Genomic DNA, 142,544 nt, shown 5'->3' with positions numbered 1-142,544 from the left:
ATCCAAGTCATCGTAGTCAAAGAAGCTTGCAAAGAAATCCACTGTCAGGGGATACAGAGCAGACTTCATTCTGCAGAGAGCACAAAATCACCTTTAAAGTGAAAGGATAAGACAGGTCCATTTCACTATAGATGTCCTCCAGATCAAGCTCAGCCAGACTCTGCAGGAACTGGAAACCCTTCTACCCTCTCCAATCTTAGAAGAGGTTTACAAGTTTGTGGACAAGGGTCAGCAGGCCCAACACTCTAAAGGAAAAGAAAGACAACGCAGGAAATTTCACATCTTGCTTTCAAAGACACACACTCCTCATTCTGAACCTACACAACCCAGAGAAGAAAACACACCTGAAGACAGTCAGCAGAAATGGGTTAAGAACTTTTCAGACCAGAACCTCACTGAACCTGAAAAGAGAGAGTTAGCCAAAGGACTCAATTTTGCCATTTCTCCACAACAGTTGCCCATAGTGGACCTCACCACAGCCACAGAAGCTGCCATACGGATTAATAAATTATCACAGACAGAAGCAGAGCAAATCAGGATGGAAGTCTCAGCCACGCTCTCCAGTGCCAAAGTCCCTCCATCCAACCTCACAATACAGGAAAAGAAGGCCGTCGCTTCCCTGAGCAAAGACCACAACATCATTATTTTACCAGCTGATAAGGGAAGATGCACCGTGGTCCTAAACACTACAGATTACCATACAAAGATCACTACTCTCCTCAGTGACAACAATACCTACGAAGCCTTAAAGCGAGACCCCACAAGCAGCTACAAAAAGAAAGTTATAGCTTGCCTTCAAGACTTAGAAAAGGACAAAATCATTGACCGCCTTATATATCACAGCTTTACCCAGGGGATGCCATACCCTGCATTTACGGACTTCCTAAAATCCACAAGGAAGCTGTCCCACTCAGACCCATAGTCAGTAGCATAAACTCAGCCACTTATAACATTGCTAAACACCTTGCTACCATCCTTGCACCTCTCGTGGGGAACACCCCACACCACATCAAGAACTCCACCGACTTCACCGACAAGGTCCAGAAACTTACCCTGGATCCAGATGAAACCATGGTGTCCTTTGATGTAGTCTCTCTCTTCACTTGCATACCCACCACGGAGGCCGTGGAGACTGTCAGAAAATGACTACAAGAAGACAGCTCCTTGGAGGACAGGACCAACTTCAACCCCGATCAGATCTGCACACTATTAGATCTCTGCCTCACCACTACATATTTCAAGTACAACGAAGGCTTTTACTGACAAAAACATGGCTGTGCCATGGGCTCCCCCGTGTCACCTATTGTAGCCAACCTTTACATGGAGGAAGTGGAAAGGAAGGCGCTTGGCTCTTTCAAAGGAAGAGTACCCAGCCACTGGTACAGATATGTGGACGACACCTGGGTCAAAATCAAGACACAAGAAGTGGAATCCTTCACTGCGCACATTAACTCTGTGGATAAAAACATCAAGTTCACCAGGGAAGACACAAAGGACGACTGTTTGCCTTTCCTGGACTGCGCCGTGCACATTGAAGAGAACGGCAACCTCAACATCGAAGTTTACCGGAAGCCCACACACACGGACCAGTACCTCCTCTTTGACTCCCATCACCCTCTGGAACACAAACTTAGAGTAATTAGGACCCTACACCACCGGGCAGAACATGTTCCCTCTAAGCCTGAAGGAAAAAGAAGGAACACACACATGTAAAGGAAGCACTCAAAACGTGCGGCTATCCTAAATGGGCGTTCTTAAAGTCAGCAAAGAGGCACAGAAAAGAAGACCAGACACCAGCGAGGGAGGATAAGAAGGACAGACGCAACAACATTGTCATCCCCTATGTAGCCGGTGTATCAGAGAAACTCAGGAGAGTTTTCTCCAAGCATGACATCCCAGTGCATTTCAGACCCAGCAACACACTCAGACACAAACTGGTTCACCCGAAAGACAAAACGCCAAAACACAGACTTAACAATGTGGTGTATGCTGTACAGTGCAGCGAGGAATGCTCAGACCTCTACATTGGAGAGACCAAACAGCCACTTCACAAGCGCATGGCACAACACAGAAGAGCCACCTCCACAGGACAAGACTCAGCAGTCCATCTGCATCTTAAGGTCAAAGGTCACTCTTTCGAGGATGCCAATGTTCACATTTTGGACAGAGAGGACAGATGGTTTGAAAGAGGAGTGAAAGAAGCATCTATGTCCACTGTGAGCGACCATCTTTGAACAGAGGCGGGGCTTACCACACCAACTCCCTGCCATCTATAATCCAGTTTTGAGATCCCTCCCCAGACGCCTTAACGCCCACTCACATCCTGGGCCATCTGACCTCAGGAAATCACATGATAGGGTGGGGCCAGGTTTCACAATGAGCTCATTTAAAATGTCTCACTTTTAATAAATAATTATCTGAATCTTACAACAAACGTATTCATCTGATGTAAAATGTATAGAAATCCATTATTGTACATAGTAATTTTTTTTAGGGTCCCATCATAATTTCGTCAGAAGTAGCTAATTACTGTATATGATGCCAGTATTTCCCACATTTTCTAGATTCTGCACCAGTGCTGTGTGTAAAATGCCATCAAAAAGTCAATTGAGTTTTATTCTTTCTCACCTGTCTTTCTGTCTCCTTTCACTTTTTAAAGGTTGCCATGTGAGAAAAAATATTTTGCCCTGCCTTGCTGTTTATTGATGTGGCAAATGAATGGTTTATGAAAATATATCTAAATCTGTCATCAGTAATCAGTAATAATCATGTCTCACCTCTTCTCTGTCTTAATTTCAGGTTTTCACCATGTGTTGTAGATAGTTCAGGAGGTTAACTCGACCAAGCAGTCTGCTTCCAGGTACTGTTTAGAATACCAGAATAGGGAGGATGGTGTAGGTTTAAGTTTATTAGACTGATACATATATACCAACAACACAGTGTACATCACTGTGACAACAGCGTTTGTTTTCATTCAAAGGCTTTATGGTTTTTCCTATAATACCTGGTGGGCCGGTCTCTGTCAAAATGCCCGGGCGATTTTTTTGTCCCAGTCCAGCCGTGATCGGCACTCGGCCGCCAGCTCACCACGATCAGCTCAGAGAGAAGCGATCGATCAATAATCCATCACAATGAAAAGGTTTCATCCGGTTTCAGTTGTTTTCTATATCACACACACCTGACAAAACACACACACACAGACCCACTGGTGGTTGTTCTCTTTGATTAATCGATTTTTGATCTCTATGTTTGATGGTTTCTTAACCGCCCCCCCCCCCCCCCCCCGCCCCCCATCTCTCCCTCTCGCACTATCCTCTGATTGGCTGGAGCTCTACAGCAGCCTCCTTACTGCCAGCACGCGCTCCTCAGTCGGTCAGTGTGGATGAGAGCACCTTGGAGCGGACCGGGACAGAGCCGTGCTAACCCGGACTCCTGGCCCGGCTCGGCTCGGACTGACATGTTCTGGGATCTAAACCGGACCGGAGCGCGCGGGGCACCAATGTGAGCTGCAGGAAGGCGCATGCCAGAGCGCGCGCGTCCGAGTGGATGAATGAGTGACGGAGATGGACCGGAAACTACTGAGTCAGGTAGGGGGCCGTGTGCGTGTGCACAGTTCCGTGCTGCGCGTGCACCCTCTCAACTTTAAAGTGTGTGCCAAAGTCAGCGACTCTTATTGTGAACGAACGGCCATAATTCAGAGGGGTTTCAAAATAAAGGTTTCCCCCATTAACGATGTTTTTTTTTAAATTAATTGTGGCTTTCATTTTGAAATTCTGACTATAATTTAGTAGCAGGATATCTGTGGAGCATGCTCAGTGTTAATTCACTGCCTGCAGGAGGTGAGCTGATCCTCCTCACAGCTGTCCAGCTGGAAACATCTGGAAAGTTGGGTGACATCAGATTTACTGATGTCTTTTTGTTTTCATCAAGTTTGAAGTTTTTTTTCCTAAACTCAGAACAAAGTTTATTGAAAGGAGGAATAATCTTTGTCGTGTCTCACACTTGTGTGATGCAAAGGTCAGAAGTAGGTTAAGTCTATGCACCTCCCAAACCCAGCAGCACACATGCGTTTCTGTCTGAGAAACACTGTGACGCTGCTGCAGGAAGTGATGTCAATGATCTGACATCAAGAGCGCAAAGCACTCTGATAGATGAACGCTCCATGTTGTGACTGAAGCTTCTGTGAAACACTGGAATGTGCAGCTCTACTCAAACTTTGGATGAAAACCAAACAGCAATTCAGGTTCCTGATGGGCGGGAACCAGCTGCGTCTGAAAGTGGATCAAACCGCGGCCCAGAGATGAGCCTCAGCGTCACGTCCTCACAGACCGAGTCAGATATTAGGAGTACTCTCACTGGTTGTTGCTTTAGTCAGTCTCATCTTTAATTATGTTGTTTTTGCTCCGCCCACTTCCTCGCTGATTTTCCTTCATATTTAAGAATCGACTTAAACATTTCCAACGATCAGGAGCTTTATTTATGTTTTCAATTTAATAAAACTACAATAATTCAGATAGAGCCAGAACAGTATGCATTTAAATAAAGAACACACAACCACACACACACAACTGAGAGTTGTAAGGACTCTGTGTATAGATGGAGGTGTGGCTTCTCTTCAGTGTACAGCCAGCTGTTTTTGTGTGTGTGACACAGTGTGTGTGTGAGTGTGTGTGTGTGTGAGAGAGAGAGAGAGAGAGAGTGTGTATATGAGTGTGTGTGTGTTTGTGTCACAGTGTGAGTGTGTGTGTGTGTATGTGTGTGTGTGTTTGTGTCACAGTGTGTGTGTGTTTGTGTCACAGTGTGTGTGTGTGTGTTCAAAGCAGCAGTAATGACAGTGAAGAGAGAGAGGATGTAGTGAGGGGGCGAGCGTCATGCATCACCTCCTGTCTCCATCTGTGTGCTCCGTCCATCATGCTCCACGCTGAAGGCGGAGGTCAAAGGTCAGATATCAGGTGACAACATGAAAAGTATAGGAAGTAGTTCCAGGCCACAAAGCTGATTTTCTGTCAACCACTGGCGAATGAAGGGTTAAACTTCCCACAGCTGCACTGTGATTGGTCGGCAGCCTGCTCCTTCACAATAAAAGCCTCCTGCTGTGTGTCCACAGTGAAATTTGAAGCTGTGACAGGAGGAGGTGGGCTGGAGGTGATAATCATCACTCCTCCACAGGGACATGAAGGAGGAGAGCGCCGATTAAAGGAGCAGTCTGCTGCTTAATGATGATGAAGGACGCTGAAGCTCTAAGTGGTTAAAGCTCCGTGTGTGTGAACCGTTATCATCACAAAGTCATCATCGGGCCCTCAGCTCAGCTCAGACGGCCGATCCTCAGGCATAGCAGGGAGGAAAACCAGCAGTGACACACAGCAGGACGTTCCAGGGAAAATGTTGTGAGCCCAGATGTGAGGCCGTCCTGTGTAAGAGCTCGGCTCTGTGTGACATTCAGATTCGAAGATGCTGAACTCTGAAATAAACAGATTAACTCACAGCTGGCTACAATGGCGGTCAGACGAGGGGGTCAGGTCTTTGAGCCTAGTGGCTGGCGCCATGCTGTGGGTGCATGTCAGCCTGACATGATTGCTGGGTTTTTCACATTTGTCAGCATTTCCATGTTCTCCATGGAGGAGGTTCAAGTACTGGCAGAGCAAACTGAGACGGCAAGGTGCATGCTGGGAGTCGTGTGACGCAGAGCGAGAGACCAGTGTCATTGTGCATTATTGTGCATTACTGTGGTCTGTTAGTGTGTGCTGGTGTGGTCCAGGTTGCTTTATTTACACCTGCAGTTAAATTTGTTTTACAGAGAAATGATGGCGTTTGTCGTCACAAAACACACCTATGTGAACCTGACACACACATGTTTGGTCATCAGACACGATGAGTCTAATACAACAGTTCTTATTAAGTTGAGTGAGAGGAACAAAGCTGTTTCTATAACGCCTCACCCTGCATCTTGAAAATCAGCCCACAGAGGATGTAGCCATTATTAAGAAGTGATAAAGCCATCCTCTGTACCTGAATCTATATTTCTTAAGGCTGAAGGAAGTGAGTTACAGAGCCGAGGAGCAGGGCGACTGAAAGCTCTTTGCCCCATAGTGGTAAGGCAAGCAGAAGGAACAACAAGATGAGTGGCGGATGAAGATCTGAGAGAGCGGGAAACTGTGGTGCTATGAAGAAGATCACAGAGATAAGGAGGGGCAAGGTTATGGATGGACTTAAATGTGAGAACTAAGATTTTAAAGTTTATCCTAGTTTCTATGGGCAACCAGTGAAGCTGTTGAAGAATTTGGGAGATATGGTCTCTTAAGAGAGTATGAGTTATGACGGAATTTTGAAGAAGTTGAAGTTTATGGAGGGACTTATTGGGGAGACCAAATAAGAGTTGGAATAATCGATCCGGGAAGCAATAAGACTATGGACAAGGATGGCAGCAACATGGGAGTAAGGAAAGGACGGAGTCGGTTAATGTTACGTAAGTGAAATTCATACCGGGCTATGTAAATGTGAGGCTGAAATGAAAGCGTACTGTCGAGTATGACACCCAAATTCTTTACCTGCGGGGAAGGAAGGATGGGGGGATTTTCTATATTAATGGAGAAACTGTGAGATTTGGTTAAGGTAGAGGCCGTGCCAACGAGTAGGACTTCTATTTTACTACTGTTAAGTTTAAGAAAAATTGGAGGAGAACCAAGATCTCCATAAGACAGTTCAAGAGGGAGGAAGGTGGGAGGGATGAATTAGGTTTGGAGGAAATGTAGAGCTGGGTATCATCAGCATAACAATGAGAATTGACATTATATTTTCGGAATATATGACCAAGTGTGTTAGTGTGGTGTGTTGGTGTGTTGATGTGCTAGTGTGTTGGTGAGTTAGTGTGTTGGTGTGTTAGTGTGTTAGTGTGTGGGTGTGGCGTGTTGGTGTATTAGTTTGTTAGTGTGTTGGTGTGTTAGTGTGTTGGTGTGGTGTGTTAGTGTGTTGGTGTGTTAGTGTGTTTGTGCGGTGTGTTAGTGTGTTAGTATGGTGGTGTGGTGTGTTGGTGTGTGGGTGTGGCGTGTTGGTGTATTAGTTTGTTAGTGTGTTGGTGTGTTAGTGTGTTAGTGTGTTGGTGTGTTGGTGTGTTAGTGTGTTGGTGTGTTGGTGTGGTGTGTTAGTGTGTTGGTGTGTTAGTGTGTTGGTGTGTTGGTGTGGTGTGTTAGTGTGTTGGTGTGTTGGTGTGTTGGTGTGTTAGTGTGTTAGTGTGTTGGTGTGGTGTGTTAGTGTGTTGGTGTGGTGTGTTAGTGTGTTGGTGTGTTGGTGTGTTAGTGTGTTTGTGCGGTGTGTTAGTGTGTTGGTGTGGTGTGTTGGTGCGGTGTGTTAGTGTGTTAGTATGGTGGTGTATTGTTTGTTAGTGTGCTGGTGTGTTAGTGTGTTAATGTGTTGGTGCGGTGTGTTACTGTGTTAGTGTGTTAGTGTGTTGGTGTGGTGTGTTGGTGTGTTAGTGTGTTGGTGTGTTAATGTGTTAGTGTGGTGAGTTAGTGTGTCTGTGTGTTAGTGTGTTGTGTTGGTGTGTTAGTGTGGTGAGTTAGCGTGTCTGTGTGTTAGTGTGTTGTGTTAGTGTGTTGGTGTGTTAGTGTGGTGGTGTGTTAGTGTGGTGGTGTATTTGTTTGTTAGTGTGCTGGTGTGTTATTATGTTAGTGTGTTGGTGTGTTGGTGCGGTGTGTTAGTGTGTAGGTGTGTTAGTGTGTTGGTGTGTTGGTGCGGTGTGTTAGTGTGTTGGTGTGTTGGTGCGGTGTGTTAGTGTGTTGGTGTGTAGGTGTTAGTGTGTTGGTGTGTTTGTGCGGTGTGTTGGTGTGTTGGTGCGGTGTGTTAGTGTGTTAGTGTGTTGGTGTGGTGAGTTAGTGTGTCTGTGTGTTTGTGTGTTGTGTTGGTGTGTTGGTGTGGTGAGTTAGTGTGTCTGTGTGTTAGTGTGTTGGTGTGGTGAGTTAGTGTGTCTGTGTGTTTGTGTGTTGTGTTGGTGTGTTGGTGTGATGAGTTAGTGTGTCTGTGTGTTAGTGTGTTGTGTTGGTGTGTTAGTGTGTTGGTGTGTTAGTGTGTTGGTGCGGTGTGTTGGTGTATTAGTGTTTTAGTGTGTTGGTGTGTTGGTGCGGTGTGTTGGTGTGTTAGTGTGTTGGTGTGTTGGTGTGCAGTGTGTTGGTTTGTTAGTGTGTTGGTGTGTTGGTGTGCGGTGTGTTGGTTTGTTAGTGTGTTGGTGTGCGGTGTGTTGGTTTGTTAGTGTGTTGGCGCGGTGTGTTAGTGTGTTGGTGTGTTAGTGTGTTGGTGCGGTGTGTTAGTGTGTCTGTGTGTTAGTTTGTTGGTGTGGTGTGTTATTATGTTAGTGTGTTGGTGCGGTGTGTTAGTGTGTTGGTGTGTTAGTGTGTTGGTGTGGTGAGTTAGTGTGTCTGTGTGTTAGTGTGTTGTGTTGGTGTGTTAGTGTGTTGGTGTGTTAGTGTGTTGGTGCGGTGTTTTAGTGTGTTAGTGTGTTGGTGCGGTGTGTTGGTGTGGTGTGTTGGTTTGTTAGTGTGTTGGTGTGTTTATTTTGTTGGTGTGTTGGTGTGGTGAGTTAGTGTGTCTGTGTGTTAGTGTGTTGGTACGGTGTGTTGGTGTGTTAGTGTGTTGGTGTGTTAGTGTGTTGGTGTGTTGGTGCGGTGTGTTAGTGTGTTGGTGCGGTGTGTTGGTGTGTTGGTGCGGTGTGTTGGTGTGTTGGTGTGGTTTGTTAGTTTGTCTGTGTGTTACTGTGTTGGTGTGTTAGTGTGTTGGTGCGGTGTGTTGGTGCGGTGTGTTGGTGCGGTGTGTTAGTGTGTTGGTGTGTTGGTGTGGTGAGTTAGTGTGTCTGTATTTTGGTGTGTTGGTGTGTTAGTGTGTTGGTGTGTTAGTGTGTTGTGTTGGTGTGTTAGTGTGTTTGGTGTGTTGGTGTGGTGAGTTAGTGTGTCTGTGTGTTAGTGTGTTAGTGTCCAGCCCTCTTCTGGCGTCGGGATTCCAAACCAGTTCAGACCATTTAAACTGATTCTAGGAGCGTGGCTCAGTTTTTTCAAAATAAAAGTCTTTCAGGTCAATAGCACAGTGCTGTGTGCGTGGCAGCCTCGGATTGTTCAGCCTCTGCTTTGTTGAGGCTCAGACCTGCAGCAGGAAGTGCTTCCACTGGCTTTTGTGTAAAGGTTGTGCTGTTGTGTGAGTGGGTGGCAGCTTTCCTTTGTGTTTGCCGAGCTCATTACGATCCTCTGATTCTTTTTATGCTGCTCAGTCACGAGGCTCCGTGTCCTCCACACATAATTCATGTCAGAGTGCAGAGAGCGGGATCAAGACTCCAATCAAAGGAGTTTGATCAGACTCACACTCGGCAGAGGAAGCTCGTTACAGACTCATTATTGTCCTGAATGAGTCTCATTTACAGCGGCTTCATTTCTTCTGAAAACTCTGACATGCTCTGACATCTGTTTGATTTTAATCTGTTTTTGTGGCTCATCATTGATCAGTGAGGAGCTGCTATGTTGCCTTCACTGCCTTCTGTTCCTCTGAGCCTCCACAGTTTCAAGTCTCTCAGCTGTTGGCCAGTCTGCTGCTGTCTGTTGTGGACTGACGGAGCTTTGATGTATTTCAGGTTTCAGGTTTTGCAGTAAATTCTGTAAAATTAGAAATATCCTCAGAGTGACGCTGAAAAACTAGTTCATGCATTCTTCCAGGCTGGACGACTGTAATTCATTATTATCAGGAAGTCCTAAAAACTCCCTGAAAATCCTTCAGTGAATCCAAAATGCTGCAGCAAGAGTCCTGACAGGGACTAGAAAGAGAGAGCAGATTTCTCCTGTATTGGCTTCCCTTCACTGGCTTCCTGTTAAATCCAGAATGGAACTTAAAATTTCCTGAAACTCTGAAGTTGTGCCAGTCATAGGGAAGAGCACCGATCCTGCTCCACATCCAGAGGAGCTAGCTAAGGTGGTTCAGGATCCTGAGGAGCTGCAGGTCTGATCAAGTTTCTGGTGAATGATGAATTCAAGTGTGCAGGTTAGACAAGACACAGAGGCTCCATACCAGGAGACATATGGACCAGCAGCACCTCTCAACCAATCAGATCGCACACACACAGTGCACCCCTGTGTGTGTGTGTTCCAACTGATCCGATTTGCGGTGTCGCTTGGGCTGGACGAGCCTCCGGAGGCAGAGCGGGCTCAGATAATGAGGATGGTTTCTGCAGCAGCTGCAGGACGCTGACGTAACTCCTCCCACTGAGCTGCTGAACGCGCTGCCAAGATCCAAACATTCATGGCAAGAAGACGGAGAGTGTGCTGCACTCAGCTAGCGATCTAATTTTAGCTCAGAGACACAACAGTAGATCTCTGCGGCCGACACATTTACTGTGTGTGTACGTGTGTGTGCATGTGTTTGTGGGTATACCTGTTTAGGTTGCTCTGTTGGGACCTAAACTTGAATGTTACCATTCTTGTGGGGACCAACTGCCTGTCCTCAGAGTTTACAGACATGTTTGAATCTCAAATGTGGTTTTCGTGTCAGGGTTACAGTTAGGCTGAGGGTTAGGGTAAGCATAGATGTCCTTACTAAGATATCAAAACGAGAATGTGTGTGTGTGAGACACACTGCCAGCTGAATATCAAACTGTGAAGTCATGCTGTGTGAATCATGGCGACATTAGTGAGGAATTAACAGAAGACTCCACCTTTTCGCAGACTGAGCAGCTGATTGATGATCAATCACTGAGCTGATTGATCAGTGATCACTGGAGCTGTAGAGGCAGAGATGAGCGACAGGCAGGTGAGAGCTGAATATTTGCTCAGACTGAACGCCCTCTGAGGAAACACCATCTGATCTCACACTCAGATATGAAGGAGTCGGCACATGCACTATTACTGCTGTCCAAACAAACAGAGCACCTCAGAGAAGGTCCTGAGACAGAACATGACCCAGCACATAGCTCCGATGAGAGCGCCACCTTGGTACCAATGTAGCAGGTCCACTGATTTAAACAGGCCTCGCCAATCGCAGTGCATTCTGGGTAGTTGCTGTCATGTTATTGTTCATCCAGAACCAAAACAAAGATGGACACCAACAGGAAATAAGAGGAAAACTCATGTGAATGATCAGCAGTTGATCAGATTCAGAGAGAAACAGCGAGGCGGTCCGATGTTCAGCCCGTCTGTGGTGTTTGTGGGCGTGGGCGAGTCACAGCTCTGTGATACACGTTTCTGCATCTCTGACTCTGCAGACAAACACTTTAGTTTCACTAAACTTCAACTGTGAATCTGAAAAATGAAAGTCATTCATTGAAGCAGGCTTATGTCTCTTATTTTGGTGCAGTCTTCATTACTTCACTTCCTGTTCTGGTGCTGAAGGTGATCTGCCTCCTTCTTCCAGCTGATACCCAGCCACTTGTCATTGGATGGCTGACCTCAGCTGGTTGTTGCTGTGACCAATCACAGCTCAGCGACCTGACTCGCTGCTGTAATGGACGTCCGCTCCAGGCGTGCATTGCAGCAGCGTTGCATTCCTCCTCTGTGTTCCATTATCGCCGTAGAGGCGATGCAGTGCATTCTGGGACTGCAGCTGCATCATTAACAGGAGGATCCTGAGCTCCGTATCATATAAATGAGACATTATTAGTCAGTTAGAACAAAAACACAGAAAACACGCTGACGAACACTGCGCCGCTCAGCTGGATCATCGCCGACCGCTGGTCATGTGATCGATCTGAACCGAAACTCTGCTTTCAGGTGGTCTTCGTGTGCGTGGCGCTGAGCGGGCCAGTCTCCCCGGCTGAGTTAACCTGCGAAACTTTGATCCTGCTGTCGACCAACTTCACAGGTAACTTCCTGTTTGGGATTTCCTTTGACGTGCTCAGTGAAACCGGAGCGCCAACACCTTCTCTGTGTTCTGCCTCTCAGCAAGGACCTTAGTCCTGCTCAACCAGACATTTACCGTCAGCAACTCCTCAGGTCTGTATCACACACTCACCTTTGACTTTTGACAAGCATCAGCACCAGGATCACCATGAGGTACTCTGCTTTTCGCCATGGCTGTACTCTCAAGGTGTACCTGTGCAGTACTGTTTAAGACTCCAACAGGAAAATTAAGAGGTGCTTCCTGTTTGAGTCATTCTCTAACTTTCATTGTAGACTTCAATAATATTTACCAAAGGTGAGTCTCATGAAGTAAAGTTCCCTACAGGTCCTTCTGCCTCTCACCTATCGCTCTCTCTTTGCAGGTGTGTACTGTGACCTGTCGGTGGATGGGATAGGAACCTGTTGGCCTCGGAGTGCAGCAGGTGAGCTGGTCTCCAGACCGTGTCCTGAGCAGTTCAACGGGATCCACTACAACACCACCAGTAAGTGCCACCTGCTCAGATGTAGAGACTATCATGCTAACACGTTCACAGACAGTTTCTGATGTGTGAATGTGACGACAGCTACACACTTTCTCTCAGACACAGGCAGAGTTTTTTCTCTCATAAATTTAGATTTTTGTTTATTTTTTTACCTTTAGGGGCAACGACGAGCTGTTGACCGTTCTCTCCTAGAGGGGGCATGTTTTTCACAGTATATACTCTGTCTCCATTGTCTTCAACTGATCTTTATCCACAGCCAATCAGAGGCTGCCAATTAAGTGTCAGCCAATCACAGTTTCACACTCTGTGTTCTCAGTGACGTCCAACACCCACTCCGTACCAGGAGGAGCTGACTTCTTCTGTGCCAACTGTCTTCATTATATCCACTGTGTGTGTGGGTGGCATAAATGTCCTGTTTAATTAAAGGTTTAGGTTGCCAATCGAACTTAATAGCATGAGTCATCTGTGTGTGTGTGTGTGTGTGTGTGTGTGTGTGTGTGTGTGTGTGTGTGTGTGTGTGTGTGTGTGTGTGTGTGTGTGAGTGAGTGAGAGAGAGACCAGCTGGAGCTCATGTTTCACTGGACCTTCATAATTTCTTCACACACAGAAAAAATCTTGCCTCTGATGTAATTTGGCATCTGATCGGGTAACATGTTAATAAAGCGTCTGTCTGTGGGCACTGATGTATTGATCTGATCAGACTGATGTAAATCAAACACAGCGTGCACTGATGAGGTGGGTGATCAGGGGCGTAAGGCCCTGATGACAGCTCAGTAGTTGCCATGGTTACACTGGAGTCGAGTTGGGTTGTGTTGTCTTCAGATTCTGATCAGTTCTCTCTAATAATGATTGATTGAGATATCGATGGATGATGAGGTCCAGTTCTGTTTGTGAGCTGTGAGTCTGAGGACCCAGAACCAGATCCAGAACCTGAGCTGGTTTATCGATGTCAGGGAGAAGACATGTCAGAGGGAATAACTGTGGATGAAATGCTGTTCCTAATTTAAATAAATTCAGATCAAACTGAGGTTATTGTACTTGGCCCTGAAAATCTTAGAAATATGGTATCTAAGCAGATTCTTACTCTGGATGGCATTACCTCGGCCTCCAGTGACGCTGTGAGGAACCTTGGAGTCATTTTTGACCAGGACATGTCCTTCAACGCACATATTAAACAAATATGTAAGACTGCGTTCTTCCATTTGTGCAACATCTCTAAAGTTAGAAATATCCTGTCTCAGAGTGACGCTGAAAAACTAGTTCATGCATTTATTACTTCCAGGCTGGACGACTGTAATTCATTATTATCAGGAAGTCCTAAAAACTCCCTGAAAAGTCTTCAGTTAATCCAAAATGCTGCAGCAAGAGTCCTGACAGGGACTAGAAAGAGAGAGCAGATTTCTCCTGTATTGGCTTCCTGTTAAATCCAGAATTCAAAATCCTGCTCCTCACATACAAGGTCTTAAATAATCAGGCCCCATCTTATCTTAATGACCTTGTAGGACCATATCGCCTCTGTCAGTGCGCCCCAGGGTGGCTGTGGCTACAGTGTAGCTTGACATCACCAGTGTGTGAATGTGTGTGTGAATGGGTGAATGCGTAAAGCGCTTTGGAGTCCTTAGGGACTAGTAAAGCGCTATACAAATACAGGCCATTTACCATTTTATATCACCGTATTAGAGCACTGCTGGTTTACTTGTCTAACTAGGGTATTTCACTAGCTGAGACCACATCCTCATTTAGATCTGACAACAGATGCTGAAGAATTGTGAACTGATGCTGCAGTTTGGGGAAGGCCTCATAGTGGACTGACAGCAGTTACTCGGCGGATCCCCAAAGAAGGAAACCCCCTAAAAGTAGTAATGAAGTGCCTTGAGGCAATAGAATTGAACTGAATTGAACTTTACAAAGGTCTTGGAGATTCTTGCAAATATACAATTGGTATGTTTGTAATGACCGGCCAATTACAAGCCTACCCATGGTCAGAGATTCCTTTGCTAGAAGCGGGTGTTGCTGCACTGATGCAGAAGGAATGGCCAGAGAAAAGATTAGGAGAAACTCCAGACAATGAGAGAACTTGATGAAAGTGTGAAAGAAACCAGGATCTGGTAGAAACGTGGATAAACACAATGATAAACAGTTTTTGAAGGTGAGGTGTGCTGGAATTTTCTAAGGTTGAGGTAATTGGTCAGCGGACCATGGGGGCTTAGACATGAGCTGATTTTGAAGAGAACCACCTTCTGCCATAATAACCACCAATGCAGATAGATGAAGGAGCAACATCTGTTTAGAGCTGAATGTGGTCAGGGTGGGACAACTGATCATCAAAACGAAAGTGATGCCATTCCTGTGAGCGAGACGTTGCCAGAGCGATTATGGCAAGGACTGATGGTTTAGATGCCGCAAGTGGTAGCAATTATGCACAGAGCAAAGTTTAGGTGTCCAACAGGAAGAGCAGCAGTCCTTTAGCACAAGAGGGAACAAGGAGAAAGTTTTGAAGGACGAGATTGATACAATTAATGTGACATTAATACTTCTCTGAACAAAGAAGCCTGGAACTAAATGTTGTCAAGGGTTACGCCAAAAAAAACCTCCTGTTTCTCTTCTGACAATGGAACGCCAAGTTCAGTGAAAATTGACTTCAGGGTGGATACCTCAAGAGCTGGAGAGGTGATATGACCAGGAAATCGTTGAGAAGATGGACCAGATATGGAACTTTATGGTTGTTAGAGACATTCCAAAGTAAGTCTCCAAATGTTGATTCTGTTCATCTGGACGTAGCGTTTTGTGGGAGAAACGTTTCATCACTCATCCAGGTGACTTCTCCAGTCTCAGCTGACTGCAGGTTTCAATCTTATAAACAGTACGTTTGCATAATGACTGAAACCAGCCCACTCAAGGAACAATGGGCTGGGAGGTCAGTTCCAGGATCTAAATCAAGGATTTATACATCGCGGAAAACTAAACAACCAAACAGAAGAGCCACCTCGTCAGGCCAGGGCCCTGCAGTCTACGCTGGTTTGAGGGCAGAGTCAAGGAGGCCATTTACATGAAATGGGAAAGACCATCTCTGAATCGAGGAGGGGGCCCAAGGGTACATCTGTCACGATCGTACAATGCTGTGATTGCAGCCATTCTCCACCTCTCTGTGAATGGGTTAGCAGCAGCTTTCCTCTGGTTCACCTGATGCTCCACCTCACGAGGCACGTGATCAATAGTGGGACAGGACAAGGACAAGTCCCAATAGGGCTTAATATCTGGGTCTCTCCACTGGCTGGTACTAGAACTGAAGAAGTTTCTCGGATGAAATGTCTCCAAGAAACTTAAAGAGGTCCAGACGCTTTTCTTTCCGAGCTCCTTACACCGTCTCACTGCATTCAATCATTACTTATTATTAACCTTTTCATGCATGAATTATAACAACCTCAATCAGGTTTTTTGTTCATCTTTAGGCATGAAAAAAAGATGAAAAAAAGATTTTTCAACTTCATTTTTTATTAAACACAATATTTACATTACTGCAAAGCAGAATACCAGGAACCTAAGGCTGGAGGGTTGTCTGCTCACTCATCCAGGTAAGGAATCCAAAAAGTTAATTCTGTTCGTCTGGGAGAAACTTTTCATCATCATCAGGTGGCTTCTCCAGTCTCAGGTGAACAGAAGCAACCTTTTGGGACTAAGTAGGGTTAATTCAAAAATTACTATTACTTCTATTACTAATTGGTTTTGTCTCGTGGGAGTGTCTTTATTTCCACAGTATTAACTCCAGTTTTCGGGCCCTGTTACATACATTTCAGGGTAATATTACTCAACTGTTAACATATTTGCTACTTCTATAGCACATTTGATTACAACAGCAACGATGACCAAAGTGCTGTACAAAAATGCAAAAATGCAAAACAACTAGTACCAAATAACTTTGGTACTAGTACTAATTTGATAGTAAATTACAAAATACCACAGTATTACGTTCTTGTTTAGCCCTCGTTAGCCTGCTATTACCACTTTATTACGAGCTGTAATGGAAAAAAGAAAACTTTATTCAGCTGTAAAGTCATAAACAAAGTCATCATTTGTTTGACATCAGGACGTGTTGTTTTAGTTAAGCGCTTCATAAGAGAGCAGCTGGATTCTGTGGTTCACATCTGTCAGAAAACTGTTTAACTCGACTGAAGGCTTCACGGCTCAGGTCATTACTTGGACAGGCTGACAGAAAAAACAGACTTTGTGAGCACGGGTGGGATCAGCTTTTTTAACCTGTAGCTCTGTGACTCGCGTGTCATGTGACTCGTATTTTACCTGTACTGACAGTAACGCGTTGATGTTTGTGTTCAGATCGGGTCTACAGAGAGTGTCAGGTGAACGGCAGCTGGGCGGCTCGAGGAAACTACAGCCAGTGCACCGAGATCATCGTCCTGGTGAGAAGCACCAACGCCAATCACTGATCAATATGCTCTGACCGTGTTTCTATTACTGATGAGCTCGTAAACCCGAACAGAGCCTTAACTAACACGATGTTTGGTAGTAATGCACAAGTCCTTTTAAAGGAGGAAATCATGATCAGTGTGTGGCAGTTTAAAAGGAGTTAGTGCAGGTTTCACTCGTATGTTTGTTATTGGGCCCAAAATGAGGGTAACGATGTGACATCACTAAAGCTCCGCCCACCCTCTGTCATTACTCTGACAGACCAAGGACGACTACGTCCCCAGATGATACATGGGACAGGAAAACACTTTCAGTGTGTGTGTATCTTTGTGTGTGTTCACACGTCTGCTGGGTGATAATGGTCTTCTCTGATATTCTCATCAATATTGGATTTAGATTCACTCTGAGTGTTGTCTGATGACATCAGAATGCTCATACCACCCGCCCGTCTGTCTGTCTGCCTCAGGCTTATATACTGGTGTCATCAGAGCATGACACACATACCTACACACACACACACACACACACACACACACACACACACATATATGTTGGGTCTGTGTTTCCACATGCCCCGCTAGTTTAGAGACTTATTCCTCATGAAGAACGGAAAACAAGACAGAACATCTTCAACCGGCTTTTTACCCGCTAACAAGGGAAGTTTGGTCAGAACCAGCTCCTCACCTGTCTCTAGCCCAAATCCTTCAAAGAGTAGCTTCCCTCGCAGCTATTTATTCCCATGATAGTTACAGTACACAATACAACACAACACAAGTACCTCCCACCGTAAAACCCCCCAATGGTTACAAAGACAAGGCACTGTGTGTGTGTGTGTGTGTGTGTGTGCACGTGTATGCATGTGCAAGAATGTGTGTGTGTGTGTGTGTGTGTGTGTGTCTGTGTGTCTGTGTGCGTGACTTCCTGATCACAACATCCTTGGTCATAAAGGGGGTAATCTCCCCCACACCCAATATATGGTTCAATTCCTGTATTGGTTCTAGGGCTGCCACGATTAGCTTAACTAGTCACGATTACGTCGACTATCAAAATCGTCGACGACTAATTTAATAGTCGACGCGTCGTTTAAAGCTTTGTAAGAACACAAAAGACGCAGGAATAAGTAGTAGGATTTAAGAGTGTAATAACGGACTGAAACAGAAGATGGCAGCACTGCATGTACAAGGATGCCAGCTGCCGTTAAACCCCGAAGAAGAAGAAGAAGCTGTGTCCCAGAATTCATAGCGCGGCCCAGCTCAGTTTCCAACAATGGCGGCAGCTAGTTAGTTTTAATGTTACTCTTATTATTCTTTCTGGGTCACAAAATAAACGTTTAACATATTTTCAGGCTGGAATGTAGCTGTGTAAACCTCAAATATCTGCTCAGTTTATCAAAACACCACATATTTTCAAAAGTGCTCCGACGTTTTCGGAGACGTCTGTTACCCACTAGCTTGATAGCTAGCCGGGGGCTAGGCTCACTAGCGCCGTGAGAACAGCGGACTCCCGGCAAATCGTTTTCAAACCCACCGCCGTCTTTCGCTACTCAGGTTAAACATGATATATTTTTTTAGTATTTTATTTGTTCCTGAGTAAATCTGTTTGGCTGAGATTAAAGTTATAGTTTTTACACAGCGGAATAAACGTCAAGCAGACAGCTGATTATCAGAAGTGTGAGATGCTCCAGAATTTACTCCGGTGTCCTGTTATATTTTAGATAGCAAGGAGTTTATTAAACTTCACCGAAACAATCTGCAAATTTCATTCAAATTTACTAAACTATCATCTTGTCTTTATTGTTAGTTAGCACCTTAAACACTTAAAGATGTAAGCTAATGATAGTTATATAAGAGCAGATGCTGCTGGTGCAATAAGCTGTACGTTTTACGTCCAACGGATGCATGATCTGATTAGTCGACTAACCGCAAAAATAATTGGTGAGTAGTTGACTATCAAAATAATTGTTTGTGGCAGCCCTAATTGGTTCACCATATGCACAACACAGTGAAACCATAAAAAGGGCAGGAAGGTTAGCAAACATCAAACAGAATCTTCACATGGGATGAGCTTGTGATAAAACACTGCAGCCTCCCCCCAGAACCTCGAGAGGCTGGGGGGGAGGGCCTTTGAACACAGAGTTTGAAACAATGTAGAGGTGGTAAGCATAAAACATTTAACAATTCACTTTAACAATATATATATAGGTACATATTTAAGAGAAACAGGAAAAAGTTTGGAAACACCTTCTCATTTAGTGGTTTAAACTGGATCTGCTGGGATCAGTATAACCGGTTTCTGCATCACCCCGCTGCAACAGTTCGGCCCAAACCAACTCCTCGACTCTGCTTTGTGTTTTTAAGAAGACAAGGAGTCTCTGATCGATCGTTGCCACTTTATTTCCTGAATGGAAACAACGGTGTTTTATCAGTGCAAAAGCTCGCCACACACCACTCCGCACAGCACACTCTCGTATGGCTACGGCAGACTGGCAGCGATTACTGCAGCCAGCCGTACATGTGACACAATAACACTGAGTACATGGGCTCCCCAATGATGTGTGCTGAGCCCCCTGCTCTTTACTCTGCTGACCCACGCCTGCACACCATCACACAGCTCCAACCGTTTCATCAAGTTTGCAGACGACACAACTGTGGTAGGTCACATCAGCAACAACGATAGGGCCTGCTACAGGAGTGAAGTTAAACATCTGGCTGAGTGGTGCAGCAACAACAACCTGTCCCTGAATGTGGAGAAGACCAAGGAGATCATCACAGAAATCAGGAGAGCTCACACCCTGCACACCCCACTAACCATCAATGGTGCTCCTGTGAGGGTAAGCAGCACCAAGTTCCTGGCTGTGCACATCTCAGAAGATCTCTCCTGGTCAAGAACACAGCATCACTGGTCAGCGAAGCCCAACAGCTACTCTACTTCCTCTGCAAACTGAGGACAACGAGAGATTCAACCCCCATTATGAGCACCTTCTACAGAGGCGCCGTGGAGAGCATCCTCACCGCTGCATCACTGTGTGGTATGACTCCTGCACTGGGCCCTGCTGGAAAAGTTACAACAGGTAGTGAAAGCAACAGAGAGGATTGTGGGTACCTCTCTTCCCTCCCTCCAGGACATCTGCTGCACCCGCCTCATCTGGAAAAGCCTCTGCATCACAGTGACTCCACCCATCTGTCCAACAGCTTCTTCAGTTTGCTGCCACCAGGAAGGCGACTGAAGAGCCTCGGGGCCAGAACCAGCAGACTGAGAGACAGCTTCATCCAATTTTTATTTTTATAAAATTGGATCGTTGCACCCCTAGTATTTATGTATATGTATTAGAGGTGCAACGATACACAAAATTCACGGTTCGGTTCGATACTTTGGTGTCACGGTTCGATATTTTTTCGATACAAAAAATGTTCATGCCTTTTTAATTTGTCATTTATTAAAATTATAAATATATATTTTAACTCAAAAGTACAGTTTTTAAATTTAATGTTGCTGAAACAACAAAATAATAGTAATAATAAAAAAATCTATCTGATGGAGAAATCACTCATCTTTGGAAAAGAGAGTTTATTACAGAGAAATGTCTCTTTCCAAAATAAAAGCTATACTATCCGCTTCTTCTGGGCTATATTCTCAGCAGCATATTAAACATATCAGGTCCCCATAAGGAGAATCACGTGCTAACGGCTGTCTAAATGACTCGGGTAAAGCATGCGTGCTTGTTGTTTTTGTCTGCTTCCACTTGTCTTTGCACGAGGATGATGTCGGCGTAAATGTGCAGTCATATTCGTTGTGTTCCCACTAGTGCTGTCAGCGTTAATCTCATTAATATGACATTAACGCCATAACCAGTGATGGGAATAACGCCGTTACAAGTAACGTTTTTTTGGCCTGTCCCATTTGGTTCTTTAGCCGTCAGAATTGTTGTCTGAAGACCAACAAGGATACCCAATGGATTTACTTTGCCAAGTGGATCATCACGGCCTTGCCGTATTGGTATTTGATCGACCTCTGTTGTTATTGTTTATAATATTTTATTTTCAGTTGTTACAGATGGGACAGACATGACTAGAGGATAGGAAAGGGAGAAAGAAAGATGAAGGAAAAGAAAAACAGAAGGGAAGAGGGACAGTGAGAAAGGGCACTAAAAAGAGAAAGAAGAGAAAAAAATCTCCTGGATCACCTGTTGAGAGAAAAAGAAGAGAAAACAAGCAAAAAAAACCAGAGCAACATACTAAACACAACACCATCACGTTAATCTAGCTAAGTGTAAACTGCAGTAAATACTAAATATTGAATGTTGTTGTGCAGCAAGCAGGACCGACAGCGCACAATGTGCTTTGAGGTAGCAGCCAAGAAAGGTGTAGTTTGTCTATGAACAGTGAACACCTGTGTGCACACCTGTGTGGATCAGCGCGCTTGTATTCAAAAGGTTTCCCCATGTAATCGTCTGCAAGAGGGTGTAGAGAGCCATAGCCCCGCCCCCAGGGCATGAAGCTGGCATGGAGGAGATCCAGACATGTAGAGGCCCCAGAGTGCGAGAGCCCAAGGAGGAGCACCAGGGGGGCATCCGTGCCACCCTCCTGGGAAGAGCTGAGGAGAGCCCCAGACAAGGGGTCACCCAGTAGCCACGGAGCAGAAACCAGAGGGGGCTGCACTGGCGTGCCCGCCAGCTGTGCCAGAGTGAGCCGAGCCGCAGGCCCAGAGGCCGGAGGCCCGAGGGCCCCCTTTGCCCCGGAAGAGGCACCAGGACCCGCCAAGTAGCCACCGGGAGTGAGCTGGTACATACCAACGCACCGACCCCTGAGGGCATCAGTTACCGGCAGGGAGTAAGGTGTTACTAACGGCGTTACTTTTTTCAGTAACGAGTAATCTAACTAATTACTATTCCTGTCGTTACAACGCCATTACAGTTACTAACAAGTAAATGCGGTCCATTACTATTTTTCAACAAACAGACGGTTGAAGCTCTGTTCAGCTTACCGCATCTTATATCAGTTGAACGGATTAGCTGACTACGTAAGTAATCTGGACGCTACAGCTGTTAAGAGATATACTCTAAAGCACTTCTTCAGTAGAGACTCAGAGAAGAGAAACACACAGAACTTCTTGCTAGCAAGGGCAGCCTCCAGAACTGGGACTCGCACTGAGAAACTGCCCCGGTCTTTATTTATACTTCAGTGGGTGCTTGTGTGTGTGTGTGTGTGTGTGTGTGTGTGTGTGTGTGTGTGTGTGTGTGTGTGTGTGTGTGTGTGTGAGACCCCATAAACGACTTCATCTAAACAAAAAGCACTTAGACTAGAACAGATATAGCTACGTTAATCCTACCGTAAAACAATAAGACAAGGTACGACCTCTCCCATACTCCTAGGATGTGGGGGTGAAGCCAGAACACCCTGGAATGTCACAGACCTCCTAGGATGAGACATTCTTTCAATATGCCACCAACTATATACTTCTAAACACAAATGATTACATGCAGTATTCTACCATATGCAAACTTACACCATTAAAAGATTATACTGACTACTAAGTACAATTTTCCTATTGACAACAGCCCACTCACATCCTGGGTCATTTCACCTGAGGAAATCACATGATAGGGTGGGGCAAGGTCTCACAACCTCGGCTGGTAGTGACCCACACCTGTTTTCACACCTTGGCTCATATGATTAGATAGATTCATTCATTTATTTGTTCATTTCAGGCACAACAGAAATACATATATTGAACATAAAGTGCACAAAACAAAAACAAAAATTACCTGAAAAGGAGTGGGACGAAGAAAACTTATTAAATCCCACCCCTATACTCACTGATCAATAGTGGGTCAGCGACCCCCTTAGTGACTCTGCATCATTTGCTCTTAGAACTGAAGAAGCTTCTTGGATGAAACACCTTCAAGAAACTTAAAGTCCAGACCTTTTTTTACCAAGCTCCTCATATCACCATGAACCTTCAGCAGACCTACTGATCTCTAATCTAGCACATGACCTATACCAGGTTACTTCTGCAGCTTTAGTTACCATGGAGATGAGAACCAATGAGTTAAGCTGGAATGTACTCTGCTTAATACAGAGCTCAGGTGTTTGCAGGTGGCAGGAAGTCACTGAAGCATGATTTCTGCCCTCTCAGCCACACAGCATCGATTTGTAACCTTTGTTTGATTTTAACAAGTTTTCTGCATTCTCCTGATCCACACACCCTCTCACACACACAGAATAAACTGAAACAGTCAGTGACAAGTGTGAGAACATGAGTGATCAAACGTCAGTGTGAATGAGTCCTCAGAGAGCGAGAACCATCTGGAGCCTCTGTGTGTGTGAGCACTAAGGGGGCGGATCCCTTTGAGGTCCAGGTGGGAAGCTGGTCCATTTGCTGTGGGCAGCGTTTCCCTGGGGTCCTCACAAAGGCACAAAGAACAACGTGTGTGTGTCTATAAGTCCATATGTAATGTCATGTGGTCTGCTTTGTGTGTGTGTGTGTGTGTGTGTGTGTGTGTGTGTGTGTGTGTGTGTGTGTGTGTGTGTGTGTGTGTGTGTGTGAGATAGAGAAAGAGAGAGAGAGAGAGGAGAGAGCATCTCCCACTGAGACAATCTGTCACCCATTTCCTGCTCTCCTGTGATTGGCCAGAAGAGCTGGCTGCTGGTCAATCACAGACCGTAATTAACAAGCAAGGTGTGCGTGTGTGTTTACAGTGCAACGAGGCTGAGCATGAAAGGAAAGTTGCATAACTGTTCATTATTATTACGGCACAAACACATAGTTGTTTTGATTACACGTTTGGCATAATTTTTAATCATCTAAATGAAAACAACATGTTGCTATGGAAACATGCACACAGAGAAAGGATGTGATTGTAAACTGATTATTGGATAGATTTTGTAAAGGGCATGACCCCCGTTACACCTCAGCATCTCATGTGAAAGCTGCGACTCTGAACAGAAACATAACCTAAACTAACCTCGTATTGTGGCGATACGGTCTCTCAATCACACCACCACACAGTACTGACCCACACATACAGTTCTTACACACACACTGGACTTTCTGGACTTTGGTTTTGCACAACACTGGTCACTATATTCTTCATTTCCGGTTAATACTTGTACAGCTGCTGTTATTGTGTATATATTTATTTATATTTAGATTTCTTCATACATTCTTATATAGTTCTATATTGTGTATTTTGTTGTACAGTTATTTTATTTTCAACTTTAATTTATATATTTTATCTTATTCTTCCCAGTTAAATTTACCCTTCATTCTAATTTGTGTTGTACAGTTATTTCATTTTTAACCTTAATTTATATTTTATTCCTTCCTAGTTAAATTTACCCTTTTTAATTTTTCATATTTATTTCCTATCTTATTCATAGCCTTTTCCTTTTTTGTTTTCTTTAGGTCACGAGCAGTTGTCCAAGCATTTCACTACATATCGTACTGTGTATGACTGTGTACGTGACAAATAAAAATTTGAATTTGAATTGGGTTATCTCAATTGTTCAGTTGTTCTCCTGACTGAAGTTTGGTCCGTGTACAGCGTCCTGCCATGCAATTGCATTTGTTCCTAACCCATCCAAACTTCAGTAACCCTACAAACGTCACTGCTGTTTAGTTTTCTGTCTTCATTTCATCTTAAATCCCTCACTCAGAACATGGTATTGTATATTATTTAATCTTAAAAAATTTTTTGGAGACCTCCCACATACCACTAGAGGGAGCCCACATACCACCAGTGGTATGCATACCACAGTTTGAGAACCACTGCTACAGAGGTCTTAGAGAACATGAGCTCCTTCACCAGCTCCAGATAAAAACCTTCACCAACCAGGTGGGAATTATTTTTTTATAGGTCAAGACTATAGGATCCAAGGAGAGATCAAAGGTCAAAGACATGACCTCAGATATGCTGTGGTCGAGTCTCAGGGAGCTGTTTATGAAGAATGTTTACTAGTTGATGGATTGGCTGATTGATTTCATTCCAGCACATATTGAAGAAATATCCCATTTACACATATTAGAACATGATACTTGTGCTGGTGGATTATGGGAGGGTGGGGCCTTTGCTGGGTCACCTGACTGTGGGTGGGACTTCTTTGAAGCTCTTTCCTCCTTTGTTTCACTGATTAAGATAAACCTTCAGCTTTGTACCTTCATCTAGAGGAGCAGGAAAAATGTGAGCTCAGTGGGCGGGGCCTTTTCTCCATGACCTTTGAACCTGTTCTAGTTTTACTCTTTCAGACATTTTCATGATGGGGGGAGACTGAGCTCAGAATTTTATAATAAAGATGAAAACATGAAACTGTTGAACTGCTTGGTTGTTTCTGGAGTCATGGGTCAGATCTGACAGGTTGTCCTTTCTCGCTCTACTTCCTGTTTCAGAGGAAGAGTAAAGTTCACTATCAGGTGGCTGTCATCATCAACTATTTGGGCCACTGCATCTCTCTGGGAGCGCTGCTGCTTGCCTTCACGCTTTTCATGAGGCTCAGGTAATGCACCTGTTTGTCTGTGTGTACACCTGTCTGAAGACATGTCGCACGCTTGCTGTGAGGACAGCTGAAGGGTTAAGCTTCAGTTCCTGGTTCAGGTTAAAGGATCAGTTATGCGCATCCTCACAAAGAAAGGAGCACAGGTCCAGCCCCCTTGTGGACGGTGAGGGTAATGCAGGTGACTGTACCATGAAGAAGATTAAACAAACCCATGATATCCTTCCATCATCTGGACTCACCTTTACAATGGCGCTCACACAAAGCTAGTTATCAACTCACTAATCCTGCACATTCACATGGAGGGCATCTGACCAATCACAAAGGGGCATTTCGTGGGTCACATGACTCTTCTTCCACAGAAAATAATCTCTGTGAGCGCAACCTGATGTTACAACATGGTGATAAAAAAAATCTCTAAAGAACAGCGAAGTATGCAAATAAAATGCAACATTGTAGTAAAAAGGGTGAGATACGTGCCACAGAAAATTCTTAATCAATTTAGTGCACGCAAACATTTGAATTCCAGGTGATAGTTTATTACTGAGCACGCTCAGTGCTGCTGTTTGTTTCCAAGGTGATGGCTGGAACCACTGAAACATTGTAGCTTCCTGTCCCACAGCCCGATGAAGGAGGCGTGGAAATCAGATCAGAGTGAATGAATATGATTGGCCGATCAGGTGTTCAGGTGTGTGTTCCATGTTTCCAGCAGAGTGGCGAGACTCAGCATCATGTCTGAATGAAGCAGAACACCACATGCACATCCTGTGACAACACCATTATCGACCATAAATCGACAGTGCGTCTTAAGTATGAATTCTGGTTGTGCTTACTGACCTCAAACCAATTTTATGTGGTACACGGCGCTCAAAAATCTGTCAAGAAATGTTTTAATATGACTTTGGTAAGCTACAAAGCCGCACCGCTTGATGGATTGTCGGAGCATCACGGCTACCATAGTCAGGAGCCTCGTGGAGTGATACGTACTGTGCTTCAACGTAATATTATGGTGTGTGTATAAGGACCTGGCACACCTGGAACACCTAGCTGTTAGGATGCTACATGCTTATGAAGTAGATTTCAGACTTAAGGCTATCAGTCACTTTTTGTTTCGCTTAATGCACCTTATGTATGAAAATAGATCCGTTCATTGATACTGCACCTTATAGTCTGAAAAATATGGAAACTGAGAACATTACCTGCTCTGGACACTTTGAGTTTTTATTGCTGCTGTTCAAGGTTTGAAGCTAGATGTGATGACTGAATTCAGACCTCAGGTCAGCAGGTACAGTGCACTGGTCCTGTTTAAGGATAGGATATTAGAGAGAAAAAAAACTGTTGTAAATTTGTTTGCTGACAACAGACAAAAACCTATAGAATAAAAATCAATATGTTTATTATTTACTGATCATCAGGGAAGCACAAAGACAGTGCACTGTAATGAGGGGTTTTCCAGGAATGATGATGCTATTTTCTGGCGATCTGATTGGTCTATAGGTGGCGATGTCATACCAATTGATCTGTAATCTGGAACCTAAGCAGGTCTAGAGAAGGTTGGAGTCACAGCACATGTTACCATGGCAGTTTTTCCCAGTAAGTAATAAACTACCTACAGAAAGCCCAGGTTAACCCTGAAGTTATCTGGATAAGCCAAAACCCAGCTTATCTGTATCTATATATCTATATCTGTAATACAGACCTCTGAAGCTGTGATCCAGTAATTAATTACTAAGTAAAACAAGATCAGAATTAATCTGTGCGAACGAAGATGTATAAATCCTGGCAATCCCTCCTGCACTTAACAGCGTACACTATGTTACTCTGTGTCGGGGGACCCGATCCTTTGGGTGGTCTAATGTTTTGGCGCAGCGTGTTTTGGGGTTTAAAAGCCACAGAGACCCAGTGTTTAGAGAAAATGTGTCTCAGCTGCTCCGATACTCCTGACACGTACGGGATCACTACAGGTTTTCGATTAGGCAGCGGTTGTCCTTCTCTCCTGGAGCTTTCTTTAGGAGCCTTCCCAGCTTTGACAAAAATCCAGCTGGGATAACCACATTTACTCAGGGCCTTCTTGATGTGCTGTCCTTCTGCTTCCCTGGCCGCTGTGTCTGTGGGGATGGTGTTCGCTCTGCGTTAGGCGATATGTAAACCGGCAATCGTCAGTCCAATAATTGTCGATGTAATGTAATAATAATGTGTATGTCTTAGTCCCCATAGGGAAATAGTTCCTCTGCATTTAACCCATTCACCCAGTGAAGCAGTGGGCAGCCACTAATGCAGCGCCCGGGGAGCAGTGTGTAGGGACGGTACCTTGCTCAGGGGTACCTCAGGGTAGCCGTTCAGTGGAGTCGAACCCCCGACCTTCCGATCATGGGGCCACCACTCTACCTACTGAGCTATCCCTGCCCCATCCCTGTGGTGACTTTTTGATGGGCGGAGCAATGTAATCATACATGTTTACAACACAGAAGTTCAAACATGGACGAACTAATTTCCCCCAAGAAATTAGGGCTGTCAGCGTTAATGCGGTCATCACGATTAACGCGATTAAAATTTGTAACGCTCTCAACCCATCTGAAGCGCAGAATGAACAAACTTTGGACAAACTGCCTGGAATACGTTGGCAGAGACATTTCAGGGATTGTAGCTCAGTCCGGTCCTGATAGGTTAGTTGTTAATCGTCTTTGTCATAATGACGGCGCGTTAACGCTGACAGCACTAAAAGAATATTCACATTCACTAACCACTCCCTTGGTAACGATGAGCAATGAGGGATGAGGAAGTGTGATTAGTGCTGCGGTTTGGGGAAGGCCTTGAAGGGGGACTGGCGATGGCTCTCGGGCCGGGCTGAACCCCCTGTACTAACGAGAAATAAAGGGAGGCAAGGAAGAGAGGAGAGGACAGGAGAAGAGAGAAAAAAAGGGGGGGCAGGGTGGGGCATGAAAATGAGATCAGCGTTTCTTCTCTTCACATTGGAGAAGGGAGGCTTTTATAGGCTGAGGCCAGAGGGGGCGTGAAGGAGGAGTGGTCCCGCTCATGAAATTCAGATGATATCTCCACTAAAGTCGCTTATTTTGGATGAAAGAGGTAAACCTAAGGATGTAACCAAAGCAGTGTGCCACTTGTGCAGACGTATAGTGCGAGCAAAGTTCTCAAAGGCGGCTAACTGGCATGAGCATGTACGTGTTCACCATCCGGCTGAGTATCAGCAGCTTCTGCAGCTCTGTCAACAAGCGTTTGGGCGCTCTCTGAGGAGGGGGCTGTTACAACAGCGCTATCATTGTTTTTTCTGTTGACTGGATCTATTATCGCCATCATTCTTAGCAAACGTACTCATGGGCAAATAAACAAATGAATCGCTGATGGGCTCAGCCTTTTGACGATAGTTGATATAGTCATCCTATCGCCCAACCCTACTCTGCATTGTAGCGTCCTGGTGACACCCAGTTTGTGCTCCAGTAGATGATTATTAATAACAAAGTGATTCTGTTCCCATTCAGACCGCGCAATATCACCCAACAGTTTTTCATCACGTTCGTTTCATCTCCCCGTCATATGCTACTACTCTCTTTTATTCATTGGCACAATACTATGCCACTTTTAGAATCACCTGCACTGATAGCTAAGCTGTTTATTTTTCAGGATATAGTTATATTGTTACTTCATTAGAGTTATTTAATATTATATTTGCACTACCCTACAGTATATTACTGTATACTAGTATTGTATATATTGTATATCTTATTCCTCCGTTCCTCTGTCTCTCTTGCTGCATTGAGCATGTGTATGACATAAAAATTTCCCTCGGGATAAAGAAAGTTCTTCTTATATTATGATGAGAGTCAAACCTTAAATACTGATCTGTATGTGCAGGTTTACGGTACACATCAGCTTTTAGATGTCCCCCATTACTGATGGAGATCTCACAGTCTAAGAAGGCTAACCTGCCACTTTGATGTGTCGGTCCACTGAGTGAATGTGATCCGTGAAATGTGAAACGTCCTGAGATTTGATTTTCACCCAGGTGTCATCCATATACCTGAACCAATGACTTGTTCCAGAGTAGGATAGCAAAGCCCTCTTTTCCACTTCTTCCATGTACTAGTTGGCCACTTTTGATAGTCCAGGGTCTATCGAGCAGTTTCAGTAGAATGAGCTTGTGAAATGAATGGACCCCACGCAGCCTCAGGTGACAGTTTTGTCATGTTTTGTTTGCACAACACGTCCTTTCTTTTTCCTTAGGTTGGGAAGTTGGCTTTTCAGCTGCTTCTCCACTCCACACTCAGCTCCTCTCTCGAGCCCCAGCATCACTGAAATAGTCTGATTACTGAGTGGCAGCAGCTGCCCTGCCAGCCACCCTGGCACTGCCCCTCCACTGCATCGGAGCCAGATACCACAGCCCTGCCACAGAGCTCTGCAAAAGCCAGGCTGGAAGATAGAGGCACATTATAAGACAGTTGTAAATAACTAGTTTCCTCCACCTGTGTTTGGTGTGCAGCACACCTGCACCGTCGTGTATGCTCCCAGCGTCATGTAGCTTTGACATGATTCAGGTCCTCGCAGACGGGAGAGTTTTTCAACGTTAGAAATGACACCCTCAGGATGTGATTGATGTTCAGACCCTGATCTTCAGCCTGACCTATTAAACTGAACCATTTCAGCCGTTTTCCTTCTCAGCCTCTGATTGGCAAGCTCAGTTTACCTGATGGTCTTTCAGACTTCAGTTTGAACCCCCTGTGGCGAACCTGAACAATGAGCCGAAGCTTGCTGTTCTCGGCCATCGCCCTTCCTCCACTATGTCTACACTTCACGTTGGTGCTTCAGACCCTTCTTCGTCTTCTCTTCTGCATCACACAGGTTGGTTTTGTTTTCATGGGTCCACCGTTCCAGAGCTTGCTGCCTGGTCTACTTTGTCAAGTCTGATTTTTCTGTTCCTGAGCCTGATTGATGCTTTGAAGCTTCTGGATTTTCTCTGTGATTCTTAACTTGGTGAACAGCTGGGAAACACGGCATCTTCCTCCAGGAGAGTCTTCCTCACTTGACTGAATGTTGTCCTTGACAAACTGCTCAGCATTCTCGCTGATATGCTCGTTTCTTCAGCCCAATGATGACCTCCTTCACACAGCTCCTCTCCTCTTTGAAGCCGGTCACGATTTCTGATGAACGAAATGCTAATTTAACACTTGACTCTAAATTAGTCCTGAGAGTAATGAGAAAGCAGGCTGACTTGGACTCGCAAGTGCTTATTGGCTGATAGTCCTTTATTTATCAAAATGATGTGAATGAAAACAAGCTTTAAAACAAACTGAAAGCTCTCCAATTAAAACATGAGAGGGTGATGCAGGGATGGTGATTGCTGTTAAATATTCCGTCATAATGTTTAAATAAAACAAATTGAAGCCTGTTAAAATGTAATGTACTAAAACCACCAGAAGGTGGCAGCAATGATCTGAAAGGTGTTTCCTGATGCTGCTCTGAAAAAGTCTGATGTTGTGAGATTAGCTGCTCACAAACAGGACAAATGCACAAACACAAAGGTGACCAAAAAGGCGAACATGATGAAATCCAGTTTAAACGACTGAGCGCAGCAGGAACAAGCTGCGGAAAGTTCAGTCCTGAAAAGCTCACCTGACTGTATAGTGCGGAGGTGTTTAAGGAGGAGGCAATCAGTTCAAGTCTGTGTGTTTCAGGAGCATTCGCTGTTTGAGGAACATCATCCACTGGAACCTGATCTCCGCCTTCATCCTGAGGAACGCCACCTGGTTCATCGTCCAGCTAACAATGAATCCCGCTGTTACCGAGAAAAACCAGGTGCTCACGCACTCACACGCACAGACACATACTGACAAACACACTGATGCTGACCGTGACGCTGACTCTGGCCTCTGCAGGTGTGGTGCAGGCTGGTGACGGCAGGTTATAACTACTTCCATGTGACCAACTTCTTCTGGATGTTTGGTGAAGGCTGTTACCTCCACACTGCGGTCGTTCTCACCTACTCAACCGATAAACTCAGGAAGTGGATGTTCATCTGCATCGGGTGGGGTCAGTCCATCTGTCCCCCTTTCTGTCTGTCTACCTGTCCTTCTGTCCCTCTCTCTGCTCACCCGTCGCCCTCTCTGTCTGTCTGCAGGTATTCCATTCCCCATCATCGTGGCGTGGGCTTTTGGGAAGCTGTACTACGACAATGAGAAGTAGGTCATGTGACCAGATAAGACTTCTGCTAAATATAATGTGTTGCAATATTGAACGTGAGGAGTCATGTGACTGTGTTTTGATTGACAGGTGCTGGTTTGGAAAGAGGGCGGGAGTTTATACAGACTACATTTACCAAGGCCCCATGATCCTGGTCCTGCTGGTAGGAGCACAGCCAGTCCACCTTAAAAACACTACAGTCCTCCTTAAACACAGCCAGTCCATCTTAAATTCTGTCAGAGACTGATGCTGATGTTTTGGAGATTCCTTTGACCAGCAAGTGGTGCCGAAGCCTCCATCAGACAGTAGAAACCAGTAAAATCCCATAAAGTCTATAAATATCAGATTTGTTACAGACAGCTGAGAGGATGATTTATCGAGAGAGGAAGAGGAGTGAGATGGTCTGGTTTAACGTGAGAAGACACGTCAGCTGACAAGCTGTCATGTGATGTGGTCTCTGAAACCTGCTAACCTGATCAGACTCAGAGATGTACACACACTGTGAAGTCACATGTGTGTGAGAAACACCTGCACAGGTAACTTGGCTCATAGTCCAGCTGTGTATAAACCTGGAAGTCTTCTTCTCCTCAGATTAACTTCGTCTTCCTGTTCAACATCGTCCGGATCCTGATGACCAAACTCAGGGCATCAACAACCTCAGAAACCATTCAATACAGGTAGAAACACACCTGTAAATAGGAAGAGCGTGACAGCTGAGCTGGGTTTGTGATTGATTGATCAGAAATAAGTCATTGGTTTGGTCTTACAGACAGATGAGAGCAGGTGTGATGTACAGGTGATAGTTAGCTGTCGCCTCACCTTTGCATGTCTCTTTGGAGGTCATCAAACACTCACACTGGCCGTGTCTTTACGGTCTGTCTTCACTGATGTTTATGCAGCTCCTCACATAAACCAGCTTATTTTCCCCTCTTGCTGCATGAGCCTGTTTGCTGAAGGTAAAGAATGCCTGTGTGGGTTAATGTGCTTCTCTGGTGCTGCAGGAAGGCGGTGAAGGCGACGCTGGTGCTGCTGCCTCTGTTAGGAATCACCTACATGCTTTTCTTTGTGAACCCCGGAGGAGAGGACGAGGTCGCTCGGATCGTCTTCATCTACTTCAACTCCATCCTTGAGTCCTTCCAGGTTCAGACTGCCACCCACACCAGAGGGAGCCTAACACAGTTTAATCGATTATCAGAGAGCCTCGGTGTGGTCACTGAGCACTAATACATGAGCTGTTGCTGTCAGACCAGGTTCAGCTTACTAAATCCAGTTTACTATGCTGGTCTCAGTCCAAGACTAAATTGGCCGAGCTTTCTTAGCTCAGTTTACACAGACTGATCTAAAAAGAATCATAAACCTTTAGCTTAGCTATTAGCCAGAACGTTGATGGACACATCCTTTGATGATGTCACTTCTAGGCTGGACTCTTGTAGCTCCTCCGCCCATCAGTCGCTGTTGGCTAACTTGTCGACTCTCTGTGTCCCTGCAGGGCTTTTTCGTCTCTGTGTTTTACTGCTTCCTGAATAGCGAGGTTTGTCATGTTAATCAGGATTCCTCTTGGTTTCACATCATGTATGAATCGTATTTACATGACCGTTCTGATGTCTCTGTTTACCCGTTTACATATCTAGGTGCGCTCCGCGGTCAGGAAGCGTTGGATTCGTTGGCAGGACCGTCACTCCATCCGGAGCCGTGTCATACGTGCCACGTCACTGCCCACCTCACCGAGCAGAGTGTCCTTCCACAGCATCAAACAGTCCTCAAACCTCTGACAGACCTGAACTCACCCAATGGCGGTCTGAGATGTGATTCTCGTTGGCCAATCTGAGCTCTTATGATTCATGAGGACCAGACAGTTAGGGGGGGGGGGGGGCTCTGTGTGGCCCCGCCTCTCTTCACCCTCACTAGACTCTCTGTCTCTGGACTCAACCAATCAGCTGCTTCATATGTTGCACTGAGCAGTAGGGATGGGTATTGATAAGATTTTCACGATTCCGATTCCATTTTCGATTCTGTTTAACGATTCGATTCTTTATCGATTCTTTTTAAAAAAGGAGAACACTAAGGTCAACTAGCTTAGGACTTTGTTTTATATCTTCTCTTTGAACAAGATAGAAATTTAGGAGTAACATGGCCTTACAAACCCAACAGTGAGATCTTAGATCCAGCCTGTGGCTCTTCAATGGGGTGTCACAGGGTCCCCAGGAAAAAAATTGTAAATGTAAAATAATAAAATAAATATTCTTCTGTAGCAATAACAAAGTGTAACATAAATTATTCTGTAGCAATTACACAAGAATATCCAGTAATGTCCCTGCCTACAATTAAACACATTCACTTACTGAAAATCATCTGCTGTGGCAAATGGGTGCAAACCTTTGACCACAAACTGAGTCACTGCTCGGTGACATTCGTCTATCCTGGCCTGAAAGGAGACGCTGCCGCTAGACTGCAGCGAGAGCTGCCAGCATCTGAGCCAGACTCTGTCTGCCTCTCTCATCATGGTCACTAAATGCACAGTAATGGCAGGTTTGTAATAAGGCAGATCGCGCTAACATAATATGCACTGTTAGTTGATTATTTACCTGCCGCATTAACGGGAGAGGACGTGCAAACGTTACCGCTGCTGCTGGGTTGAGATTCACGAGTCCGGAGCGGAATTAAAAACACGACATTCATTTAAGGTCATCGTGTGTTTTGTGAGCAAATGCTTTTGCATATTCGTAGTGTTTCCTCCCTTAAATGAAATATCTACTTTGCAAATATTGCAAGTTGCCCTGTTGTCATCCGTTCTCGTAAAGTATAATCAAACTTTTGAGCGTTTAAGCTGCCGTGTTTCCTGCCAGGTAAATGACGCTCCGCAACGTGGTGACGTCATTCGGGGCAACTGGAATCGATAAGGGAATCGTTTGCAAAAATGGCAAACGATTCCAAGGAACTGAAACAGGGGGAACCGGTTCTCAACAAGAACCGGGTTTCGATACCCATCCCTACTGAGCAGCCAGACTGCATTCTATAATCGGTTTAGTGGTTTATTGATCAGTGTTTTATTTATCAGCTATTACTGTATGTATTACTGATCACCAGCTTTCTGCTCTTCACACACACGCACACTGATCATCACAGATTCAGAGGTGTGTGGTGAGAAACCTAACCCTAACTTAGACTGTCTGATAACCCTGACCCAGTACTCACTCTTTACTGCCTGGACGTCAGCTTCCTGCTCTACTTCCTCTGGTGAACATTTATTCAGATTAAATCTTCGGGCAAGTGGATTAAGGATTTGTACCATTTCCACCAGTGGCAGGAAAGTAAAGCTGGATTATCAGCAGGTTTTATTTTGCATCAGATGGAGTCTTTATAGCCACAAGAACGTCTGCTTGATGTTTGGTGTGAGTGCTCCGCCACAGAGACACTGCTGAAGACACACAGCAGCAGATCCAGGAGTGTGTGTGTGTGTGCACGTGTGTGTACGTGTGTTTGTGCATGCAGTTTAATAAATTAACCCAAGCTTAACTTGCTGTGAAAGGGGCGGAGTTTACATCATGTGACCAATCAGAAACATGGACAGATCAGCAAACTGATCTCTGTTTATTTCCTTCATGAACAAATGGAAAATAGGCCGTTTATACAATGATTTCCACCTGCAATCCCTGGCCAGGTAAAAATACGTGACACACACAAGTTGACACACAAGCCACCACGGCGAGTGGACTATGGAACGCCAGGACTGCCATAATGAATTAATTAAATACACCATTAAATAATTAATTAAATGTGTCAATAATTAATTAAAATTGGAATTAATTAATTAAATAAATAGTTATGACACATGTAATTAATTAATTATTGACAAGGAGTAACACTAGGCCCAGGCTCTTCCAGCAGCCACTAGGCCCAGGATCCTCTAGCAAGGCACCAAGAAGTAAATCAACAGTGATTTCAACGGGCCATCACAAGGAAATACCAATCTCATCATTTTCAAAATGCCGCCTAAAAAAGCAAACCCAGCAGTTGAAGAGGAGTTGGAGGAGATTAGGAAATCGCTTAATTTCATGTCTGATGAACTGAGCAAAGTGGCTAAACAACAAGGTATGCTACATGACCTAATGGATGAAATAAAACAACTAAAAAACCTCATAAAGGACAAGGACAAGAAAATAGACGACTTGGAATGGCGAATCGAGGACCTTGAACAATACACAAGAATGGATGATTTAGTCATAAGTGGACTGGAGACGCAACACCAAACCTACGCCAGAGTAACAGCTGGTGGAGGTAAAGACGGTGAAGATGCCCCGGTAGAGGAGCTGCAAACGCTTGAACAGCAAGTGATAAAATTCCTTCAAACGAAGAATGTAAGCAGAGACATCATATTGCAGCATGCCACACGCTCCCCAGAAAAGACAGTAAAACAAATCCATTAATCATTCTTCGGTTTGTGAGTCGCAAAACAAAGATTGAGTTACTGAAACAGGGTAAGAAGCTAAAAGGGACTGGTGTGTATTTAAATGAACATTTAACGAAAAAGACTGCTGAAATTGCAAGACAGGCACGCAGCCTGAGAAAACAAAATAAGATACAAGCGACATGGACGATGAACTGCAACGTAATGATAAGACTAAATGGCAATCCCAAAGAAGCGAAAGTTGTGATGATAAGAGAACTCAAAGACTTAGAGCAATATAAATAATCAGGAATCTGCTATGGAATCTATTGGAAAAGTGACGATTGGATAATGAACAATGGGTATGGAAAGTGTTTCTGGCCTTACGGCTCAAAAACAATGGAAACAACAACAACAAAAACAAAAACACATAAATGACAAGTTTGGACATAGATTATAGGTTTCCATTCAGAGATATTGAAGAGAAAGAATTTGATTATGAAAAGGACTGTCAAGGTGGTTAATTTGCCACACTCTGAGAAAACGAACTTCAAAACGTTTAACTATGCAGAGCACAACATGCATGACCCTGAAAGTAACATTGACCCAGATACCCACTTCTACAATAACACCAATAATACTTGTGAGTACTATACGGGCGTTAAGAAGGTGGTCGTCCAGGTGAGATCCTCGGAGATGTGGACTCCCAGGAACTTGAAGCTGCTCACACGCTCCACAGCCGTCCCCTTAATGTGGGCTAAGCTAAAGCTAACACCACACCGGCTGCCTTTACCCAGTATTTTTCTCGCCAATGTCCGTTCTCTGGCAAACAAAATGGATGAGATACGGCTCTCCATCACTAACAACAGACGGATTATGGACTCAAATGTCATGTTTTTCACCGAAACATGGCTGAACAACAGCTGCCCGGACAATGCTATCGAGTTAGCAGGACGCCACACACACCGAGCCGACAGGCTAGCAGATGACTCCGGCAAGACCAGAGGTGGAGGTTTGTGCATTTATATTAACAATGCTTGGTGCATGAACTCCACTACTACTGAGAGTCACTGCTCACCTAATGCGGAGTTTTTAATGGTCAAATGCAGACCTTATTATCTCCCCAGAGAATTCACTTCGATCATACTCACTGCCGTGTATATACCCCCCGACGCTAATGCTAGGTTGGCCATGAAAGAACTTTCTGCAGCCATTAACAAACACCAGAATAAACACCCCGAGGCTGCTTTTATTGTTGCTGGCGACTTCAACCACACCAACTTAAAGACAGTCCTCCCCAGATTCCACCAACATGTCTCCTGCCACACCAGAGGAGACAAGACTTTAGACCATGTGTATTCCAACCTGGCTGGAGCCTACAAAGCCACACCCCTCCCCCACATTGGACAATCGGACCATCTCTCCCTGTTCCTCACACCTCGGTATTCACCACTCATCCAACGTGTGAAACCTGCTGTGAGGACAATTAAAGTGTGGCCAGAGGGGACAGACGCAGTGCTCCAGGACAGATTTAAAAACACAGACTGGAATATGTTCACCCACACAGACCTGGACCAGTACGCCTCATCTGTACTGGATTACATCTCCAAAACCACAGACAGTGTCACCACCCAGAAACGGATCACCATGTACCCCAACCAGAAGCCTTGGATGAACCGGGATGTTCGTCTCCTCCTGAAGGCCCGCAACACTGCCTTTAGGTCAGGAGATGCACACGCCTACAGTACAGCCAGGGCTAATCTAAAGAAGGGCATCAAAAAAGCCAAACACCATTACAAAAAGAAGGTAGAAGAACACTTCTCCAACTCCAACCCCCGACGCATGTGGCAAGGACTCCAGACCATCACAGACTACAGGACCACCAAACTCTCCCCCGCATCCTCTGATGTCTCCTTCCTCAACGAGCTCAACAACTTTTATGCTCGTTTTGAGCGAGGGAACCCCACAACCACAACCAAAGCAGACATGACGCCAGACCACCAACCTATGACTCTCTCCCCCACCGATGTAGGAGCGGTGCTGAGCAGGATCAATGTCCACAAGGCTGCAGGCCCTGATGGCATCCCTGGGCGTGTTCTCAGAGCGTGTTCTGGGGAGCTTGCAGGAGTGCTCACAGACATATTCAATCTGTCCTTGGCCCACGCTGTGGTACCGGCCTGCTTCAAATCCACCTCCATCGTCCCGATACCCAAAAACTCCAACCCATCTTGCCTCAATGATTACCGCCCAGTAGCACTCACCCCCATCATCACTAAGTGCTGGTCAAGAAGCTGGTCAAGAAGGCTCACCAGCGCCTCTTCTTCTTGAGGACTCTGAGGAAGAACCACCTGTCCTCAGACATCCTGGTGAACTTCTATCGCTGCACCATCGAGAGCATCCTGACCAACTGTATAACAGTCTGGTACGGGAACTGCTCTGCCTCGGACCGGAAGGCGTTGCAGAGGGTCGTGAAAACTGCCCAGCGCATCGCCGGAGCACCACTTCCTGCCATAAAAGACATCTACAGGAAGCGGTGTCTGAAAAGGGCTGGGAAAATCATCAAAGACCCCAGTCACCCATCACATGGACTCTTCACCCTCCTGCCCTCTGGGAGGCGCTACAGGAGCCTCCGGACTAAGACCACCAGGTACCGGAACAGCTTCTTCCCCACAGCTGTCAGACTCCTGAACTCTGCCTCCTGACATCTGACCCACGTTAAACTCATGGACTGAACATACACACACCCACAATGGACAACTGTACCCTCAAACACAATAATAACATGGAGTGAACCACCACTCACAACCACTAGCACTTTATATAGCCTCTGTAGAAACTATCTACACCCTCACTTATCTTAACTGCACTACTGTATAGCTCTGTGTAAATAATCATTCTGTACATTCGATAATCTTTAATCCTACAACTGTTTACAACTTGCATAGTTCCCATTTCTGTATAGCTGTATATCCCAGATTCTGTAAAGTTATTTATTTCATATTCTGTATAGTTTTTCATATTTATATCCTGTTCATATCCTGTACATAGCTTGTACTCACTACAGCCTGTACATACTTATAGTTATAGAATATTCACAACATACTTCATACCGTGTACATTATAACATACCATAATAGACCCATTTCTGTAATATACTCACATATCTATATTATTGCTAATATATATTGTAATATATCTATATCACTAAAGCACTTCTGGATGGATGCAAACTGCATTTCGTTGCCCTGTACCTGTGCATGTGCAATGACAATAAAGTTGAATTCTATTCTATTCTATTCTATTCTATTCTATACAGATGACCAATTCAATGTGAATATTAAAATGGCAAATGCATTGTCGGTCATACATTTCAATAGTAGAAGCCTGTATAAAAATTTTCTAAAATTACAGAATGTTTAAGTAAGTTAAAAAAGTTTAATATAATTGCAATATCAGAAACATGGCTCGATAATGAGAAAGTTAGTGAAATGGGACTGGAAGGATATGAATTATTTACAATGAACAGGGTGAATAAAAAAGGAGGTGGTGTTGCTTTATATGTAGATAAAGTTTTGAAATGTAGTCTGATTGAATGCATGTCAAGCACCATAGATAACATATTGGAATGTGTCACTATTGAAATCCATGTTGAAAAAGCTAACAATATAATTATAAGTTGCATCTATAGGACACCAGGTTCATGCCTTGAGATATTCAATGAAAAACTTGCTGCTATGTTTAGCAACCTAAATGATAAAAAAGTGCAAATAATTTGTGGTGATTTTAATATAGATTTGCTAAACCCAAATGGACATCAGAAAACAACAGATTTCATCAATACAATGTATAGTAACTCCCTTTCCCCTGTAATTATAAAACCAAGTAGAATAACAACTGATACAGCTACATTGATAGATAATATATTCACAAATAAAATTGACCATGAAATAGTAGGTGGACTTCTTATAACTGATATAAGCGATCATCTTCCTGTTTTTGCAATTTTTCAAAATTATTTTGGGATTAAAACTAAACAAAAGAATCAAATATTTGATATGATACGACATAGAACAACAAGAGCCATTGCTGCCCTCCAGGTGGACTTAAAGGAACACAATTGGAATGAGGATTTTGCAAATGAAGATTCAAATAGTGCATATGATGCATTCTTATCAACTGTAATTTCACTATATGAAAAACATTGTCCTTTAATGAAAATCACTAGAATGCATCACAGATCCAATAAGCCATGGATCACAAAGGGGATAGAAGATGCATGTAAAAAGAAAAATAATCTATATAAGAGATTCATAAAACAGAGGACAAAAGATGCTGAAATAAAGTACAAGTTATATAAAAATAGATTAGTAAATATTATAAGAACAAGTAAGAAAGAATATTACCACAAATTATTGGAGCAAAGTAGTAACACACAAGAAACATGGAGGATATTAAACAGTATAATCAAAAAGGGCTCAAAAAATAAGAATTATCCAGATTATTTTAAAAAAGATAAAGATATTGTGCTTGATAAAACTAAAGACATTGCAAATGAATTTAATGATTTCTTTGTAAATGTTGGCTTTAATTTAGCAAAAGAAATTCCAGAGTCAAGAAATAATAACAACCTAAATAAACATATTACTCAGAATGTGTCCTCCATGTTTATTGGTGCTGCAACTCATAGAGAAATAATTAACATTGTGAAGACATTTAAAAATAAAAAGTCCACTGACTGTTTTGGTATTGACATGATATTAGTTAAAAGTATTATAGAATATATAGTGCAACCTTTCGCATACATTTGTAATCTGTCCTTTCAAACTGGTGTGTTTCCCTCACAAATGAAAATAGCAAAAGTTATTCCAATCCATAAAAACGGAGAGAGATGTCAGTTTACCAATTATAGGCCAATATCACTGCTCCCACAGTTCTCAAAAATTTTAGAGAAGTTATTTGTTAATAGACTTGATAAATATATTGAGAAGCATAATCTCCTAAGTGATAACCAATATGGCTTTAGAGTGAAAAGGTCCACTTCGATGGCAGTGATGGAACTTGTTGAAGGGATATCTAATGCTATAGATAATAAGGAATATACTGTTGGTATTTTTATAGACTTAAAAAAGGCGTTTGATACAATTGATCATTCTATATTAATGAATAAACTAGAGAGATATGGCATAAGAGGGATAGCATACAAGTGGATGAAAAGTTACCTGGATGAAAGATATCAATATGTCGAATTCAATAATGTAAAATCTAAGCAGTTGAAGGTAACTTGTGGTGTTCCTCAGGGCTCTGTGCTGGGCCCTAAATTATTCATATTATATATAAATGGTATATGTAGTGTTTCCAAACTGTTAAAATGTGTATTGTTTGCTGATGATACCACTCTGTACTGCTCAGGTAAAAACCTAGAACAGCTTCTGACTACAGCGGAAAAGGAGTTAAATATATTAAAAAACTGGTTTGATGTAAATAAGTTATCATTAAATATAAAGAAAACAAAATTGATTATTTTTGGCACTAGACAAATGAAAAATGTATCTAAAATAAGGGTTAATGGAATTGAAATTGAAAGAGTGTACGTAAATAAATTTCTTGGAGTGATAATCGATGATAAGCTGAGTTGGAAGTCTCATATAAACCATGTGAAAACAAAAATGTCAAAAACCATTGCTATTCTCTATAAAACAAAGCATGTCCTGAACAAAAAATCATTATACACACTTTATTGTACTCTGTTGCTTCCATATATGACTTACTGTCTGGAGATATGGGGTAATGCATATAAAACGAACACTCTTCATATTTTCAAGTTACAAAAAAGAGCTATAAGAATTATAAACCAATCAAACTATATAGAACCAACTAACATTTTGTTTATTAATCTGAATACCCTGAAATTTTATGATTTAGTTGAATATAAAATGGCACAGATAATGTATAAAGCACAAAATAACTTGCTTTGCCGCAGTACTCAGAAGCTGTTCAAAGTCAGAGAGAGTCAATATGACTTAAGGGGAACAGATTTCTTTAACACCCACCTGGGTGTGCTCCAGTTTTTCCTTTGGAGCACCTTGATCAGAACCCAGTCACCGGGCTTTAGTCTGCAAGACACTGGAGAAACATCATCAGGTTGTTGATTATGTACAATGATCTCTTTGTTTTCTAACAGCTTAGACATCCATTCTGCTAATGTGTTTTCTCTGATTGCTTTGTCTATTGGTTGACTGGTAATAGGCAGTGGAAACGGCCTGCCATGAATGATTTCAAATGGAGTTAGTTTATGGGAGCCTTGTGTTAAGCGCATCCACATTTTCACTAAACCCAAACATTCAGGCCACGGCCTTCCTGTTTCTGCCATGCATTTCCTGAGCCTTTGTTTTATAGTGCCGTTAGTTCTCTCTACAAGGCCTGCGCTCTGAGGGTGATAAGCACAGTGGTGTTTTATGCTGAAACCGAGTGCTTCAGAGACCTTAGTGATGACATCATTTACAAAATGAGTGCCGTTGTCTGATCGTATCAAAGCTGGGATGCCATATGTGGGTATGAAGTGATTGCACAGGCACTTTGCTACTGAAATTGCATCTGCCTTTTTCACTGGATAGATTTCCGGCCACTTTGAGAACACGTCTATAACCACTAGGGCGTATTTTGACCCTTGACATTCGCTTAGTTCAATAAAATCCATATGGATTGTGTGGTCTCAGGTTTCCCTGAGCATTATATTTTTGACACGTCATGCACGTTCTGACAAATTGTTTTGCTGAGGTTTCAAAATTTACAGTGTAGAAATGAGAGTTGACAATACTGGTCAGTCCCCCCGTTGACAAATGCGTACAGCCATGAGTCACTAATGCCGCCATCTCGTGGAGCGATTTTGGCAACACTGGCTTGCCATAACACATCATTAAATCGTTTGTCAGAACTGCACCGTGTTTTAGCCATTTTGCCTGCTCTGCTGTGCTTGCTGCTTTTTGTTCATTTTTCAACACATCCAGTGGAATCTGATGTGTGTTTACTGCCATCAATGTGATGTTTGCCTGTTGTGCCGCCTATTTTGCTGCTCTGTTGTTGTATTGTTGCCTGTAGTAATGAAAGAGTCAGTAGGCGTTGTAAGAGGTTGGCATGCTGGTTTGTCAGTTGGTGTAATCATTCCTCTGTTATGCCAAATTTTTTGCAAAATGATGCACAGCAGAGAAAACATACTGGCTGTCTGTATGTATGTTTATTAGTTTGTCTTTGTGTATTTAGCCTTCGCGTATCACAGCTATCAGCTCAGCGCTCTGTGCGGGACATGAAGAAGAAAGTGGTTTTGCTTCTATTATTTTACTATCTGTGGTTACTGCGTAACCTACACAATTTCGGCCTGTGCTGTAAGGTCAAATGCTGTTCTCCTAGCTTCCACACTTGCTGATCATAAGGTGGATCTGGGCCTGGAGTTTGTTTAAATCTCAGAATGTTGTGATACTCGGTCGGTTTCTGGCACTCAGGTGTAATACCAGAAAAGAATGGCATGACTGCTATCTTAAGTTTTGTCAGAGCGTCTCTACCTAGCAAATTTACTGGACACGACGGGTCATATATGCATTTAATAAAGCACCTGCGGCCACTTACTGTGTGTACTAGTTCTAAAAGGGCAGTTACTTGTTGTACAGTTGTGTGGCCTGAAGCTGACTTTACAACTAATTTGTCCTCTACTCCTACAATCTCGTGGGAAGTGACCTTCCTCTCCACGGTTCTAGCAGGCGTTGTCTCTATGTTATCTGCTGTTTCTGCGTGGCTGTCTGCGGCCTTGGTGTTTGTGACTTTGCTCGCCTCTCTGTTCCTGATAGCCACCTGCGGATTAGTGTTTTAGTCTGTTGTCAACACATCAGCCTTATTTTTAAGTTACAGAATGCTTCTTCTCCTTTTTTTTCTTTTTTGTTTTTTTTTTTTTGTTTTGTTTGGGAGAATAGATGCAACTCTACATTTTCACTTAAGGCATTTTTAGGTAATTTCTAGTTCTTCAAACAATTCATGGATCTCACACATTTCAAACTTTCAAGTTAGGGTTGTTTCCCATTTATACATATATATATATATATATATATATATATATATATATATATATATATATATATACATATACATATATATATATATACACATATATATATATACATATATATATGTACATATATATACACATATATATACATACATATATATACATACATATATATATACACACATATATATATGCACACATATATATATGCACACATATATATATACACACATATATATATGCACACATATATATATGCACACATATATATATGCACACATATATATATGCACACATATATATATGCACACATATATATATGCACACATATATATATGCACACATATATATATGCACACATATATATATGCACACATATATATATACATATATATATATATATACATATTTAACTTTGCATTGCTCACAGCTCATAGCTCACAGCTCTAAACCTAGGCATTTTTCAATCATATGCCTAATCACTATGTGTCACTGTGATTCTCAAGTATTGTCACAAGTTCGTTTAAATTCGTTTCCAAAACCAACAAAATAATCAAACAAAAACAAAAAACATAAACGTGTCAGGACACAAAAGAAAAAAGAAAAATGCTGCCACCCGAACAAGGCAGAAGTCTGCATATGTTGGCTTGTAATAGCATGCAGCTTGTAACATGGTAGACTAATGTGCCTGTGTTAATTCAGCTCCATATTATTGTGTGAAGTTGCACTGGGTTGGGAGTGGTTTTGTGTGTGTCACATTTTTGGTGAGCCAATGGCTGGAATGAGGTTGGACTAATTAGAGGCAGGTGTACTTGATTGCACTGATACACTGGTCTACTTATAGCCCACACTACAACCACTGCTGTTTTGTTTTGTCTCTCTGTGCAGGTATGTAATGTGATGAAATCAGATATGATTGGGATGGATTGGTTTTGCGCTATGAATTTTATATTAAGTGTGTCGTTTTGTCTCTCTGTGCAGTCCAGGGCCTATTATATGCCACAGCCTAAAGGCAGCAGGGTTGCAGAGGCTTGAGTGACCACTGACTATATGCTTGCAGGGTGGTGGGTCTCCAAGGACAACTTCTAACCCTGTTAAAGGCAACATGTGGGGTGCAACTTGGCCGTGTGGCATAGCTGGCTCTGGCCTTGGGATTGTGTGTTTTTATACAATTCATAAGTGGGACACTGGACTATTTTATCTTTTATCTCTTGATATATTTTTCGTCAATAAATTATCTTTTAGAATTTTATTGACTGTCATCTTTTTGCCCATGACTGAGACGGTTGGTCAGACCTAGAGTCTTTCTTTGGGTGTGTTACAGCAGCTTCTGCTCTAAAAGAAACAAAAAAGAAAAAGAAAAGAAAATGTGGAACATGCTCATCAGCTTAGCAGTGTCTACATATTTAATTCAGCTTCTCAATCCTGTAGTTTTAGCTGTTGTCTACAGGGTTTTGCTTATTGGTTGTTATTATAGGTGTGCTCTATATCTCAGCAATGTGTCATTCTAGGATGATAGGTTTCAAGCTGGTCAAGTGCCTCTATGCACTTCATTAGTTTAGTTATTCTCCGTATTGTCTTCATCTCACATGTCATTACACTGAGTTTCAGCAAACCTTAAGCTTGATGCAGACTACTGCTTAACAATTATCCACCTCACATCATAACCGATTAAGGTGCCTCTTCATATTAATATTATGTCATTGTTAATATTATCCTCTTTGTCTTATATAACAGCAATAGCATATTATAATATTTTATCAGTGTGTACCACTATACTACTCCTGAGCCAATTTGATAGTTAGGATCATCTTATTCAGCAAACAGATAATTTTGAATTCATCCAATCTGCGGTCACATTTGTTCTCTCTGTTGCATGGCGGACCAGGCAGTTCTATTATAATATATTATTTATATTTTATTTTGTATCCATCAAGGGCTTCAGATGACCTGCAGAATCATCCTTTTCCCAGGGTGGAGACAGTTACCTTTTCACACACTGTCCTTGGCTGAACAGTGACACAGCCTTAATATACATTATTTATGTTATTAAAATATTTTCGTGTGAATTATTTGCTTTATATTCATTTTATACATTGTGGGCATGGTCATCATGCCAACTGTGTTTCATTGATAATATCACTTTACAGGTTGTTATCCTTGCTATTATTAATTTCAAATACTCTAAAGATAATTTCTACTGTAATTTTCCCTTTGTTTATCTTTATTTCGTACTTTTTATATTTATATCTACTCAGTGGGGTCTGTTTTCAACCCTTTTAAACTGCCTCAAACTACTTTGATCTCTATTTTCACTTAAGGGATTATTATGTTCTTCCTGATATGGGTGTTGCTGCACATGCGGCTGCAGGAATGAGTGATGGTTTACTAAAAGGATTGTGGACACTGCACAGTGTCTCGTCTTCTGGTTTTACTAAACTGGCAGTTGAGTTCTGTTCTTCTGACTGTTTATATTTTGTTTTCTTAAATCTCTCAGTTTACAGACACTGTTTTTGTCCGGCGTCTGGACTTTTCTTTTCTCACCACTGCTCGTCAGCAGGAATGAGTTTTAATTTCACTTGCTTGATTACCCATCTTATTTATGTATTTACTTATTTTTGTTTATTAAGTAATATATACACGATACAGCTGCTATCACCTTCGCTGGTATTAGAGACGAGAGTGGTTGCTCACACGCCCTTCTACTTTCGGACTATTTCCAAAAGCGGTGTGAACTTTACGAGACGGAACTCGACCGTTCTCTCAACTCACCAGCACGTCAGTGAATAGCAGTAAAAGAAAAACACAGTAGGAGCAGCTCAGTCTCTTATTGGACCGTGAAAATTCAGCTTGCTCCATTAATTAAAACAATACACACACACACACATTCACATTCACAGCTTCGACGCGCGCGCGACCGGAACCCTTAAGATAAGGGGAGCTCCCAGAGCTACTTACTCCCTAGACCCAGTCTAGACCCAGCTGGGGGAGCTACCCAGAGCTCCAAAGCTACCAGTCGACGAGCTCCCAGAGCTACCAGTCGACGAGCTACGCTACCAGTCGACGAGCTCCCAGAGCTACCAGTCGACGAGCTACTTCCGCTATTTTAAATTCCCTGAATTCAAAATGCGCTTTTACGCAAGATTGTGTCAGTGTGTCTGTATCTACCTGGTCAGTGTCGCCGGGTCTGGTCCACCTCGATCGGGTCCCACCACCGTGGGTCGCTTTCTAAGACGTTGGCCAAGACCCGAATTTAAACGCTCTTGGACTTTTATCACACACCTGGTGTGTGAGCTGTCGACAGACGAACAACGTGGACTGGTCACGGAGATGGGACACGATGGAGGCGCTCCGGCTCCGAAGGACCAAGAAATGTTGGGGGAAAACTCTGTAAAAGACCCAGGAGAAATAAAGACACAATGAGACAAAGTTACTTTCTTTATTTAACGTGTACACGGGTGAGCTGCTAAGAACAACTCACCCCATGCACAGTGGCTTGGTAATTTTTATAGGCACAGAGCACAGAGACAGTGAGAACAGGATAACAAATAATAAACAGATAAAATAAAACAACTCCATATATGGTGCTAGTCTCGTCAGCAGAGAGCTAGGGAAGATAAAACAATCTAAAACAATATGTCCCAGAAACAAGATGTCTTTGCTGGGAAAGTCTAAAAAGATAATTCTAAACTAATCTAACCATAGGCAAAGGGCAGACAAAAGGCATCTTTGTACATTTAAAAGAAGGTAAAGAAACATAGAATCATTTTTCCTGTAACACAAGATGAGGACAAATATAAAGCAGAGATGTGTTTCTGTTAGAGGATTTAACCTGTGGAATAGTTATGACAGTGATTTAAAAAGGTGTGGTTCATTTTCCTTGTTTAAAAATATGTTTAAAAATAGAGTATTAGAAAAATATATAAATCAAGAATGAAAAGAGCAAAAAACAAAACAAAAAAACCTCTTGATTCTTTTGCTTTGATGTAGTTACTTATCTAAGGTGGAAAGTTTTTTTTTCTTGTTTGTTTGTTTTGCTTTGTTTTATTATTTGCTTCGAGCCCTGTGTACAGGAGCTGCATGCAAAAATATCTTTTATTAAAGGGTTGGCGTAATAAGCAAATGCTTCAGCCAATATCTTTTGATTAGCCTTGTCTCATGCTTTCTTGCTTTGTGGTAGATCTTTGTTCTGTTTTCACTGAGATATTTTAATGCTAATCAATAAAAATCAAATCAAATCAAAAACATCATCTATAATTGACTGAGACAGGACTCTCTTCCAGACACTAAACCAAGGCACAATGTACATTTCAATTCCTTTCATTTTAACCCTTGTATGGTGTTCGGGTCTGTGAGACCCGTGTTCAGTTTTTTTCAAAAGAAAAATTAAACAATTATTTTTTCACGTGTAAATGTGTTGTGTCTTTCCACTCACTCCACTTGATTATAACTGATTTATTTATAACATTTTATATAAAAGAAAAACGAGAAGCACATTAATTCATAAATGTGATGTAACAAAGGTAAAGGGAAAAAATTAACCATGTTTGCTGTTCATATGTCTTGTAATTGGGATGAAGTAAACATCTGTTGAGTAATTTAACAGAAAATTGTTTGATAGTGTTAACTTGGAAAGCCAAAACTCTAGCGGGTCCACCAGACCCATGAACACTGGCTGAGTAACAAAAATACGAACACCACACAAGGGTTAAATATGTTTATATTGTTCATCCTGTAAAATAGTCAGATGTCTGTTCATATTAATGTACAGAATTCACCTGCTTGCTGCTACTACTGCACATTCACCCAGTGTGTGTGTGTGTGTGTGTGTGTGTGTGTGTGTGACGCGCGGCGGACACTAAAGCGGTGGCGCCAGAATGTCACGCTAAAAAGAAAGATTCTTTAAAATACAAGGGGGAGCGAGCGAGTCAGATACCACGGGCACAGAGAGTAAGCAGGTCTGATCAGAAACAGTTTATTACTGGGCCAGGGAGCACAAATAAAAACACCCTTAAAATGTACGTAATAAAATGTTTGCTCTCTACTAAAAACAATTCTAAAACCCATAAAACTACCATTTTCTACATTCACTAAACCCCCCCCCGCTATAATTATGCCACATGTTCATTATGGGTCCATCAGCAGGCCAGGAATTCCTCCTTTAGAGCAGAGTCCACGCCAGCCCCGTCTTCGGCAGGCAAGAAAGAGCCACCCATCTTCTTGTCCTTCCGCTGGCCCATCACTTCCCAGTCCGGCTTGCGTTCTGCACCCGAATCCATGATGCGACCACCGCCACAGCTCCCCTTGTGTCGGTGTCCTGTAACATAACAAATAGGGGCCAGAACAATGGTCCCAGAAGCGGCCCTGGCTCATGGCCATGGTGACCCTCTCCCAATCCAGCTGCACCCAGTAAACAACAGTAGAGACCCTACTCACAAATGCAGGCAGAGGTAAACCTCTGCCCTGCTGCCAATCACACGCGTTGTCTCTTACTGTTGCCGTTCCATGAGGTCAGGACTTGGTCGCCGCATCACACTGGCCATCTTGCATTAACCTTCCAGTCTGGGGCCTCTCTCTTCAGTGCTCAGCTAGCCTGTTTTTAAAAGGTCTTTACACAGCTGATAGGCCACCTCTGGACACACCCCTGCCTCAGCAGGTGGTCCCTATCAGCTAATTTGTCCCATGTGCAGCCAGTCCACAGTGGATAAAAACCATGTCACATAAAACACTAAAAACCATGCAATAGAAACAGAATAAAACCATGCAAATAAAACAACACTCATAAATAAACACTAAAAATCTGAATAAAAACAATATACAAGATAAATACAAATTTCCACTGTGTGACATGTGTATGTATGTATGTATGTACGTACGTATGTACACACATATATACATATACACACACACACATATATACACACATATACATATACACACACACATACATATACACACACACACACACACACACACACACACACACATACATATACATATATACACACACACACACACACACACACACACATACATATACATATATACACACACACATACATATACATATATACACACACACATACATATACATATATACACACACACATACATATACATATATACACACACACATCCAATAAAAAAGGTTTATCATTGATTGAAATTCATTCAGAAATGTTTAACGAATGAGCTGTCACAACTTTCAAGTACAAAGTTGTTATGAAGTCTGTCACATTCCCCCCTTTTTCTTTTTTATCCTTTATTTATTTATCCTTCTTATTTCATTGTACTGTATATTGTTACTCTTATTTGCCTTGTATGTCTACTGTACAAACTGAACTGGAATGACTGACTGTTCGCTTTATCATTTCAATAAAGTTTGGGAAAAAAAACCTCTTCGGCCGCTCGCTTTTGCCGTATTTTGCGGCAAAATTATCCACATCCACCGCCGCGCTATGAATTGCGGGATATATGGGACCACGAAGCGTGCACCGGACCACGCTTGATATTTGGGGAAATCGACGGCGCATTTGGAGTATGCATTTGAATCACACTTAGAATTGGGACATCCGTCGTCGCGTGGCGGTGACGTAACCGCACTTAAAATGCGTACTTCAAGCGTGCAGACTCTTAATTGGGACACAGCCTGTGTGTCTCTGTGTCCCAGGCAATCACATATCAGGTGATGTTGTTTTATTCTCACCTGTGTGCAGCTGCAGTTCCGGTTCAGATTACTGTGACCCCTCTCACACCTGTGAGAATTTCACTCTGTGGAGCAGAATCGCGTTATTTAAGCTGGTTTAATGTCTATAAAGAGAGCCGGAACTTCATCGCCGTCATCGCGTGCGACCTGAGACGAGAACGCGACACTTTCTCTCCTCCGTCTGGATGCAACGGATTGCCATGGTAACGGCAGCTTCCTCCCGGCATGCAGCAGCCTGCGCCCCCCTCCCTCCCTGTTAGAGCGGCGCAGGGTGGAGCAGCAGACGGACCGACAGCAGCAGCAGCAGCAGCAGGAGGTAAGAGCCGGACAACGCCCGTCCTCCTTCTCTTCACCCTCTTCATCCTCCTCCTCGGAGATTCTCGGAGCAGCTGCGGCGGGTTTGCGGTGACCGGATCAGTCCGCAGGCTGCTGTTAGGCCCGGAGCTAACACGGAGGAGGAGGAAGAGCGGGCTCGGGTGTAGCTGCGCTGACACATTCAGACTTTTATGATTGTATTTCTGCATTATCATCATCATCATGGTGATTCACCGTGCCTGAGCATGCTCACTGACTCCTCTTCATCACCTCTCCTCTCTGTGTCCTCCCCTCCTCTGTAGGAGTGAAGATGGATGGAGACTCCGCCCCCCTCACAGATGGCCCCGCCTATGAAACGCAGAAGATGGAAGGTTGGTAACAATAATTACTGACATTTGATCGATAACTAAAGGTGTTACGAGAAACTGATCACTTGACTGAGCTTTAATCCTAACCCTACTCCCAACTTATTTTGCTCCACCCCTCCACTCTGATTGGATGGCTGTTAACTGGAGCCGGAGAAGAAAGCGACTCTTGCTCCACATAAGATGAACATGAAAAAAACCTGACGAGCAGCAACTTTTACCAAAGTCAGAGAGTCAGCGATCGACGAACTCTGGCTGTTCTTTGATTATTAGTCCACATTAAGATATTTTTTTAATCCTCCCACAGAAAAAGCCGCTGTGAAGGCAACTTCTGAAGAATCAATGAAGGTAAATCTGTACACTTACTGATCGGAATCAATAATCAGCTGTTCCCAGAGGCTGGCGCCATGCACGAGGCCAACACGATGATGGGAAATGTTCACGAACTGGAAGATTTTTCCCAAATTCACAGCTTTCAGACCTCGCTCCTTTTCACCATGGTAACCGACATTGTGTTTCAGGCCTCCAGGACAGCAGGAGGCGCCAGAGCAGCCAAGATGATCTCAGCCAAGAGCACAGGTACACTGACCCAGTATAACCAGTCACACCAGTTTAACCCATCAGAGCCACTAACCCGTGTCTGTCTGTCTGTCAGAGTCCGTGGACGGCGTCAGCAGTCCAGGAAGTCGTTCTCCCGCCAGCCGATCGTCCACGCCTAACAGAGAGGTGAAGAAGGTGAGAACACCTGCAGGGCTCGCAAAATCGCTAGCCCGACGTCCCGGGGCTAGCGATTTTTCCAGTCGGGCTACCAAAATCTATCTCAGCCCTGCCCGTCGGGCTATCATAGGAAGGAAAAAATATATGTCAATGCTTTTGCATTCTTTCGGAAATGTAGCTGGGTAATTATGTCATTGGCATCGGTGAGCCACTGTCAATATGTGACATATTGAAATCGCGTTTGAATTTGCGCTTGTTTTTTGCTTTCACTTTGCAAATGTCCAGGTGCCTTCTTTTGGCGCACCAAGTCACTCGGGTCAGAACATGGGGTGCCACCATCATCCCACTTCTGACACCAATGTGGCGAGCTCAGACAACGAGGAGACGGAGGTGTCGTTTGGTCTTGCTTCCCGTGAGCTAGCCAGGGAGCACAGCCGTTTATTGACATCTGCAGAAGAACACTGCCGCTAGCTAACTGCTCAGCGCGGCAACCGCACAGCAACAGCAACAACAACAACAACAACACACAGGGCGCCCTCTGACCCCGGAAGGACACACCGTCGCAGCGAGAGGGCGTCACCCGTCACTATGGCAACATAAACAAAACATAACTGTACAAACAGAACCCCGAACAGCCCTGGCCCGCTACAATATGCTGCTGAGAATATAGCCCAGAAGAAGCGTATAGTATAGCTTTTATTTTGGAAAGAGCCATTTCTCTGTAATAAACTCTCTTTTCCAAAGATGAGTGATTCCTCAATCAGATACGCAAACGCGCGTTGCAACTTCTTATCTGGTGCGAGTCTTTTATTTTGACAGCGAATGCGCACATGCGGACCACTTATGTGCACCCGTGTAAATAACATAATGTTCTGCCGGGTGTATGGTTGGTTTTCTCTCGATTTCTGAGTCGACAAGCGCCTTTGTTACTGGGACCAGTCATTTTAAGAAAGGCCCCCATTAGAACCATGAGAAATGCAAGAAATGCATTATTGCTCAGTCTGCAATATCTTTCCCAGAACAAACACCAATTGCAAATAACATACTAAAAATAAACCTGAAAATCTGTTTAGAACAGCGTACTATGTTGCAAAGAGTGAACTACCACTGGCAAAATTTAGCAGTCTTTGCAAACTTCAAAAAGCAAATGGCCTAGATCTTGGTTCCACTGTCTCTTACCCGTGACTTCAGCGGAAATTTCAAATTCAGGATCTGACACAGACTGATTCATGTCCTACACAGTTCTTACAAGTTCATAGAAATTTCTGTTCAATTAGAACCAAGTATTTGAGTTGATGATTGTAATTTTTATACAATGTTGTAATTTGTTTTTCAACAATTTTTTGATTAATGTTTTGTTTCCTTTACAATATTATACTTTAATGTATAATATTGTAAAGGAAACAAAACAGGAAACAAAACATCAATCAAAAAATTGCTCTCTTTTTTATTCGGGCTACTTACATTTATTTTTGGCTACCAAAAACTGAAGAGTCCCTGCCCGAAGGGCTACCAGGGAATTTGAAATTTTGAGAGCCCTGACCTGAGATAGGTGCTGAAGTATTCATACGCTTTACTGCAGTCAAACCAGCAGTACAGCAGTGTATAGATACTCTGACAGAGGGTTACTGGTTCAGCAGGGTCGTTCTGTCTGCAGTCACTATGTTGTTCCAGAGCACGCATGTTACTGAAATGATCCGTACACAGTGTTGGGGTGTACATGTACCGCCGTTACGTATTTAAAATACAAAATATGAGTAACTGTATTCCGTTACAGTTACCGTTTAAAAAGGTGGTATTTAGAGTACAGTTACTTTGTTGAAATAAATTGATTACACGGCGGTACTTTCCTGTTTCATATTGTGGCGGGTCGGGACTGTTTCGGTTTTGTTGGACAGCTACGTTCTGTTGTTCCAGGCGGCAGCGTTACGGTTGCCATGGTTACAGGGTGACGCGCTCTCTTTGTGACTGTGTTTCCTGGGTGAGAGAGCGCCTTTTTTTGTTGTTGTTGTTGTGCTAAGCTAAAAGGTAGAGTGTTACAGACATAGCCCTAAAGAATGTAGCCTCATGGGCAGTGTAGTCCGTGCTGCAGGGAGAATGGACTGCCATACACGTTATGTGTCTGTGAGCGCGAGGAGGGAGAAAAAGGAGAGTCGAAAAGCAGGAGTTATCGTCAAGCAGAAACGGGAGCTGGAAGCATGTAAATATAATAATAACCACTGCAGCCAAGAAGAGTGCCTGACAAGCCCAGTTGTAAGTAAGCTATTACGACTCGACTGTACGCTGTGTTCGTGTTTTCATCCGAAACAATAAGTTCTGTTGGAGCAGCCTTTCAACGCCTCTCTCTGTCTCTCTGTCTCTCGCAAGCAAAGTTGACCCAGACAACAAAGTAAAGCTAGTTTTCAGCTACGAGCCGACAGGGACCCCGCCGTATTAGCCAGAGGTCCCTTTACTACGGTTCAGACCCGCGGAACTTCAGTAATAGTAATAAATCACATTCATGTAGTTGTAAAAGCATGATAATATATTAAGTAATCCGAAGTGTTCAGAATACGTTACTCTCATTGAGTAACGTAACGGAATACGTTACAAAATACATTTTGGGGCATGTATTCTGTAATCTGTAGTGGAATACATTTTAAAAGTAACCTTCCCAACACTGTCCGTACATAATGTGTGTAGTTCTGTGTGATTTACACAGCATTAAGTAAAACTGCAGGTCTTCATTTTCACTGATGAGCGCATCACCTCACAATTAATGTAACGACTGTTTGGACTGCCTGTGCGCGATGCATCCTATCACTGCAGTGTCATCTGCAAACTTTAGAATAGAATAGAATTCAATACAATAATACATACAGAGAAAAACCCAACAATCATATGACCCCCTATATAACCAGGCTCAGGGAGGGGCGGGGCCAGGATGATATGGTACCACAAGGTCATTAAGATAAGATGGGGCCTGATTATTTAAGACCTTGTATGTGAGGAGCAGGATTTTAAGAGCCAATAACAGAAGGACTGGTTCTGACAGTGTCTGTAACTGGTACCGGTGGTTAAAATGGTTCTGCCATTCTGCAGGTGGCGGTGGTCCGAACCCCCCCCAGGTCTCCTGGCTGTGCTCGTGGACGGACGCCCCCCCTCCCCTCTCATCCAATGCCCGACCTCAGCAATGTGAAGTCAAAGGTTGGGTCCACGGAGAACCTGAAACACTCACCTGGAGGGGGCAAGGTAACGTACATCCGTCCACCTGCTGTGCAGAGCTGACTCTCAGGTAGAACCTGACACTCACCTGTCTGTCTGTAGGTTCAGATCATCAACAAGAAGCTGGATCTCAGTAATGTGACGTCAAAGTGCGGCTCCAAAGACAACATCCACCACAAACCAGGTAACGTTCCACACCACAATCACATATCTCGAGATTAAGTGGAGAGCTGATCAATAAAAAGTAGCACAGACGAGTAGTACCGGCTGATCTCTTCGCTCTACTCCTCAGGTGGAGGGAAGGTGGAGATCAAGTCAGAGAAGGTGGAGTTTAAGACCGTTCAGTCCAAAGTCGGCTCTCTGGAGAACGTCACTCATGTGCCGGGAGGAGGGAAGAAGAAGGTACGCACTAACATCCACCTCCTCATGGGGGTCGGAGGAGCAGAGTCAGCACTCCCGACTCCTCTGTTACACCTCTGTCATAGAAACTTCAAACAACGTCCTGCACGCAGAAGACCTAATTTGTCCTTTGCTGTAAACTCTGTCCGCTTACAGTGGAAGCATAATTTCTTTTGTCCTTTTATTTGGCGCTTTACACACCCAGCTCAGGAGCAGCACATTTTTGTCATGTGACCTGATTCCCAGTCATGTGACACCTGCGTGTGTGTTTGCAGATCGAGACTCAGAAGCTGAGCTTCAGAGAGAGCGCCAAAGCTCGAACCGACCACGGTGCTGAAATCATCATCCAGGCTGACTCCTCCCCTTGTCATCTTAGCAACACTTCCTCCCATGGAAGTCTTAATGCAACTGAAACTCCACCCCTCGACACCCTGGCCGATGAGGTAAGAAGTCCGGGGAAGAAGAAAAAAAAAATAAAAAAAAAAATCACAAAGTAAAAACATAACATATGCTAACACACCACTTCCTCTTTCCGTAAGGTGTCCGCCTCTCTCGCCAAACAAGGCCTGTGATTGGACAAACCCTGTGCCTACAGACCCTGCCCCCCTGCTGTCACCAAGGAAACGGCCTAATGGAAGAAAAAAAAAAATCATCATACATGTTACACAAAGCTACCGAGGATTGGAGAGATTTTATGAATCAGAAATCACCCAGAGTTCACCCAGGGTCACATGATCAGCCTCACATGATCAGCCTCACTTATATTTGTTATCTCCACTGCGAATCAACTTTAAGCTGAGCAGTGACAAATGAATGAATAAATATGACTTTCAGCAGATAAATGTTTAACCTTAAGAGTTCCTGTGGTAAGCTGATCAGCTCAGCGTTTAAAAACCTGATCAAAGACCCAACGGCGTTAAATGCGATTAAACACACACACACTCCACAAACCTGTGATGCGTAAATGCCCACAGCGCCCCCCCCATACCCGGAGCCCGCTCTTTAATCTGACCTTTGAAGAAAATTTGAGCTCGTTTTGAATTTGGCGACAGACGCACGGCCGTGAACGTGTCCCAGTTAGTCCGCCGCACGATATCCTCGTGTCGGTGTTGTTCCCACATCATCATAATAAATGTTGTTCCAGGTTCAACATTGCAAGTGACCAATCACATTGTTGTGACGTCATACTTTTGCGACTTCGGAAAAAAACACCTTAAAAATATAATCTACTTGTGAGAAACCGCCTTTGTCCGACAATACAGCAATTTGAATTCTTTGCATTTCAGGATACTGTTTTTAATGAACTGTAAGCATTATACAGATTGTCCTTGCAACATTGTAATTTCATAAATTAATAAATCGCTTGGCTTGCAAAAGTATGACGTCACAACAATGTGATTGGTCACTTGCAATGTTGAACCTGGAACAACATTTATTATGATGATGTGGGAACAACACCGACACGAGGATATCAGATCATCCTTAGTCCGCCTGCGCTGTGCAGAAGTTTAGTTTTGAGCACTGAGTCGATGAAAAAGCATCTGAAGCTTGAACTCGCCATTATTTTAACATCTGTCTTGAGCACTTCCTGGAGGAAACAGGAAGTGTGAGAACGGTGGGAAAAAGTGAAACATTAAGTCATGTGACTCTGGAAACAGGAAGAGTGTTATTAGCGTTGTTCATAAAATGTGTCCAATCATCGAGCCTCTATCTCTCTGATGTCATCTTTCTACCAATCATATCTCTTCTGTGTTTTTGCTGACGTGCTGTACCAACCCCTCACCACCACCATCATTAAAAAAAATACCCAGAATGCCGTTTGATACCAGGTGCCAAAACATTTGTGTTTCTCTGCCTGTTGGCTGTTCAAGTGCTTTGTACCAATAAAGTTTCTCTTGAATCTGACGAGTTTTTCATCACTGCAGAGAAACGCCATGACACCAGCCTCATAACCGCTGTCAACAACATAAAAAGGAAGCAGTTTTATCAGATTTATGTGCTTCTTCCACTTATCCGGGGACGGGTCGCCTAAACAGAGAAGTCCAGACCTCCCTCTCCCCAGTCACCTTGTCGTTCCCAGGGTTAGAAAGATATCGTCTCTCCAGCGTGTCCTGGGTCTTCCCCGGGGACTTCTCCCAGTGGGACATGCCTGGAACACCTCACCCAGGAGGCATCCTTGTCAGATGCCCAAACCACCCCAACTGGCTCCTTTCGAGCAGGCTAAGCTCCTCACCTGATCTCTAAGGGAGGCCAGCCCCCTTTCAGAGGAAGCGCATTGTATCCGCTCACTCTACACCATGAAGGACAGGTACAGCATCCAGATCACTAATCCGTCTGCCGATCTCCCCTAAGCAAGACCCAGTGATGAAACCAAACCAGAAAAACGCCATTCTGAATACTACATCAGGCGCAATGGTTAGCACTGTTGTGAGGTTCCTAGTTTGTATCCCAGCTCGAGCATGTTCTCTGGGTTCCTCTCACAGTCCAAACACCTGCTTGTCTGTTAGACCTGTGACAGACAGGAGTACAGCTGGGATAGGCTCCACCCCCCCATGCCCTTTGTCTGGATGGACAGATGATGTAAACAGTTCATGGTAGGCCAGAGTGAGGTTTTTAGGTTGACTATTATGAGATATGCACAATCGCGGCAAAATCAGTTTAAAATTTTAGCTTGGAGCCGCAGTTAGCAGCTACATGCAGCCTTTTATTGCCTCGCCCCCTATCACAGCTGGAATAGGCTCCAGCACCCCCGCATCCCTGAAAAGGATAAGCAGAAGCGAATGGATGGATGTTATGGGATGTCTTTCAATATGAAACTGGCTGCAATTAGTCCACATCAGCTCAAAACCACAAGAATCATCACCTGTACAAACCAGTGTCACGGCAAAACATGTAATAGCCTTGCCAGTCCACTGTGTGCAGTTCACACTTTGGTTCTCCAAAACTTGAAACGGACACGCCTGCAGAAGTAGCATTACCAGATAGAAAATATAGTTAAATCCATGAAGACAGTGGCAAAACAATAACCAAAAACGCACATACCGGTAAGTCCACGGTCCTTAAATGCTGGAAACGATCTAGCTGTATTTTCATGTAAATGCGTTAATGTCTATTTAAACACACACTCGTGATTAGCTTCATTTTGGCCTGAAATTAAAATCTCCCTCTGCTGCACGCATGTCCTCAGGCAAAGCATGAAAAGTGATATCATGTTCCCATCTAACACCTGTTCATGTTACCTGTGGTGACTCACCTGAGCCCTAATCCAGGAAGCAGATTCATTAAAACAGAGTTTAAAAACAAACTCTGCTGGTCTCAGTTCAGCGACCAGAGTCGTAGGTTCACCCTGAGTGACAGACCGCCATCATCAGTGGAGCTCAGATACCAGGATACTGTTGTGATCGCAGAATGAATAAGTTTGATTCAAATCCGTCTATGGTCACCTTCAAGATCAGATGAAGCTGAATCCTGACCTTTGACCTTAAATCTAACAATCTGATCAGGTCATTGACGGCAACAGACTCAACATCTGTTCAAGACAGCTGAACAGCCTCGTGGCAAATGCTACGCTAATGTTTCTACTGTCATCTAATGCCAGCTTCACTCACAGAGCAGTTAAAGGTCAGAGGTCAGCCACAGTTTCACATCGATAAACCTATAGTGTGAAGAGAAATGTTTTTGGTTACAAACGTGAAGAAGAGTTCACCGATCTGAGTCATTACCTGTTACCATGGTAATATTAGCAAACTCAGTTTTAGCTGAACTTGCTTCCTATAAAAGGACTCTGGGCTCTGACTGGCTACAGAGGAAGCAGACAACAGTGGGCGGGGTTTAAATGTTTATTGATTATTACCATCAGGATGGAAAACAAAACAAAAGAAAAATATTAAAAACAAAACAAAAAAAACCCAGCTGTGATGACATGACAGGAAGGAAGTGTCAGGGGGCGGGGTTTCAGGGCACCAGCAGTCCGTTTCAGCCAACAGGAGGATGGGGAGAGAGGCGGAGCTAAACTGAAGGTCTGTCATTGCCTAGGAACAGTACGCCTCTGGCCAATCAAAACAGGGGAGGGACTGGCTCAAGCCAGGGTTGGGGCGGAGCCAAAGGGCGTGGTTAAAGAACGTCATCACTCTCGGCCGTGTGGAGCTGCGTGTCGTCGGCGTCCGTCATGATGCTGCTGTCCTGACTGTCGTCCACCTCGGCTGCTGGAGGGAGACAGGTTAGACCTTTTTTTTTTTTTTTTTTTTTTTACAAATAAACTCGGAATAAGCTGACAACAGAATTCAATGAGTAACGTTTCCAGAAGAACGTGAAAGATCAAAATGAATCTGGATAATGTGTGTGTGCTAAAATAATGAACGGTTAGAAAGACATCAGCACATTTCAAACTAGTGACTGCAGAACTAGAAGGCTTCCGCTCCTGCTGCTCTGCTCTCACTTGGCTGCGTTCAGCCACGCTTCCCTCGTTGCTCATCAGTTCCCGGCTCACTCACACGCTCTGCTCAACATCCCATCTTGAGCCGTGCAGTAGTTACTCATCTCTTATATTTATTTATCAATCACAGCTAGCTTGGTGTGGCTTGTGTTACAGTTCATTGTCAAATGCTTCATGTCAAAATGTGTGTAAACAATCGTGTTGCTAGGCACCCGTCGGGCCGCAGCAGCAGTTTTTCATTTCTGTGGGGTGGAAATGACGTCCTTGATGTTTTCTTTCGCGTTTGATCCACACACTCCAAAATTCAGTATTTGTCAGAAAGCCCTGAAATATTTTATTTTAACAGAGATACAGAATCTTTAACCCTTGACGGACACACCGGTGTGTCCGCGTCACATGGCAACGCAGCCTCACCAAGTCTCCGTTTCCACTTGTGTTGAAAATTCAAACTGTAAACCTGACTTGGTGTTGATTGGCCGAGTAAAACCAGAGTTACGGGGAAAAACAAGATTTTCTAAGGACAATACTCGGACATGGGCCCAGGTGGACAACAGGAGGAGGGATACACCTGCAGGTGTCAGGGCTGTGACCTGCCCTGCTGCCCTGTAATGGACAGGAACGACTTTTTGGCACAAATCAGTTGTGTGGCGTCCTATTGTGACAGCTTCTGTAACGGGTTTAAATACATGCGTGGCCAAGGCCCTTGCTGCGTTTTTACATCAAGTTTATTGTTTGCAAGATTTCTACACACATTTTAAATTTACGTTTGTAATTCTGGAAATGATGTTAAACACGTTTACAGTTTTCTGCTGTGAAAACATGTTTGTTCTGTGAAGTGGTGCCGAACACAGTGATTCTACAGAAGAATCAAACCCAGGACCACAGACGGTAAAACGCCATCAACTAAACATGAGTGTGGACTACTTCCTCTCTGCATATGACATCACCAAACAGTGGCAACAGTGCGTACCTTCGTCCTCAGGCAGGTATCTCTTGTCGATGGCTTCCTTGATCTGGTTGTTGGCTCCTTTAGGGTCCAGGTCCATCGCCCAGCTGAAGTTCATCAGAGCCAGGTGAGTCTGCCCCAGCTTCTTATACACCTGAGGCACAGGTGTAACAGTCATCAGAACATTTATTCATCACTCAGGAAATTACGGGCTTACAGTTGCTCCAAGGATTGCTCTGACTAGCTGCTTAATTTCTCTGCACACCTGAACAGCTTTCAGTGATGACAGCGTTTCTGATGACAAAAAGAGGTCAAAGGTCACACTTACCTTTCCAATGAGGAAGTAAACCAGCGACTCTTTAGGAACAATCTGCTTCAGCTCCTCCAATTCCTGCAGAGCCGCCTGCACGCATGCACGCACCCACACACACACACACACACACACACACACACAGATCAGAGAGGCAGACAGCACAACAGTACAAGCGTCTAACAGCAGGGGGCGCTGTCTAAGTGGCGTGTGGCCTCCTGCTGTTGTCTGAGGTTTTCATGCTCCTTTTTTCCCTGCTCGTTTACATTGCAGTGAATGCTGCTGTCGCTCCCTTTCTGATGCCGTCAACCAATGAGAACTCAGCGTGCAGTCCACGCATCATGCATAGAAGAAGCCACATGTGACCACGATGGAGAAACATCAAAGCTCCTTTAAAATTAATCTGAGGTCAGACGCATGCGAACGTGGATGCTGCCTGCGAACGTGGATGCTGCCTGCGAACGTGGATGCTAAACCGCAGACTGCATCTGTCTCAGCCGCACAGTCGCTGAACCGGCCCGCCTGCAGTCCAGACCTCTGGCCAGCTGACAACATCTGGAGCATCATGTAAGCAACAACAGGACGAAGCAGAGCCAGGACTGCTGAACAGCTGGAATCCTCCATCACATGATGGAGGATTCCTCTCCAACATCACAGACTGATGTTAGAGAGGAAACACGGAGCTGTCCTACCTGCCCAGAGCATCCTTGTCAGATGCCCGAACCACCTCAGCTGGCTCCTTTTGATGTGGAGGAGCAGCGGTTCCCTCCCGGATGGCTGAACTTCTCATCCCATCTCTAAATGAGAGTCCAGCCACCCTTCAGAGGAAGCTCATTTCCACCGCTTGTATCCACGATCTCGTTCTTTCCATCATGACCTACAGCTTGTGACCATAGGTGAGGATAAGGACGTAGATACACTCAGCTCTCTGTTCACCACGACAGACCGGTATAGCGTCCGCGTCACTGCAGTACTAATCCATCCGTGGTTCTCCCGCTCCCTTCTATCAAACCCCAAGAGCCTGAGATACTTAAACTCCCCCACCTGGAGCAGGAGCTGTCCCTGAGTGGGCGCTGCACCCTTTCCTGGCTGAGGACCGTGCTGATTCTCATTCACGAGCTCATCAATTTATTAAAAGGATTCATTTTCTCAGTTTTAAGATTTGAAATGTTTTTATGTTTCTGTATGAATAACATGACTTCACACAGACAAAGGTCAAAGGTCATGCTTTATGTAATCTGATTACAGAACAGGGTTAGAACAGAAGAGTATTGATCAGGGAGTCACTGGCTCTGGGTTTTAATCCACAGAGCACTTTATGATGTCACACAGTTTCCTTCCGGTCAGCTTTCAGACCCTCAGTGTGTTTTCACACCAGCCGATTACATTCATCACAGTCAGTTCTGACAAGTATTGATTACCTTGTACTTGTCGTTGGCGAACAGGATGGAGGCTCTGTGGAACTTGCAGAGTGGGTTTTTGGGGTCGATACCGATCGCTCGGTTCAATGTTTCTAAGGCTGCATCAGACTTCTTCAGAGCATGCTGCACCTGCGTACACACACACACACACACACACACACACACACACACACACACACACACACACACACACACACACACACACACACACACACACACACACACACACACACACACACACACACACACACACACACACACACACACACACACCAGAGGGTCAGTGCTACGAGCTAACAGCTCATCTGTTGCAGTCATTGCACTTCATTAGTCTCACTGGTCAGAAACCGGTTGATGTTTATTTGTTTGTCTCCTATGCGGAGAAGCAGCAGGTGGAAGTAAGGCTCTCACGAGATGACTGCTCGCTTCATGCCCCAAACCAAAATGGAGGATGCTGTAAAGCGGCTCATGGTGTCGTGACATCCCTTTCACACAGAAATCTTGTAAACATCTAAAAAATTGGAACTGTAACGGTTCATTCTGCACGTGCTCAGGTGCGCCTCCAGTGGGCGTGTGAAAACTTACCACTCCAATGTGGCAGAGCAGCACGGAGCTCTGAGGGTTGATGCTCAGGGCTTTCTTAAAGTGGATCTCAGCCAAGTTAAACTTCTCCTGTTTGTAGTAAATCATTCCCAGACCATACCTGCGCGCGCACACACACACACAATGAAGAAGATTAAAAACGATCATTACGGGTTAAAAAAAAAAAAAAAAAAATTGGTGTCAGTGTCTATGAGTGTGGAGCAGGAGTGCGGCCCACAGACAGCCCACTATGGTGTTCAAGAAATATCTGCGTTTTTTTTAAATGATGAAGAAAAAGCTGCTGTGACAATAAAAACACGTTGTGTTACCTCACCGAGTAAGACTGTCGTTTAACTGTAGTCGTAAGAAAAAGAAAAATATCTGCGTGTGTTTGTGGTGAGCAGCAGGTCAAAGTTCATCATGTTCAGGCCTGTGGACCTGTGCGCACACAAAAACTTTGTATACAGTTGATTTTATGTAACAGTCAACACTGAACTGTAACTTTACTCTTTTACTCTGTGTTTTCATAACTTCTAACACGAGGTTTAAGTTTGAGACCTTTTGTGCTCCACTCTGGAAAACGACGACGGTGTAGGTTCTGCTCTCAGCAGTAAAGCTGCTCACATTCTCACTGGTTTATTCCCACATCTCTCTCTGCGTACCTTGTCTGTACCACTACACTTGCTGTCTCAGCATCTGCTTGTTTCTAAAGAGGCTACACCTATCAGGGAGAGCAGGGCCCCGTGGTGGAACCTTTATACATGTACTGTCAGTGGGCGTGGTCAATGTGGAGGCGGTATCAGTGTACCAGGCATTGTAGTGTCTGTTGTTGACTCTTATGGCGTTCCTGAAGCAGGCGAGCGCTCGGTCCAGCTCCTCTGTCAGAACGAACTCGTGACCCAGCAGAGTGTACGCATACGCGAAGCCCGGGTCCACCTGAGACGGGTACAGAGAGGGAGGGGCATCAGCTGACTCAGAACACAAAACCATTTCTGTACAGGTGAGGTGGCCCCAGCTGACCAGAGACCTTCTTCCCAGAATCAGTGCTTGTAACCGTGGCATACCTGGATGGCTCTCTGGAAGAACTTGATGGCGATGTCGTGCTCTCTCTGCAGGCTGAAACAGTTTCCTGCTACACACCAGGCCTGTAGACACACAGTACATGTGTCTCAGTGTCACACAATCAGTGGGTTTCTGACCTGGACAGGTGAGCTCCTTACCTCGGGACAGTTCTTGTCCATGTCGGTCAGGTCTTTGGACAGCGCCGACAGGGCGACGTCTTTCTGCAGGTGCCACAGCGTGGTCGAGTAAATCTCCATCCCCTCCACTCTGTACGACTCGATCCTGCGCACCTCGCTGAACATACGCTCCGCCTACAAACACACATTGTCATGACAACGGACAAGCACCAGCAGTATCCAAATGAGGCTTCACCTGGACTGGAGGCAGTCTGCAGGTGCGCCATGAGATGACCACAAAGACACCGCCCCCTTCCTTATTTTTTCCCTCCCCATGTCTGTGACACAGATACGTTTCAGATAAAACTGAGTCCAGTGCCAGCGGTGCTAGTACAACCAATCTGAACACACCTGCGCTGTGTGCAAAGGTAACCGCCCCTGCTGTTAAATCACGATGAGACCACGTCAGCACGTCACACCACCATCTAAAGACAAAGTGAGGTGGTCTGAAAAATTGACGGAGACATTTCTACAGTCAGACGTGGTGGTGTGACGGTCTGGGGCTGCTGCAGCACCTGGACCACTCTCTGCCAGAATGTCCAGCCATCAGTTCACACCCTGAAGCTCAAGAGCACTTGGGCAGCAGGATGGTGATCTGAAACACACCAGCAACTCCACCTCTGATTGGCTCTCCAAAGAATCTGAACTCAAACAATCGGTCACTGACAGTCATCAGGTCAGGGAAGTTACTTTTGCACAGCACTGTGTATAGGTGAGTCGCAACCAATGTTCCCTCTGATGTTTCATGTGTCTGAACACACAAACTCCCTGAGCGGACACTTGGACCACAGTGAGCAACAGCAGACGTGTTACATGGTTTATTAAAATAATCAAATTACAGCATTTACATTTATATTAGACTACTTTTAATTAACTGCTTTAGCCCACTTACAATGAAAATTAAAAAAAAAAAACAAATCTTGTTCATGACCTGTAGCATGTTAACACTATTGGAAGTAAAAAATAACTCCAATTTTGAAAACACAACTTTCCTTTTCTTTTTTTTTTTTTTTTATAAAGCTCTGACTTGTATTGTGAGTCTGTGGTCTGGGAGAGAGTCTGTAACTCTGTCTGCAAAATACAGTAAATAATGACCAATGTTGGGCAATTAATTATGTAGTTACTTCTTCAAAAAAGTAACTGAGTTATACAAACAACGAAGTTTTTTGCAGCTGTTTACCTGAAAATACAGCCAAGGCGTTTTTTCAACAAACATTTCAAACTATTTACAGAACAATCAGCTGTTCTGCATCAAATCTGATGCCACACAAATTATTTGTGCCGCTCCAAAAATAATTTCTGTCCACTATGAGATGAAGGAGAACAACAGCCTGATACCTGCAGGCCTGTGTGCGTTACCTGTGTGTACTCTGCCAGCTCGAAGTAGCCCTTGCCGATGTGCGTGAGGACCCAGCCGGTGTTGTAGTGCTGGGGGGGCAGCGAGGTCAGGATGTTTATGGCTTCTCTACAATTGTACGAGCACAGCGCCAGGTAGCCCCGTCCCAGTTCCCGTAGCAACGCCATTATGCTGTCTGAAAACATAACAGGTGCGTCACATAAACTGTACTTACTGCATTGATTACAGCAGCCCTGGAGGAGGCGGAGCCTGGAGGCCGAGCCTGGAGGCGTACCTGCGGCGGCCCTCTGGTACTGTGGGATCTTTGTCTCAGGTAGACTCAGGCTGGGATCCAGTCTCAGGATGTCCAGGCTCTCGTTCAGGTTGGTGCTGTTGGACGTCTTCGCCGATTTACACTTCGTCTTCCTGTTCGGGATCTTTGTCGGGAACTTCATCTTCAGCTTCTTACTGTTCTCCTGCAGAGAGGAGAAGGACAGTCAGGAGGAAGGCTGGAGGCACCAAACAGGTGCTACTACAGCATGTAGTGGTTAGATTTAACTTACTACTACAGTGAGTACTACAGTGAGTACCTTGGCAGTAGAGCTGGCGCTTGTAAACAATCTGGAGCTTCTTCTGGGCTGAACATTTGGCGGCCCCGACATGCTGGGACTGAGGACCTGAGGAGAGCCACTGAGACACAGACAGGTGATCAGAGGTGGACACACTGGTACCTGCAAGTCCATCAGAGGTGGTAAAGTGAAATTACGAGTCATCATATACAATTTTCAGCTTCTCATCTTCCTCCTGAAGATCACCTAAAGAAGATCAAAGCAGCTGAAGGGCCGACACGTTTGGATCATCGGGCAGTCGGAACTGATCCCTGCTGTGCAGCAGGTCCTGTGATTGGCTGCCATAGTTACCTGCTGTGAGGTGCAGAGGTCTGCGATTGGTTGAAGGGGATGGGGAGAACGTCTCTGCTGTTACCGCTCTGACTGAAGACAGACTTGGACTGACTGATCCTGGAAACAGCCTGAGACGGAGAGACAGGTACAGGTGAGCAGAGGAAGAGGGGTGGATATCATCCTACGGCTAGGGACTGTTTGTGTTTCTCAAAGGGAATGATGTAACTTCCTGTGAGGTGAACAGGAAGTGTTTAACCTGTACTAGCCTTGTTGTGAACATTACTGGGGTCAAGAAGAAAAACTGAAACATGTCATTGTTGTCATTTATTTCAGAACCACTGAGTTAGGATTAAGGTCAAAGGTGTTGACAGGAAGTCCCTTATTTTGAAATGCAGTGTTAAGTGCGAGCCATTTGATGATGTTATGAAGGTTACGTGTGAAGTATGACAGTAATGTGCTTCTTGTTTGTCACATCTCTGTTATTATTCAAAGCTTCGACATAGCTGACTGGTGACCAGCAGGGGGCGACTCCTGTCTGTTACATGAGCAAACATCTTCCTGATTGGCTCTTTTCAGCTCCAGAACTCAAAGGTGAAATCACAGACACTCCTGTCTGTTTGTGTGTGTCTGTGCTGTTACCTTCTTGCTGGGGGCTGTAGTTTGTGTTTCCATAGTGGATGAATAGTTCTGTAGATATGTGGGGTCTCCTGGGCTGGGATCCAAGGGCAGGATGCCAAAGCTACACATACACACACACACACAGTTTGTAAACACACTTCCAGCTGCAAAGGTAAGACTCCAACTCACCTGTGCAGGTGTTGTACTCACCTTGGCGTTAGTGGGCTGAGGGCTGCAGGACCTCCAAGTAAACTCCGCCCACTCTTGGGCTTGTTCTGTTTAGCTAAAAGTGAGCCAGCTGACGCCATAGAAACCGTGTTCCCCAATAAGGAGCCGGTGTCTGGAGAGATGAGGGAGGAGTCGATGTAGGAGACGGACAAATCAGACGCCAGCTTTCCGTTTGACGATTCCAGATTCAGACGATTCAACTCCTAAAAAACAAAAACGCTGTCAGCTGCTCATGGGTCAAAGCTCAAACAGCCGCACTGCAGGTGCATTTGTGTTGCTCACCAGCGTGTCCTGTGGCGTCTCCATGAGGGCGGTGTCTAATCTATGGGAGGAGTTCTGGGCAGGGCTTACAGATGGTGGAGGTGGGGCAATGGAGCAGTTCTGTAGCGAGGACAACCTGAACACCTGATCTGGGTCTGGTTTCTCTCCTAAAACACAAAGCATCAAGTGTAATTGAAGTCACGTGGAGCCTGACAGTGCTCATGACTCCACAGGAGGATGTGTGCGTTACCTAGGTGACAGAGGTTCTGGAAAGGCGACCAGAGGAACGGGTTGAGAGTTAGACTCCTCTGAAAACACTCGGCACCTTTGGCAACACGATCTGTCTTACTGCTCACAGAGAGAGAGAGAGAGAGAGAGAGAGACAGGTGAGTCAGCAGAGCATCCTCACCTGTGGAGCGCAGGTGAGTTTGGTTCTTACCAGTAAATGTGCCCCAGTAAAGATAGCGTGAAAGAGGCGGAGTCTCCAAACTCTGTGATGATGTCATCCTGACTCTTCTGTTTGTTCAGCACACCACCAATCAGAACCTGCTCTCCTTCCGCCAGCCTGAGAGACAAAGAGGCGGGGTCAGAGAGGCGGGGTCCGAATGGACTCTATTTCCTGAAGTTTATCATTTCTGACTACTTTTACATTTACCTCTGTGTGTGTGTGTGTGTGTGTGTGTGTGTGTGTGTGTGTGTGTGTGTGTGTGTGGCCATGTGTTCTTACTTGCTGAGCTCCACGCAGCACTTTGCCAGCAGGAATCGAACCTGTGGCGTGGAGCAACTGTGAGCCTTCAGCAGCCGGTAGGCTTTGTAGGGCTTCCCCGAGCGATAATAACATGTGGCCAACAGATAAAGCGCCTCCTCTGACCTCACTGACACACACAGGTGAGACACACGGGTGAAAAACAGGTACTGACAGGAGTGTATGTGGACACACAGACAGGTGTTACCTTCAGCGTAGAGCCTCTCTGCGAGGAAAACAGCGTCCAGGTAGGCGTAGTGGTTCAGAGCCTGCCACACTGCAGCCTGACAGAGACAGATAAGTGAGGCGCAGCTGGGAGGGGCAAGTCATCTTACAACAGGTCACATGATAAACTGTCGGGGTCCACAGCAATGCGCTGGCCTCAGGTGTGCCCGACATTCATTTGACTCTTTATGAGCTCATTGGTACCAGAGGAACTGAATCGAAGAGTCACGTCATCACTGCCACGGTGGATCACGGAGCTCGCTGAAGTTAGCTTCCTGAAGTTAGCCACGTATGCTAGATGAGCATACCACATAACATTAACTTGTCGGCCACGCTGGACATGTAATAATCCTGAAACAGTGAAAAACCTGCTAAACATGTAGATGTAGCTAGGGCTGGGTGATATGGCTTAAAATCCATATCGCGGTATAATTTGAAGCATATGCGGTAACAATACATGTTGCATATATTCTTTTCTTCTGTATAACGTATTTTACACACTATAAGGCACAATTAAAATCCTTTCTCAAAAATTGACAGTGCGCCTTTTCTATGAATTCTGGCTGTGCTTACTGACCTTGAACCGAATTTATGTGGTACACGGCGCTTTAAAATCTGTCAAAAATGTTTCAGTCCAACTTTGGTAAGCTACGAAGCCGCACGGCTTGAGGGATTGTCGGAGCATTACGGCTGCCGTAGTCAGGTCCCAAAGTCACACAAATACTGCGGCATCACTGAGAGTTAAAAACTGTCTAAATTCTTTCATCTTTAATAAAATGATCAGCGTTGCTGCTTTACCAGGTGTAACAATTAAGTTCAACATCCAGGCATCCATGAAAACAGAATTTATTACATTTAACGGAGTTAGAAGTTAGCTCGCTAGTTTCCACCTAAGCATGATATAGCATGTTCTGACTGAGAGATTAATAAAAAAAATTCAAACGTACAGCTCTGCTGTCACTTCCAACATAAAGTAAGACAGAAAATTAAACAGCAGTGATGTTTGTAGGTTTACTGAAGTTGGGCTAGCTGGTATATAATGATGTGCTACGTGATCGCTAGCAAAACAGTTAGGTTAGCATAACATAAACAGAGTGAAGCTGGAGGATGACCGCTAACTTTTTTCCATTCGATAAAATTTAGCGTGAGGGTTCCTGCTGGTCAGGAACAAATGCAATCGCATGGCAGGATGCTGTAAACGGACCAGAACAACTGAGATAATCCATCCACAATACGAGGTTAGTCATTAATATACTGCAACAACATGGGAACAGAGCAGCTGCAGAGAATTCGGCATTAATGAATCAATGGTATGGAAGTGGAGGAAGCGCAGTATAATTTGCAGATGATGTTGTTTGCAGACGCTGCAATTCTTTCGACCAAAACAGGCGCAGCTCGATGACACCATCAACATACGCTATCGCGTATATAGTCAAACTCTCTACCGTTGGCCAAATTTATATGGTTTCTACCGTATACGTTTATACCGCCCACGCCTAGATGTAGCTAAAGTAAATAAACAAGTGTAAATAGGCTGTCGCAACAAGCATCTTGCTCACTATGTGGAGCAAGACTTTGTTCAGTGATGCTGTGGAGTGTATCCCTGCCCGACTTCATGTCACACAATTTTCACCACGTTACCGACAAACCCTCAAATGACAGTGGACGAGATATGAATTTTCATGCTTATCAGTCTTTTGTGTCACGATAACAAACCTCAGTTACCGGGTCAAGTGTCCACGCTCATTGCTCAGGTACTTATTTACCTGATTGTATGTTTTTATTTCAAGAAGTTAACTAGGGTTGGAAAAAAAAAAAGATTTCCTGATTCAAATCGATTTTAACTTGAATAACGCACTATCGAAGAATTAAATCCTGACATCGATTTTTAAATATAAATGTGTTTGAAACTCCAGAATCAGCTTAAAGCTCACAAAAGAAAGACCAGGTCAACGATTCCACTAAAACGTGGAAACACGTTCACCTGACGGCACGGACACGGCGCTGAAAGCCGACGCCTCACAGGTTTCGTCTACGACCAAGATAGCCTCCCGTGTCCCCCAGCTCTGTGGAGTGTTTTATACAGGCCTGTATCAGGGTCAAATTCAAGCACCTTTTAAGGTTCATTTTCAAGGACATTACCAAAAAAAAAAAATAGATGTTTCACGTCACATCACCTCAGTAAGACCATGTGAAATTTAAAGCAAAACACCCTCGGCTTAAACACCTTTGTTAAAAAGCAACTCAAAACACACATTTAGCTTAAAATTAAGATGTGGAAATACGAACAAATTAACTTGTTAGAGATATTCATCTCCTGTTGGAAACAACAACCCAACAAAACAAGAGACCTGTACCAAACACCACAAAATAACACACAGTCAGGCCAGATGAAAAAGTCTTCTCAACAAATACTGATGCTTCTTTACTGTGTGACACTCAACATAAAACTGTAAGATGTTTAACTACACTGCTGTGTGTATTATTGTTGAAGTCCTAAATGATCACCTTGAAAGTGTTTGTGCTAATAACATCATGTATAGTAAACAGGCAGGGAGAAAAGCTCTGACTGGGAGGGGCTGTGGACACATGACTCACTCAGTTCATTCGACATAGGAGACTTTAAGAATGCACGAGCATCGAAAACCTGTTCATTTAATCTATCATCTGTAATATTAATATGTACAGCCATCATGTATCATCTCCCTTAAATAAGCAGGCAGCCTTAAAGTATGAAACATATGTGTCTCCTGATAGTGCCCAAAGGCCTCAGTGTGAGCTTGTTTCATGTGTAGGTGCTCACAATAAACACGTTTTGAATGAAGGCCGGGGAACTTCGGGAGCACAAAAACGTGTCAACTCTGTGCACGTATGAATCGTATTACCATTGTTTCCCCCTGAGGTGTTGCCAAAGACACAGAGTTACATAAATCACCATAACTAACTGCGTAGCGCTGCTGTATTGCATCACACTCAGTGCACTTCAATCATTTGTCCAGTGAGTTTAATAGTTAGCAAAAAAATAATAATAACTTTAAAAATTAGCATGCGTAATGTAATACTCAAACACTCATTAAAACGGCAACCTGGAGTAATGTTAGTGCACCCACCCATGTTGGGGGGGGGGGGGGGGGGGGGGGGGGGGGCAAACTGACATGCAGAGGTGCAAGCAGCCCTAGGCGGACAAACTTGCGACTGATTTTATGTCTCTATGTGATAAGAAAAGTATTCAGACAGTTATTTGTGCTGAATGAAAAACAGTTTGCAGCTGTTTTAAGCACCACAACCGAAATCTTTAAACCTTGAAAAGACATTAAAGTCCACGAATTTTCAAGGGTTTCAAGCACCTGCATGAACCCTGTTCGTAAACTGTTGATGATGAGTCTGCACATTCAGTGAGAAACTGAGATTACCCATAATGCATCACTGAACGACACAGGAAATCTTTTCTGCCTGTGGATATAACTGAACTCCCTCCACCTAACACACAGCTCACAGTGCAGCAGCAACAGCCTTTTGCAGTAAAATAACAAAGTTTCCAGGTTAGAGTAAAATCTTGATCGTGTATATTTCACCTCTGTAATATTTATAACTGAGCTATTTCTTATATTTTGTAAACTTTATAAAATATTGTCATTTGTCTGTTACTGTTATTGTCCTGAAGCGACTGTAAACTAGGGTTGGGCGATTGGAAGAATCTATCGATTATCAGCCTATTGCCCATCGTTTTGATTTATTTGCCCATGAGTAAGTTTGCCAATAATGATGGCGCTAATAGATCCTATCAACAGAAAAAACAGCCCCCTCCTCAGAGAGCGCCAAATCCTTGTTGACAGAGCTGCAGAAGCTGCTGATAGCCTAGCATTCTCAGCCGGATGGTGAACACGCACATGCTCATGCCAGTTAGTCTTTGTCTTTTATCCTGTCTTCCTTCTCTCACCCCAACCAGTCTCTGTATCTATGAAGCGCCTTGAGGCGACTTTTGTTGTGATTTGGCGCTATATAAATAAAATTGAATTGAATTGAAAGTAGAGCTGGGCGATATAAGATTTTTTCATATCACGATATGTTTTTTTCATTTCAGGCGATAACGATATCTATCACGATATATTCAAATTCAAATTCAAATTTTATTTGTCACACACACACAACCATACACAGTATGACATGGGGGTGAAATGCTTGTAGCTGTACAATGCCCGACCATTAAATGACAGAAGAAAAGTTCTACAATATTTACAATTTACTACAAAAATTTACAAATTAACTTAGGAATTTACAGTAAAGAATGTGCAAATAGCAGAAGACATTATAAAGATAAGGATTATAAATTATAGGAATTATAGGATTATAGGAAATGTGTGGTGGTGCGTGTGGTGACGTGTGTGAGAGTCCAGTCTTATAGTGACGTGTTTGGGAGAGTCCAGTCCTACACCTGGTTCAGGGCCCGAATAGCCTGGGGGAAGAAGCTCCTCCTCATTCTCTCTGTTTTGGCCTTAAGGGAGCGGAAGCGCTTCCCAGACCTCAACAGTGAGAAGAGTCGATTGTTGGGATGGGAGAGGTCCATCATAATCTTCCTAGCTTTGGACTTGCACCGCTTGGTGTAGATGGACAGCAGGTCAGGGAGCTCTGATTGAATGATGCGTTCTGCCGAGCGCACCACCCTTTGCAGATCTCGTCTGTCCTGCTTGGTGCTGTTCCCAAACCAGGTGCAGATGTTTGACGTCAGGACGCTCTCGATGGTGCAGGAGTAGAAGTTCTTGAGCACCTTCAGTGGCAGATGGAAGTCTCTAAGTCTTCTGAGGAAGAAGAGACGCTGACGGGCTTTCTTAACCAGGGTGTTGATGTGACAGGACCATGACAGGTCCTGAGTGATGTGGACACCCAGGTATCGGAAACTGTCCACTCTCTCCACTGGCGTGCCACTGATGATGAGGGGTTTGTAATTCCTCGCCTGCTTTGTAGTGAAGTCCACGATCAGCTCCTTAGTCTTGCTGATGTTTAGGAGGAGGTTATTCTCCTGGCACCAGGTCTCCAGGTTCCTAATCTCCTCCAGGTAGGCCGTCTCGATGTTGTCGGAGATCAGGCCCACAACAGCAGTGTCGTCAGCAAACTTGACAATGGAGGTGGTGTCGGATGTGGCTACACAGTCATAAGTGTACAGTGAGTACAGCAGGGGGCTTAAAACACAGCCCTGAGGCACTCCAGTGCTGAGTGAGATGGAGGGGGAGACTTGTTTCCCACCCTCACTGTTGGGGTCTGTCTGTGAGGAAGTTGAGGATCCACTGACACAGTGATGAGCTGAGTCCTAGATCCGTCAACTTGGTTAGAGGGAATTATTGTGTTGAATGCTGAACTGTAGTCCACGAACAGCATCCTAACATAATTCCCTCTGCCAGTGTCCAGGTGACTCAGGGATGTGTGGAGCAGGTGAGATATGGCATCGTCTGTGGAACGATTAGTCCGGTAAGCAAACTGAAGTGAGTCGATGGTGGGAGGAAGTGAAGAAGTGATGTGATCTCTCATCAGTCTTTCAAAACACTTCATCACAATTGAAGTCAGTGCTACTGGACGGTAGTCATTGTGGCAAGCGGGCTGTTGTTTCTTTGGAACAGGGACAATAATGGACCGTTTGAAGCACGTGGGAACCACAGCTTGGGCCAGGGAGAGGTTGAAGATCTCCGTGAACACCGGCGCTAGTTGATCAGCGCAGGCTCTAAGGACCCGGCCAGGGATTGCATCTGGTCCTGCTGCCTTCCTGGTGTTCACCCTCCTGAAGGTGTTCCTCACGGCATGCTCTGTGATGACGAATGCATTTTCTTCACTGGTGCACTCCGAGCGCGCGCAGCCGTTTGTTGTTTTAATTGCTGCGGCGTCGAAGCGAGCATAAAACGTGTTCAGCTCATCAGCCAGTGAAGCATCGGCATTCATCATTGAAGAAGCTGGTCGTTTATAGTCCGTTATAGTCCGCAGTCCTTTCCACAGGCTCCTAGAGTCGCACTGTCGTAGCTGTGACTCTAGTTTTTCCCCGTAGCTCCGCTTTGCCTTTCGGACCGCGCTGCGCACGTTGTAGGACGCAGCCTTGTATAGGTCCATATTACCGGAGACAAGCCCTTCATTGTAGGCAGCGGTGCGTGATCTCAGAGCGTCGCGGATGTTTTTATCCACCCACGGCTTCTGGTTGGGAAACGTTCGGATGATAGTTCTTTCTGCTGTGTCGTCCGCTAGTTTCCCGATAAATCCCACAACCGCTTCCGTAAACATGTTGATGTCATCAGAGCTGCGCCGAAACATGTCACAGTCTGCGTCATCCAGTGCGTCCTGCAGCGCGGCCACCGATTGGTCCGTCCAGCGAGCGACCTCCCTCCTGATTGGTGGTTGCTGCTTTAGCCTTTGTTTGTAAGCAGGTATGAGGAAGATGGCGGAATGGTCCGATTTTCCAAATGCCGGCAGGGGTTGAGCCTTGTAACAGTTCTTGAACGGGGTGTAGCAGTGGTCTAATGTCCTCGTGCCCCGGGTGGGGCAGTTGATGTGCTGGTGAAGGTTGTGAAATGTCCGTTTGAGATTCACTCTGTTAAAATCTCCCATAACAATGAGTGCGGCATCTCGGTGAAGTGTTTGTTGATGTGTGAGAGCCTCATGTAGCTCACATAAGGCAGTGTCCGAGTCCGCGTGAGGCGGAATGTAAACAGTTCAGGCAATGACCGCAGTGAATTCCCGAGGGAGATAGAAAGGGCGACACTTAACGATCAAAAGCTCCAGATTGGGCGAGCAAGAGCGTGTGAGTGGGGAGATGTTTGTGCTGTCGCACCATCTGTTGTTCACCATCAAACACACTCCACCACCTCTTTTCTTCCCCGACTCCATTGTCCTGTCCATGCGGTAAACCGAAAAGAACCCCGTCGGCTGCACGGCATGGTCTGGTATCGCTGGGTTCAGCCAAATAACTATATTTGTAAGATTTAAATGTGTCGTTGCTCACAAGTAATTTCCCATAATAAGTTCAATAGGGTAGATGTACTTAAGGAACATGAGACTTTTTCAGATAAATAAAGGCAAATATTGCAAACTACACAAAAGGCAGCCGCTAAAGCGTTTAAGTTTCAAAATAGAACAAATGAAACAGACTAAATTGTCAATTCCACTTAGAACCAAAATATTAATTCTAAAAATAAATCTTAGTTTGTTTTACAGAAGAACAGACAAAACTGACTAACTTTTGTCAATATCAAATAAACTGAGAACTAAAAGGAAATTCTCAATCCTTGTTGTATAGCTGAGCTTTTCAAACAGTTTTAACAGTTACTTTAGTCTGACAAAAGCTGAATGACGAATTAGCGCTTCCAGTCAGAGACTGAGGCTACGTCCACACGTACACGGGTATTTTTGAAAACGGAGATTTTCCGTTTTCATTTTAAAAAATAATTCCGTCCACACATAAAGGCAGAAACGAAGGAAAACGCTGCTATGAACATGCCAAAGCAGCAGGTGGAGCTAGATTCCTAACCGTGCAGAAATGTTGGCCAATCAGAAGTCTAGAAGCCTCGGTGGGAAAAAGTAAACAAAGCTGGGGCATAGAAGCAGAACCGAGCCGTATGTGTGGAGGGACAGTAACTGTGTGTATATGTAAGCATTTAAACACTGCAGAGAGTACAATTAACAGTAACAGTATTGTAGAAATTCATTTCACCGAAACAATAACGTGGCGCACAGTGTGACGTCAAAAAATGCGCACACCTTTGACGTTGCGTTTTCTCCGTTTTTCTAGTCCACACGTAAATGCAAAAACGGAGTTTTAGAAAATATCCACCCTGGCCGGAGTTTTTAAAAATCTTCGTTTTCAGTGACCAAAAACGCCGTTTACGTGTGGACTAAAGGTGCAAACGCATAGAAAAATCTGCGTTTTCAAGAATGCCCGGGTACGTGTGGACGTAGCGCATGCACCAGTTTATTGTATTTCCAGACTTGCTTTCGGCACAATTTACAGTGCACGCTACTCTGTTTTTTGTCAGACTTGAAATAGCCGAAATACCTTCACACTACGGAACTTCTATGGCTCTTCCGTTCGACAATCTCTCCGGCGTTGGAACCATCATCTGTTTTCTCTTCGGTAACGCTCGGTTGATTTTTCTAGTCTGCACACTCATTTCCTCCATTACCCGGGCGGTACGGTGGCTGGCTGCTTCCCAAACAAATACACATGTGGCTTGGCACTTGTGCTGTACGTAACAAGTCACGTGACATGACGCTGCGGCTGTGATTGGTTCGGCTCTGCGCTACTTAATTTGGATTGGCTGTTCTTTTTTTTTTTTCAAAGAGGAGAAGAGCGGCGAGGTCTATTGCGATAGTTTAATTTTTCTATCGAGAAAAAGTTATATCGCGATACATATCGTTATCGTTCTATCGCCCAGCTCTAATTGAAAGTTAGCCGCGTTTGAGAGCTTTGCTTGCACTAGGGCTGGGCCATATTATACCGTTCACGGTAATACCGGTATAATGTTAGGCAACGATAGGAAAATGAAATATCGCGATAGAATGGGAGTAAAACACGCATGCGCAGTGCCTTTGTTTTCATACGCACATGGCCGATTGTTGAGTGAAACAGATGAACCAGAATTCGTTTGTAAAAATGGTGCAACTTCAGTCATGTGGAACTGGTTTGGTGTTTGTCCGTCAGATACACGACAAAGCACATTTTTTTGCAGAACATGCAAGCAGCCGTCGTTATTGTCGTATTTGTCGGACTAAGATGCTCTTAAATCTGGGAGTAATCTGGGTCCTAAACTCCATATATTTCAGGTCAAACGAACACTGCAGCATCACTGAGAGTTAAAAACTGTCTAAATTCTTTCATCTTTAATACGATCAGCATTGCTGCTTAACCAGGTGTAACTATGAAGTTTAACTTCCAGGCATCCATGAAAACAAAATTTATTACATTTAACGGAGTTAGGAGCTAGCAGGAAGCTAGCGGAAGTTAGCTCGCTAGTTTCGCTAGTTACCTAAGCATGATATAGCATGTTCTGACTGAGAGATTTCTAAAAAAAATTCAAACGTACAGCTCTGCTATCACGTCCAACATAAATGAAGACAGGAAACTAAACAGCAGTGACGTTTGTAGGGTTACTGAAGTTGGGCTAGCTGGTATATAATGATGTGCTACGTGATCGCTAGTGACACAGCTATGTTAGCATAACATAAACAGTGAATCTGGAGGACGAACACTAACACTTTTCCACTTATAAAAGTTAACGTTAAGGTTCCTGATAATTAGAGACAAATGCAATCGCATGGCAGGATACTGTAAACGGACCAAACTTCAGTCAGGAGAACTGAGATAATCCATCCACAATACAAGGTTAGTCATTAATATACTGCAACAACATGGGAATAGAGCAGCTGCCAGAGAATTCAACATTAATGAATCAATGGTACAGAAGTGGAGGAAGCAAGAAGAATGAGTTTAATAAAGTTTGATTTATCTGACTGCTTTGTTTCGCTTAATGTGCCTTATAATCCCGTGCACCTTATGGTCCGAAAAATACGTACTGCACACTGCAGTTTAATGTTGCAAAGCACCTTTTTTTAACTTCAGTGGATATTATACATGGTTATGCTCAGGATATGTCAGACCATTTCTACTGGAAATGCCTTTTGGTTAAACTTTAAGCAAGGAATTTGCATTTGCACTGTTACATTTTTATAAAGCTTCAATGTACATAAAAACCAGCTTCTTGTTTAAGTGAAAATAAATGGAAGGTTGTCTTTTTGCGCTAGTAATGTTGTGGAGTTGTATTTTGTCTCGCATCAATTATATCGTTATCGCAAATTTTCAAATATATATCGTGATAAATATTTTTGGCCATATCGCCCTGCTCTAGCTTGCACTATACGTCTGCACAAGCAGCACACCGCTTTGGTTACATCCTTAGGTTTACGTCTTTCATCCCAAATAAGCGACATTATGACAAAGACGATTAACAACTAACCTATCAGGACCGGACTGAGCTACAATCCCTGAAATGTCTCTGTCAACGTATTCCAGGCAGTTTGTCCAAAGTTTGTTCATTCTGCGCTTCAGATGGGTTGAGAGCGTTACAAATTTTAGTCGCGTCAACACCGGATTAACGTGTTAACGCTGACAGACCAAATTTTTTGGGAAATTAGTTTGTCCATGTTTGGTCTTCACATCAGTCCGTGCATGATTACGTTGCTCCGCCCATCTTAATGACTGCGCATCCAAGAAATATGATCATCATCATCATCATGACATTTGTGACTGAGTCCCAAACCGAATCTGAGTCAGGACCTTTGAATCAGTTGTCGAAATCAGTGATGATCCCAGACCTGAGTCGACGTAGCTCAGTTGTGATTGATGACAGCGACTCTGAGGTGAACTGCCGAGTACAGCGCTGCTGTAAGTTTCTCTTCTCCTCACGGCCATATATGAGACTTCTTTTAAAGTGGATCTATCTCAGTGGCACTTAGGAAAATAAACTCTCGTGATGTGAGAACGTAATCAAACTGTTGATCAGAGGGAAATTAGTTTAAAGACACTACAGTCTAATGTTATCTGGCATGAGCTCGAGTCTGTCTTGCTTTGTTCACAGAAATAGGTTTCTAAACCAGCGGGGCCTGCGAAGCGCAGACCCAACAGACATCATGCTGTTGTTCAGCCATGTCTCAAACGCTCGCATGTCTGATCTGCCGACCGTAACTCAATGCGACAATGTTGAGATTAAATACATTCCTGTAGGATTTCTTATGTTAGAGCCCCAACTACAGTCCAGGAGTGAGGCTTAAGGTGAGGAGGAAGATCAGAGTTCAGAATCCAGAGCTCAAGGGCTCCAATAGGCATGACCCTCCAACTGCCCACCCTACCAAAGCCAGGTCAGGATAGGCTGAGCCACAGAGCGTGGAAGGACCACACCTGTCCTAACAGTAGGAGCCTGAGTGAGAAAAAGGAAATGATGTCAGAAAACATCAATGAAAAGTCAAGACAAGCTGAGGCTCTGAAGATGAGGACGCCGCTGAAAAGGAGGTGGGAGGAGTTAGAGTGTGGAGATTTGGGCCGTTTGAAGTTGGAAAAAGAAGCAAAGCCGCTCATTTCCATAGAGACAGCAGCGTTCTCACCACTTACGACACAACGGCACGCAGTGACATCATAAATGTATTTGCCCACTTCACTGTAACAATGCAACGACAGCAAGCAGAGCAGAAAACATCCAACTTCAGTCACCGGCCCTCGTTACCAGACACACAGCTGCATAGATGTGTCTCACATCACCTCCACATGTGGAGACACGGACGAGCTTCTGTAAGCCTACTGTTTCCACACACACGTTGGTGTATCTGTGCAGCTTCTCAGATTGATTTTGCATTAAATCTGCATTATTTAGCCAGAACTCCTGGCTCAGTTTGCTGTGAGAAACAGATCTCCTCCCACACTCAGCTATAATCAGTGTATTTCAACAGTAAACACAAAGTTATTGATCAAACGCTGGTATTGTTCATTAGAAAGCTGAACGACTACCAGCAGTACAGGTTTACCTGACTGTAAACAGTTTTTGACTCCAGGTTAAAATAAAGGCTGTGTCACCTGTACCTGCTCACAGCGAGCCATACATAATCAATAGCCAATACCGTAGTTAGATCAACACTCTGTGTGCTGCCATTGGTCAGCACTCCAAACACACACCTGAGAGCATCATGTGAGACAGGACGTGTTTATGCCAGACTGTTATCGATGGGTCAAACTCAGGAAAGTTATTGATCAATACGCTGATCGATCACTGCAGCAGTTCCGTTACTGACGTCACTTCACTTTAACTCTGCAGTCACAGTTTACCCGAGTGAGATCACAAACACACCTGTGAGGAGACATTACCCATCAGTCCGCGGCTGACATGGCAGCTAACAGCTAACGGCGGTTCATGTTACCGGGCAGTTAGCTGCCATTAGCCTGTGTTAGCTGTGAGAGTCTAACGGCCGCGGGATACCTTCATCTGTTCTCTGATCTGCGATCAGACTCTGACATTAACAGACCCCGAAGGAACGGATTTGATCGTTTTATGAACTTTAAAGCAGAGTTCCTCCTCACTGAAGCTCCATTGAGTGCTAGCAACTGCGTTAGCTGCTAACCGAGTCATGCTAACACAGAACTCCATATGAAATCCAACAGTTTCTCTCGGCACTCTCACCTGCACACATCTTAAACTCCGTGATATACTTAAGAACATCGGGTCCTGTTCTATGACAAATACTGCTCACAGTCAGTGATCCACCCACAGTTGGTTCCGGTGAAATACTGACTTTAAAGAGTGTCTGTTCGCTCTCCGCGGGTCATTTCCCCTCAGCCGGACTCAGGCCTCTTCAGATGGACCTGCTCGGATTCCGGATTTATTTTAAAATTAGACAGTGTTCGTTTTTTGGATCTGAGCCCAAAAGATGTGCGGAACAAAACGAATCATGAAATATCAAATAAACTGACCAATTTCCCCTTTAATTAGATCGGAAATACCTGGAATCTTAATCTGACAAATCTTTAAAAGGTGTCTGGCATGACATATCTCAGCTGTACCGGGTGTAAATTAACAGCTCTGCGTGACCCGAACGGGCCGTGACAGAAGGTACTAACGACCACCAATAATCGCAGAAAACTCTCTCTGTGCCGTCAGCGGGCCTCTGTAGGGCCTGCGGCCGAGGAACAGCGCTCTCACCACGGATTGCACCCGCCGCTAAGGCCGGGCGCAGAGACAGGCACAAACTTCATACATGCTCCGCTCCCCACGCGTGACAACGAGCCAAAGATGTGTTTTCATACCTGGACAGGTTCCTGCAGCACCGTCATCCCGCTCTGAGACTCCTTCTGTCCGGTCCGGGGGTCTCTTTTCTCTCCGCTCTTTCTTCACTTGAGACTCAGGAGGAGCTGCAGCCGAACATTTGAACATACCGACCGTTAGCAACCGAGTACCGCCGAAGATACCCGAGGAGGGAAAATGCCGCGACGGACATGAGCGACTGTCAAACGGAGAAAGCCGATGTATCTCCTGCGCCCTCTGGTGGTAAAACGTATTACAGCGGTGTTCAGTGTTCCGTCGCTTCCTGGTGCTCAGACTTGTTAGTAGCAACAGCAGACTGGCTGACATGAAGTCGTGAGCCATTTACAATGGCGGTTTTAAATAACTGGCGGTTGTGGTCTTGGGCAGATTGACTATCTTTGGGGAAGATCCTGAACCCAGAGTTTCTCCTAATACATCCATCAATGTCTCCAAAAGTTGATTCTGTTCATCTGGACGTAGCGTTTTGTGGGAGAAACGTTTCGTCACTCATCCACGAAACTTTTTCAGTCTCAGCTGACTGCAGGTTTCAATCTTATAAACAGTACATTTGCATAATGACTGAAACCAGCACCAGTGAATGAAATTCACAGAGATTTGGGGAATGGCTGCAATCACAGCATTGTAAGATGGTGACAGATGTACCCTTAGGCCCCCTCCTCAATTCAGAGATTCTCTTTCCCTTTTTACGTAAATGGCCTCCTTGACTCCTGACTTGCAGTCAGCTGAGACTGAAGAAGTCACTTGGATAAGTGACGAAACGTTTCTCCCACAAAACGCTACGTTCAGATGAACAGAACACACACACTCTCCACCCTGCTGCCAACAAGAAAGAGGTATCGGAGCATCCAGGCCTCGCTGCAAAACTGCAGAACAGTTCCTCCCCCAAGCCGTCAGACTCCTGAACACACACACACACACACACACACACACACACACACACACACACACACACACACACTTTCAACTTTCAGACACCAGGTTACTATTTGCACATTTTGCACATTTCCATTGCACTGCCTTGTGTTATATGTCATGTGTAGCACCAGAGTGAGAGGAACGATGTTTTCTTTCACTCTGTGCTGTACCACTGTACATGGCTGAAATGACAATAAAAGCCACTTGATTTGACTTTGAATTAGACTCGCAGTAGAAAGGTGTTGTATTATTACTGCTCCCCTCTCATCTGATAGCAGAATACCTCACTGCCAAGGCTGAATAGATGTTCCTGCATCAGCCACAGAATGGTGAGGATGGCCCACCTGTTTCCAACTCAGATCTCCACAGAGAGGGTGAAGGGAGACATGATTTATATTGGTCACTTCGTGGGTGGGTGTTACATGTGTTTTTGGTTTGATGTCTGAAATCAGGTCTGTGTTTAACACCAGTTTAGAGTTATTATTTTAAATCCTTCCTGGCAGCTTCAGAATTTCTACTCCTGCACCATCGAGGGCGTCCTGACGGCAAACATCTGCACCTGGTTTGGGAACAGCACCAAGCAGGACAGACGAGATCTGCAAAGAGTGGTGCGCTCGGCAGAACGCATCATTCAATCAGAGCTCCCTGACCTGCTGTCCATCTACACCAAGCGGTGCAAGTCCAAAGCTAGGAAGATTATGATGGACTTCTCCCATCCCAACAATGGACTCTTCTCACTGTTGAGGTCTGGGAAGCGTTTCCGCTCCCTTAAGGCCAAAACAGAGAGAATGAGGAGGAGCTTCTTCCCCCAGGCTATTCGGGCCCTGAACCCAAACACGTCACTATAAGACTGGACTCTCCCACACGCACCACCACACATTTCCTATAATTCCTATAATTTATAATCTTTATAATCTTTATAATCTCTTCTGCTATTTGCACATTTTTTTACTGTAAATTCCTAAATTAATTTGTAAATTTTGTTGTAACCTGTAAATTGTAAATACTGTGAAACTTTTTTTCTGTCATTTAATGGTCGGGCATTGTACAGCTACAAGCATTTCACCCCCATGTCATACTGTGTATGGTTGTGTGTGTGTGACAAATAAAATTTGAATTTGAAAGAATTATGATCTGAATGCACCATGGTGCCAAACACATTTTGCTTTTCCAAGATCAGCTCTAAAAACTCTCTATAGGCTCTTCCTGTTCAGATGTTTCTTTAATCTGATTATTTCTTCATTTCTATTCTTGTTTTTACAGTTCTTCCATTATGTGTAGTATACAGTATGACAACGCCTGAGGACAACAAGGGAAGATGGAACAAAAGGATAGAGTACAAATAGAAATGCAATGTAATGTAACTGCTGCACCTGTAAGAAAAACAAACATACGACACCTGGAACACAAAAATTGACCATGTCCTGCAGGGGCTGAGGTGTCCAACATAAAACACGTCAGTAAAAAAACACTGTGAATGCCGAAGCTTCGCAACCAAAAGGCCCGGCAAGAAGGTTGTGGGCTCGAATCCAGGATGTGCCCGAGGCCTGTGTGCAGTTTGCATATTCTCCTCGTGTCTGCGTGGGTTTCTCTGGGTCCAAACACAGGCAGTTATTGTGTGAATGTGAGTACGAACCATTGTCCATCTTGTGACAGGCTGGCGACCTTTCCACAGTGTACCCCGTCTCCTGCCCTATGAAACCCCCTTGTGATCAGTAAGAGTACAGACATCACACCTAAAGCCAGATGGTGCTGAAGTCATGTGACTGTCATGTCCAAGCTGGTGCACAAGCGGTGGAGTTTATTAGAAGAACTGTTGGCATTAATTAGACCTGTTCATGTATCGGTTGGTTAAACTGTCAGCTAATGTGCTAACGTAAACATCAGAAAAATAAAAGAAAGTTTCCATCACAAATTATTTTTTGTGGATTCATATCTAATATTTTATAATCCATAAATGTATAAATGAGACAAACTGATTACAAAGTTTTGTTCATCTTTTCCTATTGATAAGACTCCCCTAAATAATTAAATGATGTTTTTTTCCACCGTCTGCCACAGCGATACCTTGTTGTGGGTGTTTGGTTTTTTACACTGATTTCACCTTAAAAATTGACATGCTGGAGAACTTTTTCTGCAATGTCACTTTTTTATCAGGTAGTTCCACTGGTCCATCTCACCTAAGCATGTTCTTTTTCTCTGTATGTATTATTGTGTGAATGTGTGTGTGAATGGGTGAATGACTGAATGTAGTGTGAAGCGCTTTAGGGTCCTTAGGGACTAGAAAAGCGCTATACAAATGCAGGCAATTTTTACCATTGTAGGGTCTACCTTACAATGTAAAGCGCCTTGAGCCGACTGTTGTTGCGATTTGGCGCTGTGTAAATAAAATTGAATTGAACTGAACTAAGACCAAAGTGAGGGTCACCCATCAGTCTGGGGTGATGGGATGAAGACAGGACAAAGAGCCAGTGATAATAATAACTAATGATTCAGTGCAGAGAGGCGTAAAAACACATAGTGAGTGAAGAAGAAACACCCAGTGCATCATGGGAATCCCCCAGCAGCCTAGGTGTGTGGCCATGAGCCTGACACAGACACTATACCTCAAGTCAATATTCAATTCAATTGTATATATGCAGCACCAAATCACAACAACAGTCGCCTCAAGGTGCTTCATATTGTAAGGCAGAGGCTAGAATAACAGAGTCTTATATGGTTACTATGTGCACAGACAACACGGCAGAAAGGTAAAATTCTGGCTTCATTTTTGTACAGTGGGATGAAGTGCAGCCAGGTCGGCCATCTTTTCTACAGTCACTGCTCTGTAGTTACTCTTGTCTGTCGTTTCTCAGTTACACTGTTTTCAAGAAACAGCAGACATAAACTGAAACAAGCTTCTTTTGCTCAGCAATGCGCACACAGAAAGCAACCTCTCTGCTGAATATGCAAAAAATAAAACTGTTAACGTGTTAGATTAATGCCTAAAAGTAAAAATGCATGTGGCACAGTAACATAGTAACTGGGACGGCTCGTGATCTGATGGTAAATAATAATAATGGATTGCATTTATATAGCGCTTTTCGAGACCCTCAAAGCGCTTTACAATTCCACTATTCATTCACTCTCACATTCACACACTGGTGGAGGCAGCTACAGGTGTAGCCACAGCTGCCCTGGGGCAGACTGACAGAAGCGAGGCTGCCATATCACACCATCGGCCCCTCTGGCCATCACCAGTAGGCGGTAGGTGAAGTGTCTTGCCCAAGGACACAACGACTGAGACTGTCCGAGCCGGCGCTCAAACCGGAAACCTTCTGATTACAAGACGAACTGCCAGGTCTTGAGCCATGATCGCCCCAATGTTTAGTGTTCTTCTGGACATTGTACAAATCAGCTGTCCACACAGATGTTAGGTTTGTAGTTATGCAGCTTTCCTCTGGAGAAATCCTGAGCTCTAATCAGAACTCTTTGCACGGTGCTCAGTGATTTCTATCAGAAGAGTTATTTCTTAAATCAAAAGCATATTGATTCTCCATCAACCTGCTCTGATTGATCTGACTTGCCGTGCTGTTTTCAGAGATAAACGTGAAACCTGTGCTCACACTGGACTTCAGAGCTGTCAGGGTCCTGGGCCAGTGACCCAGTGTTTTGAGTTTTGCATTGATTATGAACAATGCTGGGCATCCTCTGCACACGGCCATTAACAACCAGAAGAGTCTGTTCAGTGACAGGTTGCTTCTCCCCAAGACAAGAACTAACAGACTTAAAAACTCCTTTGTCCCACACGCCATCAAACTGTTTAACTCCTCTCTGGAGGGGAGAGGGAGGGGAAACAGGAGGACAAAGGAGGGGGGAACAACTAAGCTGTAGTGCCTCTTCACCTCACTGCACAATACCTTGTGCAATACTTTTTGTAAACAGTCAATGGTGCAATAGACCTCAATACTTGAAATGTGCAATTCACTTGTATTTTTATTCCTATTTATTCTATTTATCCCCTTCGTATATTTTATTTATATTTGTCTCTGTATTTATATATGTGTGTGTGTATATATATATACAGTGGGGCAAAAAAGTATTTAGTCAGCCACCGATTGTGCAAGTTCCCCCACCTAAAATGATGACAGAGGTCAGTAATTTGCACCAGAGGTACACTTCAACTGTGAGAGACAGAATGTGAAAGAAAAATCCATGAATCCACATGGTAGGATTTGTAAAGAATTTATTCGTAAATCAGGGTGGAAAATAAGTATTTGGTCAATAACAAAAATACAACTCAATACTTTGTAACATAACCTTTGTTGGCAATAACAGAGGTCAAATGTTTACTATAGGTCTTTACCAGGTTTGCACACACAGTAGCTGGTATTTTGGCCCATTCCTCCATGCAGATCTTCTCGAGAGCAGTGATGTTTTGGGGCTGTCGCCGAGCAACACGGACTTTCAACTCCCGCCACAGATTTTCTATGGGGTTGAGGTCTGGAGACTGGCTAGGCCACTCCAGGACTTTCAAATGCTTCTTATGGAGCCACTCCTTTGTTGCCCGGGCAGTGTGTTTTGGATCATTGTCATGTTGGAAGACCCAGCCTCGTTTCATCTTCAAAGTTCTCACTGATGGAAGGAGGTTTTGGCTCAAAATCTCACGATACATGGCCCCATTCATTCTGTCCTTAACACGGATCAGTCGTCCTGTCCCCTTGGCAGAAAAACAGCCCCATAGCATGATGTTTCCACCCCCATGCTTCACAGTAGGTATGGTGTTCTTGGGATGCAACTCAGTATTCTTCTTCCTCCAAACACAACGAGTTGAGTTTATACCAAAAAGTTCTACTTTGGTTTCATCTGACCACATGACATTCTCCCAATCCTCTGCTGTATCATCCATGTGCTCTCTGGCAAACTTCAGACGGGCCTGGACATGCACTGGCTTCAGCAGCGGAACACGTCTGGCACTGCGGGATTTGATTCCCTGCCGTTGTAGTGTGTTACTGATGGTGACCTTTGTTACTTTGGTCCCAGCTCTCTGCAGGTCATTCACCAGGTCCCCCCCGTGTGGTTCTGTAGTTTTCTCTGGTCCCCTCCCCAATCAGACCAGGAGTGACATGTTTAGCTGCATGTTCTCCTTAAATTGCTGGCTGTCTGAGTGGTGTCCCAGAAACGATGTGGGCTTCATAGATAATTGGCAAACCTTCTGGAGGAAACCTGGTCTTGTTAGGAGAGACGGCATCCATCCCACTTTGGATGGAGCAGCTCTCATTTCTAGAAATATGGACAAATTTATTAAACCCCCAAAATATGACTATCCAGAGTTGGGACCAGGAAGCAGAGTTGCAGTCTTACACGCCTCTCTGCAGCTTCTCTCCTCCTGCTACCCCCCCAAAAACCCATCTCCATAGAGACTGTGTCAGCTCCCAAACAGACAAAAAACAAACTAAAAACCAGCAACAAACAACTTAAACATAAACAATTACAAAGAAAGAACAATAAAGTATCCACATCTGAACCAAAGAGTAAAACAGTGAAATGTGGATTATTAAATATTAGGTCTCTCTCCTCCAAGTCTCTGTTAGTACATGACTTAATAATTGATCAACAAATTGATTTACTCTGCCTTACAGAAACCTGGTTGCAGCAGGATGATTATGTTAGTTTAAATGAATCAACACCCCCGAGTCATTCTAACTACCAGAAACCTCGAAGCACAGGCCGAGGGGGAGGTGTGGCAGCAATTTTTCACACCAGCCTGTTAATCAACCAAAGACCCAGACAGACTTTTAATTCATTTGAAAGCCTGATGCTTAACATTCTCCACCCCAGCTGTAAACTCAGAAACCAGTCTTACTTGTTATCATCTATCGTCCACCTGGGCCTTACACAGAGTTTCTGTCTGATTTCTCAGAGTTTATATCTAATTTAGTTCTGAGCTCAGATAAAATAATTATTGTGGGTGATTTTAACATCCATGTAGATGCTAAAAATGACAGCCTCAACATGGCATTTAATCTGTTATTAGACTCAATTGGCTTCTCTCAAAATGTAAAAGAACCCACCCACCACTTTAATCACACTCTAGATCTTGTTTTAACATATGGCATAGAAACTGAACATTTAACAGTGTTTCCTAAAAACCCTCTCCTGTCTGATCATTTCCTGATAACATTTACATTTACAATAATTGATTACACAGCGGTGGAGAGTAGACTTTATCACAGTAGATGTCTTTCTGAAAGCGCTGTAACTAAGTTTAAGAATATAATCCACCCACTGTTATCATCTTCAATGCCCTGTACCAACATAGAGCAGAGCAGCTATCTGAACGCTGCTCCAACAGAGGTCGATTATCTTGTTAATAATTTCACCTCCTCACTACGTACGACTCTGGATGCTGTAGCTCCCGTGAAAACTAAGGTCTCTAATCAGAAGTACCTGACTCCGTGGTATAATTCTCAAACACGTAGCCTAAAGCAGATGACTCGTAATCTGGAGAGGAAATGGCGTGTCACAAATTTAGAGGATCATCATTTAGCCTGGAGAAATAGTTTGCTGCTTTATAAGAAAGCCCTCCGCAAAGCCAGAACATCTTACTATTCATCACTGATTGAAGAAAATAAGAACAACCCCAGGTTTCTCTTCAGCACTGTAGCCAGGCTGACAAAAAGTCAGAGCTCTTTTGAGCCAACCATCCCTTTAACGTTAACTAGTAATGACTTCATGAACTTCTTCACAAATAAAATTTTTATCATTAGAGAAAAAATTACCAGTAATCATCCCACAGATGTAATATTATCTACAGCTACTCTTAGTACCATTGATGTTAAGTTAGACTCTTTTTCTCCAATTGATCTTTCTGAGTTAACTTCAATAATTACTTCCTCCAAACCTTCAACGTGTCTTTTAGACCCCATTCCTACAAAACTGCTCAAAGAAGTCCTGCCATTAATTAATTCTTCGATCTTAAATATGATCAACCTATCTCTAATAATCGGCTATGTACCACAGGCCTTCAAGCTGGCTGTAGTTAAACCTTTACTCAAAAAGCCATCTCTAGACCCAGCAGTCTTAGCTAATTATAGGCCAATCTCCAACCTTCCTTTCATATCAAAAATCCTTGAAAGAGTAGTTGTCAAACAGCTAACAGATCATCTGCAGAGGAATGGTTTATTTGAAGAGTTTCAGTCAGGTTTCAGAGCTCATCACAGCACAGAAACAGCTTTAGTGAAGGTTACAAATGATCTTCTTATGGCCTCTGACAGTGGACTCATCTCTGTGCTTGTCCTGCTAGACCTCAGTGCAGCGTTCGATACTGTTGACCATTGTTATGGTTCAAAATATTGGGGATGGAGACAAGAGAAAAAACCACAATAACAACACTGGTCCGGCCGGGTTGAGTCAAACGATGATTTAATGATCACACACGTGGGAGATGGACACTGATGCAGACAGCCTCAAAATCTCAAAATGGTGGAGCATTGCTCAAACTTTTATAACCTCTGGTGCCTCCACCTTATCATAAAAAGCCTAAACATTCACATGCTCTCTCTCACACAGCACCTAAGCTACAACCTTGGCTCCCTGTTTATCTGCTCCTGCTGAAATGGGGCAGAAAACTCCAGCACACTCTGTTCTCTTCTACTCAGACAAATTAGACAATAACCTTCTGCGAACAGTATTTCTTATAACTCAGCAATATAATGCATCATAAAACAATATCATTCATTCACAACAAGTCAGCAATTTAATGTAATGCAAATCAGTTTAACTAATGCAATAGTTATCAGCTTCTTCTAATTCAGGAGAATAATGCAAACTAAAACTACATAATAATTCACAATCTTTAATTAGGGGTATAACATGGCATAAAATAATATCATAATTTTACAATTCCCCCTGATGAGGTCATTAGAATAATGACCTCACAAACACCCTGTAGCCCAGTGTGGCCGGGTTCATCTCTTCTCACTCCTGAGGTCCTTTGTCCCCCTGAGGGGCAAACCATATGTAAGATGACCTCTGTGTTTGCGCAAGTCAGGTGCAAGATAAACTATTACTACAAGGATAGCAGGTCCAGATGACACTCCCCTGTTCTCCCACAGCTTTATTTGGTGTTCCCTGATACCATTCAGACGTAGACTAGAACCTCTGTCCGAAGAGCTCTTAACCTTTATTTTATTGCTGCAGCTACCAGTGTCGTCCAGATGGGTGATCCTCTGCTCTTAATTCCTCAACCTTAGGGGTTAGACAACCCTTCAGTCGTAACACAGATCAGGGGATTATTCTGCTCCGATTTCAAACAACGATCTGTGTATTCTCCAGAAAAAGGAACAGGAAGGTGTCCCCTTTTTGCCCAAAAGCCTCTCGAACTTCGTTGGTCTGGTGTTCCCGGATTTCCGCCAACCCCTTCATGGTTATTGCTGTGTTTATGGGATCCATCGTTTTGTGGTGACTAGCTGGAGCCCAAACGCCATGACCCTTGGACCCAGTTGATGTCTCGGCAGTCACTGTGTCTGACTCTGCTACGGAGGATCCTCGTATATCTGTGACCTCGTCTGGTGTCTGTTCCTTTCTCTGTAAGAGACAGAAAACCAAAACACCTCTCTTCCTAACCCTAATAATCTAATGTTATTATCTACTGACCTTCTAGTGATTCAGAATTGGTCTAAAACATTCAGAATGTCCCAGGGACTTATTCTAATCATATCTTATGTGTGTGTAAGCAGTGTTTGCATTTAGCCCTCCGCACTCAAGGCATTTCTTACACTTTATCAGTCCGGACAGTCACGCCGAACGAAGCTTCTGACCTTCAAAAGGCCGAGTGCCAACTCGTTATAAGCACATTTGCAAGGTGTGTCTGAAAATTATTGAAACCCCTCTTTTTAACAAAAGACAAAAAATTAACAAATCTTCTAAACGCTATTCAGTTCATTTCAATGAGTAATGATTAAACATGAAAGTGATAGTTTATGCTTTTTCACTGATTCTCTAAAAGGTCCGTCTTCTCGGACCGCTATTAGCTTAAGCTTTACCATTCCTAAATTATTAAAGACACCAATGAAGTTATAAAATATTCAAATAATCCTTGTTTGATGTTAAAGCTCAACCTTCCCCCCCTTTTTTGACACATTCCAATGTGTCAAATCAACGGAGCTAGAACATTCAAAAAAAATTAGGCAGCTACAAAGTTTCCCAGACCCTTAAGGTGATCCGCGTGTAACGTTCTGACTCAGGTATTTAATATTTTAATAAATCTCGTTTAATTAACTGCCACTATTTAAACTAACCTTAAAGACATAATTTAAGAAAAGACCACAAAGAATAACATGATATCAGTGTTTTGTAAGCGCGTGCGGCCTTCTATGCTCGAAGCCTTTCCCCTCAATAGATCAGTCAGACATTCGCGCTGACTGTAGCTTTTAACCCTTATTAACTTGAGCACAACTCTACAATGAGCAACAAGTTGCAATATGTATAAAAATGATCATGGTTACACCTGCAATGAAAAATTATATCATTAACACCTGTAAATGGAAGATTCATCAGAGGTTATAACAATCACAGGAACACAGATGTTAGTATAAGGTCAAAAGCTTCAATAAATGATCATCGATGCAATGCTTGTTGCATGATTCTCATACAATAATAATGCTGACATTGAAAATAACAGTATAACACCCCCTTTTGTCCCGTTTCACTTGACACCTAAACGTTTATAAATGCCTCTTTTATTCTTGATTTTATTTCCCCCTTTTCTCCCCTTACTGACCACAGCAGGGGGATCTTAGTTTTGAATCAGCCATGAATCCAGCTCACCTGATTCATCAGTGAGCTCCACCATCACTGGCGTCTGACAGGGCGGTGCTGCATACTCTTCCTTTAATGTCACTATTTTCAACCTGTTAATTAAAGTGTTTAAACCTGAAGTCGACTACGTCCACAACAAGTCAATACAGCTGTAAATGAGGCCAATTATCAATCTATTACCAATCAATAACAACAGATAACTTCTATTTTATGCATGCTTTTAATCAACCACTCACCCAGAGGATCTCCAATCCCAGGAAATGCCTTCTCCTCCTTTAATGAGTCTGTCCTCCTTCCATGCCCTGGTAACTGGTCCATCCAGAGCCATATGATCTCAAATATACATACGACAAGCCAAACCACACCTTGGTCACACCAACCCCCCTTCCACCCCCAAGATGTCCAATGCCATCCTAGTATGGACTGTCAAAAGTGGCTTTAACGCTGACTGTTCTGACAATCCATTTTATAACGTTCCTGGTCAGATTTGCCAATCTCTGCACCAGAGTTTTAAACGTTTCGCCATTTTCATTAGGTTTTATCTTTTATTTAGTTTCGACTCCAGATTTTCAATTTTTTGCCAGTTGTAATTAGTTTTTACCAATTCTTTGCTAGTTTAGTCTAGTTTTTATTTTCTGAAAATCCTTAGTTTCAATTTAGTTCTATTTGTGTTTTGCAAAAGTTAAGTGTAACAAAATCTCAGTTCCATCATATCAGTCACACTGCAAAAAACAATTTTCAAGAAAGTAAAAAAAACCTTGTTTATGGACATTTTTTCTTATTTTTTGCCTAAAAAGAAAATATATTCTTAACAAGCAAGTTTTGGACAAGAAAATAAAGCTTATTCTAGGAAAATATGTCTAACTTTTCCTTAAAAGGATATTTCAGCTCATCTTGAGCTTTATTTACCAGTTACAAGGCATGACAATGGTTTGGTTGAATTTCCAGAATAAAAATAAGATTATTTTTCTCATTTCAAGAGTAAGGGCATTTAAACAGCTGCTCAGTTTAAGAAATGTATTTATTGACACTAAAGTTTAATATAATTGCTGTCAAGTTTGACACAATATGCAGTATATGAACAAAGGCAGGAACTAAAAGCACATGATAAACATGAAATACAGGCCCATTTGAAAAACAGAAACAGCACAACTCATTCACTTTAGGCCATGTCAAACAGAATAATAGATCAGCATCAGTATATCTATACTATGGCAATGCTAAAATCGCATTCAACTGTCAGAATTTATAGGAAAACAACAACTTCATTTTAAAAATTGTCACAAAACTGTCCAAAACAATAACCTGAAAATACAGTTCATGCATGTAAAGCAGTGTACCTTTTATAAAACATATATTGAGCTCACGTGTAGTCCAATTACATCACCCAGGTAATATTTCATGACCGCACATGTCATATCTTTGTGTGTGAAACTGTAATATGGAATGGAATCTCATATCATATCATTGTTGGCTGGCTTTCCACCACTGAATCAGTCCTGTATGCCCACATGTTACTCAGATTTCTGTTCACTGCTGATGAGGGTTCCCTCCTAGAACTGCAATTGAGATTGGTTGATTAATTGACTAGTTGCGGATAAGGAAATTAAATACAAGGTACACTGATAATTTCTAAAAAATGTTAATGTCAGAAATATACTGCATTTTATAATTTACTCTAAAATATGCATGTTTTCAAGCTGAGTTTAATAAATGGATATTCATTTAATGCTCATTGCTATTTGGCAGCTTAACTGTAGTTTAAAAGCCTTGAAAAATCCTCAAAAACCTAAAATGGGAAAGCTAAACTAAAGAACACAGGAAACATGGAAAATGTTGCAAAAACCTTACAACCTTGAACAAGGAACATAAGACATGAAAACATCAGGGAGGGAACACAGATGATAACACAGGAGAGAATACAGACGATCCGACAAAGAACACACTAAATATACACACACAAAAGGAAACGAGGAATTGGCAGACAGGCACGAAACACAGCTGACACTAATCAGATGAGAAGAGACCAGGAGGAGAATACACCGATGCAGGGCAGGGACTATCAAAGTAAAACAGGAATAAACACGAATATCGAACCAGGGACAATACACTGAAGACAAGGGAGGTACAGAGAACACCTAAACACTGGAAATAATTAACAAATAACTAGGAAACAAACTGACACAATGAATATTAATAAACACAAACAACCAAGGAGACTGCGGACCATGACAATCGGTTTATTTAAAACAAAAGTTTAAAAAAATACAAAATGTTGTTTTCTCTAGTAGAAGAAATTAAACACTATCAGAATATTCTTTATAAATAGATAGCATTGTTGTGGATTATAAGGAATAAGCATTAACATATCTACTGTTAAGCTGTAAAAACAAGTAGACATCTAACATGAATATTTTATATGATTATTTTCAAAGATATTAAAGTATATAGTCAGTCTCACCTTACAGATTTTTGTGTCCTAATCGATCCGCTGCATCGTCCATTGGCAAGGTGGTCGGAGTGTGTTCGAAGAATGTGATACCAAAATTAGCTGTAAACACGATATTCTTTGACACATCCATCTATGCCACAATCTTCACGGAAATCTGGACTATGGCTATGTGCAGAATTAATATGACTCAGTAGGGATTTGAGGGTCAGACCCACAAAAACGATGTAGATAACACAGCGCCAAATCATTTTGTTTTACTGGTCTGTGAACTACTTTTCCCATAAAGTCAAGATAACCAGGATTATTCCATTATGGGGTAGGAATGGCTATCCTAATTCAGTGCCTTATAACAGCTGTAGTAAGTAACAGCACCCACACGTCAGTATTTACAGAACATAATCTAACTAAATAGTCAAATATTTAAATATATATCATTTTATAGGTATAAAAGAGCGAACTAAACCATTTCCGTACACAACCCCATACTCCTGAGTTGGTACAGCCCACCTTCCCGCCTCTAGCTCCGTGCCTAAGCGGTTGGATTGCAGGATTTTGGGGTCTGGGTGTAGATGCGATACAGTTGGTACAGTGTGAAGAAATTAAGGCACGCTATGGAAAAACTGGACGAAATAACAATTGCCAACCTGAAAGGTATGTGACTGTTTTGTTTTTTCTATGTTTTGTGTTCTGGTATGTTGCATGTTAAGTCGCTAGCATGGCAGGCTATACCCGGTTGTTAGCTTAGCTTAGCTGTGCGGTTAGCTTAGTTGCATTAGCATTTTTAAATATGCTAGTGCAGAAAGTTATGAAAGAATTCATGTCCAGTTATTAGTTTCAGTGTCTGTGAATTTATTCAACAAGTGTGCAAAGTGCCATAAGTTAATGCCAGTTTTACAGAAATTGTAGGAGTTTCAAATTTCTATTAGTGAAGTTATTTCATTATATACTTTAGCCCAGGAAGCAAAAAAAAAAAATACATTTATATGTATACATGCATTTAATTGATGTATCACAAATATATTACTTTTACCAGTCAATAGGAGGAAGGTAATTTAGAACCTGTGGAGCAGTGAGGAGGGAGAATAATGGAATAGAGTCATGGTTTTAAATGGTAAATATTAAATTATGTTTCCTATGTATCCTGTCTGTTACCCAAGCAAAGCTGTCAGCTGGCTTGCACATGAGGATGATGCAATGTAGTGATAATTGGAAACTCCTATTGCAGAAGCAAATGTTGGAGAAGACCTGCTCTCATCACTTTCACGAGATGACATCAAAGATCTGTTTCCTGGTCCTGAACATTGCCTCAGGCGTCGGGCTCTATGGCTTGCAGTGCACAAATGTGAAGAAGTAAGTTCTGTCCTATCGCTGTGTGACAAAACTGAGAACACACCAGCTTGTTTTATGCAGTTTCAAATAATTCCACCAATACTCACTTAACAGATAGACAGTAGAATCTTCTTTAGTTTTGATTTAAATCAAGTGGCCTACACATTTATTAAATATACATATTTTTTATTGTTCAACACTTTACTGATATTTTGTTGTACTATCTTTCATATTTAGAGACCTAAAGTTCTTGTGCAATTTTATGTGAAATTAGCCCTATGTACACTGTATTTTAGAACAAGACTGCTGCTGAAAAAACGCTAACAACTACTGGAGATGGTGACTTCTTCAGAGAGGAACCCAGCACTTACCTCCATCCAAAAACTTTGGATGGAGGTAATGCTACAGTATCTTGATTTGTCTACATTTATGCTTTGCAGATTACATTATTTGCAATGTTTAATGGTGTTTCCCTGTCTTATTTTTCTTTTTTCAAACCAGTGGAACATGCAGCAGCTGTGTTCAGAGCCCTTCCCATGCTTTTCCCTTCCAGCACAGTACCACCTAAGAAGCTGGGCATCTGTAGTGAGGCTTTTTTCCATGTCCTAAAGGTAAGGCTGCAATATTCTATGTGTATATATTGTTGAATTTTGCAGTTACTCATGTTTTCATTTTATATATTTTACTGTGGAGTCAGTCAAATATTCTTAAAGTTCAGATCCCCATAACATGTTGATGTTAATAAAACCTACAAAAAAAGTTGATCTATTTTAAACTGTAATGCAACTCAAAAATTGTGTTTCTTACAGTCTTGTTCTAATACTCTTTTTTTCTGTCATGTAGACTTCAGAAGACCCTGAAGGCTACCTGCGTCAGCGACCCCTGGCTTGTCCAGTTCTGCTTGTCTCTGAAGGCAACTGCATGATAGCTGTTGGAACCACACCGGTGAGCACTTTTGACCGGAAGGATCTTAATGAGGGACTGCTCTATCTGATGGCATATTACTATGCCCTCCACCTCACATATCCATAGTGCATTTCCACGCTGCTGTCTATCTTGCAAACTGAAATACTCAAAGACTCCATCCATGACCGAGATTCAACCCCCTCTTACAAGAAGGCGCTTGGTGAGTGGAAGTCATTCATTGAGTGAGTCTCCCAGATGACAGACTCCATCTGCCTTGTTTATCAGACTCAGTGTTAGTCAGTGAGGTTGTTTTTTTTTTCTATAGAAAAGTTGTTCAAATGTAAAACACATGTTTGTTTGTGTGGTCGTTAAACTTGTTCTTCTAAAATGTTATGTAATATAGGATTTGAAATAGTGATTGTTTTAAGCTTCAGCAAAATTTATTTTTGATACCAGCCATGAGTGTGTTATACTGTTATTATTCATTTTAAGAGTATCTGGAATATGCACTTCTTATATTGGCCATGTTACACAGTACCCTGCTGAAATGTATAATTTTAGGCATGATTCTCCTGGAACAGACCTCAGTGAGTTACTGACCCATTGCTGTGTCAATAAAAGCGCAAAATCTAAGAGTGCTTTTGCTGTCTTAATTTAAGATGAATTCCCTTATTTTTAGTAGCTTTTTGAAGAGATGGTGTCTTATTCTCAGGAATTTTTGCTGATTATTGTTCTCAGAGTCGAAACATAATTCTTATAGTTAGCTCAATCAAGAAAGAAACAATTCAGTTTTAAGAAAATTTGTCCTATAGTAAGGTGTTTTTTTAATGTGAAAAATCTAAATTAAGGTGTAGAATCTTAAAGTAAGCAAATAATTCTTGAAAACAGCTTGTTCAAGAAAGCATAATACTCATTTTAGGTGCAGATTTTCTAAATATCAAAGTGTCTTTTACTTATAATAAGTCACATTTTCTTCAAATAAGCATACATTTTAGACAATTTTGTCTAGTTAAAAGGCATATGGCAGTTAGATTAATTTGCTAGTTTTAAGAATTCTAGTCAAGCAACTTTTGCTTACCCCATTGGCAGATTTTTTTGCTCAAAACAGGAAAAATTTGTCAGATTTAAGAATATTTGGCTTGTTTCAAGTATAGCTGTTTTTGCAGTGCATGCTCTTCTAATTATCCTTGGGTGTTGAGACTAATAACTATTAACTCTTGCCGCACCGAGTGGTCCTAATTTTGGTTGAAGTCAATTGATAACCTTTTGAAGGCGATTGTTTCACACCTTTTTTAGATGTCCCAGTCCTGTTATCTCGGGATACATCACGCTGCCTTATCTGGGGTTAGCTATTTTCTTGGGATGCGAGTTAAGTGGGTGAGCTCTTCAACGAGGGGGAGCGTGCTCCCCCTGATGAGGTCTTCTAGGTAAGCTAGGTTAACCTTCTTGTGTGAGCTTTTCAAGTGCACTTTTAAAGTTTGTGGGATTTTTTGTTTTATAAATGTCCCTCAAGACCCCCTGATGACCCAGTAATTCATTTTTGCGCACTGTAGTACACATTTAGTTTTTTGCTTGTAGCTCTCATACTCTACTTGCCACTCCTCTAAGTCCTGATGTTTCTTAGAGAGGACAACAGAACCTTTAAAATTATATCCCATATGTGGGGGTGTGGCCTTGCCAATTGTTTTTCCCACCTTTTCAAAATGGCTGGCGTGCCCACAAGCACATTTTATGGAAGAAAGAAAGGTAAGCTTGATATTTACAATTAAAATGTTTTGTTAAACTCAGATTTTTATTTTATTCAAAAAATAAACATCTGGTAAATAATTTCAGGGGTCTTTAAGAATTAGGCTCATTTACTTTCACAGGGAACATGACTAATTTATTAATGTGTGCTCTACACATTGGGACTTTATATTTATATTTATTTCACTTTTTCCTAATACCCAACTTTTGACAAAGGCGGAGAGAATTCTTAACACAATTATTAAGGAAGATTCAAACATAGATTTTTCAAAATATGAGAGGGTCAGGACCCACTAAAAGCCACACAAAGATTATCGAGATGCAGTGGCAGATGTAATAGAGAAAGAAACAGGGCCACCTGAAATCTGTCGTCCTATCTGGTGCAAAACCAACATGTAGTAGAATCTGGAATTTTGATTTTGAGTTAAAAATAAAATATGGGTAAAATGCAGAAATGTTTTCCAGTAAAGTAAAAAATAAGAGTCGCAATTATAGTTGAATCCATAACACCTAATTGTTCCTACGAGATCACGTCGTTGCTGAGAGTTATCAGTGATCTCAACGTGTGAAAAGAACTCACAGTATCTGGGGTTTAAGCTCCTCTTGGCTGAGAAACCTGGGACAAACATGTGAACAAGACCTGAATAATATCAGTAATGAAGACTTCTCTCCAAAGATCAATAAAAGAAAGCCCCAATCTGATGAGAGTCTAGCAAAATATGGTTCACTCCACTTGCCTGAAATGGTTAGCAGTCCAAGGCATTTCAGTTGTAGAATGATTGGGTACAACAATGAAACAGATGTGAGATGAGGGAAGTGCCAAATGTTCCTTTGTGTCTCCAAATAAAATCAGTACTTACTCACACTGCAAATTCCTTGTAGCTTGACAAGATTTATTGTCTTAATTTTAGCCAGATTATCTTGTCCATCTTGTTTTGAACATTACAAGCTAGTTTCCAGTCTCATGTGTTAGATGATTAGACTTGTTTCAAGTATATATTACTTTTTTTCCTTATTTAGTCTGTATATCTAAAAATGAACCATTTTACATTTATTTCAAGCAAAAATAGCTTTTAGATAGAGTGTAAAACAAAAATTATCTCAAAATAAGAAACATTCACCTTTTTCCTTGAAATAAGAAAGTCACTCATTGGAAGGTATTTATTTCAGGTTTTTAAAGAAAGGACATCTTCAGGGTTATATTTTGTCATAACATAGACACTGTTTCTGAAATTGACTGGGTAATATGACGTAAAATCAAGTAGGTCTTCAACATCAGTCAGTTCAGTTGCTTGGGCAAGGTTGGGAATTGCAATTTCATAGGCAAGAAAGTCTTTGTTGAAACCCAAGGTTTCATACACCTGGTATTCAAAACAATAAAGTACACTATTAACAATAAAAATGTTTTTTACAAGTCCAAAGATAGGGTTTAAACCATTTGCTGAAATGAGTATAAGAGACCTGTCACAGATGTATTTGTTTCCATGTAAAATAAGCCACTTTACTCTAACGGCATGATGTATAGCATCTTCAATCCCCAAAAACTCTACAACCTTTGATTGCAAATGGTCCATATTAGCAACCTCTGATACAGGACCTAGTTCTTTCTCATTTACAAATATCGGATGCTCAGTTCCTGCTTCACTTTGGCAACACTCCAGCAGCTGATTGTGGTTTACAAGAGACTTGCACACATTCTTAAAGTTTAATTTGGATGACCATTGTTTAAAAAAAACTGTGTTTAGACTCGAATCTCATGCACATATGACGTATTACAGGTCCCAGGGCAATAATTTGAGAGGGAAGATGCAGCATGTAATGTTGCTTTGGTATTACATTTTTTTCTGGGAATAGTTGCCTGAATTGTTTAAGATGATCTTCTATCATTTTTTTTAGTTTGGACACAGTTTGTAAAGACACAACTGGGGCAAAAAGTATTTTAACAATTTCAATTAAATCCAAAATAAACTGGATAAAGGGATTTTTCTCTACAACACTGTACAATAAGAATGGCACAATCTTGATCAATATAAGCATTTGTCCAGAGGATTGTTTGAGTCTGTTGTCACTTGAAGCTAAAGTAGCAATACTAATTGGTGAAGGCTTGTCACGTATGTCCACTGATGAAAAAGGAAAGTTCTGCATGGCAGAATTAAACAAGTCCAAATCCAAATTTCCAGATAAAACAAGGTATTTCAACACACACTTAATTTCCATTGGTGCCACTCCTTCAAGAATTACATGCATAATATCCTGTGGCATCTGCTCTATGAGATTAAAACCTGGGAAATCAACTAATTTGCTTTGTCTATTTATGCCAAAAGTCGTTTTGAGCGAGGATTTCAAAAATTCGGTAGTTGCCCTTTCTATTTCAATGCACTGCCTAATGTGTCCGTCCAATGTCCGTCTGGTGAAACTATGTTCATTGAAATTTTCTTGCATTTCATCAAAAGTACACTCACAATGACGACATTTGCTATACGCAAAACCAACTCCTTCCTTAAATCCTGCAAGCTCATGCTGGGCAAGAGTGTCTCCACACACAGCAACAACTGCTCCGTTTAAATAAAATTCCCCATTGACAGTGTTAATCATAACACCATCGTACAGTAACTTCAAGTCCTCATTGATTCTCCGCAGTATTATATCTACCCCACACTCATCTATGTCCCTAGACTTTGCGATTGCAAGAAGTCTGATGGAAGCCAACTTTGATCTAAACTTAGGGTCTATGTTGCCTAAGGTGTAATAAAACATTAGTAGTTTATTTACACTCGCACGTGACCCTAGGGGGTTACACATTTCTATCTCATCAGAATAGAGTATCAGTTGTAAAGCAGAGTTCTTCTTTGAAAACAGTGGGTGGGTTTTGAAAATAATCATTAATGTCATACAAAAAACTGGCGTTGGGGCAACTCTGAGGTCCAGCACTGAGCATGTCAAATAGTCTTGAATTGGATAAAAGCTGTTTCAAACTTTCAATCAAAGGAATGTAGTAGAAAGACTTGTTTTTGATTGCAAGAACTCTCGATTCTCCCTTTTTAACTCTACAGGCATAATTGGAAATGATGATCTCCTCAGGTGTGACAGGGTTGAAATGCATCTGTGTTACACGGTCCTGTAGGTTTGAAGCTGCACATATGGGAAAGGGATCCTGAAAGTTGTCCAGTGTTGAAAGAACTTCTTGTTGTAAAGGTCCATTGCTGTCAGGTTGCCTTTCAAGGATGGTCTTTATTTTTCCCCTCAAGGACGTCAGAAGAGCTGTTTGATACTGTTGGACACCAAGGACAATGTTGTTGACACTCCTCTGATGGGGGAAAAAAAAACACATCAGAGACATGAAAGCGTAAATAGAAAATATAACAGAAGCAAAATGCAACTCTATTTCTTTAGCTCAAATTAATGAGCCACTGAATGTTGTAATTTACCAGTGGAGCAGTAGAAGAAGAAATCAGCCAATAATTGGCATTGTTTTGCATGACATGCCACATGCATGACTCACGTGGCACAAACACATTGCACCGAGCAAGATGGAGGAGCATGAAAGGTTACAACAGAAAAAGTGAACAAATGATTGCCTCATTTATTTTTTTTTATGTAATTCTACTTCATTTGTCTTTTATGCCTAAAAGTGAACACATTTTACACTGTTAAGCCTATTTTAAACTGTTGAGTGTGCCCAGAGTTACATACATTGCAGTGAACTGCACAACTCTTGTGCTTAACTTCTTCGTAATGTACATTTGTTCTTAATAACTTATATAGGTGAAAGTAATAGCTGAATAAAACCAGCGATGAAAAACAATCAATTAATTGCAAAGATAGTGGACAGATTATGAAAAAAAAATCATTAGTTGCAGCCTTACATTGAACCAGACTTATTAACAAGTTAACAATGACACCCCCATAATATCAGATGAAGCAGTACCTGTGATAGGTGGCATTGCTCCCGCACACCAATAGCAAATGCAGCTGCACATCTGGCAAGATCAACAGTTTCTCTTTTACCCTACAGGACAAAAAGAAAAACAATTGTGTAAGAAAAATGACTCACTCAGAATGTGTTTCAAATTCCACCAGATGCAAAACAAAACAAAGAAATATTCCAAACTGTTGTACATTTTTGCTATTAAAAGATTCATACTACAATGGATAGCTAATGAAGCTGCAAATGTTATGAACAATTTAAGAGTTATTTAATGAAACTTAACCAATCTTTATGGAATCTACTCTGAAGTTAACTGAAAGAAAAATTTGAAAGCTGCTTGGTTCATGGAGCATCTAACAACAACCAAGGCAGGTACACAACACTGGTAAATAAGTTTATTTATTATGTTTAAGTATGGTAACTAAGCCTACATTGTTGTGCAAGCCTGAATTTCAGCGGATTCATGCATTTGAAATTCAGCACTGGCCTTCATACCTATTAAAATATTCTAATCAAGTAGTTTATCTTAGAAAACACATAACTTTAAAACTATAATTTTCACTTGAACTGAGTACATTTTCTCTAGTTAGGCTTTACTACGGTTTTACTAAAGCTGAATTGGGGTAACTGTGCTTGGTTAAGGTTAAACAACACACATACAATTAAAAATTCGCGCGCGTACACACAGAAACACATAAAGTACATTACCTGATTCTGACGAGGTGTTTGAAGCTCAGCCGCGTCTTGCTCCATCACGTTCTGACTTTCCTGTCGCTCCTCCTCCAACACCTCCGATGTTACTGGGGGGTCTAGTGGTGGTGGCTCTACTTCAGTGCCATTGCCATTGCTAACAGTTTGTCTGGGTTCGGCAGTATAGTCGGCAAAAATGGCTGTACCAAAATTTTCGCCTCCTAATACATTTGCATCGGATGAAGCTGTCAGCCATCCTGTAGGCGGGTTCCCAGTGGAGATGTATTGTGGATGTGTGCGTCTGAGATGGTGGTAAAACGAGTTGAAAACACGGTAATCCTCGGCGCATCCATCGACTCCACAAATGACACGGAAATCTGGACTGCGACTGTGTGCAGTATTAATGTGACTTAAGAGAGACTTCAATGTTAACGCCACAAAGACGAAGCAAATCACACACCTCCAACAGGCCATTGTATTAGACTAAAGTCAAGCAAAAAATATGTTGCAGTGTGGAGCTGTTGCCGCGCTAGTTTGGGAAATACCAAGTTCATGGGGGGAGGGGGGTATTACAAACTGGAGCTGTAAAAACAAAAAATGGTCACAAATAAGGTAAAATGAAATAACACCTATAAGAGTTTATTTTAAATCAATGAAGAAGAAATTTACCTATCATACTGACTGTGTTTTATGAACGTACAAACCACTAAATTGTATATAGAAGCAAAAATTGAGATGTGCACCCCCCTTCGTGTTCCATGTTAGTTGTTACCCAACTCCGTTTGAATTTGGAGTCACAGGAATCTTCTGCACCTGAGCATTGAAAGAAAAACTGTGAGAGAAAGCTTCGTCAAGAAAGAGAGGTAAGCAATTTTAATTTTTCGAATGTAAGTAGTGTGTAGTCTAATCACTGTTTTAAAGTCAAGCGGACAGAATAATAAATTTAATTTGAGCGCGGGAAGGAGTAATGTAGCATGCTAACGGATGCTAGCGTTAGCTTAGCAGCCCTCGCATGTGGTTCAGAGAACATTTAGTGAAGTATCTACTGTAATGTTGTGAGAATTCCTAGCTATGCTATTTATAAGGGGCAGTATTAGCCGTTTGTATTAACTTAAGTTAATAGGCACACTGAGAATTTCTTTCAATTAGCAAGAGAGCTAATTAACCACATTCAGGGTTTTCCAATTGTCTTTGACTGATTTACTAGCTGCTTGTATTCCCTCACAAGGTGTGGGTTTAAATTAATATTTTGATATTAATTGGATTTATTAAAGTGGGCTCAAAACAGTGTTATTCAGGAATCAGGCTGGTTGGTAAAACAAGTAGCGCTGTGTATCGATTCAAAATTGAAACAGAAGATGGCAGCACTGTATGTGCAAGGATGCCAGCTGCCGTTAAACCCCGAAGAAGAAGAAGAAGCTGTATCCCAGAATTCATAGCGCGGCCTAGCTCAGTTTCCAAAAATGGCGGCAGCTAGTTAGTTTTAAAATTTCTCTTATTACTCTTTCTAGGTCACAAAATAAACGTTTAACATATTTTCAGGCGAGAATGTAGCTGTGTAAACTTCAAATATCTGGACAGTTTATCAAGACACCACATATTTTCAAAAGCGCTCCGACGTTTTCGGAGACGTCTGTTACCCACTAGCTCGATAGCTAGCCGGGGTTTAACGCTCACTAGAGCCGTGAGAACACCGGACTCCGGGCGAACCATTTTCAAAACCACCGCCGTCTTTCACTACTCAGGTGAACATGATATATAAGTCACTTAAATAACTTAAAAATGTTATTGTTTGGCTTTTTTCAGTATTTTATTTGTTCCTGAGTAAATCGGTTTGGCTGAGATTAAAGTTATAGTTTTTACACAGCTGAATAAACGTCAAGCAGACAACTGATTATCAGAAGTGTGAGATGCTGGAGAATATACTCCGGTGTCCTTTTATATTTTAGATAGCAATGAGCAATCTGCAAATTTCTTTAAAATGTAATAAACTATCATCTTGCCTTTATTTTTAGTTAGCACATACCTTAAACACTTAAAGCTATAAGCTAATGATCGTTATGTAAGAGCAGATACTGCTGGTGCAATAAGCTGTACATTTTACGTCCAATGGATGCATGATCTGGCAGCCCTAGTCAGCATAATCTTATTGATGAAATTCAATGACACAAATCTGGGTGAGTAAAAGTTCACCGGGCAATATTGTATAACCCTTTCAGACCTCAGCCGGGCTGTCTGGACATTTCTTTTCTATAATAGCTTTAAAAAGGGTAAAAATGTTGAACAATCAAAACGATTCTTTGACGTGAATCAATTTGATTCTCATGGGACTCAATTAAGATTCAACTTTTCAAATGTTTTTAACATAACACTAATTGTAAACATTTGTCTTGCAGGTGACTGAGCAATGGAGAAGCTGGATGATGTAACAGTATCTGTCCTTAAAGGTTATATTTGATAATATATTTGTGTGTGTGTGTGTGTGTGTGTATGTATGTATGTATGTGTGTGTATATATATATATATATATATATATATATATATATATATATATATATATATATATATATATATTAAAAAAACAGTTATGTTTGTGCAGTTATGTGCTTGCACAGTTTAACTGGTGTTTGTCTTTTTGTTAGCTGCAAGCATTGACGAGTGCATGCTTTTAACATTGACCCGTGATGATCTGAGGGACCTTTTTTCTGGGCCTGAGCACTTTCTCAGAAGAAAACATGTGTGGTCAATAATTCATCCTGAGGTATTATGTAAAAAATATTTAGTTCAACTAATCTCCAGAAAGTATGCTTTTATTTTAGCAGTACTTGACATTTTTATTTTCTCACCCTAAACCAGGAAGACCATCCGCTACCACAGAAACCTGAAACAACTTCTTCACCCAGGGTAGTTGCAACAGGCCCTCCAACTGCTGATGCTAATGCAAGCCAGCTGAAAACCTTGCAGCTCCCCAGTCCTCCGGAATATGTTCTGTACACCGACAGTGAGTTGGAGCAATGCCGAAAGAGTTACCTGGAGTTGGCCTGCTCCGGCAGGGAACAGGCATGCGTCATGTCAAAAGAACTGAGATGCAGATTGGTGAGAAATACAATCACAAGTATGGTGTCCCTTTTGAGAGCAAGCCAAGGCCAAATGGAGCGATACCCCTCTAAGACCGAAATCACTGCAATGGCTAAAAAAGTTGTGGAATATTATCCTATGCTGCAGGATAATGATGCAAGCGTAAAACACGTAAGTTCTTGTATTTGTGTCTCATATATAAATCATTTTGTTTTGTTCAGGGGGCATGATATATATGTATTTTCACCAGGAGAGCATTAATGCCAAGTTACAAAAAAGGCTGCAAAATATGAAAACCCCAGTAAAAAGGCAAGGACCAACACCAGAGAGGGGACGGCCCAAGAGAAGGCTCACTGACCTCTACCCAAGGGATGAAGAAGCTGATGATGAAGATGCTGATCGCAGTTCTTCCAGTGGTGCATCTACTCTGTTATCACCTGTCAGAAATTCTGACAATGCCTCCACTTCATGTGAGTACTAGTAATTTTGTAAAATGGTTATCAACACACAGCCAGTAGTAGCTAATGTTTTGTGGAAGTCTACTTCAGTAACAATGAAAAACCAAAATGCTCTTGTACTTCTCTCTATCTTAGCTGACAAGGATAGTCGGCAAATACAAGCAAGACATTACAAAACATTACAAGAAATGTGTAAGAAGGCAAAACCAAACCAAGAAGATGTGTCCCAGCTATTAGACCTCGAGTTTGAAGCCAGAAGATCCTTCATTGACTCAGACACCATGAAAGAGGAGAACAGAGCTTGCCTCATCTTGGATGCATATCCATGCTTTAAAGAATTGCATCATGTAAGTTTTTGGAAGAGTTAATAAATAATCACTTTAATTTCAAATATATTTGGTGTGGTAGTAAAGTTATTTTGATTTTATTTGTCTACTTATTTTTTTAAACCTATTGTAGGCGTTGGGTGAGCTTCGCAGAATTTTGGATCCCCACAACAACAAGTTCATCAGTCAAGTAAAACTGAGATGGGAAGAATTCTGCTCCAGGGTAGAGTTCTACGGTGTGTCAAAGAAGGCAATGAATCCACCAATGACCATGGACAAAAGTAAGTTTTACCATTTGAATACAAAGTTCTCATCCTTTAAAATTTATGTTTATGAAGGTTTGTTTCTGCTTTGTCCAGCTGAAGCCCACCTTGCACTGATGAAGGCTCTTCCAACCCTCTTTCCCACACCTGCCCATCCACCAAAAAAGATGGGGAATGCTTCTGAAGCATTTCTACATGTCCTGAAGGTAAGTTTTATAAAATTTGCTTATAAAGATCTACAGAAAATTTGGCAAACAAAATATTTCGGTCAAACATGACTCAAAAATGCTTTTTCAGTTTCAGCCGAAAGACTTAAATCTATAATTTATTGTTTTCATTAATTTATAACGTATTTAATGTACACGAGTGTGGTCACATAAGGAGTCGCTTGATAAACCATAAGTCAAAACTACTATAAAATGTGTGTAACCAACAAAGAACAAGATAATGACATCTCCAACGTTATGACCAATTCCCAGCAAAAAAACATACAATTAACATAAGATGTTGACTGTCATGTCTTTTGTGTCTTGCAGCCTACAGAAGATCCAGATGCTGTCCTCCAGAAACGAAGCTTGTCATGTCCAGTAGTGATGTTCGATGGCTGCAAGTGTGTCATTGCTGTTGGTAATTTACCAGTTACAACATTTGACAAAGAAAAAATTGGTGAGGCTATGATATATGTGATGGCATACTTTTATGCACTCCATCTGACTTACCCCAAATGCGTGGCAACCCTGCTGTCTGTCATTCAGACAGAAGTTCTCCAGGATGCCATTCATGAGCATGACACTACATCATCTTACAGAAAAGCCCTGGCAGAATGGCATGCATTTATTGGAAAGTAGTGTGTAAATTTCAGATAAGATTAGGAGAGGGCACTTCTGTTTTGTTTTTGTTTGTTTTTTCAATGTGGGTCTTATTTCTAAAATGGAAAATGTTCATTTACTCACCCAGACAAGTTTTGTGGTATTTGGTGTCATTCGGAAGAAATTTGAATCTTTGTGGTCTTCCTATGTCACTCGTCAATTTTAATGGGGCAATGGCGAAACCTCTAAGGCTGTTGAAATGTTGAAACCACTTAAACAAACTCATAATGTTGGACCTGTACTGTTCAATTGTATCTTTATTATCTGCAGGTTATTGTTAAAGTGGACAAATAAAGATGGACACTTTTACTCTGTTTCAGTTTTGTTTTGTCCTTAATCAGCAATATAATCTTAAAGTAGTGTTTAGCTAAATTTAAAAAGAAGAAATTTCTTAAAAATGATTTAATGTACTAGTTTTTAGATTATTTGCCTTGATTTGTTTGTTAGAATAAGTGTTTTATGCCTATTTTCAGATTTAATTTCTTCAACATTTTACTTAGAACAAGTGGTTAAAGCTTATTTTAGGTTTCAAGCCATGATTGGTTGCCTGGAATAAGTGTAAAAGACTTATTTTTAGCTTTATTATCTTTATTTGTGGCCTACAATCAGTGGTTAAAGCTTATTTTAAGTTTCAATTGTTCTAATTTGTTGCCTGTAATAAGTGTAAAAGACTTATTTTTAGCTTTATTATCTTATTTGTGGCCTACAATAAGTGGTTAAAGCTTATTTTAAGTTTCAATGTTCTGATTTGTTCCCTGGAATGAGTGTAAAATACTTATTTTTAGCTTTATTTAAATCTAGATATTGTTCTTATTTCAAGAAATCTTATTAAGAAAAAAACACTTACCCCATGGGCAGATAATTTCACTTGTTTTAAGCAAATCTTCACCAAAAATAAGTGTATTTTTCTAGTATTAAGGAGGTGGGTTTTTGCAGTGCAGATATCCTAAATAAATTGACTTTTGTGAAATAGAAAGTTCAGTGCCATCACTTATTCCTAAACCAATAGTTTACAGTTAGTGAAGTGTCAGTGACTTCTGGGTTGGTCCCTGATCTTCATCTTATGAGATTGTTATTTTAATAACACTTGATTCATTTAAAAGAAAAAAGAAAAAAAAGAAAAAAGAAAAAACGAAAATATTTTCTCCCTGTTTTTTCTTATTCTCTGGGTCTCAGGAGGACATTACGTCCCTCTCCACTACAAGACTCTTGTTATGTCTACAAAACAGTCATATTAAAATCATCCTCAATTCTATTCTGGCGCTGCCTCCCGACTTTTCCTGACCAGATTCTGCGGGTGAACGGAGCAGCAACCCAGACGACTCGACTAACGTACTCCCTTAATTTCACTATAGCAGGGCACGCACACATCAATGCAACCAAACACATTTTGCTATAAATCTAGTTAATTTTAGTTAGTTTTGTGAACATTCAGTACAGTTTTAGTTAGTATTCCTTTTTGTTTTGATTTTATTGCCGTTAACGCAAATTTTTCCACTTCTACTTTTCGTTATTTCATTTGTTGTCTGTAATAATAATAATCTCCTCTGCACCCTTGAATAAACACCATTAACATGATCAACCTTTTGCTGCTTGTTACTTCACCATCTTATTGAATCAACTACTTCATGCTTATGTGGTTTACGACATTATATTTATCTAAATCTCCACTTTGTGTCTAAATGTTTGAAGAATTTTTGAGGGTCAAATTTTGAGAATTTGACCATAGTGAAAGTTATGGCATTATCACCCCCTTTGGGGATTACCTGTTTCCAGTTTTGATGATATTCCTCCCCGTTCTTTATTTTTTTTCAAGTACCCCTCTTCGGTGGCGAGAAACTGTTGGTGTGATCAAGCGGGTGCTGTAAAAACAAAAGCTCAGGACAGAACAGTCACCAGTCATGTACTTCATTCAAAATTAACAAATATTAAGCTTCATATTGATCCTCTGAGTGTAATGGTACATTTTAATTTGCACTTCTAAAAACAATATTTTCTTTATTTTACTCTTGTTCTTGTGCAGCACCACCCCTCAGCACATGCCCCTGTTATTTTATCTTACTTTTAAATTGTTGACTACTTCAAGAGAGCGCCCAAAAGACGGGGACCAGTGTTTATCATTACATATCTCCATTTTGAGTGTGGCTGTCTATCATTCCCCTGTTATTCATAGACCTCGATGGAGGGTTTTTTGTTTGTTTGTTTTTTTTTTTTTTTCTAAAATTAATTGACTCTCTATAGTGACCCACTATGGTTAATAATAACATGCTCAGTCATGAGTGGGATCAAACCTTTTCTTCACTTTAGCATTTAATATTCCCAACAATATAATGTAATACCTTAATTAAAACACAGCTACTAAAACACAATTTCCTTAATGCAAACATCAGTAGCTCAAAATTAGCAACCAAAGGGTTCAGTCTGCAGTTCACACTGCTGTGAAGCTACAGCTCTTTAGTCTCTGTCATTCTTCTGTTCTTGCAGACAAAACAAAGCAAAACAAAACATCCACCCTTCTTTTACAGGCTGGGTGAATTGTCTGTGGACATTCAATAATCCTAAAGTCAGCACCGTTTTTGTCTCAGTATCAAGTCAGTTAAACTCTTAGTCGTCAGTCCATGACTTTTAGTCGTCAGTCATATGCATACATCCACACACATTCATACCAGAAGTTGCTGATAATGGAGTCTCACGCGCAGCCTATTCGAGGCTCCATCACCAGCAAGATGACGTCATCATTTTAAAGGAAACAGCTCCTTGTTTGTTTTTCCTTCTTTGGACTGGATTGACTCGCTGCAATCCTTTTAGGCTTCAGGATCAGTGTCCCATATAAGTCAATTTTCTCCCAAGCTCATTATAATCATGGAGAAAAAATACTTTGCGACTGTTTTCAATAAGAATATTTTATAGCGCTTTAAAGTTCAATCTCTCAGGCCTGGATTAAAGAGCTGATTTGTTAAATCAGGAACTCACAAAATACCAAAATATCACCACCGGTGGATCACACCTCTCAGATGTTCTTATCTCAGTGCACTGTAACAAAAGCAAACACAGACGTAACCAATTAAACACTCATATAATAACAGATACTGGGGCCCATTGCAAACATGTCCAAAATTCAAACCATCTTTCTCTCTCTTAGAGAAAGAGAACAATCCAAACCTCACTGATAGAATCAACCTAGTGTCAAACAAAACCCAAAGATCAACCAAAACTCCTTTTTGCACCAACAAAACATGTTGGATTTACTTGACTCAATAGTGGACACTAGTTACACATCAACTCTTTACCTTGGCAAAAACGTAAACAACTAAGTTGAATCAACACAACCTTTTCATAATCTCTTCGAAATAAAACTCACACCATTCATTCATCATTTTCGCTCTGTACCACTGCTCCTTGTTAGACTGTGTGAAGCACAGTAAACAATTCAGTGGAGGCTTTGAGCCATAAACAGACATCACGCACAGACATTGTTTTCATTATCAAAGTGCTTCAGACCATGTCCTCTAAATCTACACAAATGCCCTCTGCGTGGCATGAAATACATTTAAGCAGTAAATAACCAATCAGTTCTTGCTGTTGTAACCAACTCCGTATTTGGATGTTTGTGTGCAGCATTTGTTAGTAAAGCATTCTTCATTGCATCAGCGTGTGTGTGTGTGTGTGGATCACTTCTCAGTTCATTGAATCAACATTTTAATTTGTGTGTGTGTGTGTGTCATTTCTCCCTCAATCAACGAGTGCATATGTTCATATGTATGTTTCTTTTCACTCTGAGTCGGTGCATGTAGATGTGTGTGTTTGTGTGTGTGTTTGTGTTCATCACTTTCCTGTTGTAGTGTTCTGGGTAAACCACGGCCTGAAGCGTGCCCTGGGTCCTGCCCTCCTCCTTTTCAGTCTGTTTGCATCCATTGGTGCTGCTGCTCAGAGTTCTGTCCATACTGGTTCTGGCCCCAATTGAGGCAGTCCTTTTCTCCAGTGTCCAGCATCTTCTCCTTATTTCGCTCCTCCTTAACTTGACCCTTTTGCTTCGGTCTTCCTTCAGGGTTTTGATACGCAGCTCAATTGTCTGGATGTCCGTTTGTTGCTTGCAGAAGTACGACTGCTGTCCGTTTGTTTGCAGGTGGAACGGCTGACATCCAGAAGGTGTATAGGAGAGTCTGCAGCTTCCACCTCCCCAGTGGAAGACCTCAATCTTTGTTCTGTTAGTTTTACACAGGCCTCAAGGCTCTCTGGGATCCCTTCTTGCACTCTCAAGCCCACGGCTGAGGTCGTAGTCGTGGTCCCATTCCACGGGAATGGAGTCCATGGTTGTTTGGGTGTCTCGGCCTGAGCGTTCAGTCCAGAGCTGGGCAGCCCAGGACGCTGAGCGATCGGAGGACGGCAGAGGCGACAGGAAGCCATCCCCCTAACGTTCGCTCCATAGCAGACCGGACAAATCACACTGCTCATCTAGCTCCAGGATGCTCCGGCCTGATTTCAAGTCCGGTGTCTTGGACTCCAAGCCTGATGGGTTCGATTTTCAGCTAGCTCCTCCTGGGCCATGCTCAGTTTCTGCTCTGATGCCTCGAGGTCTTATTGAGGGCAGAAACCTCAGAGTCTTTTCCGTAGAAATCAGATTTAAGTCCATTGATGTTTTCCTTGCTTTGCTCCACGGCCTTTTGCGGCTCTGCTGTTCGGCTCTTCTCAGAGGTCAGCTCCTGGCCGAGCCCCGACACCTGTGCCTTCAGCTTATTTTCTCCTGGTATTTTGTCCATTCTGAGGTGACCTCAGTTACTCCTCCTGTCCCTGGCACGCCCTTTTTGCTGCCCGATGGTCATTGTTGGTCCGTCACTGTCCTGCACAGTTTTAATGCAGAGTGGTTAAGGTCAGCATGGTTTTGCTCGGCCTCACTTTTCATCTGGGCTTGATGGGCGTCTCGTCACAGCTCTGTCAGCTGAAGCTGTCTTTTTCCATATGGCAAGAATGTAAAGAGTGTGTGAGAGGGGTGTGTCCAATCAGGCACAATGCTGGTGGCTTTGCGAGTGCCTCGTTTTCCAAATCCAGATGTTTATTTGTCACGTACACAGCAACAGAGAGAACAGTCTGTTGTTGGGATGGCTGAGGTCCTTCACCATCTTCCTGGCCTTGGTCCAGCACCGCCTGCTGTAGATTGAGTGCAGGTCAGGGTGCTCGGAGCGGATGGTGCGCTCAGCTGATTGCCCAACCCTCTGTAGTGCTTGTCTGTCCGGCATGGTGCTGTTCCCGAACCAGACAGTGATATAGCTGCTCAGGATGCTCTCAATAATTCCTTTATATAAGGTGGTCAGAATCGGTGGTGGGAGCCGGGCCTTTCTCAATCTTCTCATAAAGAAAACACGCTGACAGAAATCTCCCCGTGTAGTGAAACGGGCCTTGGATTACCGCTCTCCGTCTCTGCTGCATGAGATCATTTTCCTGCAGCACTGTTGACATTTTCAAGTTGTTGTTGCGGGTTCAGCTGCTTTAGCATTTGGTCAGGGTCACATCAAAGATGGTAGAGGAGAGAGCAAAGATGGTAGAGGGGAGAGCAGGAGTCCAGGGTCAGCCTCGGCTTTTCCGGGCCGACAAAGCAGCCTGTAATCAAGCATAAAGAGAAAAAACAAAACAAAACAAAAACAAACGAACAGGAAAATCATGTTGTATTGGCTGTGTTACTCAGAGAGGGGAAAAACAACGGGACCAGGCCCTGTGTCAGCCTTCTCTCCCCCTTTTTTTTTTTTGTTTTTTCTCACCATATAATCCTCTCATAACCCACCAAGCTGACAGGACAACACAGGTACATGTTAAAATTCTTAAGATCATGTTTAAAGCACAAAAATGGAATTTTCTTTCATTTAGTAATCACTTGTATTAATCAATCAGAAGAAAACATGTCACAATTTGACTTTTATTAACCACTAAATTTGTCGTGTTATCACTGGTTGTGATAAGTTGTTGTCCTGCAACCCAGAGGGTTTATTTGTTAGTAGTGGATAAACTTTATTGTGTAACGGCGGGTGTATGTTAAGTTTCACTGCTTTAAAGTTGCTGGAAAATCTTCACATGTTCATGGGTGTAAGCTGTTTCTTCATTGCGTGTATGTGCGTTTGTACATGGGCTAATTTAACGTTTTTTCTCAAACGAGGCATTTCTCTAGCACGTGCCTCTCTCTCACATTTCTCTGCTTGTGTGTGTTTTTGTTTCACCTTCTTGTTGTGATGCTCCAGGCGCCTTCCCAACCTCCACAAGTCTGTTGGCCGCAATTTTATGTGTAAAACTTCTCTTAATTTCTCCTTTAATTCTCTGCTAGCTGCTGTCTTTTCCACAGCTGCTGATTCTTGCTGAGTTTGGTTTCCATTACTATAATTTTGCTTCGGCCGCCGTGCTTGTGGGGGCAGTTGGTCCAGCCCCATAGCCACCTGTATCAACACACTGAGAGATTTATTTAATATCATTTTCATTACTGTTAAATAGACTAGCAGGCAAGACGCCCACCTTTGCACTGCAGACTACATGCCAGTCTCCCAACACACTCCTCTCTGAGTTTCAGCTTTAAACTCCAACATCATTCACACCCCAGTCATTCAACACCTTATTTGTAGTATCATAATCAGCAAAATCAGCGTTTTACTTACAGGCATGTATCATTGTTTGCAAATCAAAATTATAAAACTCAAAAACATGCTAAACAGGAAGCAAAGTCCTCTGTGCACGTCACCGCTCATTTGCATGTTCACACACCGTCTAAAAATAGCTCGCAGCGCTGCAGTGCGCTGTCGTCACACACAGGGTCACACAAAGCTCAGACAAAACTCTTTTATTTTATATTACAAAGACGTCTTATATTTACAATCACTGACAGGCCTGACAGATTCAGCACCTAACAAATTTCGACAAATTTAAAATAACGGGTCTCACCAAAGAAAGTCCAACTTTTTTGTAATCAATTAACCAGTATCTGTTTCCTCCAGAACAGCCTATGGCCTGATTTCTAAAGAACCTAAACAATTTCGACAAATTTATCATAACGGGTCCAACCGAAGAAAGCTTCGCTTTTTTGTAATCAATTAAACAGTATCTGTTACTTCTGGGAACAGTTTCTGACCTAACTTCTAAATCCCTAACTCAATTTAACTTTGTCCAAACAAGCACATGACACCGTTTTAAACGATGAGGAGTCTCGGTAACTCCTAGCTTATTTCGGGATGCCCTGTACCCCACAGTTAAAGCCAAACTGAACTACCCCTGTTCGCCGACAGGTCAAGACCGCGCGTCCACGGCCAGGAGGGGGCGTAACCCCCGGGCTATGTGCTTCTTAGCAGACTTCTGGGCTGCCGTCCTATAATAATTTTCACCTAACCGATTTTGAGAAATTTTACCATAACGGGTCTCACCGAAGAAAGATAACTTTTTTACGACCAATTAAACAGTCTCTGTTACTTCTGGGAACAGTTTCTGACCTAATTTGTAAAACTATTAACCAGTCTCTGTTACTTCTGGGAACAGTTTCTGTCCTAATTTCCCTACCAAACTACCTGAGCCTTCAGCTCAATATCCAGGGACTCAAACCCAACATTCTCTGTTACTTCTGGGAACAGTTTCATATTTCTTCAACTTCATTAAATACTCTTAAGCAACTTTAACTGCATACCACACGGTGATTCTCATCAAAATCAAAACAGACACTCTACCAGTAATTTCAGTGAGTAGACTTTAATTTAGTCATATCCAATTTGGCACATTTTGGAAATCATTCAACAGGTAGTGCCTTACCTTTAGATAAGCCGGCTTTTGTCCACTCACATCAGACCACTGGCTCGTGCCTGTCCGTTCGACAACCTCGGACCGTCCAAACTTTTAAATTCCACCCCAATACCACAGGACGAGCCCCCAAGCTGTTATGTTCAAAATATTGGGGATGGAGACAAGAGAAAAAACCACAATAACAACACTGGTCCGGCCGGGTTGAGTCAAACGATGATTTAATGATCACACACGTGGGAGATGGACACTGATGCAGACAGCCTCAAAATCTCAAAATGGTGGAGCATTGCTCAAACTTTTATAACCTCTGGTGCCTCCACCTTATCATAAAAAGCCTAAACATTCACATGCTCTCTCTCACACAGCACCTAAGCTACAACCTTGGCTCCCTGTTTATCTGCTCCTGCTGAAATGGGGCAGAAAACTCCAGCACACTCTGTTCTCTTCTACTCAGACAAATTAGACAATAACCTTCTGCGAACAGTATTTCTTATAACTCAGCAATATAATGCATCATAAAACAATATCATTCATTCACAACAAGTCAGCAATTTAATGTAATGCAAATCAGTTTAACTAATGCAATAGTTATCAGCTTCTTCTAATTCAGGAGAATAATGCAAACTAAAACTACATAATAATTCACAATCTTTAATTAGGGGTATAACATGGCATAAAATAATATCATAATTTTACACCATAATATCCTAATAGAGCGATTAGAACATGCTGTAGGTATTACAGGTTCTGCACTGCAGTGGTTTGTATCATATCTATCTAATAGACTCCAGTTTGTGCATGTAAATGGAGAGTCCTCTTCACACACTGAGGTTAATTATGGAGTTCCACAGGGTTCAGTGCTAGGACCAATTCTGTTTACATTATACATGCTTCCCTTAGGCAGCATCATTAGAAGACATAGCATACATTTACACTGCTATGCAGATGACACCCAGCTCTATCTGTCCATGAAGCCAGATAACACACACCAATGAGTTAAACTGCAGGAATGTCTTAAAGACATAAAGACCTGGATGGCCGCTAACTTTCTGCTTCTTAATTCAGATCAAACTGAGGTTATTGTACTCGGCCCTGAAAAGCCTAGAAATATGGTATCTAAGCAGATTCTTACTCTGGATGGCATTACCTTGGCCTCCAGTAACGCTGTGAGGAACCTTGGAGTCATTTTTGACCAGGACATGTCCTTCAACGCACATATTAAACAAATATGTAAGACTGCTTTCTTCCATTTGCGCAACATCTCTAAAATTAGAAATATCCTGTCTCAGAGTGACGCTGAAAAACTAGTTCATGCATTTAATACTTCCAGGCTGGACTACTGTAACTCATTATTATCAGGATGTCCAAAAAACTCGCTGAAAAGCCTTCAGTTAATCCAAAATGCTGCAGCAAGAGTCCTGACAGGGACTAGAAAGAGAGAGCATATTTCTCCTGTTTTGGCTTCCCTTCATTGGCTTCCTGTTAAATCCAGAATTGAATTCAAAATCCTGCTCCTCACATACAAGGTCTTAAATAATCAGGCCCCATCTTATCTTAATGACCTTGTAGTACCATATCACTCTATTAGAGCACTTCGCTCTCGCTCTGCAGGCCTACTTGTTGTTCCTAGAGTATTTAAAAGTAGAATGGGAGGCAGAGCCTTCAGTTTTCAGGCCCCTCTTCTGTGGAACCAGCTTCCAGTTTGGATTCAGGAGACAGACAATATCTCTACTTTCTTTTTTTTTTTTTTTTTTAAGATAAGATAAGATAGAACTTTATTAATCCCTCGGGTGGGTTCCTCTGGGAAATTCGACTTCCAAAAAGCAAAGCAACGACCGAAGTTACAGTTACAGAATTGTTATAGTTTATATATATATATACACACATACATATATATATATATATATATATATATATATATATATACACACATACATATATATATATATATATATATATATATATATATATATATATATATATATATATATATATATATATATATATATATATATATGTGTGTATATATATATATATATATATATATATATATACACACACTTAAGTGTGTATATATATATATATATATATATATATATACACACACTTAAGTGTGTATATATATATATATATATATATATATATATATATATATATATATATATATATATATATATACACACTTAAGTGTAACTAAGGGAGGATTCAGGATCACCTGGTCCAGTATATATATATATATATATACATACATATACACACACACACACACACACACACATATATATATATATAAATACAGAGACAAATATAAATAAAATATACAAAGGGGATAAATAGAATAAATAGGAATAAAAAATAAAAATACAAGTGAATTGCACATTTCAAGTATTGAGTCTATTGCACTGTTGACTATTTACAAAAAGTATTGCATCATCCAGAAGGGCTCCCGCGCTGTCATCGCTGTGGACCGGCTGTACGTGGATGGACAGCTCCACCGCGACCCCAACATCACTCCGTGGCTGTATTAACCTCACACCAGATAAGAATCAGCTACACCATTTCCCTATCCACTCACACTAACTTGCATTAACATCTGTTTAACTTACCAGTATCAAATCGCATCTTAAAGTGTGATTTCATAGCAGAATTAACACCGTCACTCTCCGTCAGTGATTTAATTGGAATGTTTACGTTTTGTTTCTGTTTTTTTTTTCTTCTCGTTTTTTTTAAATCTTTTAATTTTTTTATTTTTTCCCCTCCTCTCTTTTCCCCCTCTTGGTTTTATGCTGCTCACCCCTGTCCTTGGTTTCTTTCTTTATTCCTTTCACTGCCTCGATCACCTGCTTCGACACTCATCCACAAACATCCTTTATTTCGACACATACGCACCATGCGCTCAACGGCAGCACATTTACATCAGTCAGACAGCGCACACAGTCATATAAGATACACACACACACTTAAGCCAAGCCTACTCATATTAGTAACTATGCATACACAAAGTCAGACTCAGGGAGCATCTCGCCACACATTTTTTCTCTCTCTCCTTCTCTTTATTTATGAACAAGTGACGTATTCTCTCCACCTGTCTAAGCGACGCACACAGCATACATCCCTAGTTATACACAAACATCTATGGGTACACTGAGGTTCATTACATGGAATATAAATGGAGCTGGCTCCAGAGAAAAGAGGTTAAAAATATTTAACCAACTCAATATCTCTACTTTCAAGATTAGGCTTAAAACTTTCCTTTTTGCTAAAGTATATAGTTAGGGCTGGACCAGGTGATCCTGAATCCTCCCTTAGTTATGCTGCAATAGACTTAGGCTGCCGGGGGATTCCCATGATGCATTGAGTTTTTCCTTTCCAGTCACCTTTCTCACTCACTATGTGTTAACAGACCTCTCTGCATTGAATCATATCTGTTATTAACCTCTGTCTCTCTTCCACAGCATGTCTTTTATCCTGTCTTCTTTCTCTCACCCCAACCGGTCGCAGCAGATGGCCGCCCCTCCCTGAGCCTGGTTCTGCCGGAGGTTTCTTCCTGTTAAAAGGGAGTTTTTCCTTCCCACTGTCGCCAAAGTGCTTGCTCATAGGGGGTCATATGATTGTTGGGTTTTTCTCTGTATCTATGAAGCGCCTTGAGGCGACTTTTGTTGTGATTTGGCGCTATATAAATAAAATTGAATTGAATTGAATTCTGGGATCTTTGCTCACCGTTCTCATGATCATTTTGACCCCACGGGATGAGATCTTGCGTGGAGCCCCAGATCGAGGGAGATTATCAGTGGTCTTGTATGTCTTCCATTTTCTGATGATTGCTCCCACAGTTGATTTTTTCACACCAAGCTGCTTGCCTATTGTAGATTCACTCTTCCCAGTCTGGTGCAGGTCTACATTACTTTTCCTGGTGTCCTTCGAAAGCTCTTTGGTCTTGCCATGGCGGCGTTTGGAGTCTGACTGTTTGAGGCTGTGGACAGGTGTCTTTTATACAGATAATGAGTTCAAACAGGTGCCATTCATACAGGTAACGAGTGGGGGACAGAAAAGCTTCTTACAGAAGACGTTACAGGTCTGTGAGAGCCAGAGATTTTCCTTGTTTGAGGTGACCAAATACTTATTTTCCACCCTAATTTACGAATAAATTCTTTACAAATCCTACCATGTGGATTCATGGATTTTTTTTTCACATTCTGTCTCTCACAGTTGAAGTGTACCTCTGGTGCAAATTACTGACCTCTGTCATCATTTTAGGGGGAACTTGCACAATCGGTGGCTGACTAAATACTTTTTTGCCCCACTGTATATATATATAATATTCTGTAACTGTAACTTCTGTCGGTGCTGTGCTTTTTGGAAATCGAATTTCCCAGAGGAACCCACCCGAGGGATTAATAAAGTTCTATCTTATCTTATCTTATCTATCTTATCTTATTGTGGTGGTCCCATGATCAAAAGGTCGGGGATTCGAATCCACTGAACGGCTACCCTGAGGTACCCCTCAGCAACATACCATCCCTAGACACTGCTCCCCGGGCACCCGATGGCTGCCCACTGCTTCACAGAGTGAATGGGTTAAACACAGAGAGGAATTTCCCCACGGGGATCAATAAATGATCCAAGATGGTGGCGCGTGAACAACGCGAGGCTCAGTGTCTCTCCAGAATCTGCTATTTAGCGGTTTTTTATCTACTTTTAACCGGATTATTCATCCAGAATTGCTGTGCGTTGCTGACCTACAGCAGACAAGAGCTTCTGGACATCTGGACTCACAACTCCAACAGTTTTATCGCCGATCTCCGACTCATCCCAGAGATCTCCAGAACACCGGAGGCTGCCCACTCTCCCCGGCTGGGCGGAAGTGCACGCAGACGGCGCCGAGATCGTAAACAAAGGCGAGGTAGGCACGGAGGGCTACGGGCTAAGCTAAAGCTAACACCACACCGGCTGCCTTTACCCAGTATTTTTCTCGCCAATGTCCATTCTCTGGCAAACAAAATGGATGAGATACGGCTCTCCATCACTAACAACAGACGGATTATGGACTCAAATGTCATGTTTTTCACCGAAACATGGCTGAACAACAGCTGCCCGGACAATGCTATCGAGTTAGCAGGACGCCACACACACCGAGCCGACAGGCTAGCAGATGACTCCGGCAAGACCAGAGGTGGAGGTTTGTGCATTTATATTAACAATGCTTGGTGCATGAACTCCACTACTACTGAGAGTCACTGCTCACCTAATGCGGAGTTTTTAATGGTCAAATGCAGACCTTATTATCTCCCCAGAGAATTCACTTCAATCATACTCACTGCCGTGTATATACCCCCCGATGCTAATGCTAGGTTGGCCATGAAAGAACTTTCTGCAGCCATTAACAAACACCAGAATAAACACCCCGAGGCTGCTTTTATTGTTGCTGGCGACTTCAACCACACCAACTTAAAGACAGTCCTCCCCAGATTCCACCAACATGTCTCCTGCCACACCAGAGGAGACAAGACTTTAGACCATGTGTATTCCAACCTGGCTGGAGCCTACAAAGCCACACCCCTCCCCCACATTGGACAATCGGACCATCTCTCCCTGTTCCTCACACCTCGGTATTCACCACTCATCCAACGTGTGAAACCTGCTGTGAGGACAATTAAAGTGTGGCCAGAGGGGACAGACGCAGTGCTCCAGGACAGATTTAAAAACACAGACTGGAATATGTTCACCCACACAGACCTGGACCAGTACGCCTCATCTGTACTGGATTACATCTCCAAAACCACAGACAGTGTCACCACCCAGAAACGGATCACCATGTACCCCAACCAGAAGCCTTGGATGAACCGGGATGTTCGTCTCCTCCTGAAGGCCCGCAACACTGCCTTTAGGTCAGGAGATGCACACGCCTACAGTACAGCCAGGGCTAATCTAAAGAAAGGCATCAAAAAAGCCAAACACCATTACAAAAAGAAGGTAGAAGAACACTTCTCCAACTCCAACCCCCGACGCATGTGGCAAGGACTCCAGACCATCACAGACTACAGGACCACCAAACCCTCCCCCGCATCCTCTGATGTCTCCTTCCTCAACAAGCTCAACAACTTTTATGCTCGTTTTGAGCGAGGGAACCCCACAACCAAAGCAGACATGACGCCAGACCACCAACCTATGACTCTCTCCCCCACCGATGTAGGAGCGGTGCTGAGCAGGATCAATGTCCACAAGGCTGCAGGCCCTGATGGCATCCCCGGGCGTGTTCTCAGAGCGTGTTCTGGGGAGCTTGCAGGAGTGCTCACAGACATATTCAATCTGTCCTTGGCCCACGCTGTGGTACCGGCCTGCTTCAAATCCACCTCCATCGTCCCGATACCCAAAAACTCCAACCCATCTTGCCTCAATGATTACCGCCCAGTAGCACTCACCCCCATCATCACTAAGTGCTTAGAGCGACTGGTCCTAGCACACTTCAAATCCTGTCTCCCCCCCACCCTGGACCCCCACCAATTCGCATACCGCCGGAACAGGAGCACAGAGGATGCAGTCTCCATCGCACTGCACTCTGTCCTCTCACACCTGGACAACAACAACAACACCTACGCCAGAATGCTGTTTATAGACTTCAGTTCAGCATTCAATACAATCCACCCCTCACAACTCATCAGGAAACTGACAGACCTGGGTATCAGTTCCCTCATCTGCAAATGGTTACTGGACTTCCTGACCAACCGCCCCCAACATGTCCGGCTGGATAACCGCTGCTCATCTAACATCACAATGAACACCACAAGGCTGTGTGATGAGCCCTTTCCTCTACTCCCTCTTCACCCACGACTGCAGACCTGCTGATGGTTCCAACACCATCATTAAGTTTGCAGATGACACCACGGTGATTGGCCTCATCAGTGACAACGATGAGGCCGCCTACAGGGAGGAGGTGGATCGTCTGGCTGAGTGGTGCGACAGAAACAACCTGCTGCTTAACATCCACCCATCCACATTAAGGGGACGGCTGTGGAGCATGTGAGCAGCTTCAAGTTCCTGGGAGTCCACATCTCCGAGGATCTCACCTGGACGACCAACTGCTCCAAGCTGGTCAAGAAGGCTCACCAGTGCCTCTTCTTCTTGAGGACTCTGAGGAAGAACCACCTGTCCTCAGACATCCTGGTGAACTTCTATCGCTGCACCATCGAGAGCATCCTGACCAACTGTATAACAGTCTGGTACGGGAACTGCTCTGCCTCGGACCGGAAGGCGTTGCAGAGGGTCGTGAAAACTGCCCAGCGCATCGCCGGAGCACCACTTCCTGCCATAAAAGACATCTACAGGAAGCGGTGTCTGAAAAGGGCTGGGAAAATCATCAAAGACCCCAGTCACCCATCACATGGACTCTTCACCCTCCTGCCCTCTGGGAGGCGCCACAGGAGCCTCCGGACTAAGACCACCAGGTACCGGAACAGCTTCTTCTCCACAGCTGTCAGACTCCTGAACTCTGCCTCCTGACATCTGACCCACGTTAAACTCATGGACTGAACATACACACACCCACAATGGACAACTGTACCCTCAAACACACAATAATAACATGGAGTGAACCACCACTCACAACCACTAGCACTTTATATAGCCTCTGTAGAAACTATCTACACCCTCACTTATCTTAACTGCACTACTGTATAGCTCTGTGTAAATAATCATTCTGTACATTCGATAATCTTTAATCCTACAACTGTTTACAACTTGCATAGTTCCCATTTCTGTATAGCTGTATATCCCAGATTCTGTAAAGTTATTTATTTCATATTCTGTATAGTTTTTCATATTTATATCCTGTTCATATCCTGTACATAGCTTGTACTCACTACAGCCTGTACATACTTATAGTTATAGAATATTCACAACATACTTCATACCGTGTACATTATAACATACCATAATAGACCCATTTCTGTAATATACTCACATATCTATATTATTGCTAATATATATTGTAATATATCTATATCACTAAAGCACTTCTGGATGGATGCAAACTGCATTTCGTTGCCCTGTACCTGTGCATGTGCAATGACAATAAAGTTGAATTCTATTCTATTCTATTCTAAAGTATACATTATTATTATTACTATATAACTTTGATTTTGTCAGTATTTATCATTTCTAGTCTTTTGGTTTTATTGCTGGTGTTCTTAATATTCTGGTTTTTGTCTGTTCCATGGTTGCTTGGTCTCCCCTGTCAGTTGTGTAAATGTATGCTATGTCTTCTAATGATGCTGCCTAAGGGAAGCATGTATAATGTAAACAGAATTGGTCCTAGCACTGAACCCTGTGGAACTCCATAATTAGCCTCAGGGTGTGAAGAGGACTCTCCATTTACATGCACAAACTGGAGTCTATTAGATAGATATGATACAAACCACTGCAGCACAGTACCTGTAATACCTACAGCATGTTCTAATCGCTCTAATAGGATATTATGGAGTATCGAACGCTGCACTGAGGTCTAGCAGGACAAGCACAGAGATGAGTCCACTGTCAGAGGCCACGAGAAGATAATTTCTAAGCTGAAGTGTTCGAGTCAGTTTTTCTGCCATCGATATGGACCTCAGCTTACGTCAGCGTGTGTTTCTGTGTAAGAAGTCACAGCATAAAGAATAAATCCCCCAAATAAACCAGAAAGAACAGACTACATATAAATGCAACACATTTATTTCACAGAATGACATCATTTCCTGTTCACACCTTGCATCACAGTTATGTCAGAAAAACTTACGATGTCATGATTACCACTGCTATTATTATGCTATTGCTAATGCTAACACATGTAAGCAGAGTTTGCTAACATGAGGGCGGGGCTACAGAGCAAGTATCAGTATCAATATCAGGTGGAGTTACAGAGTGCAGTTTGCTTCCGGAGAGAGTCGACATTTAGCCACCGTCAGGTAGGTCTCCACCTGTAACACAAATGTCATCTTCACCATCATTACATCATTGTCATCATCACAGTGACATCACCATTATCCACTGCCTCACCTTGTGCATGTCCTTCTTGAAGCAAGCTAGCAATTCATAAGTTTGTCTCAGTGATTCGTTGCCTCCCAGACTTTGATAATAGTTTCCGTAAGGAGCGTGCTGGAGGGCGTCGCTGTCAGGATAATTCTCTGCTTCATCCTGATTGGCCTGTAGGGTCAGGTGGTTAGTTGCATTGGTACCATACATGGAGCAATATGTTTGTGGAATTTATCTTCTCACCCTGATCAGCAGCAAGATTCCCGTTTTAAGCTCAGACAGCCTTGGTGAAATCTGGTTCCTCAGAGAGGAACCTCCAGAGAGAGAGCGACTGGGAAACTCCCAGGACTCGACCAGTCGATAGGAGATCGACAGCAGCTTCAGGACCTGTGACCCATCAATAAGCAGACAACAGCTTCAGAAGATTTGCGCATGTGTAGTACTGTGTACTGCTGTGCAGTGTTGCGTAGTACTGTGTAGTTTAATGACCGAGCTGCGCTGCGTCTCGTGTTTGTCAATCGGGCTGATGATGTAATCAGAGTTGCAGAAATCCTGCAGGAAGATCTTGTTGAGCTGACGCTGCTCCTCTGTCTGCAGAGAGCTCTCCTATGACACACAAAAATACACAGGTACATACAAAAATACAAAAAATACACAGGAATACCCGTGTTTTATTCCAATGTTAGTTCTGACAGCAAATTTTAATATCGTTTCATAATTCTTAACTGAATATCCTGAGATTATAGCTGACTGTGACTAAAATGTAAAGTGTAAACGTCTGCTGTGTTTTTACCAGTGACAGTTCACAAAGTGTCTCAGTTCCCTTGACATCAAATCTGAAGTGTGTCCATATGTCTGTGTGCATCTAAACTCACTGCACACGTTGAATATGCAGAACATTTTGTTGAACACATTTTGAACATAGTTTCTGTCCTGTGCATTACATTTAGTCTTTTTCAGAAAGAAGAAAGATTGTTGATGAAGGTATTGGTGAACTCTTGTCTGTCTGAGCTACTGCAGGCTTACAAAGTCCGAGAAGAGTCTCTGGGCGAGCAGGTGCAGGTGCGTGACTCTGTTGACTGCAATGGAGAACAAACGCTGGCTGTCTGTGATCTGCTGAGAGGAGACGCCCAAACACACGACCGACAGCAGGAGGACGACTGACAGACAGACAGTTTCAGACTTTGTTAAACATCGGTTTACTTTGCATAAAGCAGCGGCCCCTTCTCGTGGTGGAAGCCCAGATGTCTTACCCGAGTCCATGGCTGGCATCAGTTCAGGCTCTGTTTGCGGCTCAGACGATTATGATGTGAGTCGGTGGTTCTGATGTTTTCAGCTCAGAGTTTTTGCTTTTATAGTTGAAAACTAGATGTTTAAATTCATCAGGAGAAATGTGATGCAAGCAAACATGTGTGCCTAAGTCTAATTAACATTAACACCTCAATCATCATATTGATGCTACATGAAAAACACACCGCTGGTGACTAAAGTGCTTTGACATCCAACATGTTTGTTCAGAATCAGAATACTTTATTGATCCCTGGGGGAAATTATTTTTTGTTACAGTGCTCCATTATAAACCAACATTAAGACAAGACAGACAATACACTAAGAATGGTACAATATATACATATATATACATACATACATAAGTCACTCATAAATAAATAGCTGAAAAAGAAAGAAAAAGAAATTAATTAATTAAGTTAATACTTAAAAGGAGATCTAATGTAAAGTTTTTTAAGAACTCCAAAATATTTATATCAAATCAAATTTTTCAGGTGAAAAGATTTTATTCGAGCTTTAATCCACACAGAAGTCACTTCGAACTCCACGTGTTGAGTCTGGCCAAAAATGTTCACACCGACAGTTTGACATTTGTTCAGGTTTTCATGATGACAGACAGTAGTGCTCGCTTTGATGACTCACAATCACCTGTTGTTGACTGAACATTCAGTCATTAAACTAAATTCTGAAATAAAGGTTGACACAATTTAACATTCATGCTTTATCAGTTGGACCTGCAAACACTTTAATGAAACTTACATTAAAGTGTAGCTATTTCATAATTCAAAGTTCCTTCTCCCCATTCTGTTCCTCAGGTGTCATATCACACTGGGCCGAGCCATGGACACATTTACAGGTGAAATCAGTCACATGATGGAGAATCAAGTACACTAGATATAATTAAAACCACAAAGTAAAACTTATGTGTGCTACGTTCAATCCATAGTTCCTGCTGATGCTGATAAGCTTTTGATGTGTACTGGACTAAAGTCTAAAGTCAGCAGTGTTACCATTACAGCAACATGATTGTGTTTAATAATGAGGATAATTCATTGGGAGACCCCCCTCAGATGCCATTGTGATCATGAACGACTCTGTGATGAAGAATTGATCAAATCTGAAAGTTCGAAAGATGTATTTGTCACGGCTGCCGATGGCGAGCCGTGTGGAGTTGGAAGAAGGACCCAAGATGCAGGCAGTGGATGAGATACCAGTGGTTTTATTTACAGAGGTGTAGTGGCAAACAAACAGTGGGGCATAACAAATAACTAAAGACACCTAAACTGGGAGGACTAAAAATAACAGACCTGGGAGCATACGACAACGGGATGAGAAGCAGAGAGACGCAGACCAGGACCAGGTGGAACACAGGGTGACAGACTGACACGGAGTTACACAGACGAACCGGCAACAGGCAGGAGAACACACAGGGCTTAAATACACACACCAGTAATCAGGGGATGAGAGACAGGAGGGCAACACAGCTGGGAGGAATCTGGGCTGACGGGACAGGGGAAACGTAAACTGATCACACTCACATACGACACGGACCTTCACAATAAAACAGGAAACTCAGACACATGGAACCAGACAAGACATTGAACTAAACAGACAGATTCACAAACAGATGGGGTAACACCATAGACAGACAGATACAGACGCAGACTCAGAGGCAGACCGAATATAACACAGAACTTAAACAATCATCATCTAAAAAATGATAACAAACTAAAAGCGCTGGGTCACCGACCCAGGACCATGACAGTATTTAAAACTTGCACAGCGACATCAGCAAACATCAGCCTGCATCGAGGGTGAAGCACTGAAAACTTTCTATAGCACGATTCTGTCTCCATACGGCCTGTGCCTGCTCCCATCATCTCAAAAAAAGAGTAAAGAATAAAAAATCTGCACCAGATAGTAAAACAGTTAAATGTAGACGAGCAATTCGCTCTCTCAGGTGTGGGTTTCTGTCTTACCTGTGGCTTTCCTGCTCTCGTTTTCTCCTCACTTGGCATGCCATCTATAGTCCGGTTTGAGACCCTTCCTAGACGCCTTAACGCCCACTCACATTCTGTGCTATTTGACCTCAGTAAGTCACATAACAGGGTGGGTCTAGGTCTCACAAACTTGGCTGATAGTGACCCACTCCTGTTTTCAAACCTTGGCTCATGTGATTAGATAGGTGATCAATAGTGGGTCAGCGACCCCTTAAGGATTCTCCCAATGGGACTAAAAATTTTGTGAGTCTACACCAGTTGGTCTTTGAACTGAAGAAGCTTCTCGGATGAAACATATTCAAGAACCTTAAAGAAGTCCAGATGCTTTTCTTTCCAAACTCCTTTGATAACCATGACCTGGATGACTGAGAACCTTCACAGAAAGCTTCCTAGGATATTTAAAAGTAGATTCGGAGCCAGATATGCTGCAATAGGTTTAGTTGTCTGTAGGTTTCCCATGCACTGGGTGCATCTTCTGCACCCAGCTTTTTCACTCCTGATGTGTTTAATCATGAGTTATTAATACTCTGGCTCTCTTCCACAGCGTATCTTTGTTCTTTCTTCCTCCTGTGCTTTTGTTCAGCAGCTGCATTGATGGTGGAAGATGATTTGGATCCCAGTGAATGGATATAAAAAGACGTAGAAAGGAGAAAATCTTGTGCAGTCTCCATATGAAATGTGCTTGAAGTTGTAGAAAGTCTTTCTTTAAACTAAGAACCATGTGTGTATTGTAAATGTTTCCTCTAAGCTGCGCACGTGCGCAATTGCGCACTGCTGTCACGGTCTCTGCACACAGAAAATCTGCGATGCCACCTTATCCCATAGTCCAGCCAATGATGGGATTCACATTCGTATATACGCAGCTAATCAACGTGGTTGACAGGCTATGACAGCGCCCTTATGTGCCGACACCGGTGTTTTAGCGAGCAAAGCGGCTGATGTGGAGTGAAGCCACGTTAATGACAACGTGTACAACCATTGGAGATGTGAGCAGGACAGACGGATCAACTGACGGACAAAGTGTGGACTTTATACCAGTTTTTAAATTGTGTTGATCGGCCACGTAAAACCAGAGTTATGATAAAATATCTGCAATGTTTGTTTTTCTTCCTGAATACTGTCGTTGTTTATATTTACTGCGGGAAGAAACGGTAAAAACGGCGTTTTATAAGGAAAACGCTTGAAAGCCTGTGAGCAAAAACAAAACCAAAAAACCCCGCCCTTTCCTATTGGTGGAAAAATGTACCATGTGGACCAATCAAAAAATGATATGGCAACATGACATTTAGTTGTTTAGGAAGGGGGAAGTTTTAGGAGTGACGGCGGTGTTTTGAGATGTGAGAGATTTGCGACGTTTAACGCAAATCTTGCATCAGCAACTCAGCATCACTCTGAGACAGGATGTTTCTAACTTTAGAGATATTATGCAAATTGTCATGGTCCTGGGCCGGGTTGGCCCAGTATTCTAAGTTCTCTTGTATTTTTGTATTCAGTTCCCTGTTTAGGTTCTGTTTCCGGAGTTGCCCTGTTATGTTGTTCCCTGTGTGCTTTCCCTTTGTGACTCTCACCCCCTGTGTGCCCCTCTATGTATTCATGAGCCCTTGTCCCCTTTCGTGTTTTATTCCATGTTTTCCCCAGCCTGTTATGTCTGTGTTCTCCCCGTGCTCTCTCCTCCTGTCTGAACCTCTGTGTACTTCCTGTTTGACTCTGCCCGTCTCCCGTCAGTATTATGTTCACCCCGCCCTGTCTCGTTATGGTTATCTGTGTCAGCTGTGTTCCCCGTGTGTTCCCACTTTCCTCGTTAACCCTCTGTGTATTTCTGTCTGCGTCTCCCTCTGTTCGGCGTCGCGTTCTCCCTCATTGCTGTGTGGATTCCCTGTGTCTCCCTACGAGTGTTAGTTTATTGATTCCCAGTTTAGTTGAGTTCTGTATTTCCTATGTTCTGCCTGTCAGCAATAAAGCTGCTTTTGAGTTCATCCCCGTGTTTGTGAATCTTGCGATTGGGTCCTCCTCCCGCCTGCCACACAGCCGATCCATGACACAAATGCAAACAGCAGCCCTACATATTTGATATTCACATTGGAGGATATCCTGTTAAAAACGACTGTGGGATTCATTTGGAAAAATAAGGCAGGCTTTATTTATCTGTTGGACTTTTGGTGCCAGGGGATACAAAATGTCCAAACTTCTTGTTTTAATGTTGAGCTGGTCCTTTTTGTTTGATTATCTAACAGACGATTTTCCTGGACACACAGAGAGTCTGATGGTCCAAAACAGAAAAATTATCAGAGAAAATAGTTAAAGATCCCAGCCCTCTGTCTCTATGAGGAAGCTAGTGTTTCAGATCTCCTTCTTCCGTTGGTGTAGTCTTTAGGTTTCAGCGCAGGGATAGGTTTTTTAGCTTGTCAAATGCTGCATGTAAACTTCCTCTAAAGAAAAAAAACTGAAGATCTTTATTTTCCCTGAAGAACTGAGGCAGAACTTTAACCTGAACAGAAAACACTTTTAAAGTTTCTCAGGTCAGCCATTTATCAAATTAACATTTTTCTGATGATGATTTTTTTTGTAATTAAAGTTTTTTTTATTATTTTGGACATTTAAAAAAACATAACAACCCAAAAACAACAAAAAACACTGTCACGGTCGGACGGCCCTTTCCGGACGACCCTGCTTGTGTTTATGTTTTCTGTATATGTGTTTGCTTCTCCCTCCCTGGCCCTCGGGGTTGTTTACGGAAGTGCGCGCCGTGGGAGAGGCGTGTCCTGGCGACTGTCGTCATTGGGAGTCCCTCTTCGCTGTTGCCGGCCCACCTGCAGCTGATTACCTGACCAGTGGTTGGTAATCATTCCTCCAGGCTAGAAAGGGGTATTTAACCTGGACTCACGGCGACAGTCGACGTGGGATTATTACTCCGAACTGGTATAGTCTGTGCGAGCAGTGTGAGTGTGTTATTCGGCTAGCGTGTGGCTAACGCTGGATTTTCCTTCTTCCTCCAGGAGGGGCGAGCGGAGAAGCGAGTTGGGGAGCACACACACTAAGGGAGTTACTACACGGAACGCACTGGGAGCAAGGGACGAGCACGATTGGAAAATTGCACTTTTGAATGGATTGTTGGACTTGTCTGTTTCACTGTAAATAAACGCACTGTGTTTCTGTGAGCAAGAACCGCGCCTGGGTCCCTCTTTTCCGTGACAAACACATTCAGTGAAGAAATAAAAAATAACAATAAATAAATAAGAAGATAAGATAAAACTTTATTAATCCCTCGGGTGGGTTCCTCTGGGAAATTCGGTTTCCAAAAGCACAGCACCGACAGAAGTTACAGAGCGTGAGCAGAATATTATATATATGTACACACATATATAAATATAGAGACATATATAAATAAAATATACGAAGGGGATAAATAGAATAAATAGGAATGAAAATAAATATACAAGTGAATTGCACATTTCAAGTATTGAGGTCTATTGCACCTGTGACGGCCAGTGGGCTGGCCTTGTGTTTTGCTTTTTCTTTTACCTGTTTCTTGCAGGTAGGTGGAGCTGACCCAATTAGTGATGCAGCACACCTGAGAGGCCAGTCCCAGTGTTTAAAGACACCTTGACTGAACCAGTGGTGGCTGGCTTTGACGCTCTCTCTGGCACTTGTCATGCTCATTTGGAAGTTTCAGTTATGGCTGTTATGTCCTTTAAATTGTGTTTAAGTTGCTTTACCTTATTTTCATTAAATATGTCTTACAGCCTTTAAAAACCTGTGTGTGGTCTCCCATTTGTTTGTCACTTCCTATGAGCCGGGTTGTGACAAATGGGGGCTCGTTTGGGATCGTCTGTCTGTCTTGGCTAGGACTTGCCTGGTAGGCAATTATTGAGTTGATTGCTGATCAGTTTGGTTATTTGTGGTGCTTTGATAATCTGGGTCTGCTGTGTATTGTGTTTGGGAGGCCATTTGGTTAGGCAGATTGAGCGGAGGCAGTCATGTTAATACTGTTGTTTGCTGTAGACTTAAGTTTACTGGAGCTAGTGTTGATGTGCTGTCTTGTGTCAACTTTGGAGCGTATGAGCTGTGTTGATTATTGAATATGCAAAGTTGAAATCAGTGCTTTCCCTGTTAGGTTGAAGGAGTGTTTCTCTCGAGAATCATTCACTGAAATTTCTGTTGCGGTGAACACGGTTAGAGCCGTTGTCTCGGGAGCACGTCCCCAGGATTGAGGGGGTCGCTGTTTCTGCAGTTGCCTTTCTCTTTCTGGCGGTTTTTAGTGCATAAGTACCCACCGTAAGTAACTGCATGAAGACTAGGCTTTAGTTAAGTAGATTTGGTTAGGCAGTTAGTGGGAAAGTGCTGTTTTAAATTGCATGTCAAGAATCAATACTTTGCTGTTATGGCTACTGTTGATGCTTTTGTTCAGTCTCCATCGGAGGAACTTTTGAATAGTTGTACTAAAGAACAACTCTTGAAGCTTGCTGAACATTACGATGTCGACGTTGGAGATAAACAGTTGAAAGATGCGATTAAAGGAGTGTTAAAGGCTGCATTAGTAAAGAAAGTCGTGTTGCCAGGTAAAATGAAAACTTTAGTGGCTGAGGTTGATCAGTCTGTGGTCTCAACTGCCGTTGCTTTGACTTTTGAGCAGCAAAAGGAGTTGTTACTCTTACAAATGGAAAGAGACAAGCTGAGCATTGAGAAAGAACGTGTAAGGCATTCTTTAGAAAAGGAAAAGTTGGAGTTAGAGCAGTATCGGTTAGACCTAATCAAAGTGGGCAAGTTATCAGGTGGTGTTGAGGCTAAAGAGTCTTCTCCACAAGGAGTTGAAACTTTTGATGTGCATAATTTGCGCTTGGTGCCGAAATTTGATGAAAGAGAGCCAGATGCTTTTTTTCCCTTTTTGAACGCATTGCCGAATTGAGGGGATGGCCAGAAGCTGACTGTGTGATTATGTTACAGTCTGTTTTGACTGGAAAGGCTCAGGAAGCTTATTCAGCACTCAGTGCAGTTGATTGTCGGAGTTTTGCTACTGTGAAAGATGCAGTTCTGAGGGCGTATGAGTTGGTACCAGAAGCTTACCGCCAACGTTTCAGATCATGGAGGAAGTCTGATACGCAATCGCATATAGAATTTGCGAGGGATTTAACTAAACACTTCAACAGATGGTGTTTGGCACTGGGAGTGACAACTTTTCAGGATTTATGTGAGTTGATGGTATTGGAGCAGTTTAAAGAGTGTGTTCCTCCTGTGGTTGCCACTTATATTGCCGAACGGGAAGTGACAACAGTTTCTGACGCTGCTAAATTGGCTGATGAATATATCTTGGCACATAAGGGGCAGGTTGGTAGAAACTGTTTTTCAGTTGGTGCTCCCGCTAGAGCTTTTTGTCAAACTAAGTTTATGGCATCGGACCCTGCGAAGGCCATTGGTGGTGTGAAGCCCAGTAAGTTTGGTCAAGCATGCAACTACTGCCATGGCGATGGACACTGGAAAGCAGAATGTCCCTTGTTGAAAAGCAAGTTGGCGCGTACAGGCAAACAGGTTAAGCCTGCGGCTCTTACAATTCCTGCACAGGAAAATTCAGTAGTCTCTCGGGAGACGCCAGTTTCGACTAAGTCTGACTCAGAGAGCTATTCGGGGTTTGAGGATTTTGTGTCAGATGGGGTTTGTATCACTCCCGGGTGATGTTCATAAAGTTCCTGTAAAGATTTTGCGTGACACAGGAGCGAAGGATTCTTTTATCTTGGCCTCCGTGTTGCCATTTTCACAGGTTACTAATACTGGTGAGTGCGTGCTTGTTCAAGGCATGGGTTTAACCACTATCTGTGCTCCATTGCATAAAGTCAGGCTGTCATGCAGTTTTGTGGATGATATCATCTGCCTTGGTGTTCGTCCTGCTTTGCCACTTGAGGGCGTACATGTGATTTTGGGGAATGATTTGGCTGGAAATCGAGTCTGGGCTGACAGTTCTTTACCTGTTAAATCTAGAGTTCTGAATGAGTCCCATGAGTGTGAACAGGGTTTTTCTGACTTTGCAGCTTGTGCTGTTACGAGGGCTGCAGCTAAAAGGGATGCAGAGCCTGTAACTCAAGCAGAAGAGTGTCAGGTTGAACCAGATTTGATTGTTCCTGAACATTTGTCAGTTTCCCAGCAAGAGTTAATTCAGGCACAGCGTGCTGATGCTTCACTGACTGAGCTGTTTCACAAAGTGCAACCTAGTGATGACGCTAGAAGTGCGGCCTCTGGTTATTTTCTGCAGAAGGAGGTGCTAGTCCGTAGGTGGATTCCGCAAGGGTTGGACTGTGTTGGAAGTCCAGTTGTCCAGATTGTGGTTCCAACTAAATACCGTGACGAGGTGTTGAAGTGTTCTCATGACAAATCTGGGCATTTGGGAGTGACGAAGACTTATAATTACATCTTGCGCTACTTCTTTTGGCCACGTCTTAAGCGTGATGTTTCAGCTTACATTAAGACCTGTCATACTTGCCAAATTGTAGGTAAGCCAAATCAGTCTATTAAACCTGCTCCACTTTGTCCCATCCCTGCTGTGAGTAACCCATTTGAACATTTGATCATTGACTGTGTGGGCCCTCTTCCTAGATCAAAATCTGGTTCGGAGTGTCTGTTAACTGTAATGTGCCAGGTTACGCGTTATCCTGCTGCATATCCGTTGCGTACCATCACAGCTAAGTCTGTGGTGAAGGCTTTGACACAGTTTATTTCTATATTTGGCATACCGCAGATTATTCAGAGTGACCAGGGATCAAACTTTTCGTCACATCTATTTGCACAAGTTCTTAAGCTGTTGAATATTGTACATAATAAAGCCTCTCCTTATCATCCACAGAGCCAAGGTGCTTTAGAGCGCTTCCATCAAACACTGAAGTCCTTGTTACGTGCCTATTGCACCGAAATGAGGAGTGACTGGGAGGAAGGTTTACCGTGGCTTCTGTTGGCAGCGCGTGAAGTGTGCCAGGAGAGTACTGGGTTTAGCCCAAATGACTTGGTCTTTGGCCACAAAGTTCGGGGACCGTTGACAGTGCTGTGCGATAAGTGGTTGTCAGGTGAACCACCAGTGAACTTGATAGATTATGTTAATGGTTTTCGGCACAGACTGTATGTGGCAGGTCAGTTGGCCAATCAGAACCTTGAAAAGGCTCAGGTCAAGATGAAATATTTTTATGACCGGCGTTCTGATGAGCAGCAGTTTAGTACAGGTGACCAGGTTTTGGCTTTACTGCCGATTGCAGGGTCACCGTTCCAGGCACGGTTTGCTGGGCCTTACACCGTGGTACAGAAACTGTCTGAACAGAATTATTTGATTGCTACTCCGGATCGCCGGAAAAGAAATCAACTTTGCCATATTAATTTGTTGAAACCCTATCATGTTCGTCCCTTATCCGTCGGTCTGTCGGGCTCTTTCGTTTCTCCTTCCACATCGAGTCCAGGGTTGTCGGCTTGTACAGTGGCGAAGTCAGTTTGTGGGGGGGAGGATGTGGCAGCACCTGATGATCCTTTATTGCTGGGTCGTCTGAAGAATTCAGAGACTCTTCGGAACTTAGAGCTGCTGTTGGGCCATTTGCCTGCTGACAAATGTGCGGAACTGTCTACATTAATTAAAAGGTATCCAACATTGTTTAGAGACACACCTTCTAAAACAACTTTGATAGAGCATGATATTGATGTGGGTGATGCAGAACCAATCCGGCAGAGGTTCTACAGGGTCTCTGAGGACAAGAGGAAAATAAACGATAAGGAAGTTCATTACATGTTGGAAAACAACATTGCAGTGCCGTCGTCATCAAGCTGGGCTTCCCCATGCTTGTTGGTTGAAAAAGCTGATAAATCACCACGTTGTTGCACAGACTTTCGTAAAGTAAATGCAGTGACCAAACCCGATTCCTACCCCTTGCCTCATATTGATGACTGTATTGACCAAGTTGGTGCAGCGGAATATGTGAGCAAGTTTGATCTGTTGAAGGGATATTGGCAGGTGCCGCTGACTCCCAGAGCTCAGGAAATATCTGCTTTCATCATGCCATCTCTTTTTTATTCATATACAGTCATGGGTTTTGGTTTACGCAATGCTCCAGCTACATTTCAGCGACTCATAAATATGGTTGTTAATGGGCTGAAAGGCAGTGCTGTTTACCTAGATGACGTGGTGGTATATAGTAACACCGGGGAGGATCATCTGGATCGCATTCGCACTCTGTTTGAACGATTAGTTTGGGGAAATCTGACTATCAACCTGGCAAAATGTGAATTTGCAAAAGCAACTGTGACCTATCTTGGTAAGGTTGTGGGCCAAGGTTATGTGAGGCCAGTTGATGCAAAGGTGTTGGCCATCAAAGAGTTCCCTGTTCCAGTAACCAAAAAAGAACTCATGAGATTTTTGGGTCTGGTCGGTTATTATCGCTGTTTTTGTCGAAACTTCTCAACAGTGGTTGCTCCTCTGACTGATTTGTTGAAGGCCAAAATGAAGTTTATTTGGTCTGCAGCATGCCAGCAAGCTTTTTGGGATGTAAAAGCTTTACTGTGCTCTGAACCTGTGCTTTTAGCCCCTCGTCTGGATCAGCCCTTCAAGCTGTATGTGGACGCAAGCCACATTGGTGCAGGTGCTGTTCTAGTCCAAGCTGACAAGCAAGGTACGGAACATCCAGTTAGTTTCTATTCCAAGAAGTTCCACTCTTATCAGCTGAATTATTCGGTCATTGAGAAGGAAGCTTTGGCATTAGTCTTGGCCTTGCAGCATTTTAGGGTATATTTAGATTCTGCTCGGCCAATTGAGGTATTTTCTAACCATAACCCTCTCACTTTCTTGAACACATTGCAGAACCCAAATCAGAGGCTCATGCGGTGGGCTCTCTTTTTGCATCCTTACAATTTGGATATCCAGCACATTAAGGGCAAAGATAATGTCTTGGCAGATGCTTTGTCCCGTGCCCCTTTGTAACCAGCAGCTTCACTCCTCATATGCTTGAAGTATGTCCTCTCCAGTATCGTTTTCCTTCCTCTTAAATTGCTCCTAGGTACCAAGGTTGCTGAGGTTGGAGTTGAGCTGTAGATGATTTTTGAGCATACAAAAGGTGTTGAAAGTGAGGGTGCTTATGTGTGTATATATGTTATGTATTTAATATATGTTAGTTCTTCTAGTTGCAAATTCATAATGTAAATGTGTTTGCCAATTCAGGGTGACACCCTGTTCTATGGGGGGAAGTGTGACAGCCAGTGGGCTGGCCTTGTGTTTTGCTTTTTCTTTTACCTGTTTCTTGCAGGTAGGTGGAGCTGACCCAATTAGTGATGCAGCACACCTGAGAGGCCAGTCCCAGTGTTTAAAGACACCTTGACTGAACCAGTGGTGGCTGGCTTTGACGCTCTCTCTGGCACTTGTCATGCTCATTTGGAAGTTTCAGTTATGGCTGTTATGTCCTTTAAATTGTGTTTAAGTTGCTTTACCTTATTTTCATTAAATATGTCTTACAGCCTTTAAAAGCCTGTGTGTGGTCTCCCATTTGTTTGTCACTTCCTATGAGCCGGGTTGTGACACACCGTTGACTATTAACAAAAGTATTGCACTAAAGGTATTGCACAGTGAAGTGAAGAGGCACTACAGCTTAGTTGTTCCCCCCTCCTTTGTCCTCCTGTTTCCCCTCCCTCTCCCCTCCAGAGAGGAGTTAAACAGTCTGATTGCGTGTGGGACAAAGGAGTTTTTAAGTCTGTTGGTTCTTGTCTTTGGGAGAAGCAACCTATCACTGAACAGATTCCTCTGGTTGTTAACGGCCGTGTACAGAGGATGCCCAGCATTGTTCATAATGTCCAGTAGTTTTTTAGTGTCCTTTTCTCTGCCACTGTCACCAGAGTGTCCAGCTTCATGCCGACCACAGAGCCAGCCTTCCTGATCAGTTTCTCCAGCCTGGATGAGTCCTCCTTTGCTGTGCTGCTCCCCCACCACACCACACCACAGCATAGAAAAGTACTCCAGCAACCACTGTCACTACCCGATCCGTACCGGAAACCCGATCAGTACCCCGCATGCGCAAATCTTACGTCACTTCCTCTCTTTGCCAACATTGCGACATTCAATATATTTGAATGATACGGTTAGCGCCCAGTTAGCTCCTAGCATTTCTCAACAGCTCTGCCTCCTTTTCGACTGCCCGGGACATTTAAACAATGGATAATCCGTATACAAAGAAATTCATGCTTTTTCTCCTCAACAGAGAGCATCCCCCGATTGAGCAACAGCGCCGTAAAATAAGAAGAATGGCGCCTAATTACAGAGTTAATAATGCAGACTTTGTAATATCTCACGTGTAGATTCATCAGCCAGATTAAGTGTTTACTGACAATTGACAGTGATAGCGCACATCATCATCACTATTCCAACAATCCTCTCCTCACAGACAAGCATAAACACACTCGACTATCACTAAATCAGATTTAACACACGTTTGTAATGACGATAATTCAGTTTATAATAGGGTTTATTCGCTCGGTCAGCAGGTGGCGGTATCCTCGTACACTGGGGAGTAAACTGCCATTAAACGAACAGAAGAAGAAGAAAACATCTGCACATGCGCAGTACGGATCGGGTAGACCCGATTTGTACGGTCAGACTTTACACATGCGCAGTAAGGATCGGAGAGTCCTGATCCGTAACTTTCTTTTTATTTTTCGTTTTTGTCTACATTGTACTGAAATGCTTCATTATTGCAAACATTTTAAGATATACTTGTTATTCTTAACATCTTAACAGATACTCTGACCCATAACTATCGTAAAACGCTACGACCGGAAGTAGAAACCTTTCGCGCATGCGGGGTACCGATCGGGTTTCCGGTACGGATCGGGTAGTGACAACCACCGACTGGCAAAACATCCTCCGGAGCTTCCTGCAGATGTTAAAAGACCTCAGCCTCCTGAGGAAGTACAGTCAGCTTTGGGCTTTTTTAAACAGGTGCTCTGTGTTGCATGATCAGTCCAGTTTGTTGTCCACCCACAGCCCGAGGTACTTGTACTTGTGTGTGCAACAATAAATAAATTGTTGCACACACAAGACCCTTAATTGATGGGCGATCGTGGCTCAAGAGTTGGCAGTTCGCCTTGTAATCGTAAGGTTGCTGGTTTGAGCCCCGGCTCGGACAGTCTCTGTCGTTGTGTCCTTGGGCAAGACACTTCACCTACCGCCTGCTGGTGTTGGCCAGAAGGGCCGATGGCGCGCTATGGCAGCCTCGCCTCTGTCAGTTCTATTAGAGTCTTCCCAGCATTTTCTCGCATGCGGCATTTTCAGTCATTTTCCCTTCCTTTTAGGGTTGGAGTCCGAGGGTCTTTCCAAAGTGTTAAATTAAGACGAACACACGTCACAATCCCAGTGTTTAGCACTCTGAAGCCTGCTTTGTGTAACTGTGGCACCTCACCTCTGTCCCCCAATAGGCACAATCTTGGTGATCTAGGTAATTTAAGTGTCACCCAACCCTCCATATGATTTTAAAACATTTTCCCATATTGGGGAGACCAGTGGACATTCCCATAAAGCATGTACTAACGTACATTTTGCTTCTTGGCACTTCCAACACAGGTCATCTTTACTTATAATTCCCATTTTATAAAGTCTCATTGGTGTGTAATAGTACCTGCTGAGAATTTTAGATTGGATACAGTTACCTCCAGCTTCCCTAATGTCTTTTTTGTGCCACTGTGGCCAATAAATTGTTTGTTTACCTATTTTTATTTTTGGGTTATGTCACAGGGGTGCATATTTTTGAAAGTATGGGGAGAGATTACAGCTCTTGTTGCACCATTTTTGAAAACTTTAAAATAGGGTTATCTACTCTATTCCCTTTATTGTCTGGTTTTTGAGCCAACACCTCAATGGGAGTGAATGGAAAGACCAGTTCACGTTCTTTTTTTCTTACTTGGCTCTCGGTGAAGGCGGTCGCACTTTTCTCCTCTCCTCCTTCCCCTTATCTTCCCTGCTTAGCCTCTTGTGTCCTGTCTTGTCTCGCGTGCACTACTTTTCCCTTGAACAGTCTCTCACTGTCGTTCTCTAAAACCTAACAGAGAATTATGGATTTGATCAACTGGTCTCTGAACGCTATTGACACCCTCTTCTCAACGAGAAGTCTGGGCTCGGGAGAGCCCGAGTGCCCTGGAGGGACTTTCCCTGCCGGATACACGATGGATGGGTGGCAAACCTGGAGGATCTTGTGCCTGGCGGGACTGTCTATCGAGGACGCTGAGGATATTTACCTATTCGGAACCATGATAACAGGGTTCTTGCTGATCGGAGCTGGCTTGGCCCTGACTTATCGGAGAAATAAGAGAGCGGAACCAGCTGTTCAAACCCCCCCTAAGCTGACCGCTGGAATTGAAGCGATGGGACGAGGCGCGGCCTCCCACACCGAACGCAGCATGGTCAACACCTTGGAGACGCTTACAGCTGCCGTGAAGACTCAAACTAACACCATTGAGCGTATGATGGGATACATCAGAGAGGGGCCTGCTCACAATAACACCCTTGAGCGAAAGTTGGATAACATCGCAGAACGGCTCACTGCAGCTGTGGGGTCTCAGAACCAAAAGAATGACAACACCACGGAACAGAAGCTTGATACCATCATGGGGAGGCTCGCAGCGCTCCAACGGGAAATCGAGGCCCCAGTGTCAGAGTGCTAAATTCGCTGCTCGCATAAAGGAGAAATCAACAATATTCTACATTTGGACACCACGGCGCCAGCTGCTAGGCCCAAGGCTGGAGCCCACCAAAACAACTCCCTGATAACGACTGTGTGATGACTATTCTTCCCATCCCATGAAGGACACCTGGATCGGCTGGAGGACTGTTTACTTAGCCTGATACAGCGAAGGACACTGTCTCAGCTGAACTATGGACACGCACACACATACACTTACACTGATAAGCACGCACTCATCCCCCTCCCTTCCAAACGCCTTCGATGCTTGTTCCTGCGGGGGAAGGCAGCGGGTCTGCGTGCCGCGCTGAAATGATAGCATGGTGCAGGACGACTGCTGTGTTCCTTCGAATCACCCCCCACCCCCCTATCCATCCCCTGTGGCTTGTCATGTGCTCTGATGTTGTGATGTGGACATTAATGTGCTCTCTGTGCAAAGGAGTTTTTTTTTTTTGTTTCCTGTTCTCATGCTGTCCTCCCATAGGTTGCCCAGCGTGTGAAGAGGTCTCTTTTTTTCCTCTTGTACTTTTCCCAATGTTGTGTAATTTTTTCAGTGTTATTCTCTCAACGCTGCCGGTCTCCGACTGTATTCCCATGTGATGTCTTGTTGTTGTGTGTGTAAGTCGGGGGGGGGGGGGTCCTATTCCTCTGTGGGGCAACCTGCATATGGCCAATAAAGCATTCATTCATTCATTCATTCATTAGAACCCAGTCTAGGTCTGAATTTATTGCTGCCCAGTGTTTACACAGCTTGCACATTTCAAATGAGATGCTGTACTGTTTTGTGTTGGGTAGGGATAAACCCCCTTCTTTTCTCGGTTGGTACAGTCGACCAGGATTGTTCTGCGGTCTACCACCATCCCAAAGAAAGGGTTTTATCATATTATTACATCTTACGAAAATTTGATTGATTGATTGATTGATTGATTGATTGATTGATTGATTGATATACCTTTATTAGTCCCACAAGGTGAAATTTCATAAGGCTGCCGACCAATTGCACGATATTGCGGCGCCATCTTAACCTCCGACCATACATACATTACACAAAACATCACATGGGGAAGACAGGTCAGAGAGGTATAACAATGGAAAATGCACCACATGAGGAAAGATAAGGAGAAATTGAGGTGAAATACAAACTGGTATCATTCCAATGAAATAATTGATCAGAGGAGCTGCTGCCATCTTTAGCGTATTTACTTTGCCCCATAGTGTCAAGTGCAGCTTACCCCATTTCTCCAAATTAGTTTTAATCCTAGTAAGTAGTTTTCCTACATTATCATTCATAATTTCATCAACATTCAGATTAAGTATTATTCCTAAGTATTTCATCCCTTTTTGTAACAC

The 142,544-nt window shown here is 43.0% G+C and overlaps 7 protein-coding genes and 2 long non-coding RNA genes across 18 annotated transcripts; 5 read left to right on the top strand and 4 right to left on the bottom strand.

Moving 5' to 3' along the window:
* The first annotated feature begins 3,358 nt into the window (after positions 1 to 3,358).
* crhr1 (corticotropin releasing hormone receptor 1) lies at positions 3,359 to 33,717 on the top strand. The gene is made up of 14 exons (XM_026163779.2): positions 3,359 to 3,587; positions 11,736 to 11,826; positions 11,907 to 11,957; positions 12,227 to 12,346; positions 16,682 to 16,764; positions 25,157 to 25,263; positions 30,951 to 31,071; positions 31,152 to 31,305; positions 31,394 to 31,454; positions 31,546 to 31,618; positions 32,047 to 32,132; positions 32,457 to 32,595; positions 32,945 to 32,986; positions 33,087 to 33,717. Exons 1-14 carry the CDS (start codon positions 3,564 to 3,566, stop codon positions 33,225 to 33,227), a joined length of 1,293 nt encoding a protein of 430 aa, XP_026019564.1. The 5' UTR covers positions 3,359 to 3,563; the 3' UTR covers positions 33,228 to 33,717.
* Positions 33,718 to 50,782: 17,065 nt separating this feature from the next.
* On the top strand, positions 50,783 to 57,509 carry maptb (microtubule-associated protein tau b). 2 transcript variants are annotated; one of them, XM_026163778.2, is made up of 10 exons: positions 50,783 to 50,920; positions 51,222 to 51,290; positions 51,592 to 51,632; positions 51,806 to 51,863; positions 51,940 to 52,019; positions 55,083 to 55,232; positions 55,308 to 55,389; positions 55,498 to 55,607; positions 55,880 to 56,047; positions 56,144 to 57,509. In XM_026163778.2, exons 1-10 carry the CDS (start codon positions 50,830 to 50,832, stop codon positions 56,174 to 56,176), a joined length of 882 nt encoding a protein of 293 aa, XP_026019563.1. In that variant the 5' UTR covers positions 50,783 to 50,829; the 3' UTR covers positions 56,177 to 57,509. The 2 variants fall into 2 exon arrangements, with proteins under 2 accessions (XP_026019563.1, XP_080156116.1); XM_080299990.1 differs by having other exon boundaries at positions 55,880 to 57,509.
* A 1,920-nt stretch (positions 57,510 to 59,429) lies between these two features.
* Positions 59,430 to 81,823, bottom strand: cdc27 (cell division cycle 27). Of its 4 annotated transcripts, none has more exons than XM_026163777.2 (20): positions 81,675 to 81,823; positions 68,835 to 68,910; positions 68,609 to 68,756; positions 68,321 to 68,446; positions 68,132 to 68,229; positions 67,903 to 68,048; positions 67,603 to 67,823; positions 67,414 to 67,513; positions 66,793 to 66,902; positions 66,463 to 66,562; positions 66,168 to 66,348; positions 65,896 to 66,068; positions 64,519 to 64,671; positions 64,363 to 64,443; positions 64,107 to 64,234; positions 63,302 to 63,419; positions 62,717 to 62,845; positions 61,314 to 61,388; positions 61,010 to 61,139; positions 59,430 to 59,809 (listed from the first exon to the last, which is right to left on the bottom strand). In XM_026163777.2, the coding sequence occupies exons 1-20, from the start codon at positions 81,699 to 81,701 to the stop codon at positions 59,718 to 59,720; spliced, it is 2,412 nt and encodes an 803-aa protein (XP_026019562.1). In that variant the 5' UTR covers positions 81,702 to 81,823; the 3' UTR covers positions 59,430 to 59,717. The 4 variants fall into 4 exon arrangements, with proteins under 4 accessions (XP_026019562.1, XP_080156113.1, XP_026019560.1 ...); XM_080299987.1 differs by having other exon boundaries at positions 59,430 to 59,806; XM_026163775.2 differs by lacking the exon at positions 81,675 to 81,823 and adding an exon at positions 81,052 to 81,105.
* An 11,589-nt stretch (positions 81,824 to 93,412) lies between these two features.
* LOC145428496 (uncharacterized) lies at positions 93,413 to 95,010 on the bottom strand. Its single transcript, XR_013908780.1, has 2 exons — positions 94,871 to 95,010; positions 93,413 to 93,968 (listed from the first exon to the last, which is right to left on the bottom strand). It is a non-coding gene; the product is annotated as an uncharacterized LOC145428496 (long non-coding RNA).
* Positions 93,962 to 97,729, top strand: LOC113034299 (uncharacterized). 6 transcript variants are annotated; one of them, XM_026188737.2, is made up of 6 exons: positions 93,962 to 95,512; positions 95,895 to 95,972; positions 96,087 to 96,211; positions 96,487 to 96,586; positions 96,692 to 96,801; positions 97,034 to 97,729. In XM_026188737.2, the coding sequence occupies exons 2-6, from the start codon at positions 95,960 to 95,962 to the stop codon at positions 97,220 to 97,222; spliced, it is 537 nt and encodes a 178-aa protein (XP_026044522.2). In that variant the 5' UTR covers positions 93,962 to 95,512; positions 95,895 to 95,959; the 3' UTR covers positions 97,223 to 97,729. The 6 variants fall into 6 exon arrangements, 3 of the variants coding, with proteins under 3 accessions (XP_026044522.2, XP_026044521.2, XP_080156837.1); XM_026188736.2 differs by lacking the exon at positions 95,895 to 95,972; XM_080300711.1 differs by having other exon boundaries at positions 93,962 to 95,972.
* Positions 97,730 to 101,654: 3,925 nt separating this feature from the next.
* LOC145428453 (uncharacterized) lies at positions 101,655 to 104,326 on the bottom strand. Its single transcript, XM_080300657.1, has 3 exons — positions 103,479 to 104,326; positions 102,771 to 102,851; positions 101,655 to 102,149 (listed from the first exon to the last, which is right to left on the bottom strand). Exons 1-3 carry the CDS (start codon positions 103,932 to 103,934, stop codon positions 101,655 to 101,657), a joined length of 1,032 nt encoding a protein of 343 aa, XP_080156783.1. The 5' UTR covers positions 103,935 to 104,326.
* Positions 104,327 to 104,701: 375 nt separating this feature from the next.
* On the top strand, positions 104,702 to 108,768 carry LOC113036988 (uncharacterized). Its single transcript, XM_080300710.1, has 8 exons — positions 104,702 to 105,907; positions 106,103 to 106,221; positions 106,317 to 106,709; positions 106,789 to 107,008; positions 107,132 to 107,343; positions 107,456 to 107,603; positions 107,682 to 107,791; positions 108,122 to 108,768. The coding sequence occupies exons 1-8, from the start codon at positions 105,868 to 105,870 to the stop codon at positions 108,431 to 108,433; spliced, it is 1,554 nt and encodes a 517-aa protein (XP_080156836.1). The 5' UTR covers positions 104,702 to 105,867; the 3' UTR covers positions 108,434 to 108,768.
* A 16,143-nt stretch (positions 108,769 to 124,911) lies between these two features.
* On the bottom strand, positions 124,912 to 126,558 carry gh1 (growth hormone 1). The gene is made up of 6 exons (XM_026163621.2): positions 126,481 to 126,558; positions 126,254 to 126,387; positions 125,717 to 125,833; positions 125,471 to 125,614; positions 125,252 to 125,398; positions 124,912 to 125,172 (listed from the first exon to the last, which is right to left on the bottom strand). The coding sequence occupies exons 1-6, from the start codon at positions 126,497 to 126,499 to the stop codon at positions 125,110 to 125,112; spliced, it is 624 nt and encodes a 207-aa protein (XP_026019406.1). The 5' UTR covers positions 126,500 to 126,558; the 3' UTR covers positions 124,912 to 125,109.
* Positions 126,559 to 131,155: 4,597 nt separating this feature from the next.
* Positions 131,156 to 131,676, top strand: LOC145428465 (uncharacterized). Its single transcript, XR_013908754.1, has 2 exons — positions 131,156 to 131,433; positions 131,511 to 131,676. It is a non-coding gene; the product is annotated as an uncharacterized LOC145428465 (long non-coding RNA).
* Positions 131,677 to 142,544: the final 10,868 nt, after the last annotated feature.

Source organism: Astatotilapia calliptera, chromosome 4 (genome assembly GCF_964374335.1).
Source record: "Astatotilapia calliptera chromosome 4, fAstCal68.1, whole genome shotgun sequence".
NCBI lineage: Eukaryota > Metazoa > Chordata > Actinopteri > Cichliformes > Cichlidae > Astatotilapia > Astatotilapia calliptera.
The sequence above is the reverse complement of the archived record's forward strand: the minus strand, read 5'-3'. Positions and strand labels throughout refer to the sequence as shown.

Bases quoted from the DNA above. Each gene is read 5' to 3' on its own strand.
- maptb (XM_080299990.1), top strand. From the start codon at position 50,830: ATGCAGCAGCCTGCGCCCCCCTCCCTCCCTGTTAGAGCGGCGCAGGGT. The intron at 50,921-51,221 runs GTAAGAGCCGGA...CCTCCTCTGTAG, and splicing joins AGCAGCAGCAGCAGCAGGAG to GAGTGAAGATGGATGGAGAC. The intron at 55,233-55,307 runs GTAACGTACATC...GTCTGTCTGTAG, and splicing joins ACTCACCTGGAGGGGGCAAG to GTTCAGATCATCAACAAGAA.
- LOC113034299 (XM_026188736.2), top strand. From the start codon at position 95,431: ATGCGATACAGTTGGTACAGTGTGAAGAAATTAAGGCACGCTATGGAA. The intron at 96,587-96,691 runs GTAATGCTACAG...TTTTCAAACCAG, and splicing joins TCCAAAAACTTTGGATGGAG to TGGAACATGCAGCAGCTGTG. The intron at 96,802-97,033 runs GTAAGGCTGCAA...TCTGTCATGTAG, and splicing joins CTTTTTTCCATGTCCTAAAG to ACTTCAGAAGACCCTGAAGG.
- gh1 (XM_026163621.2), bottom strand. The intron at 125,834-126,253 runs GTAAGCCTGCAG...TGTGTGTCATAG, and splicing joins AGAGACTCTTCTCGGACTTT to GAGAGCTCTCTGCAGACAGA. The intron at 125,173-125,251 runs GTGAGGCAGTGG...TTTGTGTTACAG, and splicing joins TCAAGAAGGACATGCACAAG to GTGGAGACCTACCTGACGGT.
- cdc27 (XM_026163775.2), bottom strand. From the start codon at position 81,090: ATGTTCTTAAGTATATCACGGAGTTTAAGATGTGTGCAG. The intron at 67,514-67,602 runs GTGAGTACAACA...GTGTATGTGTAG, and splicing joins CTCAGCCCACTAACGCCAAG to CTTTGGCATCCTGCCCTTGG. The intron at 66,069-66,167 runs GTACGCCTCCAG...TTATGTTTTCAG, and splicing joins GTACCAGAGGGCCGCCGCAG to ACAGCATAATGGCGTTGCTA.
- LOC113036988 (XM_080300710.1), top strand. From the start codon at position 105,868: ATGGAGAAGCTGGATGATGTAACAGTATCTGTCCTTAAAG. The intron at 106,710-106,788 runs GTAAGTTCTTGT...TATTTTCACCAG, and splicing joins ATGATGCAAGCGTAAAACAC to GAGAGCATTAATGCCAAGTT. The intron at 107,792-108,121 runs GTAAGTTTTATA...TGTGTCTTGCAG, and splicing joins CATTTCTACATGTCCTGAAG to CCTACAGAAGATCCAGATGC.
- crhr1 (XM_026163779.2), top strand. From the start codon at position 3,564: ATGGACCGGAAACTACTGAGTCAG. The intron at 11,827-11,906 runs GTAACTTCCTGT...TCTGCCTCTCAG, and splicing joins GCTGTCGACCAACTTCACAG to CAAGGACCTTAGTCCTGCTC. The intron at 31,455-31,545 runs GTAGGTCATGTG...TTTGATTGACAG, and splicing joins CTGTACTACGACAATGAGAA to GTGCTGGTTTGGAAAGAGGG.
- LOC145428453 (XM_080300657.1), bottom strand. From the start codon at position 103,934: ATGGCCTGTTGGAGGTGTGTGATTTGCTTCGTCTTTGTGGCGTTAACA. The intron at 102,852-103,478 runs GTAATGTACTTT...TTTGTCCTGTAG, and splicing joins AAACACCTCGTCAGAATCAG to GGTAAAAGAGAAACTGTTGA. The intron at 102,150-102,770 runs GTACTGCTTCAT...TTCCCCCATCAG, and splicing joins AGCAATGCCACCTATCACAG to AGGAGTGTCAACAACATTGT.